The sequence below is a fragment of the Chelonia mydas genome, chromosome 8, assembly GCF_015237465.2.
Source record: "Chelonia mydas isolate rCheMyd1 chromosome 8, rCheMyd1.pri.v2, whole genome shotgun sequence".
In the NCBI taxonomy this organism is placed as follows: domain Eukaryota; kingdom Metazoa; phylum Chordata; order Testudines; family Cheloniidae; genus Chelonia; species Chelonia mydas.
The window spans coordinates 69,540,364-69,677,071 of NC_057854.1; the positions used below are offsets into that span (position 1 = coordinate 69,540,364).

Genomic DNA, 136,708 nt, shown 5'->3' on the forward strand with positions numbered 1-136,708 from the left:
AGAACCAGCATGTGTGGGGTTCAGCACCAGAATCACTGTTCACCTCCCTTGCCTTCTGGTACACTTGGTGATGTTCTTTTATTTTCACACGGCACTGCTGTGTGTCCCTTGTGTAGCCCTTCACCCCCATTCCACGAGCAATCTTTGCACAGATGTCAGCATTTCTTCTGCTGCATCAGAGCTCTGCCTGCACAGACCTTCTCCCCACACAACGATGAGATCCACCAGCTCCTGTGCAGACCAGGCTGAAGCACATTTGGGGTGTGTAGTCTCCATGATCAGCTGTGCTCAAGCTGGCACATTCCCAATGCTGATCAAACAGGAAATGGGAAATCAAAAATTCCTGGGGCGTTAGCAGGGGAGGGTCTGTTTCATGTGTACTTAGCTGCAGTGCAGCAGAGTTGAAAATAATCTCCAGAGTGGTCACAGATGAGCATTGTGGGACACCACCTGGAGGCCAATTAAGTCAAATTATACAACACTGCATCTGCGTCACAGTCAACTCATGAAAATCAAATTAAGGGCTGCGCCTCTCCCAGAGGTGGATTACAGAAGGTGACATTAGAGGTGATTTAGGTCGGTGTAAAGGACCCCGGTAGTGTAGACACATACATTAACAGGTCAACTTAAGGCAGGTTCCTTCGACCTAACTCTGTAGTGTAGACCAGGCCTCATACACATACAAACCTTCTCTGAATATTAATAACTGCAGGTTAAAAGTACATTACTCAAAATAAATTAACTTTCCCTGATGGGTTGGGGCCAGATTGCCAAAGGGATTTAGGTGCCTACTTGGATTTTCAAAAGCACTTAAGTTGGTTCAGCACCTAATTGCCATGGAAATCAATGAACCTGCTTAGGCTCTTTTGAAAATCCAGGGAGGTTCTTAGTTACATATTTGGATGACTAAATACCTTTGAAAATCTGGCCCTTGTAATTAGTCAGTCCCACACCTTGACATTCGTGGTTGGATCTTCCTCCTGTTGTGAGCTGAAAAATTAAGTAGAATGGCTGAATGATAGCAGTATCCATTAGAAGAAATATATGCTTCTTGTGTGTGTGAAATAGAATCAGCTGCATGGGCTGTGTGACCTTCCAAGGACCACTATAATTTGATATTAAGATCATTATAAAATAAGATTTGGTCATGCATGGAGCTCATTGCCTGGCTGATTCTGTATTGATCTGACATAAAAATGGCTCTCCCCCAGCCCCCCGAAGAATACTATGGGCCAGACTGAGCCATCCATTTTCAGGTTAAATATTACCATACTCCACAAATAGTCCCATTGATTTAAATGAAGCTCTATACAAATATTTCAAATTTGTTAATGGAAAGCGTTATGTGATGTTACCAGTTACTAAACAAGGAACCCCTTATACAGTTCCTTCAGTGACCTCTATAAAAAGTCAAAAAGCTTTCTTAGTGAAGTAGAACAGGAGTGTGTGTATGCACTTGTGTTAAAGAAAAATCTGCAAATTATGCAGTTTGATTAGATGTTTAGCCATACCAATGTTTGTTGAAGATACAGCAAACTTACACAATGTAGTAAAAGCTGCACTGAAATAATAATGAATGAACAAGTGATGTTGTATTGTTTAACCTTTTCTATTTCAGCTTATAACTGTATTCACTTAGAAAGATTCTACACAATTTCACACAGGACTTTTCTGCAGATTGCCCATAAAAATCTGTTGTTTTAATTTAATCAACTTTATAAGTCCACCTTATTGACCAGCTTCATTTTTTCAATTCTTACCTGAAAAAAACATGTTTCTTGTGTATTTCTCCTCTTCCCTTGGCCCTTATTTATTGTTCAATCTTGTTATATTTAACTCTGCAAAATTCTTTGGAATACAGGGTTGCATGGCTATACAGAATAAAATTGTGTTATGTTGCATTGCTGAGATCTATGTTTTTCTTAAACTCTTGTTTCTTTCCACCATTCCTACCTGCCAAATCACACGTATTCCCCATGTAGAGTACACGGACTCCTTGTAAATCATATAGCCAAACAGTGAGCCCTCTGTTTCATGGAATTAACTCAGGCTGCTGTCCATTTCCCTTTTCTGTCCACTGTGTTGCTCCCTTTTAAGTGGCCCATTTGGATAGCTGAACAGCTGGAAACATAAGAGACAAGGACTGAGTAAACCATAAATATAAATGAATACTTTATGTTGTTCCTTCTGTAAGAGAAACATTCCAGCCTTGGCATGCTAATATGTTTATTTAGCAAAAAACGATAGCTTCTGGAAAGGGCCAGTGCATAAATGAAGGTTTCTAGAAGAAGCCTAACTACTATATTATTCTGATTATTTCCAGTGGATATGGTTAAACCTCTCTAGTTTCAGTATCCTCAAGAAAACAGCTTTCAGTGGGACACACTGAAAAATAGGACCAGAAAAAATAGTCAAAGACTTACTCTAAAACACATGACAGAGATATTAACCATCTAGAGAGACCATTTAGTCTCTGTGCTAATGCAGTTTTCTTCTAACATGTTTGTTCTGCTTGGCATAAAGTTAGGGATGGGAGAAACATTAACAATTCATCATCTAATTAAAGTCATGACTTGTTTTGAAGAGAGAGACAAAGTAGGTTAGGTAATACCTTTTACTGAGCTACACAGAGCTCTTCTTCTGGTCTGGTGAAGGAAACTGTTTGAGCTAAATGCGAGGTGGGACAGATTGTGAAGCAGAAGGGGTAACACATGTTGGAGGTGGTCACTTGAAGTGGGAAATTGGGGGTTAGATATTATGCATAGACCCCAATTGCCCATTTCATTTCAAGAGACTGCCTCCAAGTTCCAATATGTGTTACCCCTTCTACTTAACAATATGTATTATCTTGTATTTAGCTCAGCCACTCTGCTTCCTTCCCCAGAGCTCTGTGTACCTCAAATGCTTGTACCTTCCACCAACTGAAGTTGGTCCACCCACCGTCTCTCTCATATTCTGAGAGCAACACAGCTACGATGACACTGCGAATTGCTTGTTTTAGTATGTTATGAGTTGGAGGATTCTCACCCATCGTTGAAGTTTGCTTCCTCTTTTAAGGATGGAGAGAGAGAAATTCATACATTTTTTAACTTTCCAAAATGCAAAATTTCTTGAAGTTCCAACCATCCCTAGAGAAGGTGGAGAAGAGCTTAAACCACCTCTGGGTCTTCAATAAAATGCTGCTGTTGATCACTGTCTGGAAAAAGGAATAATGTCAACTACATCCCAAAGTTGGTCTACACAAGAATAAGATCCTGACTATAGGGCTGGGTGAAAAATTTCCACCTAAATAGTTTTTTAACAACACATTTTTAAACTAAAACTGTTTTTTAACTAAAATATTTTGTTTAAAAAATGAAGACTATAAATTTTTTTTTGGCAATAACTGAAAACTTTCAGGCCCAAACTTTTGGTTTTCAGCCATCAAGTTTCTTTTTCAACAAGTCAAAAAAATTGTGAAAAGACACCCATTTTCTAATGAGATCTAATCATGATCAAACCAACACATCAAATTAAAATAAATTAATGGACTGAGGCAATGAGACACTTCACATATTAAGTTGATTGGGCTGTCCGTTTTACAGTAATTTAGGTTAAGGCTTGTCTGACTCCCTGTCTAATAATGTATTTAATCAAAGAGTATTCACCAGTGACCTTTGGGGTAAGACAAATTAATACTTACCAATGTGGAGACTTGAAACAACAGCTGATTTGGAGGAAACTTTTTACTCTGCTTCTTTCTCAGGCTTCCTCCTCTCTTCCCAATTTTCAGACTCTAATGAGGCAAACTCACTGTTCTCCTAGTTTGAAGATTGTAATTCCTTTTGCTCTTACCCTCTTGCAGTTATTAGGCCATTTTCTGGTGGCCAATACAAGTAAAATAATACAGGAAACATGAAATGCATATTGCACAGATGTGATGGGGGTGTTTAAGCCCCATCCCAGGGAACCATGGATTAAAGAGCATCTCTGGCCTCCGAAGGCCCCACCCAACCACACCTACTGCACATTCTCACCTTAGAGGCACAGTTCAAAAGGGAACAGCTCAGTCCAGCCAGGGTGGGTAGCGCAAGTGAGCAGTCTTATGCTGGTAGCTCCTGCAGAGAGGCCGCAGGAGTGCCAGGCCGTCTGGAGTAGACCCTACTGCAGAGCAACCAAAGGTTCCTGGCCAATGGGAGCTTCGGAGCTGGTGCATGGGGCGGGGGCAGAGTGCAGAGCCCCTTTGCATAGAAGCCGGAGGGGATACATGCTGCTGCTTCTAGGAGCCGCTTGGACCCTGCCTTAGCCCTGCTACACCGATGACCAGACTTTTAATGGCCCCGTCAGCAGTGCTGACCAGAGCCGCCAGGTCCCTTTTCAACTAGGCATTCCAGTCACAAACCGGGCATCTGGCAGCCCTATGCCCAAGATACTTATCATTCCTACAAGAAATCCACCAGAAAATGTTGGAGAGACTTGTGTGTGGGATGCACATGTACACTTTTTATATAAACATGAACAGTCCTTCATAGTTGCTATGAGGGCTGTGAGATTCTGGAACAAATTACCTCCCTTGTTCTGAAGTAGGCCGAATTTGGGCATACTCCAAAAGACACCTAACTGATAGGGTTTTTGGAGAGAGTTGAGGGTGTGCTCCTCACCAGGATGAATGGGCAGAAGGGAATTTCTGTAGGTGTCTGGCTGGCAGGGTTCCTGTTGGCATTATTATTTGAACAACACTAGGATTAATTGCATCATATAATTAATGAATGTGTTTGGGTGCCTTGAGTCTTAGATAGGTGTCTTTTTATCATTTAAAATCTAAATAAATACATTATGATGTTTGTCTTCTCAGATTGTAAGTTCTTTGGGCAAAGACCATATCAACCTGCGTTTCTGTACAATGTCTAGCACAACAGGACTCCAATCCTGCGTGGGCCTTTGGGGCACTACTCAAATATATTAATAATAATGCAGAGAAAGGGGAAAGTACTGCAGAAGATTCAGGAGGGTGGTGCCCTGTTTCAAGCAGTACTACAGAAACACACACGAGGGAACATTTATTGCTAGCCTCCTTAGCATGCAGCAATTATCACCAAACCAGTAGGTTTGATCTGCTGCATTCCACATGTAATAATCTCTCTCCCTCCTCCACTGTTTAGCCAGAGGAGAGGGAGGAGGAGATGGCTGGGTGCTGTTACTGTCCTCAGCACATGAGAGAAGAGTCAGCCCAGCGGCAGATTCCTTTTGGAAGAGTGAAGACAGAGGCAGCCAGATGTTGCTAACCTTTGAGTGGGGGAGTGAAAAGCTCTCCATAGGGGAGGGAAGAGAAAGCAGCAGGGCAAGATCTGAAAACTAGGTTACAGCATCCTCATGCTGTAGGAGTTGTACACACAGCCCTCACACGATGTTTGTAAGAGCTGTACATAATGAGATAATAAAGACAGAAACTGGCACAAGTTAATTGCGTTCCATTACACACTTGAGGTCCTGTGTTCCAGAGTGAACTCTGGCATTCTCAGAAGGGTTGCTCAAGCGACAATTTCTTTCCATTTTCTGATTAATATTTGTAGACTCAAGGCTGGATGCTACACACCCCAATGATAATTATTTGTTGCTTCCCTCCCCATAAGGAAGTGTTGTTTTTCTAAAGCTATGTAATGGTACCTCCATACATTGATATAGGTGTGACAGATATTGCAACCCTGTGCAATATCTTTGGGGACTGTATTGCATTCACTTTATGAATGGTTTATGTATCATTGTGGGCCAGGGATTGTATACAGTTCCACAGGGGAGGATTACCACAGCTCCTCTAGGAACCAAAAACAGTGGGGGATGATTAAGGTGAATCACTTAGGTTGTAATCCCTCTAGAGAGGTACCATCCCTGGGAAGGCTTGCATAAACTGGTTTTAAATTGGGTCTTCCAGAGACCCACAGAAAAAGAAAAGGATTTTGATATAAAAAAGCTGGAGTTAAATTGACTCAGGACCTTCTTTCTGATCCAGAAAATGGACAGGACCGTCTGTTGAAGGGGGACCACAACTCTTGTGGAAGGGTTGGAAAGACTTTGGTCTACTCGGGCCCCATAAGACTGATGGTCGACTCTTGCTATGTTGAGTGTGTGTTTAAATCTGTTTATTGTTTTTCTTATGTTTTCTGTGTAATGCTTTTACCTTAAGAATAAATGTGCTTGCTTAGTAACTCCTGACCGCTGGCAATACACTGGTCATAGGCCTTAGAGATAGAAAGCAATGCACAGGCACTAGCTGTAAGGCAGACTGCCAATCTGTGGACATCACAGTGTAAGGCAAGGTACTATGCAGCCAGTCAGAAGGGAATAGGACAAGGGTCCCTACCCAGAGACAGGTGATGGCTGGATGACAGGCATTTGTGGACTGGACCATGGAGGAGGGGGGGATACACATGCAGTTATCCTGAGACTATGACAGTAAGCACCTTAGAAATGCTAATAATACAAATAAAATAATCACTAACTCATTTTCAAGGGTAGAAGGTGGAACTTTACAATGGGTCTGTTATTTAGGGTAGAGATCGATAAGTGATGCCCAGACACAGGATATTTCCTCTTATTTAAAAAAAACCAAAACAACAGTATGAACACACATTCTGTTCACCCTGCACAAAGATGGCAAACAGCAGCAAATCTGCACACCGGCTGTTCTACTTACTAATCCAGCCAAAACCTCTATATCCCAGCTCTTCAGCAGCAGCTTCACAATTTGATTCTGGGTCTGGGTCCTGCTTCCAACATTTTTGATCCTGTGTCTTACTTGTTTGTATCTCAGTCACCACCAAATACACACATGCTAGGGAAACCATCTGGCCTAGCACTTAATTTTCACAGAGGGCCACGGATGCGTTGTATGAGTTGGTTTGCCCAGTTCTCCTGGGTCAGTGCTGGTTCACCTAGGTCCTCTTGCTGACAAAGAAGAACCCATGTCAGTCTTTAAGGCACTGCCTGCACTAACCTTTTCCCCCTGAATTTCCTACTGTTGCTATGACCAGTAGACTTGAACTAGTGTAAATAAGGAACTGCCATTATATCATCATATCATCTAATGCAGGGGTGAGCAAACTTTTTGGCCCGAGGGCCACATCGGGATTGCAAAACTGCATGGAGGCCCAGGTAGGGAAGGCTGTGCCTCCGCAAACAGCCTGGCCCCTGGCCCCTATCCGCCCCCTCCCACTTCCCGCCCCCTGACTGTCCCCCTCAGAACCCCCGACCCATCCAACCCCCCCGCTCCTTGTCCCCTGACTGCCCCATCCCGGGACCCTCTACCCCTAACCACCCCTGGGACCCCACCCCCATCCAACCCCCCCCGATCCCTGTCCCCTGACTGCCCTGACCCCTAGCCACACTCCTGCCCCCTGACAGGCCCCCCGAGACTCCCATACCTATCCAACTGCCCCTGCTCCCTGTCCCTTGACTGCCCCCCGAACCCGTGCCCCATCCAACCGCCCCCTGCTCCCTGTCCCCTGACTGTCCCCTGGGACCTCTTGCCCCTTACCTACCCTTCCCCCCCCCCGACTCCTCGCCCCCTTACCATGCCGCTCAGAGCGGCAGGACAGGCTTATCGGAAAGCCTGGGAAATGGGTGGGCGGAAGCCACGCTACCCGCGCGGCAGCACAACTACAGGGGAGGGGGGACAGCAGGGGAGGGTCCAGGATCTAGCCTCCCTGGCCGGGAGCTCAAGGGCTGGGCAGGATGGTCCCGTGGGCCAGATGTGGCCCGTGGGCTATAGTTTGCCAACCTCTGATCTAATGCCATTCAAAGCAGGTCTAGATAACATGTATGTAACAGGGCTGTCATTAAGGGAGCTCAAACGGTGGTAGCAAAAGGGGGGATTGTTTTGGCAAGAAATGTAGCATAGTCAAAATCATACAACATAAAGGCCTTTGTACATATTTTTGCCAATAGGTTTGGCTATTAATACAAGTAACAAGCACTCCACCCAGTAGTCTGAATGAGCTTCTTGATGACTGCTGTGGTCAGGTCATCTTGATTCTGAGGTAAGCTTGTGAAACCCTTTTACGAAGAACTTCATACCAACTATTAATCTAATACACCAAGTCAATGGATCAAACTCTGATGTGATCTGCACTATGAAAGAAAGATTGTTTGTGGACACCTCCGCTCCCATTCATGACTACATAATGTAACCACAGCAATAGCTTATACTGAAAAACAGTATTAGGAAAATAACAAATGCATCTTTTAATTAGAGTTAGCAGCTGGAAACAAGTTGGAGAGCTAACACCAAAGTGACCAGCTCGCAACCACCAAGTATGCTGTTGACCCTCCACGGTTCACGGACCAGGGGTTTTGGGAACCATTGCAATAACTCCAGAAAATACATTTCATTACCACATTGGCTATAACAATATAATAGTAGTGTTTGCACAGCCTACATCTAAGGATGTGTCGACACTTTTATTATATTTCCCTTTATTTTCAAAGGATCAAACAATGGTGACATACACAGTCTGGACCATGAGTAGGTGTGACTCAGCATGGGTTATTGCAACCATTCATTCAAATAAAGTACCACAACTGGATGGGAAAAAACCAGTAACAGCAACTATAATGGTAGCCATAAGTCTGAGATGAGGGGCATGACCAATACATCTATACCGTGTAACCGTAGGCCAGATTACTGGATATGTAGAAAAATCATGATCTGTACTTCTTCCAAAACAGTAACAGAGTTCTCAAAAGAAAAAAACCGAATATAATTCTGTGTTTCAGGTAAGAAAGAAGTGGGTGACAATGTGCACGTCCCATAATTTAGCATTCCTGAGAACTCAGGTTTGGGATCAGCTATGTTCAATTCAGCTTTGGGTTAGTGGAAAGAGTCCTAAAATCCAAGAAGTAAGATGCCTGTCACCTTCATAATTCTATTCCTTTCCCCTTATTGTAGGCATAAAGCAACATCATTTGGGATCATTTAAAAATTCATGTTTCCTTGGCATGGAAATGAGAAGTAGGGTGTTTTTGTTTTTAAAGAACTACACATTATAAACTTGTTCTTTAGATATTTGGATAACACCACAAACCTACTGTTTGGCTAAAAAAGTAATGCCATAGTAGAGACACAAGATGAGGGAGGTAATTTATTTTATTGGACCAACTTCTGTTGGTGAGAGACAAGCTTTCGATCTTACACAGAGCTCTTCTTCAGGTACTTACCCAGAGCTCTGTGTAAACTCAAAAGCTTGTCTCTTTCATCAACAGAAGTTGGTCCAATAAAGGATAATATCTCACCCACCTTGTGTCTCTAATATCCTGGGACCAACATGGCTACAACAACACTGCATAAAACAGTTGTATGCAGCGATATGGCTTTATTATCTCAGCAGTGACAAAAGGGATAATATATTATTGACTAAAAGCTGCAGTCCTATAAATCCCATAAAGCCATTTTTCATCCAAAGGTCTATTGCACCATAATCAATGGGTTCTTCTAAGTCTAGGGTACATTGTGTCATTCTTTTGATAACTGTTTTTAAATATCTTAAGTGTTATAAATATATTTCAACAAAAATTCAAAAGTATCCACCATGGGCCAAATCCCACTGAAGTTCAGTGGGACCATTCATAGGAGTCAGGTGAGCAGAATTTGGGCCCTACATACATCCTATCCAGTATATGACTACATAATATGGCTGTACACAACTGAAGGTTATGGACTAGTTAGCCTGTTTTGAGACCTGCTTTATTATTTGTCATATGTACATTGCATTATAAAAACTACAATCAAATATAATTAATAAAAAAGAAGCTTATATAGAGTACACCATGGGTTCTGGGACCTTTAAGATTTTCAAAACATAGCTGAATTTTAAAGTTTCATTGTGTTCCTATTTTCAGACTAAAAAAGAAAGTTATAGCATTTGAAAACAGGGAATTATATTAGAAATACCCATTCGATCTGAACAAGCATGAACATGGCCAGGCACTGACTGTAGATCGGATCCTGCACCATGTAGGTCAGAGGGAGTTTTTTGGTTGACATCAATGGGAACAGAAGCCTACAGTAGTCTGGGAATATGTCTGCACAGGAGCTGGAAGGTATAAATTCCAGGTCAAGGAGACATAGCTAAGCTAGCTCTGATTAAGCTAACATGCTAAAAAAAGAAGTATGGCCACTGTGGCACGAGAGCGGCATGGGCTAGCTGCCCTGAGTACGATCCTGTCAAAGACCATACGTATGTATTCGGTGTGGCTAGCTTGTCCTGCTGCTTGTGCTGCCATGATGACGCTTCTGTTTTTTTGAGTGCTAGCTCTATCAGAGACAGCATGGGTATATCTTCTTGAGCTGGAATTACACCTTCCAGCTCCTGTGTAGACATACTCTGTGGCCCTGACCTTGCACTGAGAACCTTGCAGATGGACCCCTGAGCCTGCACTGAGCCTCACTGAAATCCTGAAGTCAACAGGACTCCCGGTGAGCACAGAGATTTGCCTGTGCAGTTCTCTGTCTAAATTAGTCATATGAAAATCAGGTCCTCAACTTTCTTTTCTCTACACAAACAAATCCTCTTTTGTTAAAGATGGAAACCATCGACAAAGGTTAGAAAGGAGTGTAATATGAAACAACTGAACACCTAGCATTTATATGTTGCCTTTTTACCTTTCATATGTCAGAAATAATTATCTGCATCATACTATACCGTGTAGAACATCTCCAATAAGTAGCTGATGGAATCTCACTTATAAAAATTATTCTCAATTATTGTGTAGAAAATGATAATGTGTCAATTAGAAAACCTAAAATATTTATAAAACAAAATTAAAAACTTGCTAAAACATCTATTCAGTGTTCATTGTTTCTTTGTATTTACTCTAGAAGCATCTCAAGATAGGAATAATCTTCATTCCTCCAAGATAAATTCCGTCCATTTTAGGATTTTCCAATTCCAACAAGCAGTGCTATTAAAAATGCCAGGTTTCCACATGCATATATTAAAAATAGAACCATTTCATTTTTTATCTAGAAAGGATAAAGACATTAAAAAAGAGCAATTAAAAGAAAATATAAAATTAAATTCTATTTGTACATCAGTTTTAGTAACAGCCCAAGTACATACTAAGCAGCTGTATCAGTTTTCTATCTGTTGATAATTAAATAGAATTGATATAAGTGCAATACACACTTGGCAACACTAGAAGGAATTTAGAGAAGGAGTCACTCTGAAGAAGACTGGGAAAAGAGAAAAGAGCAGAAGCCGTGTGTCTAATTGAAAATGCTTGAGGGTTTTAAATACAGGTAATGAGACTGTAATTATCCAAATTAGAATTTGACCAGGGTACTGGGGTTAGGAACTCTACACTTGCAAAAAGTTTCAGGGGATGTTTTGGGATCACATCAGTTTGCTTTTCATCTGAAAGAGAGCACCTCCAGTAACAGTGTCCCCATCTCTCATCACTGTCACTTATTCAGTGCCACTTCACTGCCACCAATTGAAAACTCAACCCAAAGAGAAAAGTTAAGAGGTGAACTGACCACAGTCTAGAAGTACCTACATGGAAAAGATTTCCAATAGTAGAACGCTCTTTAGTCTAGCAGACAAAATATAACAAGATCCAGTGGTTGAAATGTAAAGCTAGACACATTAAGACTGAAAATAAGGTGTAAATTTGTAACAGTGATTGTACTTAACCAATGGAACAACTTACCAAGTGATGTGAAGGATTCTACATCACTTGAAGTCTTTAAATCAAGATTGAAGGTCTTTTGAAAATATGCACTAAGGGCCTGACGTAGGAGGCTAAACTAGATAATCGTAATTCAGGCCTTAAAAAAAAACAACAAATCTATGAATGCATCTTCCTGCATCACCCTGGGTTTTGTGTGGTGGTTTCCTATTTGAGTATTGACTCAGCTTTACTCCAGTTAACTCAAGAGATTTGAAAAAATCACATCCCATAGTGATGCAAAACATATTTTCAGAGGTATGAAAAATAAAACATTTTATACCTTATTAATGTTTTAAAATGTGTTATATCAACATTACCTTCCTATGTGGATCTTCATATTTCGCTGAAAAATATAACCAAGAAAATTATGAGTCTTCATTTTACTTCTTGCCTTTGCTAAAAAAAAAAACATTTCTTCATATGAACTGTGGCTGACCTTTACCTTTCTTTTTCAACCAAGCATTTGCATCAAGCATTATGTACACTAATGCCTCCCAACCTACAAATCCTCCCATTGTTTTGACCATCCATCGGCTGGGAGAGGGGTCAAGCATCTGCAGTCCGAGAAATATGACAGCAACTAAAGAACAACAACACAAAGCAACACACACTTGATATAAAACCATTGATCATTCTGGATTTCATTCACAATTTCAATAGACAGTTTCATTTTTTAAAGTGTGATTGTTTGATCTGCAAATACTATTCAGAAGCTCGGAAAGCAGCATTAATAATGGTGATGTAACCGACTAGTAGGTGTGTTTTACAGATCCTCTGTGCCCAATCTACAGAGGATATGAATCAGGTACAGCTCAAGCTGTAGAAACTCCTGCCCCCACCCCCCATTTAATTCCCTGTGTGTCAGTCAAGATGATATGCCGTGAAAGCAGATACTTAGCTCCTGACCTCAGTGCTTTGATCCTATGGAGATTGGTGAGGGCTTGGTAAGTGAATGCCACAAGTGGGGTCTCAGTGGCAGGGCACTGCACTTGGAAGAAAGAGAGAAGAGCTGATGGGAGTCTCTTCTTTATTCAGGAAAGCACTTAAGCGTTTGCTAATGACCATCCCTATTCAGGATTTGTACTTAACTTTAAATGCTTGATTGAACTTAACATGTGCTTAAACTTATGTTTGTGCTTAAGCACTTTCCTGAATCAGGGCCGGACAGCAAAGGGGTTGGGGATTCTGTTCTCTTCCTCGCCACCCTTCTTCCTTAATAGGGCAAGAGTAGCAGCACCAGCAGAGGGAGCAGCAGTACCTGGAATCCCCACCGGGGGACATCAGCAGTGGAGAGGACTCCTCTCAGACTGCATCTGCCAGGCCAACTTGGCACTTTTGGCTTGACAGTTTGGATATGGTGCCATCAGCATTGCTGATGTCAGCAGAAAACAAATGCCGAGTGGCTTGGGAATCAGAACCAGAGCGATGAGGAGAGGAACAAAAATGGAAACTGACCAAAAATAAATGCTGTCTCAGCAAGCCTGCACTCACCACCCTAGTCAATGTGATTGGATGCCTAAAGCACTTGAAGTTATGTTCAAGCCCCCTAAGTGCTCTGGGTGCAGCATGTGGAGCCAGGGCATGGGGAGAAGGATGGGTGCTTCCTGCCACAAAGGCCCCCCTGCCACACACAGATAATAATGACTCTTCTATTTCCAGTTCATGGCACTCCCTACCACTCCTGACTCCCAGTAATGGCCTTGTGAGGATGACGTGTACTGGTTATTGTTAGAAAAGTAACCACTTCCATATTTAAAAGTATCCATGTGCTCCAGTTTCATGTCAATGCAATATTTGGTAAAACATGAATTCAGTTAATGTTCTAAAAACATTTAAGGTGTTACAGTTTCTTTACTTTTGTTGTGTTTTTTGTGCTTAAAAATTCATGACTCAAGTTGAATCAGTCCGTTGTTACCTGTATGTTCAAAATATAATTAAGGCAAATAAAATAGAAAATGTTAAGAATTAACTTTAGATAACACAAGAACCCACATTAATTATAAGTCATAATTATCATCATCGTCATCATCATATTTTTCACTATTATTGCACTTTACATCGGAAGACCTTTCAATGCTAATTAAGTTTAAATACTTGTGAAGTAAGGGCTTGATACAGCACCCATTGTCTTTTAACTGACCTCAGTGGACTCTGAATCAGGCTCTTTGTAATATTTTAAGCAATTTGCAATGGGGCAACTGAGAACAGAGAAATTAAGACACTTGCTCAAGGTAACATAGCAAATTGGTGGGAGAGCTGGGAATACAACGCAGGAATCCCGACAAATGGACATTCCCCCCCGTGGAAAATGTCAATGTAAATGACAAAAATTGTTTTCGTTGAAATTTTCCACTAATAGTTTTGACCCACTGGTGAAAAACTGAAAACTGGCTGAAAACTACAATAGTTTAATTTGGAAAGGCACACCTCATTGAAGTTGTAGTTTAAGTTCTTCATGTCCCCATTCTCCTCTCCAGACAGGATTCTTTGGTCAGACTGCATCTCCCATGATGCACCAAAATCTCTCGTCTTGATGTATCAGTGGAGTCCCATGTCTGTTGTGTACCATGGGAGATATAGTCAAGTTTGGGAGCTTGGCTGAAAGAGGAAAATGGGGACATCAAGTAACTGAACTACAACTCTGATGAGAACTGCGGTAGCATTTCTCAATTGAATTATTTCATATTTTAGCCAAAACTGACAACTGAAAACTTTCAAAGTTTTTAAATGAAAAATTTTCAGTAGGAAGCAGATACTTTTCACAAAAAAGTAATTTAATCAAAAAACAATTTTTTGTCAAACACAGTTTTGATTAAATTTTTTCAGCCAGTCCTTATCCCAACTCCCAGATCTGCCTCCTCTGAAAAACTGATCAATAAGATGAATAATATTAAAAATGGAATTGTAAACTCAGTTTAATAGTTCTAGTCTGAATATATGGGCATGCCAAAGGGGACTCTGTAGTAGTTATAAGCACATTATTTAAATATTAAAACAACAACTCACCAGCCAGGACCTTTATGATGAAAGCATTTAGAGCATGAAACCAGTTAAAAATAAATCTCCTGCTGGTACAATATAAAAGAACAATATTTAACACATCATTTCTGTGACAGCAGTGTGATGTAGTAAAATTTTACTTCACAATGAAAAACACAGACAATGAATAATATGCCAGACAAGAGTTTTGAAAAACTGAAGAGATAACAAATCCCTCAGGGAAATACTGTAGGTTCTTAAGGGTGTTAGATATCTTTAGATCATTTTTCAACTGAACCCCAGGAAAGAAATGGCAGATGGCTCACATAGGAGGGATTTCCCTGTAGAGAACTGCAAAAGGCACTTCTCATTTAAAAAAAAAAATTGTTTTTGCAATCTGTTACTGAATGCTTGTTATGCTGTATACAAGAAGTAACCTTTTCAAGATCCTCTCACCTTCCACTTTTTGCAGTTTCCTCCTGCTGCCCTCCTCATCCTCCAGGATACACTCACGGTCTCTCTCTTTACCTCCCAAAGATTGCACACTTGCCTTTTACAATCTGATTCCAAATTAGAGTTCTTACTGCTAGGTACTGGTCGAGAATGACCAGGGTCTGATAAATCCATCACAACTTATTTGTTGTGACCCTTAAACTTCCCAAGACTCACTGTTCTCTCAAGTGGATGAAAAAAAATTAACACTCCCCAAATTTCAAGGGTATCTGAATATGGAGTTTTGGTTCTGACTCATCTGTAGTAGAAACATGTATTAGCAAGTGTGGACTGAAAGAGACCTAATGCAATGAAGTGAGATGTCAATTTTTTGTAAGTGAAAATACAAGACCTGATGAATCTGAGCTATCATTCCAACTTGTGGTTTGAAGTGAACGAGTCAATCAACACACTTGTCAAAATCTTTTATGGATAAGAAATAAGTTGTTGCAGATCCTAAAACTGAGAAGGCTCACAGAGCTCTTTGGTCTAAATGAAAACTAATATGACCTCATATCCAAAGGTAGGTACACCGATGACTACTTCAGCTACCACCCATTAGCATTGCTTAAAACAGTGACTTCAAAATCTTGGGTAAGCTGCTTTCCTAACATCTAGAAGCAATCATCAGTCATGCAATAACTTGTTAATTCTGCATGGGTTGGATTTGTCAGAAGGTGGCTATGGGCAGATCATGTGCACCACTTGTTCTAGGGAGAGGCCACTGTAGTAGCAATCTGAGTTTAGGGGTTATGTTGCCATAGCTCTTACCTGGTCATGTAGAAGGGTAAGGGAGAGTCAGACCCACTTTAATCCCCTGCTCATATTGAGACTCTGGCCACACTGGAAGGGGGTGGGGGGCAGGGAGGGCCTTCTGATATTGATCAGCAAGCTGGCATGGAGGAGCAGAAAGGTACACAGAATGGGACAAGCCGCACTCACCAGGCAGTGTGGCGGAGAAGAAGATCATCCTCAAATAGGGGGAAGTATCTTACTGCCACCACACAGACCATGGGTGGAGCAGAGGAGGATTTTTTTTAATTGGACTGATTTCCTTCCCCTTCTTTTTAATATAAAAAGAAGGCTGGTAAGACTTAGTGTTTGATTCTGCTGCTTGGCTTTTAGGGTTATTTTGTTTGTTTACCATGTACTAAGTCTAGCTTGCCCCCCTTGTTTGCTGGAGGACCTCCAGCTGTATATGAAAAGGGTTGGTTGTTGCATCTTTAACACAGTCTCTTTTTCTCCAGAATAGTGAATTAGTCGTTGAGTTCTATAGGTCTTCACAAAACCAAACAATAAGCGTTTTAAACAGTCTCAGTGAAAATCCCTTCCCCTTCCCTCATTGACTCTTGTGATAGCAGCATTTCACTCGTTCTCCATTCAGTCTTCCAGCATACACTGGATCTGAATTTCTAATAGCAAAAAGTAGCAGAAAACACCCACCAAACCCCAACCATACAAAACCCTTATGTAGGTCACCTTTAAAAGTGAGTGGAAGCCATAGGGACTACACGCCATAGTGACTACACTTATTTCTATTTTGTTGCAAAGAAGCCCTGCGTAAATCCTAGAAGTGAGCAGGTGGATTCAAAGGACTGTCTCCTCATGCTGTGGCACACTTCTTTGCTCCAACTAACTTCCAGCAAATCATCCCCTCATGATTTGGCTTCAAAAATCCTACATACAATATGTGCTCCAACGTGATAGACCTACAGAATAACAACCTTGTAAGTCTTTTTTATAATGACCCAGGTTTAAAAGTCCATTCTGTTGGACCACTTAGATGTACATACCTTTTACTTTGAGGAGAAGGCCGAAAAAAAGCTATCACTGGTTGAAAGAAAGAAAGAATCATGACAATGCATCCGATGACAGCATGGGCTTCTGCATCCTGTGGAAGAGAACAGCACATAGCATTGATATCTGGGATTTGGTTTCTTCATCGCTGCTTTTAAAGATGTTTCTTGACAGCTTAGGGCTGAATCATGCTCTCAGTTATACCAGAATAGACCTGGAATGACTCCACTGAAGTCAAAGAAGTCACTCCAGATTTATTCTGGTCCAATTGGAAGTAGAATCTGACCCTTAAATTTTACTATAAATCCATCAAAGGGCCAGCGTATAGTAATGAATCTTTAAATTTATTTTTCCTTGCAGAAATCTATAGTTTTAGCTCCACATTATGTAAAGTATTGAAATAAGTTCCACTCTCCCCCACAAAGATGGGGAAACAAAGCAGATTGATAATGTAAGTAAGAACAATAATAATCAGAATAACAATCAGAACGTCTTATCCTAAGCCTTTCCCTTCAAACTTTAGGTAATACTGATTATGCGGAGCAGCATTTTTTGTTAAAGAAAAACTGTGTTTTGACAGGAATAAGTAAAAATAGGGTCATGTGTTACGGTATGTTACGTGGCGAGATAAAAAAACATTACAGACAGGAAGTTAGGTAAGTAGCTATATGGCCCTGATCCCGTAAAGGGATCGGCATGTGCACACCCTTACTCCCACAGCAGTCCCATTGCCATCAGTGGCACTCTGCTCAGCAGTAAGGAGTGACGTAATCCCTTTGCAGGATCAGGACCTGTAATTGCAACATGAATTACACAACCTGGATTCCAGATCTGAAGCTTCCCAAGGTTGTGAGAAGTTCTGATTCAGAGTAATTACGTAGATAGCCCCATCACAGATGTGACATTTGGACACAAACTTTCCGAGAGTTTCAGGGATTCAGAGGGTTTGGCTCTAGGCCTCTGATTCAGGCTGATCTCTGACAAGAATAAGGTAAGCAGCTTTCCAGGATAGGGAAAGATGGCATGTATATAGCTGAGATGTGAAACAAACAAGGAGAGATAAGAGGTGAAATATTGAAGACAGAACAGGTAGAGAAATTACTTCATCAGCTACTCAGTACATCATAATGGCAAGAAATAAATAAAGGGGATCACAGAATCATAGGGTTAGAAGGTACTACGAGGGTCATCTGTCTAACCTCCTGCCAAAATGCAGGATGTATTGTGTCTAGAATATGAATGACATGAGAGATTATATTGCATATGAACAATTTTCTTAAACTAGCAAAAGGGCATAACAATCTAACAGCAGTGGGTTATACACTGGAAGGTCTTTAGTGAAACACTCAGTTCTGTATTTACATTTGAAGGCACCAAAACGAGAAGGAAACGTTTTCTATAATGTGTGAACCAAGAAAGTTGGTGGGGAGAAACTGGGTAAAACTTACACTAGTCCATCCCATTACTGCTACAAAGGCCAGTACGAAAGCAGTTATTGTTTCTGCGACGGTTATCACCATCAGAGACAAATGAATCTAAGTAAAAACAAATTACAGGTTATTAAACTCATCCACAGTATATATTAATGTGTTTGTTGTCTTGTTGCAATAGTACAAGTTGAAGAATTATTATGTTAGTATACAACTGAAAAAGTGCACAGTTTGTTAGATATTGGAAATTTGTAAGATCTTAATATGTATGGTTAGAGACAAAGTTGGTAAAGGTTCACTTAAAGTGATGAAAAATATTATTCTATTTTTGCCTTTGATTATCCATTGATTCATTCAGCTTCACATATATGTGTGTTTTATCTGAACATAGAATCTCTTTCATTTTTTAAGGGCACCACTAGAAGACAGGGTATTGGTTAGTGTTTGACAAGTAGCTATTTTATAAACAGTTTGCAAAATGTCTATCTACAGGTCAATGAATTAACTCTTTATTACCAACATTTGAATTTCTAGAAAACTCTACCATACAGCAGTTCACATGATTAAGTAACAGAAATGGAATTCTTGCATTCACCCGCCTATCCCAAAATAGCTGTAACTAAAATACTTCTTATCAAACCAAGGGCTTACATTTAGTTAATTAATAATTTCAGAAATCTACATAAAGCAACAGGAGAGAATTTTGCCTCTGAGGAGGAAGTAAAGATACCAAAAATGGTCAGCTCACTTTCCATTACGAGCAAAGGGGAAAGGAGAAAATAAAATGCTATGCCGTGGAGTATGTTACATTCAAAACTAAGGTCAACATTTTCCCATCAATGGGAGTTGTGGAAGATCAATTCTGAAGCTCTGAAAATTGGGTCAGTAATTACCCGGTAGATCCATAGCTGGTGTAAATTGTCGCAGCTCGTTTGATTTCACTGGAGCTCTGATAATTTTCACCAGCTGAAGAACTGCCCCAAGATGTCTAACTTTAGGTACCAAGGGCCCCACGGATTGTACACCCTCATGCTGAAGTCACTGGGACCATCTGGGTTGGAGCTTTCCCGGGTGAGTAAGGGTTGTACCATCTAGGCCCTAATTAGAACATTTTGCTTTAAGTGAGCTCTGTGAAACTGAAAACTGTAGTGTGAGAAACCAAACAGCCTAGTCCACCCGGTGAGATCCCCAGCTGCAGGGGGACAGGGAGGAATGGGGTACAGTTCAGCTGCTATGGTACTCTTTGTAAATTTTATATATTCTCTGTCTCCATCTGCTGATAGCACTATGTAACAACAACATCCTTGGTTAGCATATCAGGTTCTGAGGCAATTCAGCCTACTCAGCAAAAAACATAGCTAATGATGCTTCTATACAATGTTCAAATTATCATCTTCATCTCCCTGTTACACCATGTCATACATATATACCCCAAGCGATGCACTGGGCACCTTTATGTTTCAAGATGTGTATGGTTTTCTAACCAGAGAAACACTTTTTGACTGCTATGTCAATTGCATGAAAATAAGCATATTTCTGTCCGCACCATTTTCCAAAAAAGGGAAAAATCTGGCTCCAATACACAGTAATATCACATAGAATGGGAGTGTCAAATTCATTATACAAAGAAGGCTGAATTATGTTTCACTGTGCTCCACAGCAAGAGCCTACAAATTTAGGGTGATATATTGGCCTTGATTCATGGCAGATCTCCCACTGATGACAACTGACCACTTGGGTGTGCAATCGCTAAATTTCTACGACAATCATGGTAACTACATGTGCAAATTAGGCATGAGATGGCATGGCTACATTTGAAAAATATGGGCTTAAGTGCCATTGTTAAGCTTCAGAAACAACATAAGTTAAATAAATAGGGCAGTTCATGCCTGTCTTAGCTGCCATTTCTGGCTGACTAGAACAGCACTACATTGTTCTGCATTGGGAAGACTATCTTCTCAACCACATGGACTTGGGCTGGGAGTTCCATAGACTCCTTTGAAAAATCCCAGGTTATGAACTTATTTTTTTAATGAAAGCTTCCATTCTCAAGAATCTGAATCTACCATGAACATCAAATAAATACATTCAGTGGTCAAGCGTCTGACCAACACCCCTGGTATTAAGAGATCCTCCAGGATAACAGCTTCTTGCGAATCATGTCAAGTAAGTGCATCACTCTGAACACTCCAGGCAGCACAGTCCTTGTGTACTAATTTTACTACACAGAGGTCTATTGCACCGCGGAGGATACTTTCAATGAGACTTCCCATAGAACTGCATGACAATCTTTTGATAGCAATACCCTCCATTGAACAGTTGTGAATAGCCATAACTTAGACACATGAAATACAAAAGAACTTATAACAATTCAGCTAATAGCTGTGGTCAAACCACCAAATTAAGACAATAAATTCAGAGCTTGTTCTTAACTTCCATGTTTGTGATGAGGCATTACGAGTCATGTGGTGTCTAAGATGACCCTTTTAAATTTATCAATAGTGTGGAAATTCAAACAAAGTTTTTGTTAACAATGATTATTTTACAACTTCTTAGATCCAAGTTTGACACAACTGCAGGAAAGGGAGTCAAAGGTGGTTCTAAGCTACCCTGTTATACCTTCTCTGACCCTGAGAGCATATGGGTGCAAAAAAGGTTCCCCAGCAAAAAAAATTAGAGCAGCCACAGAGCTGCTAGAGTGCACTGTCATCCAGCTCTACCCCCTCACACTATTGACATGCCTTTTCCTTACCCTGGAATAAACCCTACAAAAAAGAGGAGAGCAAGAGGTGTAAACTGGCATTCTTTACATCATGCAAGAACTTTCCTGTGTTGGCCTTTTATTTCCTAAAGCGTGTTGATCTCATTTTCTCCTTCTTGTTGTTAACCAAAATAATGTCATGCATATGATTGTGATGTTCTGTAGTATTCAACATTGTTTAAATAGTCTCTTCAAACATTAGAGCTGGTCAAACTGTTCATAATGAATAATATTTGCTACACATTTAGTCTCTTTGTAGGGTAGTGAATCTTCTACTTTGTTTTGAGTGCTACCAACCCTGATTTTTGTTAATATAGTAATTTTTCATAACCAGTTACTGGATATAAAAGTTCCAGATGTTTTTTCTAATAAATGGGATGACCTATGCATTTTGTGAGTGTGTGTGTACACATACTTCCCTTTGATCAGTTATTGTTTAGAAAAGGTTTCTCCATTTTCACTGCAAAATCATAGAAGAAATAGAGAAAACAATCTTATCAGAGTTTTTCTTTTCACTTGTTTGCCCACTGTATCATTTCATTTTGCCAGTGATGCTGTTATAGTCATTGATAGTTTTTGTTCCATTTATTTACATACCTGAAACCAAATATCTTTGCCAAGGAGACTTTTTCTGATGGCATTCTTCAAATACCTAGCAAATATCATTCCTATACTTCCTGTAGTCATCCAGGCAATCAGCATCAGGGCCCCTTATGAAAAACCAAGACAATGAATAGAGGATATGTTCAAATTCTGAACAGTAATTCCAATCCACTCCTAATTAAAAACAATCAAAATCACACCTTCATGCAGTACTAAGCAAGCAGAAAACAAAGGCAAGTGTTAGCACTATAATGCTGCACTTCAAGCCTGATCCTACAAGGTGCTGAGCACTCTGGCCACAATCCAGCAAAACACTCAAGAATGTGCTTAACTAGAAGCATGTAGATAATTCCATTGACTTCAGTGAGACTGACCAAGTGTTTAAAGTACTTTGTTGGATAGAGGCCAGGCTAATCAGGTCTTTCCAAGATTGATCCCTAAAGGATTCTTTCTTTTAGTGTAATTAAGCTAATATGCTAACATTCTCTCTCTCTCCCTCTCTTTCTTTCAAACTAAATAATAAACACTTGTTTTTAATTGCTAAGAGGGAAGTCCCACATTTCTGTTTCTTCAAGCAATAACATAACAGTATTATTAAGGCTGTTAGAGAGAGGTGTGTAACAGAACAAACTTTATGTTAAATGTTAATAATATTCCTTTAACACTGAAACTCTCATACTAGGGATTGCCTACACAAACAATTAGACTGCAGAAAGCTGTGGTTTGACTCTAGCCCTCACTAACCTGCTACAGTGTAACTTTGTGTACCCTGGGGATGGATGTTAAAAATTCGTTAGAGCACTTTGATCTAGTATTCTTTGAAACAGGACTAAATCAAAGCGCATAGGCAGACTGTTAGTTCACATCAGCAGCATGCATACAAACAGTTACACTGCAGCAGGCTAGTGCAGCCAGTGTCTCACCCCAGCTTGGAGTAAATGAAATGTTTGCGTAGACAAGCCCTAGGTCAGAGGCAGATAAAAATGAGGCTTTACAAATTGTCAAAAACTCTAGTTCCTTCAGGCTGCATTTGTAGCCAAATGGCTTATTTTGCTAAGGTGGAAACACAGTTCGTCTCTAGAAGTCAGGGACTGGTATAAAACTTATCAGAAATTGCAGCCCTTGAAAAACTCATACAAATAATGGCAAGAACTCAAAAAGTTGCAGGATTGATGCACTTTCTTTTAGTTACAGACTTTGCTATGCAATTGTATTTTATATACAAGTCTTCACTCCTGGGGGAATTCTGCGCCACTGTGCAGAATTTTGCAGAAATTAACGTGCATGCAGAATTTCCTTTCCCCCACAGAAATGGGCTGCAGTGCTGCTGGCTGCCACTAGGGGCCACTGGATCCAGCAGAGCCCAGTTCACACATAGAAGACACTGCTGGGGGGAAGGAGAGGGAGCTAGAGCAGTGGTTCCCAAACTTTAACAACCTGTGAATCCCTTTCACGAAAATATCAAGTCTCGTGAACCCCCTCCTAAAAATGAATATTTCCTGGGATTTTCTCCTTTACCTGAGTATAAATTATAAAAGCAATGATCTTGGAAATATAAAATTTGTTTTTATGACATGCTTATGACACACTATTTATTATTAATGATTTATCATTACAGTATTTTTATTACATTATGAAAATGGCAACACTCTTCCAAGATCTTAAGTTTGTAGCTTGTATCACTTTGAATAAGCCTGTTATAAGACAAGGCTTCTATGTTTTATCAAGGAGTATCAGATTTGAAACAGCATGAAGGTATTTAAGAAGCCAACTCAAAGTGTTCCTCCTACATAAGCATTCAGGTCTTGAGCAGTCCAGGCAAACAACGCACATTACAACAAAGCTTAAACTTGTTCTTCATAATAATTTTAAAAACAAAACTAGCTGCCTATTTAATTTTAAAAACAGCAAAAAATATCTACCTCCCTTTCCATTTCTTATGAAGAGTCTTGTGTGCCTGTATTGTTACAGACATACTTGTTGACAGGTATTTTGAAATAAATTACCAAGATAAATATTATGTAACATTATTTTGACAAATAAAATTTGAAGAATTTTTAATTTTTTGGCACAGACGCCCCCAGGAGTAACAAGTGTAGTTGATAAATGAGTCACCTACTGGGTCATTATACATTTCTTCTGTCTCTCTCTCTCCCTGAGCCCTGGTCTACACAATGGGAGGATCGACCTAAGTTACGCAACTTCAGCTACGTGAATAACGTAGCTGAAGTCGACGTACTTAGATCGACTTACCATGGTGTCTTCATCGCAGTGAGTTGACTGCTGCCGCTCCCCCGTCGACTCTGCCTGTGCCTCTCGCGGCGGTGGAGTACAGGAGTTGACGGGAGAGCGCTTGGGGATCGATTTATCGCGTCCAGACTAGCTGCGATAAATCGACCCCTGCTGGATCGATCGCTGCCCGCCAATCCAGTGGGTAGTGTAGACATACCCTGAGTCTCTGTAGGGAGATCCCTCTCCTCTCCCTGGTACTCTCTTCTTTTCTAAGCCTCTCTCTTTATAGCCATCTTCTTTCCTACACTAGACACACACAGCAGTGATTTTTACCTGACAATGTCACAAAATGTGTGTCTTTGTTACTCTGTAAAAATGAAGAAAGATTTAATAACAAAACTCTAGGTGATTAATATGACCAGGTAAATTATCATGCAAGAACCATATAAATTTTCCTGAGTTTTAATCCAGCTGTACAGTTAATGTCTAGAACTGTGCCATTCCTAGGAAACAGTTAGGTATCCTTTGTTGTAAATCTGTTATTGTCATATTTTGTAATTGAAGATATTCTGAAGATTGAAGATATTCTGTACAGAGAAATCCCAGTTGTCAAGATCAAAGCTCTCTGTGGAGCATAAACCAGAGAAAGCAAATGTTCAAATATATGGATTTTAGATATTCCAAAATCTATTTCTATTCTGTATCTTTTAGTTGAAGATTAATCTTTTTTAGCCTTAATGATTGCACTTGATCTTCCTTGAAACATACTGGAAGTGTATTATATACACCCTTTAAAAACTACTGTGCTCTATATTACAAAATACTTCTCCTGGAAGTAAAACTATCATGCTATTTTTGAAAGATCACACAAGAAAGATCAGATTATGAATGAGATTTGGAAAATTAAAGGTAATCTGTTGTGTGGTGGAAAAATCAATTTTCAAATTTTCTAGATCACTGTAAAATAACTCATAACTGATACAGAGGATTATCAACTGTATAATATGCATTTTCATCTAAGTTTTCTGTATTAGTTCCTGCTCAAATTTATTTTGTTATTATTTAGCCTTTTTTATTGTGTCAGCTGCAGAAGATAATTACTTCACATAATATAGAAACAGACCTTCAATAAAGCCATGCTAATTTACACCTGCTGAGGATCTGGTTCACTACGTGTGTGTGTGCAGTGTATATCCACCCCCTCCCAGACATGTGGAGATAAATACCCATGTGATAAATTAGAGAATCATATGCTCAGTTGCAGAACAATATAATAAATAAATGCATGGCTTCCTCTCCTACCCTCTTCCGCCCAACTCAGTAATCCATCTACTCTAGAACTTATTCAAGTAGTCCAATCCACTGAGCAACTTTAAAAAATGGCAGCTGTTTGATGTCCTCCTTTTCTCAAATGTGGAATTCTCCCCACTCCATCCCTCTAAAATGGGTAAAATTCAGTCCAGCACCAGTGACCGATTTTCTATACATAAAAAAAAGACTTTAAAGTCCAATATGATTTGAATCTGCAAGACTAGAAATAGGAGCCTTATTTCATAGGAAAGGATGTGAGTGTGAGCATATCTATAAAAACATACACTTTCCCCCTTACAAGGAAGGGATGGATAGTTGATTCATCCAGTTACTTTCTTTAAAATATTCTTACCGTGAGCCTTAATAATAGAAGGTGTAGAACTGGTGCCACCTACTGCTTCATAGCTTGAAATGTTCACTTTCTGAGGAGTGATAAAAGGTGTCCTAAGATGCTTCCGTATCTGTCCTGCAAACATTAAGCAACCATTATTCAAGCTATTGGGCTCTTTAAAACAAATGAAGAAATAAAAAGGTTATTCACTGGCCAAGAGTAAGCAGTAAGTATTGAATTTGCCTGAATACATGCTGGCACTTCCTAGGAACCAAGAATGTGTGTCACAACAGCAGCTTAATATTTTTATTTTGGCATGTCTCCTCCAACAAATCCCTCAGGATGAGGCTTTTTGTTTCAGGTTTAGATTTTTTTTTGAATGTTTGTCCACAGAATGCTAGGAGAGCCAGAAATCAGTTTCATGTCTACGGGTTCACCTCAGATTTGCTACTTCCAAATAATAAATATTATTCATACACTTATCATCATCTCTGGCATTTGCAGAACATGTAGCCCATGCTATCAGAATTGTTAACCATTTTATCATTTGTTCTTTGCATATAGAACGCTTAGACCAACATTTACAAACTTGGATGCTTAAAGTTAGGCTTCTAAATCCATATTTATGGAATTAAACAAATAGCTTAATTTTCAGAGGTGATGAACCCCTGAAAATACCATTGTAGACTAGGGCACTGGCCACACTGCAGGATCAGACCCTAAATTCATATTCAAACTAAAGTACTTTGGACTGGATTTAAAGTTGATTTAGGGTGGCCAAATAAATGTCTGTAGTGATCTTTTGGAGTCACAGTTTCTTCCGCAAATGCAATGTCATTTGTTCTAATTTGTCACTGTTTCTTGGCATTTAACTACAAAATGACTTTTTATTTTAATACAAAAATGAGAGATTTAATAGAACTACAGGAAGGCAAAAAGATCCATGTTGGCTGATTCACCTGCAGAATTGGAATCTTAGGGTGTGTCTATGTGGTGAGGTAATGTGCACTACAGGGGTGTGATTACTGAAGCACACTAATGTGTTGGGCATTAATTTGTCCATGTAGTCCCTGCTATTGTGCACTGAATGTTCCCTAGGGCACTTCGATGTAGTAGTGTTTCAAACAGCACTATGTTAAAGTGCATGAGGAAACTTTTAGTGCACACCAGCAGGGTCTACACAGACAAGTGAGTGTGCAACACGTTAGTATGCTTTAGAAATCACATCCCCTGAAGTGCACATCAATGCAGCAAATAGATAAGTGCACAGTGGCAAAGCTTATACAGACTGCAACAAACCTTTCCCCAATCCTCAGCACAAATATTTTAATAGGCTGCGTTAGTCATGATGGCAACAGAATGAGCCAAATCCTGAACCATGCCAGTATTTAGCACAGCTCAGGAAGGTGGGCACAAAATCAGTGCCTTAAAGCCTCCTTTACACCCCCTATTTCTGTCCTGTCCTAGTGCCATTGTCCCCTCAACATGGCAGCTTCTGAGCCCTTTTTAAGCTACACCTACCTGTGCATGGTCTAAAAGGGACGTTCTAATAGCTGGGATAATAGAAGTGCAGGGCTCCTTTCCCCAGCCATGACCCCTACATGCCAAGGGTTAAAGAGGAAGGGAGCATAGATTCACTATGGGAGCTCTAACCCACCCATGGATTTTCCTGTACCCAAGAGGATTGCTGAGTGGAGCCAGCTAAGCCAGCCTTCCAATTGCTTTGCATTGCCTGAGTGGCACAAAGTCGCTGGAGTGTAGGAAAGGGTTGGGCCAATATTTCTTTATATGTTTGTACATATTTTAACCCAGTAGCATGACTCAGTATGTACGCCCCTGGAATGGGACTCAAGAGTCCTGGGTTCGATTCTAGCTGTGCCACTGATTTCCTGTGTGACCTTGGAAAAAGAATGAGGAGTATTTGTGGAACCTTAGAGACTAAAAAATTTATTTGAGCATAAGCTTTCGTGGGCTAAAACCCACTTCATCGGATGCATGCAATGGGTTTTAGCCCACAAAAGCTTATGCTCAAATAAATTTGTTAGTCTCTAAGGTGCCACAAGTACTCCTCGTTCTTTTCGCTGATACAGACTAAAAAGGCTACCACTCTGAAACCTGTGTGACCTTGGGTAAGCCACCAAATTCTACTTCCTCTCCCACCCTTTGTCTTGTTTATTTAGACCATGGGTAGGCAACCTATGGCACGCGTACCAAAGGTGGCATGTGAGCTGATTTTCAGTGGCACTCACACTGCCCGGGTCCTGGCCACCGGTCCGGGGGGCTCTGCATTTTAATTTAATTTTAAATGAAGCTTCTTAAACATTTTAAAAACCTTATTTACTTTACATACAACAATAGTTTAGTTATATATTATAGACTTATAGAAAGAGACCTTCTAAAAACGTTAAAATGTATTACTGGCAGGCGAAACCTTAAATTAGAGTGAATAAATGAAGACTCGGCACACCATTTCTGAAAGGTTGCTGACCCCTGATTTAGACCATAAGCTCTTTGATGCAGAGACTGTCTATACAATGCCTATTGTCATGGGGCAATGATCTCAGAGGGAGCCTCTTTGTGCTGCTCTTTTACAAGCAATAATAAAAAAACACAAATACACTGAGAATATATTTCTTTCCCATAGCGTAAGCTTCACAGGTATCAAGCTACTGCCATCACGTCAGCATGTTATCTTCTCAGACCATAAAAGATCTGTTATCCTGCTCACATTTCAAACCTCTCATTCTCTGTGCCTCCTCTCCTCCACAAAATATATATGTGTATGCGTATGTATGTATGTATGTATATATGTGCACACCTCCGCAATTGTTACTCTTCCATTTGGACCTTGCATGATACAGTAACACTCACCAGCTGATGATGGTCCCTGGGCCAGAAATATGAAGTACAGATTGCTGGCAGCTTTTGACTGAGTCGATATGGGATTTCTTGTAATGAAAGAGCAGTTGATGATTCCATTGTTAAAGGAAGTCATTATGCTCTGAACATCACCCTAAAACCAGAATATCTGTAATTATCATTACATAGAACATTCATCATACAGCAATAAACAAATGATAGAATTTGTAAATTGTTCAGCAGAAATAGCATTACAAAATTATGGGCTATTAGTAAAGAGTCATTTATGGATTTGCACCACGTTACAACTTTAAGTAAACAGTGATTCAGCAATGCCGGGTTTTTAGTTTTTCTTTACTAGTGCTCAATAAGGGCCTGATTCTGAAAACATGCACCTGAGAAATTTTAGTCAAAGGGAGAAATCCCATTCTCTTCATTGGAAATACCCATGTGAATATGGGATTCCTCACGTGAGCAGGTATTCACATGCATAAATGTGTGCAGGGTTAGACCGAAAACTATATGATCATTTAGTTAAAATCTGTCATTTCTTTAACTTGACACAAATAAAATATGTATATTGCTCTTCCCCAGTGTGTTACCTATGACATCAGAGCTTAGGGCAATGGTGGGCAACCTGTGGTCCGCACGTGGCCCATCAGGGTAATCCACTGTGGGCAGCAAGACACTTTGTTTACATTGACCGTCCGCAGGCATGGCCGCCTGCAGCTCCCAGTGGCCGTGGTTCCCCAGTCCCGGCCAATGGGAGCTGTGGGAAGTGACGCAGGCCGCAGGGACGTCCTGGCCACTGCTTCCCGCAGCTCCCATTGGTTGGGACTGGCGAACTGTGGCCAATGGGAGCTGTGGGCGGCTATGCCTGCGGACAGTCAATGTAAACAAACCGTCTCATGGCCTGCTAGTGGATTACCCTGATGGGCCACATGCAGCCTGCGGGCTGCCCACCACTGGCTTAGGGTCTCATTCCCCGGGACACTCATATCAATGTAAATTAGGAGTAACTAGAATGAAATCAGTGGGGTCAACTAGGGTATAGGTAATAGTAGATATTCATAACTGATATACAAAAGCAGGAAATCTCTGATGTAGCATATTCCAGAAGATCTATTGATTATTCCTTTGCTAATAATTTTTTTTCTGGTATAAGTACTTAAAAAATAAAACCAACATTTATATTCTTGTCTTAATTTTTTTTAAACTGTATTTTTTCCCATACTGCTGCAGGAGGCATAAACAACATGGTTCTGTTTACGAGGCTTACATTTTTGATTGGTTAAATGTTCAGCAGTATATTACTTAAGTTTTACTGCATAAATCAGTGGCTGATCCACTTTTTTCGCCTCTCCTGTCTATCTTGGTCTCTGTCTAGCTATTAGTCTTTGCTAATACCAAATCAGAGCAGAGCCAGGAGAAAAGCTAATGTGAATGAAAATATGTAGATGGTCCAAATCAATTTTAAGGGATAAACTCTGTTCAGAGCAAAATTATATTGCTAGCTTTCAATACTATAGTTCACAGTTTGGTGACCTTATCATCCTGTCTGGAATTCAGTACTGATACTGTAGCTCAGCAACAACTCTGGAATAAAACGCATGCAACAGTAAAAAATATGAAACAGCGTTATTCTACACATACATACAACATAATCTGGAATTAAATTACCAGAGACAAAATGTTGGGAATAGTTCGTCCAGTTGAAAAGGCACGTTGAACTTCTATTTGTCCTGTTGCATTCTTACCACAGATATAAATGTCGTCATTCCCCTGGAAAAGCAGAGTTTTGCCCAGGTCAGTGGTGACTGAGTAAAGCTGCATGCAGATCTTACACAGGGAAATCTCACACAAACTTTGATGGGAGTTTCAGGTGCACCAAGACTACAGAACTGAGCACCATAATAATAATAAAATCAAAACCCTACTGATATTTGAGGGTATCTCTACATTAGAGACAACTGGCATAATGTCCAGTCACTTTGCACCTTAAATATAATCTTCCATTCAGTTTCTTGCAAAGGAGCAATAGCTAGAGCATGTGTATTACATGTGCCACTCTCATCACACCAGCCTTTTTTCCACTCTGGCTCTAAAGAAGCCACTGCAACAATGATCTTCTTTTACAAATAACTTTTCATCCCAATCTAAGGCACCTGTGCTTTAAAAGATCACTGTAACTAAAGTCAGTCAGTGTACCTGGAGGATCTACATCATCAGCTTTTCATTTGGGGGAAAAAATGCCTAAAAGATGTTTTTAGATTTTTTTCCACCACTTTTCACATGTCTGTGTTAAAAATGCAATGTAAAGGCCAGATTTTAAACCATGAGAGCATAAAGTTAGGTTCCTAAATCCATATGTTGGTACTTATATAAATGACCAAGCACACAATGAATTCAATGGGAGACAGCTCAGAATTTCTGAAAATTTGTCTACTCAGAACATGATTTAGCAAAACACTTGAGCATGTTAACTTATGTGCTTTGCTAAATTGGAGTCTTATTTAGGAGCATAACTTTAGATTCCTATTTTTGAAAATCTTGTCCTGCAGCGATTTGAGTTGCAGATGTCCATAACACTATACTTTAACAAAAAAAGAAAAAAAAGATTATTGGGATGTATTACTTAAAGGATGTCGTGCCATATCAGCACACAACAAGCACAGTGGCAATCAAGTTCCCTAATAGTCAGATACCAGTTACGTATAAAGGTCAAATTCTGTATTGACTCAGGCTGATACCCCATTCAAATTGACTTCAGAGTGTAAGTGCTGAATCGGGTGACAGAAATATAACTATGGAGCTGAAAAAATATCAAGAAAAATGAAATCTCATAAACAATGCCAATTAACTGGAATTTGTCTCTGCGGTGCACAGAACTGTAATGTTATAACAGTGTTTGCTATTCAGGTAATGTGCTATGGTGCTTCATGATTTCTTAGAATTTTGAAATATTATAGATAATTTCCTAACTCAAAAAAAAGTGATGCATCCAACATGGGGGAATTCTATACTAGACCTTACAATGACACAAAGAGGAACTGATCACAGAATTAAAAATTAATGGTAGCATCGGTACAAGTGATCATAAGTTGATTACATTAATAATATGCAAAAAGAATAAAGTACAGACCAATAATATATATACTTGGTACTTTAAAAAGGCCAATTTCACAAAGTTGAAAGCAATTATGGGCCAAATCAGCTAGGAGGAAGAATGTTAACAGAAAAAGGTAAATGATAATTGGAAATTGTCTTGTTTAGAGGTGAAGTGAAGTCAGCTATAAGATCTATAACAAATGGAAGAAAGGGGAATTAGATAGTAATGAATATAAATCAGAAGCAAGGAATTATACAACACTGAAAAGGGAAAAAGGGACACAGAAATAGGTAGCCAGTAGAATGAAGGATAATAAGGTGTTTTTGTTCCTAATTCACTTACGAAAGAACCCTAACAATGATATTTGCCCATTGCTAGATGGAAATGGTAGAGTTATCATTAATAATGCAGAAAAGGCAGAAGTGTTCAATAAACATTTCTGTTCTGTATTTGGGGAAAGAATAGATCATGCAGTTATATTACATGATGATGATAACAATAACTCTTTCCATTCCATTGGAGGATGCTAAACAGCAGCTACTAAAGTTAAACATTTTAAAATCAGCATGCCCAGATAACTCACACCCAAGAGTTTTAAAAAAGTTGGATGAGAACCTTGCTGGACCATTAATGTTGATTTTCAGTAAGTCTTGGATCACTGGGAAGTTCCAGAAGACTGGAAGAAATCTGGTGTTGTGCCAATATTTAAAAAGGGTAAATAGTATAACCGCAGTAATTATAGGTCTATCAGTCTGACACAATCCAATGGCTGGAAGTTGAAGCTAGACAAATTGAGACTGGAAATAAAGTGTAAATTTTAGGTTAACTAACCACTGGAACAATTTACCAAGTGTCATGGTGGATCCTTCATCATTCTTTTAAATCAAGATGTGATCATTCTTTTAAATCAAGATCGTTTTTTCTAAACGATATGCTCTAGGAATTAATTTAAGGAAGTTCTATGGCCTGTGTTATACAGGAGGTCAGAAGAGATGATCAGATAGGTCCATTCTGTCCTTGGAATCTGTGAATAATCAACACTCTTACTAGGTTTGCTAAAAATAATGGAACTGTCCTACTCAACAGGTCTCCCCTGTCTCTCTACTGTAATCACTGAACAGTTCATTGTCAAGTTTCCGCAGTTTGCAAAACAGAACTTTGTTCTTGTTCCAATAGCGTATTCAGTGATAGTATCTTACCATTTGTGTATCATCAGAAAACCCAATGGCTATATATCCATCAGAAAAGCCGCTCATTTTAAATTTAAAAGCATCACCACCTAATGACTCAGAAGACATGAAATAACAGTTTGGATCATCCAGACTACACCCAGTGGGACTGCTGAAACAGAACTTCTGTGTGCCACAGCCTTCACGTCCAGAGGTCTGTAATTTACAACAGCATGAAAAACTATTAGATTGTAAGTTAAATTTACCAATATTAATTAGGCAATATTATCTAAATGAAGCTACGGTCTCCTATTTACCAAAACAAAACCTCACTTTCAACTCTTCACCTGTTAGGAGAAATAAAATAGGTGGATCTATATGTAGAACTGTTGCCACCTTAAAGAACATTTGATACCACCATATCTCCCTATGCTTAGAATAGGGAGTAACTGTGTATCTCAGATATTTTGTTGTTGTAACTCTGAGGAGATGCTGGCTTTTGGATGGCCAGCAACTCTGCAGCTGTTTGGAACATTTTCCTCTTTTTTATCCTCTTCTTCTTCCGTGCCACTTCTTTACTGAGGGTTGGTGTGACCATACCTATTGGACAAGCTTTCCAGGTTGGCTGTTCAAGCCTGACATGCTTGGTTTGAAACTGGAGTTTCCCTGCTCCTAGGTGAGCTGCCTACCGAACTCCACTTGCCCCAGCAAGACTTGTTTTTAGGCAGTCTTTATTTGCCTTGATGTCTTCATCATAGGGCCTCTGTGGCATTTTATAGAGGTAGCCACGGCACCAGCTACCCCACCACACCCTGTTCAGAGATGCTGCCAGTTGGTCTGCCACTGCTTATTGGATATTTGCAGCTGTCCTGCATCTACAGGATGTTCCCTTAACTGCTACCTGGGGACATGCCTGATGGGAGATGATTGCTCCTTCACAGGTTCCTACATTCTATCCGTAACCCAACAGCACCTCCATGCCCAATGCCTGCAGGATGGAAGGGATTCCTGAAATAGAAGGCAGAGCCTACAGACTGGCTGTTAAGCCAAGCTCCATCCTCTGGAACCCATCTACCCTCTGTCCTAGTAGAAGGGGATGGTTCTAGTCCTCCTTTAAAGGAGGAAGGCTAATGGATCCAGGAGAGATGGTTCTCCCCTCCCTATACTTTTTAAAATAAGAAATAAAAATTAAAACATAAAAAGTTGTTCAATGGTAATGTGAATATTCATGTTAGTTCTATTTGTCTGCTCTTTGGGGCCTAGCAGCAGCATTGTCAACCCCAAATGTCCAAAAGCCATGAGTCAGGCTCACCAAAAATCATGAGATTGGCTTTAAAATCAGGAGATCACATAAACAATGATAGATTCTGAGTTCTTTATTTTCCTTCTGCTTTTTGAGTCTTTAGGGTGCATTGGGATCACATTTCTCCAGAGCCAAGAGCTGGAAGCTTACTTTTTCTAATGAAGGCTGAAATCGTTAGAGCTGGGGCTTTAAAGAAAACAATTATCATGAGACTCATGACAAAATCATGAGAGTTGGCAACACGGGGCCTAGAACACCTTCCCCAACATAATTGCCCTCCCTTACCAGAGCATAAAAATGGCTCTTAGCCACACACCTTACAGCTCTGTGTGGCCTCCATGCATAAACACTGCTGCCACATGGCTCATTTAGCCCCTTGCAGGGGCCTCTTTCCTGCTCCCTAACACTGTATGATGCTGCTGCTGACTCCTGACTGCATATTCACTTGCATTGCGCGTGTGATATTACTGACACACACAGCTGTTACACTTTGCTTAGAGTCTTTTCCTCCTGCTTTGGAGTGTGAGGGCGGGTGTTCCCAATCCCTGATCACCACTCCTTCATTATGCTCCTAAAAACAACTTAATGAAACAATTCTGGAGCCAACCTCTCATTTTAAATACACTTTTGTTTTATTTAGGAAATTGATTTCTAAAACAACAAATGGGAAATTTAACCATAAATTCTACTATTGATCATGGCCTCAGACAGGTGATCCAAAATCCTCCCAGTACACTTCACCCACCTACTCTGGGGTTTCTACACTGAAACCAGTGCCAGAGCAGGTGTGAGAGAAATTTAAATAAAAAGAAAAAAAAAAGTGCTGACTTGTTCACTCACTGACTAATTAACAAATCTAATCTAGTGGGACCCCACCCATGTGTGGTTTTCACATTCACTTTGTTTTTTAAATAATGTAAAGTGGAGGAAAAGGAGTTTGCGTTCACACACCACCCCAACCCCCCAAAAAGGTATTTTTTAAATTTCCCGTAAACTGTATAACAAAGGAAGACGATCAGAGAGGTACAGCAGGCATAGGCGCGGGAAGTAAGGGTGCAGGGGGCTGCTGCAGCACCCCCAGGTTTTGTGCCCGGTGTCCCAACTACTGGCCCTGCACCCCTGCCACCCAGGGTCCCAGTCGCCAGCCCCACTGCTGCTCGGGGGCTCCGCTGCTGGCCTTGGGTCCCGCTTGGATGCAGACCCCGGGGTCCCGCTTGGCCACAGGTCCTGCACCCAGGGACTCTGCTGCTGGCCCACATGCACGGTCCCATCCACTGGCTCCAGGGTCCCAGACAGCCGCTGGCCCCATGCCTGGGATCCTGGCCGCCAGTCCCGGGGTCCTGGCCACTGGCCCCATGCCTAGGGCTCCGCACCCCGCCCCCCATTTGTGGCCCCAGCCTCCGCCACCTTACCTCTGTCTGCATCTCTGCTCCCGGCCCCAGCTCAAGGGGGTGGTAAGGGGCACAGACAGGGGTAAGAGGGGTGCAGCTCAGCACCCCTACTCCAAAAACTGTTCCAGCACCACTGACAGCAGGTGCTCTGCAAGCACACTTCCCCGAGGCTCTTGATACAATCTGTCTCTCATTCCTCTATATGTACAGCTGGCAGGCTGGTCCCTTTCTCTTTCTGTGTGAGGATGCAATATATAAAATAAATGACATTCCACATGATGGTACTGGGACTGGTGTCTGACTGTGTTGTTATGTGCCCATTCTGCAAGTCCCAACATGGACACTGAAGTAAGTCCCTCCACTTGCATCATTTCACAAGGGAAGGGTTTGGGTCTAGACACAAATAAGAGGCTAGGCTCTCAGCAGTGTCCTCCTCCTCTCCTGTTGTGGCCTCAGAATCTTCCCATCAGGGTGTGCTTCTGGGGAAGCCAGTTTCTATTCACTTGGATGAATGATAGCCTCTCCTCCTTCCCTGTGGAGAGACGTGTACCTGTCAGAAACTGTACTGCTCGGTGCACTAAAGAGGCGGTCCAAATGCCAGCGTGATGGTGGATAGGAGAGGTGGGCAACAGCCAGCGGATGCGATTCTGGTCGCACATCCCTCTTCACCGCTGGCAGTGAAGACTGTCTGAGCCTCCTGGTGGGGATGATGCTGTGACCCATGTTTTGGAGAGCCACAAGCAATAACTTCAGCCCTCATGCTTCCCAGGTGATTTTTAAAGTAGGGTCTGGCTGCCTCAGCCTCCCTTTTATCTGAGATGGAGGAAGCCATGGTGCTTTCAATCAGGGGTTGAGACATGTTGCCATCAAATAGTGCTTCTTCTCCCTGATGGGTTGGAGATGGCAATTACCCAGAATAGCAGACAGCACAACTCCCCTGTCGCTCTGTTGATGGAAGAGGTTCTCCACGAGTCAGTTCTCTCTCCAGCAGGCAGAGCAAGGAAATTTCTTGGCTCATTTCCACATCACTCCCTCTGACCAGCTTTAGAGCCTCACCAAAATGCCATTGGATGTTGATTAGCTTCTAGAGCAGTCAGTGGAAGGGTGACAAGTGGAAGCTGATGTCTGTCTGTGCTTGTGTGGGCCCATGGATGTACAACACTTGCACAGCTTCTCAGTGCTTAGAGGTTAGGGGAGGTCACCAGGGGTCAGTGCCTCGGCCAAAAATAAATAAGTAAATACAAATTGAGCCAGGCCACTTGAAGCATGGTCTTACTAAAACAGCTGCTCCCAGACTGTGATGACTCCCCACCTTTAGCACAGCTTTTCTCTCTGCCTATACAGACGTTCCAGCAGGTAAAAGATGGAATTCCATCTGGTCACCACCTCCTGCTTCGTCTGGTGGCCTGGCAGAAAAAGTGAGCCTGCGGCTGTGTAAGGCTGTGGCACACTGCTCAGAATCAGCTGATGTGGCTGCAGATCTTCCTGGTTGTTGAGAGCAATCCCTGGACTGGGCATCCCCTTTCAGAAATTCCCTTACAAACCAGACTGAGGCAGAGAGGAAGGCAAGAAACACGCTGGAAACCACGATCATGCACTGCCTTTGCGATATTTAATTCACTGTTTGCTGCCACAACCTCAGCAGAGAGAGTAAAGGGCCTTAGCCACTCCTCTGAGAGACCACACAGGTTCTCCATGTCCCTGCAAGTGTGGGGCTGTCCAAACTCACGCCCCGACAGTGAGGTATGCTGCTGACTGAGGACAGATCTGTTGCCTGCACTGCTGCTGCTAACATGTAGTCAGTGGCCTGAACCCCGGTCCGCATATCAGTGGTGAGATGCAAACCTCTCCCTTCACAATGACCCAGGACATGCTGCACTAGAAAAAAAAAAGCAATGGAGACAAATAACTTGAAGCTTTAAAATTCAAATAGTGTGACTATTTGGTCACACTAGGTCCTATACGTTTGATTGCCTTCTGAGGATTAGAGAGAGAGGGTAGAGACAGAAGAGTCTTTAGCAGGGCCCACTGATCTAGTTCCACATTGAATGGATGGCATTGGTAGAAATGGACTGGAGGTTCCGCACATCAGATCTGAGTATTAAGGCAGCAGTTTAAAGAATAGACCCTCTAGGGTACTTTCCCTGGAAACACCATCTGTGCCACTCCTAGGCAGGTGTACTGTGAGAGCGACAGAAATCTGAAGGAATGCCATGAGGGTAGACAGGAGGGTTTCTGTACATGAAAAGCTAATTGCATTGGTTTAAGACAAGTCTGGTTCAGACAGAGGCTATACAATCTTTCCCCGTGTAGTTCTATCAAATCACCTCAATCCTGGCCTACAACATCTTTTCTATTCCCCTTCTTTGCTATTATAAGACCAGCTATTGCAGATTTTGCCCAAGAGGCAACAGCTACAATAGTTATATTTACAATTAAGTGAAATCACCATCACTATCATAAAGGTATTTAAAATGGACTAAAAGCAAATTAAACATCTAAGTTTAAATTTAGTTCATTTGATTAGAAAACATAATAATCTTAGGAGTTTAGCTCTAATAAACCTCTCACCAAAAGTTTCCTGGAAAAATTGCCCCAAATTCATTCATTTGACTCACTATTATGTATATTTGTGAAACAACATATTCACAATCATATCAAAATGAAACAACTTACTGAGTCAACGGGGGAGCTGGAAGACACAAGAGTTTGACTTCTGACATCAGCCCAGAAAATACTCAAACTCTGAACAACAGTTGCTCTGAAAACAAAAACAAACACCACACACATCGTTTTGAAGCATTATTTTGGGAAATGTTCTGATAAGGCACCAGTAACGTTTCTAGATATATCAGACATCTTGCTGGCAGTAATCAATCCTGACTTTTTCAAATAGATAGAGGCATTTACCTTTAGAGATGGAAGTGGGATTTAATCTTAAGGGTGTCCATTGTTTGGGAAAGCACTGTTCAGTAACTACTTATGATAAGACAAAACTAAACATTAAACCTCATCTTGCCAGCATATCTTAAAAGTATTAGAAATGAAACAAAGGCCAGGAGGTACTAAAAATTATGGGAAAATCTCAAATCACTGTCATTACAATATTGCTAAGGATAAGCCCTTTGCAAAATCTAACAGATTTTATTCCTTCTGCAAATTAATTTCTTTATGAAATGTTAGTATATTAGGAATCAAAAACGTACCTGAATTGTACATTTCCTGTGCCTGGTGGTGCTACCCAAATTGCTGTTACATTTTGCTTGCTGTTGCGATTTGTGTGACTCATTGCAGAATTCTGCAATTAAAAACCAAGCCGAATGCTCGAATGAAAGAAAGTAATGTACTTTTCCCCCTGAAATATCATGAGGTCCTCCTCTCACTGAAGCAGTGATCCAGGATATTAACTGGTTCAAGCTGGCTGACTTTTAGAGCTTCCACTCATACTTTCATTCTGAGCCAACTATTCCCTTTGAACAGTACAATATTCTTCCCAGGCATAAACAGCAGCAAAGATAATTTAAATCACCCTGGAAATGAGAGGGCAGGCAGTTTCCTCTGATACCATTATATTGCTGAGTGACCAGCAGCTATTGGGCTGGAAAGTAAAATACAAAGTCCCCTGTCCAGTGGCCAGAGGGGCAAGAATCCTATAGTGGCTTCCAAACATTTATCTCCTCCCTTGACAGTAAAAATATCTAACCCGAACTGCCTTCTCCTTGAAGATAATCTTTAAAAGCTTTCAATTGCAATTGCCTGAAATCAAAGATTAGCAGGTGGAATCACAAGGGTACACTTTCCATTAATGATGTAAGACCTAGGCCTGGTAGCTAAGATCAAAGAAGTACTTTGAATCTGGACAGAGGCCACAGTGCTAGAAAACAACACTAGCTACATACCTAGTAATTGTGCTTTTTCACAGAAATAGGAAAAAACACACATGATTTTAATATGCAATTGTTTACACTCACTCTGAAACAGGACATAAAAAACCCCACTCCGCTTGGCTCTCTGGGCCCAGATGATTTGCAAAGCTGGCCGTTAGAACAAACTAGGCACATTTCATGCAGAAATGACTGACACACAAATCTGGATGCCCAAGATGCAGTTCTCAGGGCTTGTCTACACATGGAGTAATTATTCCTGAAAAACTCCATGGGTCAAGTTTTTTCAACAATGACAAAAGGCTTTTCAAAGGCAAATTCCAAAAGAATTTGATGAAAAAAAATTAGTTGTGTTTAAAATCAAATCATTTTTTACTTTGGTTTCATTGTCAACCCCCCCAATCAGTTTTTTTTGTTAGTTTGTTTTCTCCCGTGTCCCCTTTTTTCCTCTTATAGGGGAAACAAAAAAGGGGGTGGGGGAGCACTCAAACCCAGAAACTTTTCTGCTTTTCAAAAACTGAAATTTCTGTTTTAAAGTTTTGAAATATTTTGAAAACGATTAAAAAGTATTTCCCACAAAAACTGTTACCTTTTCCAACCAGCCCTATTTGTTACTACTCTCACAGGTGTTAGTCTACATCACAGAAAAACTAGCATACATCTTTTATTTTTAAAGTGATTTAGCAGAATTAAACACTTTAGAAAGCATGAAGCTGCCTCCAGCTCACATTTAGTGTCACCTGTAATGCAAAAAGACAATATTTATCACATCTTTTACACAATGCAAGGAAAATAACTTATGAGTTCAACAAACTAGTTTAAAATGTGACCGCATACCTGAATTTGGTTACACAAAATACCTTGCGTGTTTGGATCTATGATTTGAAAAGTACCAACAATACCATCTCCTCTGACTGCTCGGGCCTGCAGTAAAAATCCTTTAAAACTGGAATTGTCAATTGCTTGTAGAGTCACTGAGGGAAAAAGATATGGAAGTTACTTAAAATAGTCAATTTAAATATTAGCTACTGTCACTCACTCTCTTTCATGAGATTGTCTAGTAAGAATGATGACCTGAAGAAGACCTTGGTATAAACTCAAAAGCTTATCTCTCTCACCAACAGAAATTGGTCCAAAGATATTACCTCACCAACCTTGTCTCTCTAATATCCTGGGATTGACATGGCTACAACAGCACTGCATACAACATAAGACAGTGAAAGTAATAACCAGTTATAGCATCATTCAGCTTCGTATCAATAAGAATAACCTTTCTAAGAAATAGTATGGCTTGCTTCCACACCTCTTACCAGAGAGAGGGATGGTTTTATGCTAGCGGAATTGTGTATTGTTTGTGAAAATGTGTATTGCATTCTGAACATAGGAACCTAGATAATGAAGAAAATAAGAATTGCAGACTGAGGATTCGACCCCTTAATTCTGTATTATCAGTTACGTACAACAGCAGATTTCCTGCAAGCGGAATGTTTGTAATTTTGTGATCTATAAATACAAAGAACGATATCTAAAGGCAGAGAGAGAGCTATCTGTATTTACATAACTAAAGTAAAAGCACCTGAAGCCCATGCAAGGCACATTTTAAACATATCTAAAACCAAAGCAATAAAATAGGACACATGGCTAAATCAAACAAAGATGAACCAGAGGCTTGTAGGAGGTTTCTCCCCTGTGAACAGGGCTCAGTCTTGTCCCATGTTGTTGGAATTCTGAAGGCTAGACTGCTGGGGGAGAGCACAAGACACTGTAAAAACCATAATGGTATTCTGGTTCTGCACAGTGCAATGTAATATAACTGAAATGGCCACAATCAGTGAGCTAAAATAATGAGCCTCTTTGATATTTCTTTAAAAATTTTACATTCATTTACATCCCATCCAGACACTCCAAATTATTCAAAGTTCTAATTTACCTGTGATCTTGTTTCCTGGGTCAAATGAAGTGCTGGATATGGAGATCCTGTAAGGTGCTGAGGTAGTTTGTGAAACAGAGTTACCATGACTAGGTAACATGGAATCACAAGCTGGGCTGATTTTTCCATCTGGAAAACCAAGGACCCTTGCAGAAAACACCGCACAAAAAAGAAAGAGACAGTAAACCCAGTCTTCCATCTGTAGGGAAGAAGCAAACAATTAAAAAAACCCCCACAGGTACTTGCTGAAAATCTACTTGCACACCAATAGTCGAACTGAAATCCATAGGAATTTTGCATGTGCATGACATGTAGGGTCTGGTCCACTTGCTTTTATTGGAAGTCGTTAAGAGTTTCATATTAAGCAAAAAACCCAACATAATAAAATTTTATCAATTGTTCACTCCTAGGTGGGTTCAGACGTCTGATCATACCTAAATAGGACAAACCTGGAAACACTTCCAACTCACAAGATGTGATTTATATAGGACAATATTTTTAAAAGATGAAAATCATTATTCTAGAAAGGAATATAATTACAATAATAATACGAATATAAACTTGTTGAAGCAAGACCTTTACACCAACTAGATATCTCATTTCTAAAGTAGGCCTGGTAACACTCTTCAGTCTATATCCACTTTCTCAAACAACCACTGAATACTATAATTGATCCATCAGTTTGATCAGAGACATATTCTACAGAAAAAACAAACCAACCAATATTCTGTAAGCAGTCCTAAGTGAAGTGGTTTTAAAGAAAAAAGGACACACTTGTAGTTAAATCAGCCCCACCAGGGGAACAGATAACAAAACATCAAGTAGTGTAACAGCTTAATTCCAATGCAGACCACAGTGTCTTTGAAAAGACTGCTTCCTTCCCTTTTCAATTTTGGGAAGATATTATCTAAAGAGAAAATTGAATTAAAAAATAAAATCTTCTCACAGTGCTAAGTAATTTAAATTGTATGTGCATGTATTCTCTGCAAAACAAACATTGGCTGCAGTATTTTATTCATGGCTCATGGAAGCAGAAATTTTAAAACAAAGGTATAATGATCCTATCGAGCATGTTGTTGTGCACTAAAACAACAGATAGCATGACCAGTTACTGAAGAGTAATATAGGATTACTCTTCAACTTTCCCTTCACAGATCTGCATATTTTTACCACAGTCCTGAAACTCCCAATTATTGTCTCAGTGTCTAAAATTATTAGGGAATTTAAGACAGTGTTTGTACTTAATTTAAAAATATAAATGATTTATTAATGCTCTTTTCTGTAAGGCTCCATTTCTCTAGGATACTGTCCACCACAATTTAAATGGACCTATTTAGCTTATGATGGCACCTGTATAAGAACACAGTTTGTCAAATTTTGTCTCCCTTGCTTTTCTTCCCACTATGTCTCTCCTGGCAGCCTAAGATCTTCATTCTCAAATGTATTTCACTAGCTCTAGATTGCCTTATCCTTCCTCTTCCCAAAAAATTAGAAGAACATATGCTGATGTTCCTCCCAGGTTTCCAAATACCAGAGTCCTGCTCAATTTCACCTCTGTTCTAGATTCAACCTGCAAATTTTAACTCTCTCTCAGGTGCCAGTAAAGCTTCTCCAGACTACAATGTCTTACCCGCTCTCTAGAACTGCTTTTCATTAGAAAATGTGAATTCTTGTCACAGGGTCTGCACAGGTTTCCTCCTTCTCTCCCCTGTGCCCAGGCTGGCAAAATAAGTTTCCTCACACCTTCTTCCAGTGTTTCACCCTTGTGCTTTTATTTACAGCGCCACAGTGTAGTCCCCTTTATCCCCCAACAGTTATCCCCTTTCTAACCTGTTCCAGGGTCTCCTGTCCCATGAGGTTCCCTTCCTGTGGTCAGGGCCGGTGCAAGGATATTTTGCGCCCTAGGTGAAACTTCCACCTTGCACCCCCCAGATCATCACTTATTATAAACTTGCAAAAAAGAATACTGCATAATGTAGCATTGTTCATTAGAACTAATACACGTTCATCTTGAAAATTTATTAATTTAATTATTTAGTCTACATATATAATGAAAATAAATGGCCTTGTGTCTCCTGCACATGGCTAGAGTCTCTCCCCCCCGCCTCCCAATGGATCTGGAAAGGGCTGTTTTGGGGATCAGAGCACAGAGCTGGGAGTTGGGATCTGGCTTCTATTCTCCACCGTGGCACCAACTCACTGGATGACTTCAGGCAAGTGACTTCCCCGTTCTGGGCTTCAGCTCCCCACAGCGCTAAGGTGTGAAATGGTTCCTTGCTCCTGGGCTGGAAAGTGCAATGCAGGCGGGAGGGGTATCTGAAGGCCTGTTTCCCATGGGTGTGAGGCGAGGACAGAGTTCCAGCCTCCATCATGACTGTCCTGGTTGCTTTACTCTGCCCCATGCCAATCGCTGCTGAAGCCCCTTACTCAGAGAGCTCTGGCCCAGGGCAGAGGTGTCAGTGTCATTCTGGGCCTGATTTTCAGAGATGCTGAGCACTTCAGGTCTTATTCGCGCAAAACTCCTGCAGATTGCAAGGAAACCAGCAAACTAATCTCCAGTCCCATCACAGCAAACGCTGCTTGCCTTTCGTCTGTCGCTAGGCTGCCGTACAATCCTGTTCGCTCCTCCAGCTCCTTTGGGCAGGAAGAGATGGTGGCAGGAGTTTAATGGATAAATGTAAGCCACTGGTGATGATGCTCTCAGTTGCATCATGCCCTGGTTTGGTTGCCTTCTCTAAGGGAAGTAAGAGCCTAAAGGACTTCACTGGGAAACTGTTGCAAAGAAGTTGGCACCCAGTTCCCCAAGCCTGGCATATAGCATGAGCACAGGGGGAGGGAGGGCACCAAACCAAGTGGTTCTCCCACATGTGACTGTTCTCAAAGCTGCACGTGTGCTTGGGGCATTTCCCTGCGGCCACTTGCAGGGGCTCTAGCCTGCGTGACAGCTGGGCACACCACATTGCTCTTGCAAAGCCCCCTTGCGCCGATCCGGGCTGGACCCCAGCCACCAGTCCCCGAAGAGAAGCGGGTGCTCGTTACCTTTGGCGTCTGTCCTTCGGGTCCTGCCACCTCTAGTCTCCTCCTCGCCCCCAAGAAGAAGAGGAGAGCAGCGATCCACAAGATCCCCAAGAGAGACAAAGCCAGCTGGCGACTCAGCCGTCTCATTGCTCAAAAGTCCCCCCTGGCTGCAAGGCGCGGGTCAGAGGGGCTGGCACCCCTGTGGCAGGGGGAGCACTACCAGCGGGCTGCTTCCCCTGTGCGGGGCATGGCTGGAGCGGGGGCTGCTCTGAGCCTGGGCAGAGACACAGAGCGGTGAGTCCTGGGCTGGGCGCTGCTCGGGGCAGGGGAGGAGGAGATACCGGGGGTGAAGAGGGCTGGGGAGTGGGGAAGGAGAGGCTGGCTCAAAGCAGGAGCTGCAGCACCAGACTGCGTCAGTCTCTCTGGGAGGCAGGAAGGTGTTGGTGTGTGTCTGGCTGTGTCACCCTGGCTGGCAGCCCCCTGGGAGCAGGGGGAGGTGCTGCTGGCTGCACTGTTTCCCCTGCCACTGCCAGCCACAGCATCCCCCTCCTGGACCAATAGTGTAAAAAAATATTTGGGGGCACCGCTTTTTGGCGCCCCCAAATCTTGGGGCCCTAGGTGGCCGCCTAGTTCGCCTAGTGGTTACACCGGCCCTGCCAGCAGCAGGATGCTCCAGTACTGATGGGGGGGAGGTGGGGCAGGACAGTAAATACGGGACAAGTTGCCTGTTTTTAAGAAAAAGTTGGGACACCTACAGGAGGGCTTAAATATGGGACTGTCCCTTTAAAAACAGGACATGTGGTCACCCTATTCATAAATGATCTGGAAAAAGGAGTAAACAATGAATTGGCAAAATGTGCAGATGATAAAAAATTACTCAAAATAGTTTAATCCAAAATTGACTGCAAAGAGTTACAAAGGGATCTCACACAACTGGGTGACTGGGCAACACAACGGCAGATGAAATTCAATGTTGATAAATTCAAAGTAATGCACATTGGAAAACATAATCCCAACTATACATATAAAATGATGGGGTCTAAATTAGCTGTTACTACTCAAGAAAGAGATCTTGGAGTCATTGTGGACAGTTCTCTGAAAATATCTGCTCAATGTGCAGTGGCAATCAAAAAAGCTAACAGAATATTAGGAATCATTAGGAAAGGGACAGATAATAAGACAGAAAATATCATATATTGCCTCTATATAAATCCATGGTACACCAACATATTGAATACTGCATGCAGACTTGGTCACCTCATCTCAAAAAAAGATATACTGGATTTGGAAAAAGTACAGAGAAGGGCAACACATATGATTAGGGGTACAGAACACCTTCCGCATGAGGAGAGATTAAATAGACTGGGACTTTTCAGCTTGGAAAAGAGATGACTAAAGAGGGGGATATGATAGAGGTCTATAAAATCATGAATGGAATGGAAAAATTGAGTCGGGAAATGTTCTTTACTCCGTCACATAACCCAAAAACCAGGGGTCACCCAATGAAATTAATAGGCAGCAGATTTAAAACAAAAAATATTTTTTCGCAGTCAACCTGTGGAGCTTTTTGCCAGGGGATGTTGTGAAGGCCAAAACTATAACAGGGTTCCAATAAGAACTAGATAAGTTCATGGAGGATAGGTCCATCAATGGCTATTAGCCAGGGTGGGCAGGGATGCAACACCATGTTTTGTGTGTCCCTAGCCTCTGTTTGCCAGAAGCTGGGCATGGGCAACAGGGGATGAATCACTTGATGATTACCTGTTGTGTAACTCACTAGATCCCACTCCCCTACCAGAGCTGAGATAGAGCCAAGGAGTCCTGATGGGGCCTCTCTCTCCCCCCAGAGTTATTAACAAAGTAAGAATATACATTATAATTTTAAACCTAACCAGTGTCCCTTAAGTGACTTGCCACAAGATGTCAGTATTAGATGGTAGTATTAGAGCTGAGTGGGTCTAATGTTTAATTTTCTTTTGTTTATATAGGAATTAGATACAGTGCTCCTGTCAACTAACTGCTAAGCTATCTGCCAAAAAACTAGCGTTTTCAAGTGCCTAAATATGCCCTGGAATCATGATTAAAGTCTCCCTCCACCCAAATCTGAAATGGCATCCCTGCCACAAGCCCTCTCCATTTTCACCTTTCAAAAGAAACAGAGTATCAGAGGGGTAGCCATGTTAGTCTGTATCCACAAAAACAACGAGGAGTCCGGTGGCACCTTAAAGACTAATAGGTTTATTCGGGCGTAAGCTTTCGTGGGTTAAAAACCCATTTCTGCAGATGCATGGAGTGAAAATTACAGAAACAGGCATAAATATATATTGGCACATGAAGAGAAGGTAGTTAACTTACAAGTGGAGAACCAGTGTTGAAGGCCCATTAGGTCAGGGTGGATGTGGTCCACTCCCAATAACTGATGAGGAGGTGTCAATACCAAGAGAGGGGAAATTGCTTTTGTAGTGAGCCAACCACTCCCAATCCCTATTCAAGCCCAAATTGATGGTGTTAAGTTTGCAAAAGAATTATAGCTCAGCAGTTTCTCTTTGAAGTCTGTTTTTGAACTTTTTTTGTTGAAGAATGGCTACTTTTAAATCTGTTGTAGAGTGTTCAGGGAGATTGAAGTGTTCTCCTACTGGCTTTTGTATGTTACCATTCCTGATGTCTCATTTGTGTCCATTTATCCTTTTACGTAGAGACTATCCAGTTTGGCCAATGTACATGGCAGAGGGGCATTGCTGGCACATATCACGTTAGTAGATGTGCAGGTGAATGAGCCTCTGATGGTGTGGCTGGTGTGGTTGGATATGATGGTTTCGCTAGAGTAGATATGGGGACAGAGAAGGCAACAGGGTTTGTTACAGGGGTTGGTTCCTGAGCTAGTGTTTCTGTGGTGTGGTATGTAGTTGCTGGTGAGTATTTGCTTCAGGTTGGGGGGCTGTCTGTAGGCGAGGATTGCCCTGCCTCCCAAGGCCTGTGAGACTGGGGGATGGTTTTCAGGATAGAAACAGAGCTATGCATGGATTTGCAAAACTGCAAGTGACCCATGAAGAGACAGTGTCAAAACAGCTCTTAGGGTCAATCCACCAACAACCAAAGTTGTTCAGAAGCCCAGTTTTCCCCTCTCAGCATTGCTCCCACAGTGATTTTCCCATTTGCTATCAGCAAATTTGCTTGCCCGTTCTGTTGTGTCCTTGAACTTGCCTTGTTACTAAAGTGAACAATATAGAAGTTATAATTAGCCTGAAGCATCCAATTAGTGTTTTAAAATTAATTTCTTTATCCCCATTAGAAGTGGACTTTGCCACGTTGAGAAGAGTTTATTCCTTTGATCGCTGATGCACACATCTGCACTTTGATACAAACCTCTGGAGACTCAACCAACCCACCCACATACTTCAATTTTAACTTAGTGAGTACAGCCCTGATTCTGAGGTATCAGGCACACTCCAGTCCCACTAAAGTCAAGGAGTAAGGAGCGCCCTCACCTTCCAAGAGCCTCTCAGGACCTCCCAGGATAGAGCTCTCAAGCTTTCAAAGGAAAAGCCCACAAGCTCTGAAGCTGGCATCACAACGCAAGACAAATCCAGCTCCCCATCCTCGAGGTTTAAACAGGGCAAGCTTCACCTGCTTTCCTCACAGACCTGAAAGGCAGCTCAGGTTCATTGCAGCGAAATGCGTCTCTGGCTGACAAGCCCCCAGCCCGCTGCTGCTGCCCAAACACACAACGGGTGCTCAGACCTACACTGGTTCATGGGCTTGCGTTCACACCCGCCGGTCTGGATGCGAAGCTAGAAGGATGAACTGGACCGCTCCCCACTCAGATCCGTGCTGCTCTTTAACGCTTCAGCAGCCCTCAGATACCACAGCTGTGAGGGACGGACAGACAGATCCACCCCACTGGGTCCTTAGCAGCCCCCCAGGGTGCTGGACTGGCATTAACCTTCGGGTTGCCACCAGCCCCTCTCCTGCCCGGGGCTGTCCCCGCGCACCGCGTCTCTTACCCCTGCCCCTGGCTGGCTGCGTCTCTCCCCTCGGTTGCCGCGGCCTGCAGATTGGCACCGCCCGTCTGGGGAGGACAGACGAGGGGCCCCAGGGCGTGGCCTGAGCCGGCGGAGCCGCATTCCAGCCGGAGATACACTGCCCCGCCCGGCCGCTGGGGCCGCAAGGAGCCTGGAGGTGCGGCGCTAGGACTTCCCCAGCAGCCAGCCCAGGGCAGCGTGCGGCGAAGGGGGCAGAGCAGCGCGGCTTACCCGAGCCCAGGCCCGGGGAGGCGGGAACGCCGGGCTGCTGGCCGCAGGGGCAAATGTGTACCAGAGCCCGCCGCTTGGGGGGCAAAGCCTTTAACCTGATAGGACGGGGGGGAGGAGGGAGGGAACCAGTCCTCCCCCACCGTGGGAGAAAACTCTCCTGCACCGCCCCCGCGTAGAACCGCCCCCAGGGGTAAGAGCTAGTGGGGAAATCACAGCGCTGGTGCAGACGCCCTGGCCTCCAGCCAGACCGGGCACCTGCTGCGTTCGTTCCAGAGGGCAGGGGAGAACCCCTCCCTTTCCGCCAGGCAACCAAGCCGGGGATGTAAAGGAAGGGACGGGCTGCCACGTACTAATGCAATACAAACAAAAGGGAAAACACCCTCAGCTAACCTGGCACCAAAGGACAGTGTGCAACCTGGAGGATCATAGAATATCAGGGTTGGAAGGGACCTCAGAAGGTCACCTAGTCCAACCCCCTGCGCAGGACCAATCCCCAATTTTTGCCCCAGATCCCTAAATGGCCCCCTCAAGGATTGAACTCACAACCCTGGGTTAAAGAGGCTCAAACCACCCAGCTATCCCTCCAGTAGAGGCTAGACAATAAGAACCAATGATGAGAAAGGTCATTTTTTTTAAACTTGTCAAAACACACTTGTTAGAAAAGTTATGTGCACAAAATTGCTCAATACTAAAGCTAGCAATTATCTTGATGTTTATTACAAACTTAGCAGGAGCTGGACTATACAAAAATGATCTTTGGTCTGACCCTAGTTCCCCTCTTTGCTCCATCTGAGCCAAGTACTTTTATCAAATACTATTAAGATAATAGGTAAACACTTCAAAATAGAATAGTTGATTAATAGCTGTTGACTATGCCAGATTTTTCAGGCACCTATTTTCAGATTGCTAGAAGCTTGCAAAAGGTTTAGGAGTACTGCTGTTAATCAAGATATAGCCTACAATAACTTGATGACAAGAGCTGGATAGACAGTGTTCTGATGGTAGATATTTAAAAGGGTAAGCATTCCACTGGACTGTGACAATTTTGTGAAAACCTGATAAGAACTAGGCAAGGTTTCCCTGCACACCTGTTCAGAGTCTAGGGTAACACAGGGAGCCTGAAGAAAAGTTTCAGAAAGGTCTAACAGCATCACTGACTTTTTCAAAACAAAACTTTGAGATTTCATTCCAATTTGGAAATATTGTTTCTGAAATTTCAGAATTTCCCAAGGAAAAGGAATTCCAGTTTCTATCTGCTCCATTAGTGACACTTTGTACATTGTACTGGCAAACTCAGTCTGCTTAAACCAATTGCTTCAACACAGTTAGAAAGGATTTTAAAAAAATCACCTTTATGAATTCACAGTGAAGGGGAAGAGTCCAAATAAAAACCATGAGATATTGAGGCAGGCTCTACATAAGTCAAAACTATCCACAGTATGAAATATCCCTTATAGGACATGAAGGGGAATAAAATCCATTCCCATGTCTGTGTTTCAATGTGAAGGTCACAATTTTAGGGTATACTAACAACACCCTTCCCCCCCCCCCCCCCCAAAAAAAAAAAAAACAACCCAAAACCCTGCAAGCATTACCACTATCTGTAAAATGTGGGTAAGGATACCTTCTTTGGAGGGGTACCTGTACTTTGAGATCTACTATTACATATATTTAGGTCCACTGTGCTGTTAAAACAGTCTCCATGTCAAAAAGCACATCTTCAGGGTTGGCCTTTCAGCCTAACCCCAAGGATTGAGCCCAATGCTGAGGCCAGGTCAACCCTACAAAGTTTTAGTGGCTGAGCAATGTCACTGGAGAGGTGGCGGGAGGGAGAAATTACACTCCGAACTCAGAGGTATGTTGGCAAAAATCCTTATATTGGCACAGCTTATAGCAGCAGGAATCTTTTTGCTGGCATAGCTTATGACAGTTGGGGAGATGGTTTAACTACACCAGTGAAACAACTCCTGCTGCTGGTATAAGCTGAATCTACACTAAGGGTCTTTGGCAGTACAGCTGAAAACTAGTGTTTGGTCAGACCCACAGCATTTTAGAAACAGCTCAAACTATACCTTGATTATTCAAGTAGGAGAGTGGGGCAACAACCACAACAGAATGGCTGCTGCCTCCCCTGAGGGCATAATATACAAGAATGGGGCATGAGTAGGGCCCTACCAAATTCACAGCCATGAAAAACACATCATGGACCGTGAAATCTGGTCTTTTGGGTACTTTTATCCTAGACTATACAGATTTCACTGAGGGAGACCAGTGTTTCTCAAATTGGGAGTCCTGACCCAAAGGGGAGTTGCAGGAGGTCCACAAGGTTATTATGGGGGGGAGGGTCCACAGTCTTGCCGCCCTTACTTCTGCGCTGACTTCAGAGCTGGGCAGCATACCATATCATGCTACCCTTACTTCTGCACTGCTGCTGGCAATGGCTCTGCCTTCAGAGCTGGGCTCCTGGCCAGCAGCTCCCCCTCTCCAGCTGCTCGGCTCTGAAGGCAGCGCTACCACCACCAGCAGCAATGCAGAACAGTATCAGTACCGCACCTCCCCCCACAATAACCTTGCGACCCCCCCACCCACAATTCCTTTTAGGGTCAGGACCCCTAAAATTACAACACAATGACATTTCAGATTTATATCGGTGAAATCATGAAATTTACCACCAGAGATCTTTTTGGTTTAAATATTCTGTTAGTAAGCAATGTGAAATATGCCACTCTGTTGTTCACTTTAAATCAGGGGTGGGCAAACTATGGCCCACGGGCTGCATCCGGCCCGTCAGGGCTTTGGATCTGGCCTACGGGATTGCCACCCCTGTGGTGCTGCGGGCCCCACACCGCCCCAGAAGCGGCCAGCACAAAGTCCCTGTGGCCCCTGAGGGAAGGGGGGGGAGCAGAGGGCTCCACTCAGCCCTCGCGTGCAGGCACTGACCCCCACAGCTCCCATTGGCTGGGAACTGGGAACGGGGAACCACGGCCAATGGGAGCTTTGGGGGAGGTACCTGCAGGCAAGGGCAGCATGCACAACCCTCTGCCCCTCCCCCAAGGGCTGCAGGGACATGGTGCTGGCCACTTCCAGGAGCAGCACAGGACCAGGGCAGGCAGGGAGCCTGCCTTAGCCCCACTGCCACCCTGGATCCACTCAAGGTAATCGGCGCCAGGCCAGAGCCCAAACCCCTCCTGCACCCCACATTCCAACTCCCTGCCGCACCCCTCCTGCACCCCAACCCCCTGCCCTGAGCGCACTCAGCACCCCTCCTTGCACTCCTGCCCTGAACCCCCTCCTGCACTCTGCACCCCCTCCTCTACCCCAACCCCTTACCCTGAGCCCCTTCCTGCACACCGCACCCCCTCCCACACCCAACCCCCTTCCCCTGCCCTACATTCATGGCCCAGCATGCAATTTCCCCACCCAGATGTGAGATTCAGGCCAAAAAGTTTGCCCACCCCTGCTTTAAATGCTCATGCAATTACACGCTTATACCATAAACTCAAACGAGAATTAATACTTTGTTTTCCATGATGAAATATGTTTTGTGTATCTCCACACCCACTGACTACTGCAATAGGTGTAATTAGCTGTGCTTTCTCTCCCCAAGAGAACATCTAAGATCCCTCTCTTGTGAAAATTTTTGTCTTAATAGAAACCGATCAACTAAAATTGATATTTTATTGTGTACCTTTGCAGTGAAACAATGTTAACAGATACATCGTAAAGTCAAAATATAAGCATGTTGCAAAGGCAAGAGTAATGGGGATAAGAATAAGGTTATGGCAGCCTTAACGTATTCCTATGTACTGACAGTTTCATATAATAATTTTTTATTAATGCGTTCACTACAGACCTACAGTATATCTGTTGGAAAATGGTGTTTCATAAATATCACTTTGCAGTTTAAACAGAGGTCACATGCAAGGAATAATGTAAGAATGGGACCACTTATGAATGGATGACTGGAATTTTGAAAACACTCAGTGCTGCAAATTTAATTCTACTCAGCCTAGCCACAGATCCTGCAAAAAGAGCAAGAAAAGAGTTTCCCACAGAACCCCTTTGCAGGCTGTAATATGTTCATGGTCTCCTTATACCCCCCTCCACCCCCCAAAAAAAGTGACAGGTAAATACTCTCGGAAGCAAATGATCATTTGTGCTATCTTTCAGAAGAACTGAGAAGTATAGTTAAATAAACCACTGCACAGCCTCTGTCAGGATTCAGTTCACGGTTTGGGAAATATTAAAGAAGGGAAGTACATTTACTGGACAATGCCTAAAGGTGGTTCAATTAAGTCTGCATAGATAACTCAAAAAAAAAAAGTCCTCTTGATATTTAGTTTCAGTCAGGAACCAAAACTGTGAGGTTCTCATCAACCTTAAAAAGGGATTCTGGCTCCATTCCCCATTGGCCTTTGCTTCTCCACTTCTCTTTTAGAGCTTACTAAATGGAAATCGTGACTTTTACCTCACAAAGTTTTGGAAAACCATCTTTGTGATGGGCTCAGAAATAAGGCTAAAATGCAAGCTAACAAACCAATGGCACATGTTTCATGTAGTCTTATTTCCATTTATTTGTGATTTAGGATTTGAATCCAAAGTTTCTACATATGAAAAGACGAGTTAATAATTGTGCTGTTTTGAAAAACTCTCTGTAACTGGACACCGATTCATACACAGTAATATGATTTGACTATTGGTACAAGTCTATTTGTACAATACTTCCTGGATTCTCACATTCTAGCAGAAGTTATGATATAAATTATAAAGAAAACTGTCTCCCAATTTAGCTTAATTACCTTATAGTAATCTTGCTTAGTTTCAGGGAAAGACCTCAGAAGGTTCATCTGAATTAAAAATCGAAAGTGAAATTAGTTTCGACCAACTACACAATTTCTACACTTCATTTTAGTGGAAATCTTCTTTTCTTTAGATCAAAAGCTTATGTGACTGGGTATTTTCTTCCTTGGCAAAAGAACTTGAAGTTGAACACTTCATTAACCATTTGAGACTTCACACAGCAAGTTACATGGTGAAGATGTGTCCATTAAAGAGTTTTACAACAGGGTATGTTACAGACTGCTATCCTCATTGTTTTTTTGGTAATTTGTAATAGTGTTGTTTCAACTTAGATATTTGGATTCAGACTTAAAGCACTTAAGCACATAGGCATCATGGGTCATCATTAGCTACATATAAATATCTAGCTATGTGTGAAAAAAGTGAACTACAGAATGATGCTTTATATCTTCAGCTTAAACAATGGCAATAAGCAGTTCATTTCTGTTAAGTAAGAGGATTTCAGGATTTGCAAACAGCAGCAACAATTGTAAAAAAGATTTGCCATTAACAGTTTAAGATTTAAAACTTACTGTTGGGGAACTACAGTGACAAAGAAAGAAAAACACAACTTTGTTAAATACTTTTATTTTATGCTGTTCACAGACAAATGAATTACATTTTTCTAAATTCAGTAGTTGCTATGCTAGACTCAGTCTTTTCATTTTATATTACAACATGCAGTACTAGAATGAGTCCTTGTTTTAAAGATTCTCAAAATTATCCATTTTTGATCAGTAAAAACCCATTAAATGAAAACATTAGAAATAATGCACATTACTTGAATTGACAAAAAAAGATCTGGTGAAGCAATGCTAGTAGTTTCTGCTCTATAGCATACAGACCAAGAAACAGATTGGTACATGGCAGAGGTACAGAGTTCCCACTCAGTTTACCTACAAAAATAAGAATTTTACTGACCACGAGTTTGAGTGATTAAGTTTTACAGTATATTATACTGTAAATGGTGTTAGTATCACTATAGTTCAGGATCAGTCAACATTTCTAAATTACAACCAACTATTTTTAAAGGTGTTTGTAACTTGGTTGTATACAGGTTTACTTGGTGCTGAAGCCCAACATACAAAATAAAATATTAGATCAACAGTTCTTCTCTCTTCCCTCCACCCTCCAAAATTAAATGTAAGTCATAAACTAGCTATTTTAAATGTGTTCAGAGGAAAATTCAAGAAATGTTGCCTATGACTTCCTCACTTTATTCTTAAATTGTCCAGTCTGACCAAAAGCATTGAAAGTGTTTGAGATCAAAGCTAGAAGGGGTGAGTAGTAATTTAAAATCTAAATTTTGTTTCCATGAGCAAAACCAGCCCATAATATAGAATTTTACCTACTTTATTCTTAAAAGTAGGTATGTCACTAGAATTACATTCAGTTAATCAGTGCAGAAGTAGCATTTTAAACACGCATCTATTTGCAAAATTCATAATTAGCATAATGTATATATCTGTGTACATCTCTGTAATTTCTTTTTTTAAATATTTTAATTAAGTTAAAAATAAACTAGCAATGAGAAATGTGTATTATGTTCACGTCAACAGTGCAATTCACAAAACTTTTTAAAGTTAGCCTTGATAAAATGGAAAGTTTTGAAGCAAAATTTCTCCTGAATATTTCTTACATTTAGAGATTGTTATTGCAGTCAATATAATCCCAATCTATATAGAACAATCATAGCTCTTCAAACTTCTTTCCAATTTCAAGATAGCTTTACTGAATAAATCCCACCTCCCCCTCACCCAAGTTAACCCACTGTACACTTTCCACTTTTAACCACAGTAATGAATAGCTAAGCTAGAAATAAACCCATAATTTTATGGGAAAGCAGTAACTTCTTATGTTCCTTATGTATCATTATTAAATGTTTCAAAAATAAAATTGTCTGAATTTTCTCAAATGCACATAGAAACACGTAAAATGGCATGCTGATTTATGAAGGCATATAAATTTTTCTTTACTGGGTTGTTGCTGACTTTTCAACAAATACAGTTAGTCAAAAAACTGTACTCAAGAACCAAAATAATCTGGAACCTAATTTTGAAATCCTGATTACTAAAGGTATAAAGAATTAGCTATTCTTTAAACAGAACAATGAATCATTTTCCTTTCAACTTATGTTTTTGTCTCATCTCTTATGCAAATCTGTCAGGCTAGATGACAAAGTTTCCTAAGGAATCCATTTCAAACAGCTCACAACCGAAGCACAAAAGAAAATCTGAACAAGATAAATTTCCTTTAAGCATCACTTCCAATTATTTGAACCCATATTAAGGAAAGTCAATTATATAAAAATTTAAGAACACACTAATACTACAGAGTGACCTATATTACTAAACTATGAGTTCTATTCAACTAAAAATTCTATATGGGGAAAGCATGATATTACCTCATGTATCCAAACTACCACGTGTCACACATAAAAATCAGTGGTTAGATTAAAAAAAAAGTGAATATGACCAAGTGATCTGAGTAGTGCAACTGTAACCAATGAAGTACCATAAATTTAAATGATAACCTGAACAAAACTAAACTCTGGCTTCTATAAAATAAATCTCTGAAATCCATCACAAATAAAACTGCACTGGACTTTTATCTTTAGTCCACTTGCCTAAATGCTTCTCTCAGCAGTTTGTTCTTAAATATACCTATAACTGTATATTCTCATGAAGTAGGTAGGTATGTGCCAACACCAAATTTTAAATGCGTTGGGCAAATTTTAAAACATGACTGTAAAATATATATGAATGGCAGAATAATAAGTAGGGCAGGTTTGTATTTTCAATCTGTATTGTCAGTCCATTTCTTCTACAATGCAGTGCTGTACTTCCTTCTGTGATGTTGAGGACATTACTGGTCAATCTAACTGTTGTCTATTCATTACTTTAAGGACCAGCAGAAGATTCAAATGGATACATTTCCCACCCCACCCACACACCCCAATTTTTGAAAAGGCTGGGTTGAGATCAGGTAAAGGTATTTGTGTGTCTATATATTACAGAACAAATACTCTTATGGAAGTAACATTCAAGGGAAGAAAAGCAACAGGCAGCTGTCAGTACCCTTGCTCTTATTAGCAACACATCGAGAGACTTTGGAATCAGACTGCCCCCTTTCTGCAACTGGAGTGAAACCCTGACCCCGCTGAAGTCAAAAGGAGTTTTTCAGTTGACTTCAGTAGAGCCAGAATTTCACTCCCAGTGAAGATTACTTGAAGCAAGGACTGAAATAAATTTACAATTCTTTCAAATTCATCATTAAGTCAGCACCCAACTCTGTAGGCTCCTGGATCCTGATATACGTACAGGACATTGCATGATAAAGTGTTTCTTCTGGTTTCCTACTGGTAGAACACATTTGTTGACAGATGTACGTTATTTTAAGCCAAATTAAATTAAAGAAATAAAATTTGGCCATATGGCCCACAACACAAAAAATAACCTATTAAGTATCTCACACAGGATACATCCACGTCATTGCTCAGAATTACTGTCCTCAAATTTCATTTAAAGTTTGTGAAGATATTAATTTACTACCATTATCTGTAAAGAGTGAAAACTATTTTTTTAATGGAGTGTTCAATTGAACATGGAAGAGAAGAAATTGTTAGGAAAAGTCACACAGTTCAACACAGAGGGACAAAACACTAATGAAAGTGCAATCTATGAAATGCACGACTGCAGCAGAAAACACATCATACTACCTACAGTACAATCTATTCTACCCCATGATGAGAGTGCATAGCATCTATTGACTAACAGAAAATATGGAAAAGAGAACCCCATGAGTTTAAACTCAGATTTTTGGAACCACTTGGCATTCATATTCTAATTTGGAACCAGACTATTCTTCTAACATCTTGCTATACGGGGATATAGTTTAATTTAGTATGTGTACAAATCAAAAGCTATTTTAAATGCATTTGTGTACATTCTCCAAGTTGCTGCTTTATAAGTTTTTCTGTATCAAGTGTATGTGTGTATATATTTTCATACTAATGACTTCATTTTCAGAAGTGCTGAGCAGCACCCTTAAATACCTCTTCCGTAAATGGGAGATACAGATACTAAGCACCTTTGAAAAAATCAGACCATAGTTATTTAAATGACTGTGCAAAACATTTTCACTATAGTATGAGCAAACTTTTCATTTGTACTTTTTGAATACAAGTGCGTAGCAAATTTTACCGAGCAATCAAAGCCAACTTTTACAAGTCATAAAGAACCTCAAGGATAACAGCAATTGACCAGGCTTGTGATTCACAGCTGAATGGACAATATTGCCCATTTTCATTGGTCAGCTCTGGAAGCCCCTTCCAGGATGATCTGGCCCCAAAAATAAATAAATAAATAAAAATTAAAAATCCCAGCGTAAAATATGATTAATGCTATATTTCATAAATTAAAAGAACATTTCTCTTTTATGATTATACTTCTAACATGTTTTTAAAGTATGAGTCAATTAAGCCAAGTGTACAAAAGAAGAAATACCAAACACAATGAAAATATTACAAAAGCATTAAAGTGGTGAAATAAAAATAAGAGAGCATTAACATATGACAAGATACATCGTAATACTAAAACATGTGTATGTTGCAGGAGCTTCCTGAGACTCCACGCAGGGGAGCCTTCAATAACCTGAGAAGTACAGGTATCTTTGCAGTGCAACTTTATTACTTTTTGAAAGTAATAATACTGAAATAATGCAATCAGCATGATTTTGTGCATGCGCATAAGGTTCTTACCAGCCTGACTGGTTTTTTTAATCCATGCTATTTATGAAATTATATTTCAAGCCATTTTAAGATTTCCAAATTAAATGGTAAGTCTAGTTGTTTTAAATAAACTTATATTTTTCATTTCTACCTTCAGTTTTTCATTAACTGAATGAAACGAAGTATCTGGGAACACAAGGGAAATGTTGAGAGCTGCTATTAGACATTAAAGATAACACAGGAAAATAAAACTACAGATTGCCAATCACAGACATCCCAAGGCCACAAGTTTCGGCACTACCAATTTTACTTTTTGTTTGGTCTTTGTATTTTGAGGCTGAGGATGGTGCTGTTCCTTTTGGCCTTTCATCTGCAATGGATACCAGCCGAAAGCTATGATGAATTAACCATTCCTACAAATTCCTAATATTAGATTTCTCAGGTGCTATTCCTATGTAACCTAACTGCCATCATGCTATGAAAAAAACCTGCTAGGCCTCAGCTAATTTGGTCCCAATGTGAAAAATTGCTTCCTTCTCCCTAACACAGGCAATTGGTCAGACCCACAGCATCCTCAAACGCAGTTCATATACTACTATATAACTACTATATGCTTCTATATAACTAAAGGAAGGAAGAGTGGGTTCAAATAAAATTGAGTTAGAGGCTTGAGAAACCCCATGCAAGGGTTTAAATTGATAATGCTGGGGAACAAGGAGTCAGCTGGCTCCCATCTCCCTTTGGCTGGCCAATGGGTGGCAGAGCACACAATGGGAGGCAGAAAACTCTCTCCTTTTATTCTAAAGCTGTCCAGAATGTTGCAGGTCCAATCAAGTCTCCTACCCATTGAACTGGGTGGGTTGCATATTGAAGGATCTCTGTTTATCTAGAAATGCTTTGGGAAGGGTGAAAATGGGAATTATTCAGAATTACAGTGGAGAAGAACAAGTGTATAGAGAAAAAATATTGCAGGAAGAACAGGGAAGACTCAACAGTGGATAAGAGAACAAAAGGCAAGGGGTGGGGGAGATTAGGGAAGGCCATATGCACTGTAGGGGAGTAAATGCCTCTGTTTTCTTAATGAAGTAATATTTCCATTGTGCACTGAAGTGATTAGTTTCTGAAATGCAGTTCTATAGTAATGATTAATTGGCACATTCATGTGACCTACCCAGTCAACTTCAGAAGTTATGTAATCCCATTTTATACAATTTAACGGTTATTTCCTTACATTACTTAACCTGTTGCGATCAGCCCTCAAACTGATTGCATCATCAGACTCTTGAAAAATATTGATATTTAGCATTTTTGAAAGTACACATCCATATTTTTTCTTCTGCATCACATTTTTTGTAAGTTGTCTAGCAATTTAGACCTCAAATTCTGTTTTCTCTTAATAAATATTTTCTATTTATTCTTCTCCATGACTGATTTTAAAATTGTTCACTCACTTTGTGATAGGGCAGATATTAAATATTTCAGAGGTTAAAAAAAAAGGCAGTAATGTTTAGCCTATGTTGAAGGCTGCTGTAGGACTTAAATGGCACTCTGCATAGTGGTGACTTACACTGAGAAAACACCAAATCACTGGTGCTTTTTTGTAGGTCTTAAATGCTCAAACTCATTTTTTGAAGAAAATTTGTGTGTGTCTTACATCTTTTATATGCAATGCAATACATTGGACACCACTAGTTTGGATTAATATTTTAACTGTATGATGACCTACCTCTCAAGATGAACATAATGGCGAGAAAGAACATTCTTAATCAAAAACACAGTCTTTGCGTACATCTCTGGACCAATTAACCTGGAAAAGTATAACTTTGCACGAAGGAAATATCCAATAGGCCAGAGCCATTCCTAAACAAAAAGATGTAAGAGATAGTACGTTAGCTATCAATTTGAGATATCAACAAATTTTAATTTAATGTGAAACTCAGGAATTTTAGCGCTTACAGGTCCTTGATGGTAATTAAAACCTTTGGCAACATTGTAGTTGTCATTGTCCAGGGCATTATCATATACTCCACAGTAAACCATATCACTGTAAGGAAGTACAGGATTTAGACAAAGCAACAAGTTAAATAAAATATATGCAATGCATTAGAGAAATAACTCAAAATAATATGAATTCACATGGTTAGATTGTACTCAGCACGGCACAAGGGCACAGTAAGGAAGGACCATTATATCTTGGCCCTAACTAGATTATAGCATTAATATTCTTCAGTGGTTAGTTTATGCAAGGCCTATTGTATTAATACAATGAACTACAGAGCTATAAGTATAGAACTCTATGTTCAGTCCATAACTATAGTATTTTGGTCACAATTCTGTCATAACTTATGCTCAAAATTCTATGTGCTGCCTTTTTTCAAACTAATACTAGCCAGTTTTATTAGAAGTTTTTAAAAATTTAATGACCAGCTTCTAAAGGGAGCAAGATAGTGAATAAAATGGTACTTTTGTAAATAACTAAATGAATCTGAACTGGATTTAGAACAGCTAAATAATCTTGACTAAAATAAATATATTATATACTGTAATTAGCTAGTGCAGTTCTTGAGGTATTCTTAACGAAACGTATCATAGTGAACTTCTTACTGTTAGTCTTGTTGCATGATTAAAACTATGCATACTACACATAACGATCTCTAATATGCTTACTCTGGATCCAATGTTTTCATGCCCAGTGGACCAAGCAGCTTTTCCTCTGCTATCTCAAGCGCTTTCCAAGCTTTCTCAGGACTGAATATCTCAGGGGCCTGGCACAATTAACAGATTTAACCAATGAACTTTGCATTTAAAAAATAGTATTGTTTTATGAAATCAACAAACTGCATAGTTCACGTCAAACATTTCTATTACTTTTCAATATGCTCACAGAGAGAGCTACAGCCCTTTATAATAGATTTAAAATGTATCAGGATTTCTCACAAATTCCATAAAGAGATTAAACAAAACAAAACAAACAAAAAATGGCAATTTTCAATTAGCATCCTGCAAACACATCTTCAATATAGGAAGTGCCTTTTTATATTTATCCTAATGACACATTGGTTAGCAGGCCCAAACATAATTAGGTTAGTCCTTTGGAAGAGGTTCTAGATGGGCCAATGCTGAAAGTTTATTAAAGAAAAATCCACTACTCTATTAAAGATACAAGTGTATTCCAAGTAATTCCTGGTTTACCCCATGCAAATGAACCCCCTCATGCAAGTTTAGTTCAATTCAATCAAAATAGTTAAAGGAGCTGTGACTTTGAACATGTTTTTCCACTCACCACAACCATTGCTATACTAAAATTTGGCCTGAGCTGGTAGTCGCACCATGGACTTGAAGCTCCATAGCTGTCCTTGTATATGCCACGCTTGTGAACCAGATTTGGATGTTTTTCACTAGGATCTCCTGGGGTCTCAGAAACAAAGAACAGCTTTTCAAAGTGCCCTTGAATCTTCCTGTTCCACTCATCATATGTGATGGTTTCCTTTTTTCCTGAAAAATGTTAATATACAGGATTTGTTTTCTGGCAATAAATCTACTCCTCTCCTTAGTTTTGTAAATATTATTGACTATTGCATACTTGAAGTCTTAAGAGACTTCTACAGCTGCTGATAAAATAAGGAATGGCCATTATAACAATGTGTAGATTACTATAAACGTGAAAACTGAAGGTTATGCCAATGCCCCCAAAATGCTTTCAAGGATATGCAGGCTATCTAGATTCAAGAGCTGGCATGGGAAATTCTTCTCCCTTTTCCCAAGATAGTGTGAACTGAAATCTCATCAATATTGGGAATAAAACAGTATTAAGGGAGTAGATTTTAAAACATGGCTTAATACTGGTTCAGGCCCAAAGGGTTTGCCTGGTTAGTCTGGATGGAGAGTAGCCATTTTAAGAAATGGTGTAGTTAAACCAGGCTCTACTAGTTAGGTTGCAGTCTAGCACATATTATGCCTCATCCAGACTAACCAGAAAATAGTGTTTAAACTGTTATTATGAACTAGTTTTTAAATAGAATTTAAAAAATACAGTTCAGTTTTTTTTAAACTGTTGCATCAAGATGGACAAGAGCTAAGTGAATCCAAGGTCAGGGATTGGGAGGGAGTAAATGTTGCATTTTTTGCTGAAAAATGAGATGTAGAAGATCTTGTTTTATATCTGTTTATGCCTAGTCTGTCCTTCCTCTGGGATGTGATTTAAACATAGACCAACTATGAATTCATCAGATCTGCTTGGTTTTTTAGGTTGGGTTTTCTCCTTAGGTGAAAACTAATAGTAGTAGCCTCTGTTATATATATAACAATTGTTAAACGGCTCTGTAAATAAATCTGTAGTTTTTCAGGACACATTTTGACAGGGCAGCAGACTACTACTTTTACAACAACTAACACAGATACCTGTCAATATTTGAGAGACTCCTTAAGGTTAAGTATTTATCATTTTTCCACCCTTATCCCTCTAAAAAGCTCAGTTCAATGAAGCTAAAAAGGTGTTCCTATTCTCCACAGATATCCCTTTTAAAGCCTTTCAGTGCTGACCGGTACCCACCGCAAACTGACTAAACAATAGATTAGCAGGGTGCATTTGATTTAAATCAATTTGATTTAAATCATGATTTAAATCACTAGTCAGGAAGACTCGATTTAAATCATGGATTTCTACATAAAAGTGCATTCTTGTTGGTTGTTATAACCTTAATACATATTCTTCAAAACTCAAGAGAGATGTAGGTTCCATTTTTAGAAGGTAAACACTATACATTTTTAAGTGATTTATTTTGAAAACTTTTCAGATTAATTTTACAGGTATATCAGAAAATGAATGATTGTTTGGTTATTTCATTTAACAAAGGTAATTGAAGCAGATATTTATGAAGTCATTGGGAAGTGAACTAGCTCCAATTCAACAGGTTAATCATTAATATTTGGAGGATTTTCTTGCCATGCTGTATTAGGAGGAGATCACCACCAGACATTTAAATTGTTTTATTTAAATTAAAAAACAACAACGTTATGTAGGTCTAGATTTTTTTTCTTCAACAGCAAACATAATATTTTAACAAAAGAAGCATGTGAATTTTTGAATTTAGTTAAACATTCAAGTTTTTTAAAATCAGGTTTGTTTTTGTTAAAATTGTTTTTAACTAAAACTAGTTTAAAATGTTTAAAAAAAACAAAAAACAAAAGTTAAATCGACTGTCAGCCAGGTCCACATGAGAAACTTAAAATATTGGCTTCTGCAGCTAACTAGGTCATCTTCACCTTCATTTTCCTGTTTGTTCATAATCTGGAAAAGAAAAACAAGCTTTCCTGCTTTTTCAGGTCCCAATCGCTTTCTCAATTTGGAATGAAGTAGTCCAAAGGAAGAAGATATTCTTTCTACACTGGCAGAAGAAGCTACTGCTGTTAAAAGTGAGATCATCACTTCAACAGTCTCTGAATCCAAGTGCTTAAGTGACTTCCACCAGTTCACTGGTGTGACTTTCTTTAAAACATCATCAGCAAACACATATTTCTTGAATGGTTCACCCTTAGCTCTGAAGATTATTATAGTTGGCATTATGGAGGGATGATTGCTGGGATGTCCATGTTATAGCCAACTCCTCTTCTTCAGCAGTTAAGGTTTGACCCTGGTACCGAGTATTGAGAATATTTGCAAGAAAATGAGCTGGAGATAGTGCTTGTCCCATTCATTTTTTTAATGCTTGTAATTTAACTCTATCATTGCATATTTTTCTTTTTAAGATCTCACTCGGTTCCTTCCAAATTTCAACAGCATCAGCAATAAAACAGCTATTTCCCTGCATTGTGTTCAAGGCTACAGAAATAGGCTTCAGGGTACTCAGCATGTGTTTTTCTCTTAAGCCCAAAGTTGAGAACTTTGGCTGTGACAGTGCCATCTATTTTTTCACGATTTTGTTCTCAAACTGTCATCAGATTAGGCCAGTTCTTGATATAGTGCTCAAAACAGTCCACTACTAAGTTCCATCACACCTCTTGTGGGAGAGTTAGCTTGGTTCCTCCCACTTTTTTCAGAGCAGCTGCTGCAAAGTATTTTGCAATTTCAACAACATTCACCTCTATTTCTGGAACACTGAAGACTTTGGCTAGGAGGTGCATCAAATGAGCACTGCAACTGTATGTTATTAGCTTGGGACTCTCTTCACTCTCTTCTAAATAATTTCTTCTCATCTTGGATACATTTGCAGCATTGTCAGTGACCAAGCGCGTACTAGACATTTGATTTTTTTTCCCCCCACAGTTTGTTATAGCTTTTACTGCTACTTCTTTTAAGTATTCTGCTGTGTGTGCATTTCCTGATGTATCAATTGTTTCTGTAAGGAAGACATTCCCTTATTTTGTTGTCACACAAGCACATACAAAAGTATCATTGTGGACATTGCTCCACACATCAAGACTCAGGTTAACAAATTTTACCCTCTAGACCTTTTGCACACTGCTCAAATTTCTCTTTCATACACTTCATCTAGCAATTTGCCTGCGACATCTGCTCTGTTGGGTGGACCATATCCTGGTCTGAATGACTAAACCATGTTAACGAAGTGTGGGTTCTCAATCATACGGAAAGGAGAGTTTGTTGCATAAACAAACTGGGCAATTTTTTCATCAATTACCTCTTTTAGTAATCTTCTGGTTCTTATCACAAACTTATCTATGGTTGTTTCTGGATGATGGAGATTTTTTTTCCTTTTTGCTGCAGGTGATATATGGTGGCTATGTGACATACATAATGTGACTGAAACACCATCATTGGCAGATAACTCTGAAATTATAGAAAATTTTCAAAGAAGTATTTTTATGCTTTCTCCCATGCTGCCCTTTATGCTTGGGAGGAGCTCCCTGTAATCATCTGTAAAGCCACTTCACGGTTCTCCTTCAAATATCTTTTCTTTATCCTCCTGCTATCTTAGGTGCATAGGGCATCCACCAGTTTCCGCCATTTAATTTAATCTTCATTGGCCTATTCAGGCTTCTGAGAGTCATGCTGATGGATTTGGCTTCTCTCTCCATTGTTCCATGTAACATTTCTCTAAGTTGCCCTCTTCTCTTTCCAGATAGTGTCCATATTATCACTTGACATGGAAGTTGTGTTGGTGACATCCTTAAAGCGTTTCCTAAATATCCCCATAATTGTCTTCTTACCACATCTGATACTTTACATTAGAAATTCTAAGGAGAACAAATTCAGTGTTGCAAGAAACTCTTTTCACTGAACTCTGAAGATATACTAATGTCTGAGAAAGCAGTTGATCTTATCAATTTCTATTGTAGATTTCCATGACTCTGCTCCATAAAGGAGGACAGACATGAAGCCAGCATTAAACATTTGTATTTTTCTGTTAGCGGCAATCATACTACTTTTCCAAATCTTTTCAAAAGTTTATTAACGTTGCCTTCTGCTCTTAATATTCAGTGCTTGACATCTAGCATGGTGCCACCATCACTGGACTTCTTACTCCCTAGACATGTAAAATGACTTACTTCTAGTGTTACCCTATCTACTCTGGTTGCTTTTGGGACATCGATAGCCATTTATTTTCTGTTCCCCTTGTTGCTGAACAAACCAACTTGCTTTTTGCTGTATCTGCCAAAAGCTAGGACTTTTCTTCCTTTAAGCAATGTATTAAACAAATATCTAATTGCACTATCATTTTTAGAGTCTCTTAAAAAAAGAGTATATAAAACACTAACATTAGAAATCAAATGTTATGATTTAAATTCTGTACTGACTTAAACCTGTACAATCCCACTTAACAGCTGATCTTTTTCTACATGTACTACATATAATCATTTGCAAAAACACTGCGTATCTAAGAGCCATTCCAAAAATAAATACAAAATGGAGGCACAAGTCTTTGGGTGGACATAGGAATGTAACCAGTGTTTCCTCTAATTTTTCCTTACGCATGTGCCTAATGACTTTTGTTATTTGCACCAATATGGAGGTGATGGGTGACACATCACCTCCATATTGGTGCACATAACAAAATTCATGTGGCGGGAGTGGAGCTGAGGGGTTTGGAGTGTGGGAGGGGGCTCAGGGCTGGAGCAGAGGGTTGAGGTGTGGGGGTAAAGGCTGTGGCTGCAGGCTCTGAGGTGGTGCCGGAGATGAGGGGCTTGGCATGGAGGCTGTCCTGGGGCTACAGCGGGGAGAGAGGATTTCCCCTAGCTCTCTCTCCCCACAGCAGCAACTAGGCTGATAGGGGAGAGGTGCCTCTCCCCCACCCGTGGCAGGTCTGGGGCGCCTCTCCCCCGGCCATGGCAGGTCTGGGGCGCCTCTTCTGCTGCTATAGCAGGTCCGGGGCTGGGTTGGGGCCGGGAGAGGGACGCCTCTCCCCCGGCCACGGCAGGTCTGGGACTGGGTTTGGGGCTGGGGTATAGTACTGCATAAAGGAACAGTTAACACAGTTGCTTCCCAAGGTTAAGAGTTTTTAAACAGCTTATATATTCAATCTCAGTAATATGTACTGAATTCTCCCCAGAAATCATCATAAGATGACCATACAGTACAAAACTAAAAATTAATCTTTCACTTAAGGGTTCAGAGGTCTTATAACTCCTGTCATAATCAGCTCAAACGAACAAGTGAATTCATAGCCATATCAATACCCCACAGAAGCGCAAAGTTGGGTTAGTGAGGTTTAGTTAGATATTCTACAAAAAAAGTGTGTTTTGTGGGCTTTGCACAGATTTTGCTACTTAGATGCAAAACAACAATTAGCCTTATCCTGAATTTTATGAACACCCATTCCCCAAACATAATATTTATTAAAATGTTCACAAGGTAGACAGATTGCAAGACAATATTGATCCTGGTCCACTGATTCAATTATCATGGTTCTACACTGATCACACATTTGTGAGATAAACCTGCTTACCATGCCTTTTTATGGTGACTCCCTGATAAGGAAACACTTTTTTCTTTGACAACTCCAGCAGCCAACGAATAGTTGACTTACATAGGCCAACAATTTCCACAGCAGATCCATCTCTAAGATGAAAAAAGAACAGCTGCTGCTTTTAAGAAGAAACTTAAAAGGAAGATATTAGGTCACAGACTTTTTATGCAGATACCAACATTTGAGGATTTTTTTCCCCCCGTGAATGTATTCAAACCTCTAAAAAAAAAAAACACTCATTACTGTCAGTTTAAAAATCACATTTGATGCTCTAGAAAGTGAAACTTCTTGACAAATCCATACACAGAGGCAGACACCATTCCTGATGTCCACCCCAAACACTATCCATTACCTCCCAGCATCTGTGATGAGCCCAACCCAACTTGCTCTGATTGAATACTTCAATTTTCAATTTCTGCCAAGAAACTAAAAACACAAGTGACTATTGTGGGCAAAAAGGAGATTTAGTTGCCAGTCATCCAAATAGTGACAGCATCATATCACTTACGGTTCTCTCCTAGTGGCCTCATGTACATATTAAAATAAGGTGGGATGGGAAGGGCAATAGTCTCATCACACAGGCCTGAAGATGATAAACAAAATGTCCAACATGATTCTCTGGGAAGAAGAGAGCTACTCAAATGGCATCCATCTAACTCAGCAAGGGTCGATCTGCGGAAGGGTTTGATGTGCTCCAGGTAGAAAGCCAGGGTGCGCCTGACATCTAGAGTGGTGTAGTCGCCTCTCCTCATTGGTCCTGTGAGGCTTTAGACAGAACACAGGAAAGAAAATATCCTGGTTGACATGGAAGTGTGACACCACCTTTGGCAGCAAGGCTGGATGGGGCCACAGCTGGACCTTGTCCTTGTAGAATACCGTGAATGGGGACTCCAAAGCGAGGGCTTTAATTTCAGAGACATGTCTCGCCGAGGTAATAGCTACAAGGAATGCAACCTTCCACAACAAATGAGAAAGGGAACAAGAAGCCATAGGCTCAAAGGGTGGACCTGTGAGCCTGGAGAGGACCAGGTCACGGTCCCACTGGGGAACTGGGTCCCGGATCGGCAGAAAGTCTTCCAAGGCCTTTCAGGAACCTGATAGACATCTCATGCAAGAACACCGATCTACCATGGATGTGATGATGGAAGGCCGATAAGGCTGCCAGGTGCACCTTGATCAAAGAGAAGACGAGAGACCCTGATGGTTTAAGTGAAGCATGTAATCCAGGATGGACTGCAGAGATGACTGGGTCGGGGAGATATTCCACTCCCATGCCCAGCCGGAGAAATGCTTCCACTTCGCCAGGTAAGTTGTTCTGGTGGAAGGCTTTCTACTCTCCAAAAAACCCTGCTGTACCTGACTAGAGCAAGCTTGTTCCTCTGGATTCAGCCACGCAGCATCCAAGCTGTAAGGTGGCGAGACGCGAGGTTTGGGTGCAGGAGTCGACAGTGATCCTGCAAGAGTAGGTCTGGGCGGCTGGGAAGCAGCCACGGGGCTGCAACGGACAGGTCCATGAGCGCGCCGAACCAATGCTGGTGAAGTCATGCTGGGGCAATCATAATGACCCGTGCCTTGTCCATCTTGATTTTCAAGAGAACTTTGCTGATGATTGGAAGTGGTAGGAAGATGAACATCAGGTCTCCTGACCAAGACAGGAGAAAGGCATCGGATAGTGAGCCTCTGCTGAGGCCTTGGAGAACAAACTCATGACGCTTTCTGTTCTGTCTGGTGGCAAAGAGATCCACTCGGGGAGCTCCCCACTTCTGAAAGAGTATTCTGACGACTTCTGAGTGAAGGGACCACTCATGGCGAGAGAAGAAGGACCTGCTGAGGTGATCTGCCAGCACGTTCTGGATGCCGGGAAGGTGGCTTCCAGGTGGATTGCCCACTGGATACAGAAGTCCCACAGATGGAGGGCTGCCTGGCACAGAGCCAACAAATCGAGCTCCCTCCGCCTGTTGACATAGAACTTAGATGCCGTGTTGTCTGTCAACACCTGCACCACTCAACTGGACAGCTAGGGAAGGAAGACACCGCAAGTCAGGCAGATGGCTCTGAACTCCCATAACCTCTGAATCCCCAGTGTACCGAGATGCGCTCCCCAACTGAGGTTGGATGCATCTGAAATCAGGGAGACCATGGGTCACGGGGTCACGAACAGCACACCTTCCAACACAAGAATTGGGTCGGCTCACCTGAGAAATAGAGAGGTAAGTCCCCCCAGGGGGATCGTGATGACCTTGTCTAGGTGATGTCTGCCTGGGGAGTAGACCAATGCCAGCCACAACTGGATGGGACGCAGCCTGAGTCTCGCAGGTCAGACGACGTAGGTGCATGCTGCCATGTACCCCAATAGTATAAGCCACACCTTGACCGTGGTGAGTGGATGGGCGGTGATGCTGGCAAATCAGATCTGGCATTGCCCTGAACCTGGTGTCTGGCAGGAGTGCTCTGGCTCAGATAGAGTCAAGCACCGCTCTGATAAAATCTATCCGTTGGACCAGGATCAATGTTGATTTTTGTTTATCAACAGGCTGAGAGCCTGAAAAGCAACGTCTCAATGCTGCTCTGAACCCAGACCCTGGAGCAGCCCTTGAGCCAGTCGTCGAGGTACAGGTAAATATGGATACCCCGACGTCTAAGGTAGGTCTCCACCACTGACATGCATTTCATAAACATCCTCGGCACCGTTGCTAGGCCAAAAGGGAGGAGTGCAAATTGGTAGTGGGTAGTCCCAACTACGAAACATAGGAACCATCTGTGTCTGAAATATTGATGTGTGAAAGTAAGTGTCTTTCAGGTCGAGGGCAGCATACCAGTCTCCCAGATCCAGGGAAGGAATGATAGAGACCAAGGAAACTATGTGAAACTTCAGTTTCTTAAGATACTTATTGAGGCTCCGCAGGTCAACGATGGGGTGTAGACCCCCCGCCCCCCGCTTGGCTTTTGGGATAAAAAAATAGCGGGACTAAAACTGTTTCCCCCTCAAATGCACAGGAACTTCCTCCATGGCTCCCACCTGCAGAAGGCCCTGAACCTCTTGAGCGAGCAGATGCTCATGAGAAGGGTCCCTGAAGAAGGAAGGGTGGGATAGAAATAAACCGGAGGGTATATTCCCCTGACACTGTGCTGAGGACCCACTGGTCCGATGTCATAGTGGCTCAGGCAGGGAGGAAGGGTGACAAATGGAAAATTACAGGGGAGCAGAATCCACGCCACAGGCTGGAAGGTCACCCTCGAACACATCCTCAAAATGCCTGCTTGTTATGCAGGTGAGCTGACCCACATCTGGGGGGCTGGTGGCACTGTTCAGGTGAGTGCTGGCAGGGCACCCAGTGAGGAATCGTGCTGCAGTGATAGAGACAACTGGAAGGGTCCCAAGACAGGTTTACCCCTTGAATGGGGCACCTCAGTGGCCGGAGTGACCAGCACCGGAAGGGACAGATGTCCTTAGTGGCCTGAAAGGCCTCCAGAGTAGACGGCACTGCCAGGTGCCAAGTGCCTCTGCCGCTTCCCAGGGTGAGGGGGCGGGTCTTGAAGTGGGCTCGACAGCTCTGTGGGAGTCCGAGCCTGGCCACTGTCCGGAGGTGAAGAGCTGCCCCGCACAGGTCTTTGCTCTCTTCCATCTCTCTCCTTCCCTTTACGGGACATAGGAGAACACCCTCTCCCGGCCTTTCTTTGCTTTTTAGCTGGTACTGAGGATGGGGACTGTGCCAGTCAGAGGTCGGTGCCAGTAGCGCGTTCTGCACAGAGGCCGCAGTGCTTGGAGCAGAGTCCAATCTCATCAGCTCTGAGGACAGTGCGAGGGCCGACTCCGTAAGGAGCACTCGGAGACAAATGTCCCACTCCTTTTTGGTCCATGGCCTGAAGATCTTGCAAATGCGACACTTGTCGCTCACGTGGGTTTACCCTAAACACTTTAGGCAGCTTCTATGGGGATCATGGGCTTTTTGCAACAGTCACATGGTTTGAAGCCTGGGGACCGGGGCATGCCCCGTCCCTAGGCTGAGTCCCTCATGCAACTAATTTCTAACTTAACGCTAAGGGAATTATTAAACTATACAACTTTAAACAACTATATACAACAAATTCACTACTAGACACAGTAGAGACAGGAAATCTTGCCAAAGCAAGGAGACATTCCAGCACGGTCACTGGCGATAAGAAGGAACTGAGGGAGTGGGGAGCCAGTGGCACTCCTTATACCGAGGCATACGCATGCCACTCCAGAGGGCGCCAGAGCCAGTCTCCCACGGATCCTACGGAGGGAAAAATTTCTGGCACCGGTGCATGCGGCGAGCACACACACCGACAGTGTAATGGACATGAGCAAGCACTCAAAGAACCACCAAACAGACATGGTATTCAATTTTGTAGAAAGACACTGAAAGCTTTGCAATAATAGTTCAAATGCCTTTCCTTTGGATTCACTCTCACAACTGAAACTGATCTGAGCAACCAACTTATTTCTCCTGTCCTGGGTCAAAGCCAGAGAGCCTGCACCAGTTTACAGGCATATAGTAACATTTTTTAAAAAAATGTTTCATCTATCTAAAATTGAATAGATGTCAGCAGAATACAGAGCTTTCACTGACAACATTTTAATGTTAGCATTAGGGAAGGAGGATAAGAAAGAAACCTTTGCAAATATTTCAGGTTTTACATATGGTAGTACTCAAATCCCCCAACACGCATCAACAGAGAATATTACTGGGTATTTTCTCAACAGCATCTAATCAATTAACTTTTTAAATTATTTAGTGCTACAGCAGTGTAATTTACATCAGACATGAAGAGTTATTATATTTGAATAGCATATTGAACTGAGTATGTCAACAGATAATATGTTTTGCAATGATCTTTTCCTCTGAATCTGCATTGTACACAGAAGGTTTCTGTTAATGTTTTATAATAGTCAAATAGAATTCGGAAGAGTTCAGAATATTTCACATATCACTCTTCATGTTTTATTACTGGTGGCATAGACACCAAGAGCAAGGATCTCACTATGCAAGAGGCTAAACTTTGACTTATTCTAAAGTTACATAATACACTTAAAGGTTGTACCTTGGAGTAGCTGGAATTCCTTTGTTGCGAGCTCTATCACTTTCTCCCATTTTATCCATCCATGTGCCACAATTAAAGCGGTTCCCTCCAAAGACAAAACCAGTTTCATGGTCGACACCTGCAGTCACATTAAAACCTACCCAGCAAGAAAATCAGAATGAAGTCAGCTTGTTTCTAAAGAACCATAGAAAGAAAAAGGTGAAGGTCTTCCTAGAACCACCACAAATGCTTTTGTTATGGATGTGATATTATTTACACAGTACTCATGTTAGAATAGCTGAAATTAAAGTGTTAACATATGTATATTTATAAACACTACATTGTTAGAGGCACTAGATGTAAAAAGTTTTGCAGAAATTAGTTTAACTAAAAAAAATCAGTACAACAATTTTACTCACATTTGAACTTCACTATAAGTGATCTATATATGAGCAAGTTAAGTAACTCATGTTATTTACCTTCATCCCTCATATTTCGATCTAACTGTGGACCAGCATTCCTTTCTCGGAATTCTATGCCTTGCATATGTTGTTGCATAGCTTCCTGTATTACTTCATACAGTGGTTGATCCTGGTTTGTTTGTTTGTGTGACAAGGGAGAAAAACCAAAGGTTGTATGAAATATCCAGATACCGAGTACTTCAACTTTTCAGATTACTATACTTTATATGAAATCCAACAGGAATCCAGTCAATTAGAGTTGGCCAGTTCTTTTTTTTTTAAATCTGAAATTTCAAATGTTGAAAAAAATGGAGAAAGCTAGAAATAAAACTGGTGACATTTTTTCCCCTTGTTTCAAAAAGTTTTATTCTCCTCCATCCAATGTGTGCTTGATAGGAGTCATCCAACCGTTTGGCAAACAACCAAAAAGTGGAACATCCCTGTTTTACTGCACATTCCACCATAAATGACAGCTGGAAGATTTTACAGCTATAAAATCTTCCATGAAGCCCTCCATTAATAAGCAAACATGGTCCCTGAAAATACGACAAATGCTGTCCCCAGTAAAAGCTGACCTCTGCAAAAACATTTCTTTAAGTAGGAGAACAACATGCCGAACAGGGATTCTTTTGGTTTTTTAGGATTTCATTTACTTACAATTATGTTTGTAGTATATAAATAGTTTATTAGAAATGATCTTTACCAGTGTGCCTGCAGGCTGAGCAGGAGAGTCATCTGTAGTATACATTCTGGAAACGGGACACTTGAGAATGTCTGTGCCATTTGGAACAATTTTACAGTAATCCTGTATACATTGAAGCCACCACCACACAGCATCACGGCAATTGAATCTGGCATGGGTCCCTTGGCCAAGCAGATTGGGAATAAGACCATGTCTCAGGGTACTAGCAAATGCTAAAATTATGTTCCTTTAAAAAAATAAAATAAAAAAATCCGACATACACTGAATTGGTTTTTAAGGTACTGAAAGTTCCAAGTAGTAAACTAAAAAATACAATATATTTTTATACCAAGATATGTTGGGGAACAAATTAGGATTGAATGACAAATGTCAACATTCTGGTGTTTCATGGTACAAAAGGTGATTACACATAATACAAGCTTTTTAAAAAATAAGCCCCCACATAGTCAGTAATGCCAACCACTGCAAATGTGGAAGGATATATTTAAAATATATGCTCAACATATATTCTTTTTATTTCTTTTCTTTTTTCAGAAAAGGTAATGAGACATTTGTGCCAATATAGAAAAGTTGCTTTACTTTCAACATGTTGTGAAAGTAATGTCCTGATCCAAAGTCCATTGAAATCAACGCAGAGACTCCCAGCAACTTCAATAGGTTTGGATCAGGCCCTAGTAGCCAGGCAATAGGCTTCAAGAGTGACATATGCATGTTCATTCTTACATGCATTCCTTATTTCATGATAATTTACAAAAATAAGGATTACAACCAAAATATGTATATTATCTAAAGACCTGAAGTTTTACCCAGTTTTTACACTATTGTTATTGTCAGTCAGTCAACAGGTATTTGATGGAGTAAAAACTGAGTAAAGACCTCAAGGTCTGGTCCTCAATGTTCAACCACATTCCTTTAAAAAAAAAAAAAAAGATACTAGCAGAACTCAATACCTCCATTATATAGCAAAGAGTTCTAAACAGAACTGTGTTTTGGAATGCTTAACATTTCAGCCGCATTTTAGATCTACTTTAAAGTTAATATTGAGTGCTTGATCCTAAACATATTTTTCCTGTATTTGTAAAAAAAACAATAGATTAGGAATCTCATAACTGAATAAAACCAAGTTCCTTTGCAAAGTTCAAAAAGAATGCCTGATCCTGTGTGTGACACTCTCAAGTGGTATTGTCTTCTGATCCTTTCAAAAAGGGAAAGGAGGCAATGGGCGAAGAGAATTTCATATATATGAGAGAATTTCTCTTTACAGGGATCAGTCTCAGGCTCCTTACATCAGGCAAAACCTCCACTGACTTTAGTGGGAGTTTTACCTAAAAGGCATAATCCAGTAATGTAAGGGTCTGTAGTACTGAATGTCATCACAGGAATCCTATTGTCTTTAAGAGGAACTACAGGCTGGTATAAGGGACCATACTAGCAGATTGTGGATCCCTTTGTAAGAATAGGGTTTAAGAAAGGGCTGCAGGGTGAAGCCAGTAGTTACTTGACCCTTTCACTGGTTTTTGGTTATGCAAATATAAAGTAAATACATACACAAGTTTTCACTAAGAATGAGTTAAATTTGAGAAATCCATACTTTCATTTTCAGCTCACTTCAGCACCAACATTTCATGGCAAAAAAATTAAAATTGACTAGTGGAAAGGGCATGCCCGCCAATCTTACACAAACTTCCTATGTTTATTTGTTAGGTTTTAGACTTACATCACACATACAAAATTTAGTTTGCAATGATCCACAAACCACTGACTTCCAGCTTTGATAGCTATATTAGTGGTCATCACAAAACACAACAGACACCTCCCCACACCTCAAATGTGATTGCAAAGAGATTCTCAAACTTAACGCTCTCCAATATTGATAAAAAGTATTTTATATTGAAATAAAAACCTATAGCAGACACATTTCATTCAAACTTAGTATGAGCACTATAATGTGCTGGAGAAAAAAGTTATGCATATAAAAAAAATGGAATAGGTGCTTCACACCAACATTTAAAACAACTGAGATACATGATAAGTAATTTTGTAGTTCTATCTGATGAGAATTCAAAAATGGCCTGGGGCCACAGTAAATAAGAGAGCATTTTAATTGTTTCAGAAAAAAAGTACCTCTTTCTTCCAGTTATACATAGAAAGGGAGAAACCTTTCAAGATGGATTAATACTTATGCATTCTTTCTTACCTTGCTTCTAAATAACGCCCAGTAAGCAACATTAGACCTCTCAGTGCAATAAAGGTATCCCTTCCCCAGCAGCGGAAAATGCCAGATGAAAAATGTGGTAAACCTAAAGAGTAAACATGATGAACTAAGTCATTAGACTGTTTAATATGAAGATTCTACACATGTACACACACACACACACACACACACTCACACCCACCCACCCACCCAAACTGCTGCTGCTGGCCCAGGGTGTGGGGGAGAGGGCTCAAGGCTAGGGGATGCATGGGGGGTGCTTACCTCGGGGAAGAGTGGGGCTCCCCAGCTCCCACTGGCATGATCCTGCCACTCCTAGGCAGAGGGACCAAGGGGCTCTAGGCGCTGCCCGCGCCCGCAGGCCTCGTCCCTGCAGCTCCCACTGGCTGCGGTTCCTGACCAGTGGGAGCTACGCAGCCAGTGCTTGTGGCAGGAGCAGCGCATGGATTCCCTGGCCCCTCTGCCACCACAGAGCTGCAGAGACACACGGGGTAGGGAGCCCCTGCCAGCCTCGCATCGCCCCCGGACCACCCCTCCCAGAGAGCACCCGCAGCCCTCAGTCCACGTTTTAGTTAGGGGTATATAATAAAAGTCATGGACAGGTCATGGGCCATGAATTTTTGTTTACTGCCCATGACCTGTCCATGACTTTTACTAAAAATACCTGTGACTAAAACGTAGCCTTATTTATGACACACAGTATACACTGTATAGCATGTGCTCACTTTCTAAAAAATGCACTTTAAATGTGTGTGTAAACTACTCAGGATCAAAAATTCTTTAAAGAAAGTTCACCTGTAGAACATTACAAAAATATACGCTATGTATAATTTCATTACATGCAGAGTCCCATGCTTTCTACAACTGTCCTATTAGATGCTGGAGGTGGGGAAAAATGTTCCTTTTGCTGCATGCACCTAGAGCCCCCGCATTTCAAAAGCGAATGAAAGAATACTTGGGTAGAATCATGCTGACATGGAATTTTCAGTTCACCTAACAATTCAGGGATTGTTTGCCACAGAAATCATGGGAGCTTGCTACAGAATTAAGGTCAGCATGAAGCAGGATACAAAGTTCTGAATATATCTTTGCTAGAAACAAAGTATTTTAAGTCTTAAAAGTATAATGTTCATACTTTTGTTTTACTTAATTAGAAAAAAATATCTTTCATTACTTGTCTTTCTAGAAGGAAGAAAAACCCATTTCAATAAGATTTAAAACCTATAAAATGTAGAGATGTAAAAAAATAATCCAAAACACTTTTATAACAGAGGTGAAACTTTTATTGAAAGAAACAAAGGCAAAAATATTTCCCAGAAGAACTGTCTTTATATTTAGAAACGATTCAGATTTTAGACAGATTCTAAAATATACTAGATAGACAAATATATCTGGAAATTTGCAAGTTAAATTCATTCAAAAAATCTCACATACTACTCTATGCTTTATTCTTCTGAACACATATATTTTTAAAGACTGCTTATAACTACAGCAAAGAGTGATCCAAAACCAGAAACAGTTAATCTCAATTTAGGAGAAATTGCACTAAACAATCTGCCTCTGCCATTCAACCCAGGCCCTCTCTCTCAATTACTTTCTAGTCAGTTAACTAACCTAATTCGTTTGGAAACCACATAATTACTATCTTCTCCTAAAACAAGGGTTACTGTCTTGTTGAATGAGTTTTCTGGAGCTGAATGCTGGATTCTGCCATGCTCAAGTTCTAATTTATTTTTGTCACAGACCTGCAATTTCTGCATGACAATTTAAGAAGCTATTTTACCAAGAGTTTCCATTTTTATTTCATGTTCAGCTGGGGAAAAGTTGTCTAGATATTTGGTGGAATTAGTGACCATTTGAAGTCAAGATCAAGTGTGGCAATTTTTTAAATAACAAAAGTGAACAAATTGGCGAGAATGTTTTTAGTTCAATAGAGGTTAAAAAAAGTTCAAGAGGGGATAATTGAGGAAAACAAAAACATAGTTAAAGTGATAAACCAAAAGTCTTGCGGGAAGTGTTCCACAATGTATTTCAACTACTGAAGAGTTACAGGGAAAGAGATAACATAATTCTGGAGCTCAAAAGGTCTCAGAATATGACAGAATAGCTCAGGTTGCTTATATAGTTCAAGATATAGCAAAAGTGAAATTCTTTGCAAGTCTTCCTTCTACAGCAATAGCAGAAACATTGCCTGGTTATGCTTCTCTCAGACACAAACAAAACCTTCACATTAAATAGAGCAGAATAAGACAGTGGAAGGGTGAAGTAAACAGCTACTGACAGAAAGAAACAGTATTTTTTATTTGGTCTTTAAACATTACAGTCCCGGCACATTGATCTTGCTGTCTACACATTTCTAATTAGTTGCACGGTTTTGTAAGACAACCTGCTTCAACAATCATCGAATGAGCCCTTACTTACCAGCTGCTAAGGAAACACAGCACTGTTCTGTCTCTTTTGTGATTTCATTCATCCTATAGGGGACATCATGTAAAGCAGGAGACAGATTTGGCAGAGAAGGATATTTTCCTATCCCACACATCTGAACTGAACCCAAGGAAAGGTGTTTAACAAATGTTGATCCATTCTGAACAAAGCTGTAATCAAAATAGTTGAATTGAGAAAAAAAAATTTCAAATTCAACAACTTCATTGTTTAAAGTTCACCCATTTCCCCCCTTGCCATAGTTTAAAAACCAGCTTCATAAGGGTGCTCCAGTTGCAAAATACTGTAATGATTTTCAAAAGTGAGTTCCTAAGATTAAGTCAAATTATTAATGCCAATGGGAGCTGCTGAGTTCATAGCACTTAAAAATCAGGCCATTTATTTAGGTGCCTAAAGATAAATTTGAGCATCTAATTTCAGGTTCCCCCCTCCCCCTTTTTTCTTCCCTTCCAAATCATGGCCTTTACTTTTATATTAATTTTTTTAAAATGATTTATATTGAAAGGAGACAATAAAACATTCGGGTATTTTATTACCTAGTTGATCTCAAAGCAAAGAAAAATCTCAACTCTGCACAAGTATTTTAAAATTCAATTACTATATTTTAAAAGATGATGCATTAAATGATCTTTATTAATTTGTGCCTGGGTCTACATGCTGGACTAGTACAACAAACTACCTCTTCCCCCAATCCAAAAAACACCAATATCAGATACCTTGTCCATGTTGGCACAGTTTTGGTATCTATTTTTAAAGGAAAGTAATATTAGCCATGTTTAAAACAAGAATAGAAACAAAAAACGAGAAAAGGGACAATTAAAAAAATGAAGGCAGCCTTCGAAGACTGGAAGACGGACCCTAGTTTAATGTCTCATTCCCTATTACTGCACTGCCAGCATTAGCTATAAATCCAAGTCCTGGAGCAACAATAAATTATTGACCTTCTAGTCCAATGTTTATAATTTTCCCTTAGTGAAAACTATATGCACCTTCTATCAGCTTTATGCTTTTCCATTGGCCAACATGAATATTTTTGCCTTATGCCAGTGTATCTTCTTGTACATCAGTACTGTTATGCAGGCAGCCATATAGTTTAGGAATGTGTTAGGCAGCTGAGATAGACCTAACAGAAGACACTGCATTTGTGCATTTAACATTTGCAATGGATTGGAAGATTAGAATACAATAAAAGATGCTCTCCTTATTAATCAGATTGTTGCAGTTTCAAGGAAGACAAAATTTTGGCCAGAAAACTTTTAGTGCCTTTTAAGCATATGTAAAGTGTATAAATGACTATCCTAATGCACAAATGATAATACAACATAATGTAAACATACACATACATTTCTTTCAACACTATTAGACATACCTAGACATTTGACTCCATGCCAGATCTAGAAGAGTTGTGTATGCACCCACTAATATGGCATCAAAGTAACACGGGATAAGGTAACGTGGAATCTGCTTTAGGTAGACAAATATGGCCTTCAACCATTTACCGACCTATTAGAATAACATTTTTGTAAGTTAACAACTCCTAAATGCAGCAAAGGCTACTTTCAGGGAATTAATACTTTGGCAATCGCATTTTGCACTGGAAAAGGGGTAGAATTCCTGTTACAGTTTGCCTACACTTTTTAGGCCCCTATTATTTTTTTGTATTATAGGCAGGACTGGTAGCACCACCTATTCCAGTTGGCAGAAACTTCCCGTTATACATCCTACTTTCAGTTGCTTGTAATTTTGCCACACTTTAACCATTCACACTGAAGTTTTCAATGCCACATGTCTACCTCAGAAAGAAATTTTTTTTGAAAGTTTCAGCCAAAATGGTTCAGCTGTTTCAAAGACTGAGGCTAGGAAAAAATGTTGTTTTGTAATGTTTTTTTAAAAAAAAAATTTGGACACCTTTTATTTGAGACTTTAGAGACTCTGTGCTTTGGAGCAGGGACTTGAAATTTGGCAGGGAGTGGCCTTTCTGTCAGGGATGTGCCCTTTGCTGTTCCTGTGAAAAACTGCCCAAATTTGGCCAAGTTTGCCAATAAGCCTCTGAAAAAAAAAAATCTCAGTTTGCACATGCTCACTAGAGACTAAGAATTTAGCAGTGCATCCTCAATGAGGCATGCTCTGGCCCCTCACAGGTCCTAGTACTGACCAAACTGCGCATTCATCAGCTCATAGAGTGACTGAGAATGTTCCACAGCAGGTGTAGAGAGGTTCACTTTCCTTGTAATTGCTGCTCTGGTTCAGGTCAGGGCACTAGAACCAAAAGAAGGAAGTTTCTCTCTCCAGTGCTCTCAATGAAATCAGTTTAACTTCAGTATCCAGAAAGATTATAAAGCAAATAATCAACCAATTTGTAAACACCTAGAAGATAATAAGGCGATAAGTAAGTTAACATGGAGTTGTCAAGAACAAATCATGTCATACCAACCCAATGACTTTCTTTGGTAGAGTAACAAGCCATATGTATGGGGGGAAGCGATAGATGTGGCATATCTTGACTTTCGTAAGGCTTTTGACATTATCTTGCATGATCTGCTCATAAAGAAACTAGGAAAATATAACCTAGATGGAGCTACTATAAGGTGGGCACATAACTGGTTAGAAAACCATTTCCAGAGAGCAGTCATCAGTGTTTCACAGTCAAGCTGGAAGGGCATATCGAGTAGGGTTTTGCAGGGATCGGTCCTGGTTATGGTTCTGTTCAATATCTTCATAAATTATTTAGATAAATGTCAGAGAGTACACTTAAAAAGTTTGTGGATGATACCAAGCTGGGAGGAGTTACAAGTGCTTTGGAAGATAGGGTTAAAAATCAAAATGACCTGGACAAACTGGAGAAATGGTCTGAAGTAAATAGGATAAAATTCAATAATGACAAATGCAAAGGACTCCATTTAGGAAGGAACAATCCATTGCACACATACAACAATGGGAATTTCCTAGGGAGTCATGGAGTACTGTGGAAAGGGATCTGGAGGTCATAGTGGATCACAAGCTAAATATGAGTCAACGGAATAACAGTTGCAAAAAAAGTGATCATCATTCTGAGATGTATTAGCAGGAGTGCTGAAAGCAAGACATGAAAAGTAACTCTGCCACTCTACTCTGTGCTGATAAGGCCTCAGATGGAGTATTGTGTCCAGTTCTGGGCACCACATTTCAGGAAAGATGTGGACAAACTGTAGAAAGTCCAGAGAAGAGCAAGAAAAATGATTAAAGGTCTAGAAAATATGACCTATGAGCATAGGCGCCGACTCCGTGGGTGCTCTGGGGCTGGAGCACCCATGGGGAAAAATTGGTGGGTGCTCTGCACCCACCAGCAGCTCTCCACCCTGCCCCCGCCACTCTGCCTCCTCCCCTGAGCACGCCACGTCCCTGCTTCTCCCCCTAGCTCCCAGCTGTTTCGCGGCAATAAGCACTGGGAGGAAGGAGGGGGAACACGGCGCACTCGGGGAAGAGGCGGGGCCGAGGCGGGGATTTGGGGAAGGAGTCCAATAGGGGCAGGGAGTGCGCAGAGTTGGGGCAGGGACTTTGGGGAAGGGGCTGGAATGGGGGCGGGGCAGGGGCAAGCACCCACCGGCACCAGGAAAAGTTGGCGCCTATGCCTATGAGGAAAGATTGAAAAAGTTGGGTTTAGTCTAAAGAGAAGAGAAGACTGAGGGGGGGGATACAACAGTTTTCAAGGACATAAAAGGTTGTTACAAGGAAAACGGTGAAAAATTGTTCTCCTTAACCTCTGAGGATAGGACAAGAAGCAATGGATTTAAATTGCAGCAAGGGAGGGTTAGGTTGGACATTAGAAAAAGCTTCCTGTCTGTATACTTAAGCACAAATTGCCGAGGGAGGTTGTGGAATCTCCATCGTTTGAGGTTTTTAAGAACAGGTCAGACAAACAACTGTCAGGAATTGTCTTGTTATTACGTAGTCCTGCCTTGAGTGCAGGGGACTGGACTAGATGACCTACTGAGGTCTCTTCCAGTCTTTCACTTCTATGATCCACCTTCTGGTGCCCAGGCAACATGGCAGAGGAAGACGCAGACTGAATCAAATGCAGAGGGGACAAGAAACGAACTGGGGGAAGAGCCAAAGGGAGTAGATTGGGACAAGCAGCGTGGTGGAACTGGGACTGAAGACTGGGAGGGAGGAGAGAAACTGTGACCGGGGGGGCTGATTGGTCAAGGACACCAACGAGAGCCAGTCAGGGAAATAGTGTTCAGGAGAGGAAACTCAGATTGGTGAATGAGCTGCGGGGAGGATCAAGGTCAGAGTAATGGGGAAACAAATCTGACAAGGAGCTGGGGTTTGAGGAGAGAACTGGACTGACTGAGCAAAGAGACTGGGCCTAATTGGGTGAGAAGCCTGGGATTGGGAGTCAGTGTGGTGGGGCAGAGGAGAGACACATCGGATGAAGGGCCGGGAATGCAGGGGGAAATAGACTGGCACAAGAAACCTGAGGGTTGGAGACTAGGATTGGGTAGGCAAAGAGAGACTAAGACTAGGATGGGGAAAGATTGGAGGGGATGGGTCAGAAGGGGGAGGGATCAGGACGAGTCAATCTTGTAATGGTGCAGAAGGGGTTGTCACCACAAGAGCATGCTCTTTTCTAGAGCCTGGACTGGAACCCAAAATTCTTGGGGCTCATCATTCCTCTGCGGTCCTTGAGTATCTGTGAAACCCACTGTCAGAGTGTGTTTCTCACCCCCTCTAGTGCTGGGAAATAAAGAGGATGACAACCTACTACTGCTATTAGTTATTCCATGTGCTCAAGTGGCAGAGGTTTGTGAAGTAGACCAAAAGGTTCCATCCTTATAGATGATAAACACTTAATAGATTTACTTACTTCTGCACAGGCTCCTGAACGTGAAATTAGACGGTCACTGACGTAGTCAATCATCCAATCCCCAGATCTCAAATTACCACAAAAAGGATGACCCAAATCATTCTTTGGTCTAATGTCTGCCATCACTGACATTAATCCTGAAAATAAAACAAACAGCACACTATATTACTGGCCACATGATTATCACAGCCTGCAATTCCAGTTTCCAGGAGTAAATCCAACACTGCAGATCTGAAAAATTATGAACCAAGCTGAACCAGTTATACATTTTTTAACCTGATGTAATTTTTCTTCGTGTGTTCTAAAGGCTAGAGAGCCTTTAGAAAGGCTAGAGAGCCTTTAGAAAGGCTAGAGAGCCTTTAGAAAGGCTAGAGAGCCTTTAGAAAGGCTAGAGAGCCTTTAGAAAGGCTAGAGAGCCTTTAGAAAGGCTAGAGAGCCTTTAGAAAGGCTAGAGAGCCTTTAGAAAGGCTAAAGCTCTAGCTTGATTGTACAATGAGAAGGGACCCAACCCACCTGCTATGGCTCAGTGGACCTACAGTAAGTTTGAGACAAATACTATGTAATCACTGAGCCCATGCTTCTTTACAGTTTAAAATCTAACTCAGATAATTATAAAATACGTCACACAATGGCATTCAGATGTTAAAATGACAGCTATTACTGACACTTCATGTAACAGGTAATATTTGTGGGTTTTAGGTAAGATCATTTGTGACTGGAGGTGTACTTATTTAAACATGTTCTAAAGTATTCCCAAAGGTCAGATTACCACAGTTTTAATGTAAAATTAAATATTTCAACTCATCCTCTACCCCAATATTAAGAGATGTTTCTTGATTCAGTATCTTGCCTCCATTTGCTTGCTACTCTCTTTCAAGCATATACTGTATAGACCAAGCAGAAGCAACTTGTTCTCTTCTATTTGAAAAGCAAACAGTGCACAAAATCTAACACTATTTGAGATCAGGGGCGGGCAAACCTTTTGGCCTGAGGGCCACATCAGGTTTCCAAAATTGTATGGAGGGCCGGTTAGGGGAGGCTGTGTCTCCCCAAATAGCCAGGTGTGGCCCAGCCCCTGCCTCCTATCCGATCCCACCGCTTCTTGCCCCCCGACGGCTCCCTGGGGACTCCTGCCTTCATCCAACCCCCGCCCCAGCCCCTGACGGCCCCCCCAGAACTCCTACCCCATCCACCACCCTGAGCTCCCAGTCCCCTGGCCACCCCACCCCTGACTACCTCCTGTTGCTCCATCCAACCCCCCATCCCATTCCTGACTTGCCCCCTGGAACCCTTGCCCCATCCAACCTCCCTGTACCCTGCCCTCTGACCGCCCCGCCCCCCATCCACACCCCCATCCCCTGACCACTCCCCTCCCGCCCCCCATCCACACCCCCATCCCCTGACCACTCCCCTCCCGCCCCCCATCCACACCCCTATCCCCTGACCACTCCCCTCCCACCCCCCAACTCCCCTGCCCTCTATCCAACACCCCCTGCTCCCTGCCCCCTTACTGCACTGCCTGGAGCATTGGTGGCTGGTGGTGCTACCGCTGCACTGGGTCAGGCCGCAGCTCTGCAACTACACTGCCCGGCTGCCCAGATCATTGTGCCGGTGGCACTGCGTGCTGAGGCTGCGGGAGAGGGGGAAACAGCAGGGCAGGGGCCAGCGGCTAGCCTCCCGGGCCAGGAGATCAGGGGCTGGGCAGGAGGGTGCCGTGGGCCGGATGTGGCCCGCGGGCCATAGTTTGCCCACCTCCGTTTTAGATCTAGATTGAGATGATCCATTCTCCTTTTTTCCCTCCACCCAAAAAAGCACGCATGAATTGTTACCTTGCAAGCCTGCATATTTAAGGGGCGACCAGTTTGGTATGTTGTAACATCCTCCACCATCCTCTTGTTCCTCAGCATCACACCGATACAGTATTTGATTCAAATCAGCCAAGGTTAATTTAGATGCAATACTGGGAAAGGGAAAAAAAACCCAACTATATAACGGACATCAATTTCATGAAGAATTTTGGTTTTGGTCTAGGCCAAGCTATTTTTAAAAAGGGATGCTTACAGTTAGACTCCATGTTTAGGCTCCTGAAAACAGGGCCTGATTTTCAAGGGTGCCATGCACCTTGCAGCTATCACTGACTTTAAAAATCTGGCCACTTATTTAGGAACCATGGAATAGATTTAAGAGTAACTCTAGGCTCCCTTTAAAAAGAAAAAAACAAAAACAAAAAACCTCCCTTCTTGTACAAGATTTAAAATTAGCTTATTTCTTTCCACAATGTTAACTATACACGAGATCTCTTTTTATCATTGCAGATAAGTACAGAAAATACTAAGTAAATGATCACAGATTTCAACATTATTCAACTAAAAGTGATACATCTTTTCTCCACAAAAGCATAATGTAGTATCCACTGGTTTTTGGATTGCTATGTGAGTTTCTTTTAAGAAAGTCATTTAGATGGAACTGGTAACCTACATAGTATGTTGACAACAAAGTCATCTGAACACCTTGCTGCAGGATGTAAAATTTCCTGGCATAAAATCTACTGCCAGCAGCAAACCCACAGAACTACTCATAAAAAGAAAAGGAGTACTTGTGGCACCTTAGAGACTAACCAATTTATTTGAGCATAAGCTTTCGTGAGCTACAGCTCACTTCATCGGATGCATCTGATGAAGTGAGCTGTAGCTCACGAAAGCTTATGCTCAAATAAATTGGTTAGTCTCTAAGGTGCCACAAGTCCTCCTTTTCTTTTTGCGAATACAGACTAACACGGCTGCTACTCTGAGAACTACTCATGTGAAAGAGATGAGCAGCTTTTAAAGTCTGAACCACTATTTTCTGTATAAAGCAATAAGATGGCTAAACATAGTTGTTCATACATTAACCAAGACAGACCCAGAATTTGGCAAAGAATTGTCACTCATTAGCATTTGCAGGCTGATCTCTGCCTCTAATCCAGCCCTCTACTGTATGTACTCTAACAAGGCATACTTACGAAGAAAAAAGATTTTTTAATATAGGTGCTAAATGGTCATCGGGAAGACTTCCAGATTTAAAATGAGGACTGAACTGGATCAGGTGATTACGGAGTACACCGACAGCCTCTCGTGCCTTTGGGTCGAGACTAACTCTATAAATATCAATGCACAAATTGTAGAAGTTAGCACCTCCACCTACTATTTTTTGAAGTAACGGAACTAACAGACTGAAAAAACCCACCCCTCCATTGCCTTTAATCTAGTGCAGCCAATTGACACACATTTAGTGAGTTGATCATCATCATATACCTGAATATTATCACGCTTCCCGGTGTTAAGTTTTCAAATTCTATTTCTTGAACAAATTCATTGGGACCTTTTATGGCAGTTCCAGCTTGCTTTATAATTTTACTTTCTCTGATCTTAGAAAAGAAGAAATAGTTGAAACTATAATGAATTCAGTTTTCCTTCTCTGATAAATTGTTCCATCTGCTAGTATAGAGAAAAGATTGTAGTTACCTGGATGTGTTCTCTGATCTCTACTGTGTAATTAGGTAATCCGTTGATAAAATGCTCATCTTTTTTATAAGGACTAACATTTCTCTCAATAGTTCTAGCCTCAAGCACTACCTCTTCAATTTTGCCTATAAACAGTTAAATCACATGTCATAACTCCAAATACATACACACAAAAATATTGATAGCAAATATATATGGCATTCTTGGTTTTAAAATAAGTTTAAATCTTGCTTGAAACACAAATTAAACAAGATTTTTGAGTTTAACTATGAAAATGCATGTCAATTGCACAGTTAAATTACTAAATACATTTGACAGATCTGAAAGGGAATTTATCTATATTTTACTGTTCTATACATTACAGTCACTCAATCTTGATTGATTAAACATGTTTACTACACACTTATTGGCCATGGTGTAATCTAAGATAGAACTTTCCTAACTCACAGTGAGTTATCGGGATATCAGTCACGGATTACAAATAAGGGCTTGACCCTGCACCATTAAACCCAACAGGTGACTTGCTAGATGTGACTATTTGGGGGCTCTGAATTAGGCAAAGCTCTGCACCACTTCCCAAACAGCAGTCACAGATCTTATTTTAAACGGAGCACATCAGTTTTTAAATACCAGAGCAACCACATTGACAGTCAAGACCTTATTTGCTCTATCCATCCAATGATCTAAAAACTAAGCCCTCAATGCTGCAACCGCTTACACATGTGCTTAACTTTAAGCATTTTAGCAGTTCCATTGACTTCAGTGGGACTACCATGTGAGAAAAGTCAAGCAAGTGAAGAAATGTTTGCAGGCTTGGGTCCTTACTAAAGGTTAATACAAAAAATTGCAATGGCTTCTTCAGAAATGTTACAGCCAACTCAGATCAAATATTGACTTCAATGCAGAATGCTCAATTATCTAATGATGTCTACACTGTCAGTCTTATGGCCCTGCAAAAATACATATGTACAATTTATTGTGCCAGTTCTCTCTCACTTTGATGCTTCTTTTTAAACTATCACTCTCAACCAACTTAAACCCACACATCTGAAATTCTTTACCTATAACTACTAGTAACACTTAAGAACACTGTAAAATAAGATATTAAGATTGCTGTATACAGACAAAAAAGAAAAATAGACACTTTTCATACAGTCACTTCCAGTGGTCTTCTGCTAGAGTTAATTAGCTTCCCATTTATGTGGCTCATTCGCAAACAGCAAGAGAGGAAATGAAACCACAGTATTTCCATGGGGATATTGGGGCAGATGACATACAGTAACTCCTCACTTAAAGTCATCCCGGTTAACGTTGTTTCATTGCTGATCAATTAAGGAACATGGTCTCCCTTATAACGATGTTTGGCAGCTGCCTGCTTTGTCCACTGCTTGCAGGAAGAGCAGACCGTTGGAGCGAGCTGGTGGGGGCTTGGAACCAGGGTGGACCGACAGCCCCCCATCAGCTCCCTGCTCCTCTAAGTTCCCTGGGCAGCAGCTGCCCAGCAGGCTATCAGTTGCTGGCAGTTCAGCTGTCCCTCCCCCGCACTGCCATATGCTGCTCCTGCCCTCTGCCTTGGAGCTGCTCCCCAGATCCTTCTGCTTGCTGTGCAGGGGAGGAGGGGGCTAATGCCAGGATATCCCCCTCCCCCCACTCCCTGCTACCCCTTCTCCATATAGAGCAGGGTGGAGACAGGACAGGGCTCAGGACGGAGAGAGCTTGCTGGCCCAAGCTCTCTGCAGCTGCTGTCTCAACTTCCTGATCTTTTTAAAGGTAATGTACTTAGAATGGTGTCAGCGTACTTAAAGGGGCAATCCACATCTCTCTCTCTCTCTGTCTGCCATGCTCCCATTCGTGCTGCCTTGTAGAGTGAGGCTACATTAACAATGAGTTAACCCTTGAGGGCTCAGCCGAATGCTAGTTCATCATTTAGCAGTAAGGCATTCCCTAGGAAATATCCCACCCTCTTACTTCACCATCTCAACCAAACTTCACAATCATCATTGCTGTGTACAGTATTAAATTGTTTGTTTAAAACTTATACTGTGTGTGTGTGTGTGTAGTTTTTTGTCTGGTGAAAAAAGTTTCCCTGGAACCTAACCCCCCCATTCACATTAATTCTTATGGGGAAATTGGATTTGCTTAACATCTTTTCGCTTAAAGTCGCATTTTTCAGGAACATAACTACAATGTTAAGCGAGGAGTTACTGTATTTTTTTTTTTTAAAGTCAAAAGTTATTTTCAGTTGGCATCCCTTTAACTAGTTGTGATGCATAGATATTAAAGCATATAAAAGGTACCTAATGTTGCATACTAATCACATAACCTTCAAGAAATTAGAATCAACATGGCGAGTATGGACTCTGTCAATCACTCAGTTTCAGCTTTAAGCTTTAATTTCCTTGATATGGTCAACTCTTCAAAAACAGGTTTGAATACCTGGGATGCACATTTGAGGCACTTCTTTGCTGTAGGAGGAAGTTTTAGGATCTCTGAAAGCAGTACGAGACACAGCCACTACAGATTGGTGTGTGTTAGGACAATGCCTAGTCACTGCTACTATATCCTCATCAACTTGATCCACATACACCTACAAAACACATAAATTAAACACACATTCTTATTCTGAAAAAAATTTAAAAACGAGTGAAACATTTTACTTCAATTTCTTGCCTGAATGAAGCCTTTGGCTCCCAGCTCTTGGTGCAGCCTGTTCATGGCCAGCCTTCCTGCTATAATTCCAGTTTGGAAATTAACTTCACCAGGAGTGGAGGGTGTCGCTGCTGGATTCCATTTGGCATAAAACCTCTCTTCAGAGACTACAGAAATCTGCAAATAAATTAAACTTTAACCATACATGAACTATTCTGAAAAATAATTGGAAATGCCATATTTTACTTACACACACACACACTTATCCGATATTACAAATTTATTATTCACTGATATAGTGAAATAGCTAATAAGCTATCTACTTGGAATTTTAAATGAGTAAATCACCCAAGTTATTGTATACACTTTAATATGTGTGTTCCAGTATTATAGTAGTGATTTTTTTATTTTTAACTGAGTCAACTGAAGTTTTAAAGAGGAGACACAGACCTGGTGTGGTACTAGCTCATCATAGCCTTTGGTGCTTCCGGTAGCACAGCATGCCATGGAAACAATCATTGAGCTGGGAAGAGCATCATACTCAGATCGGTGCTATTGAGAAGAATAAAAACAGACAAATGAACCTAGTCTCTCATCATCTTATTTCCTTCCAAACACTTAGATACATAGAAATACCTGTTTTACAGAAGAACTCATTGTTTATTGATGTGCTTATCACACCGTAATCACAGATTAAAACTTCTACAGGCTTTTATTTAAAATAAACAAGCAAACAAAATCATCACAAGGCTTAAAAGAGCAGAGCTCCTAACAATGTCATCCCAACCCCCACCAATCTTCCTCTGATCCTCCCATTATCGTCCTGGGAAGAATAGAGTGGGTAAGTTTGAGAGAACAGGCAAACATTACTAGGTTCATAATAGCTGGACATGCAAGAGTAAAAACAGGACATATTTAGTAGCTTTTATGCTTCTCTCCCAAAAGGGACAGAGGGTTGAAAGGCAGTGGGAACTACTGTACAATTCCACTTATTTCATGCAACCTTTTAACTACCATCATGACTTTCTGAAACACCATTCAAAAGTAATTTCATTTTACATAACCCTTATGAATTGGCATGACTGAATCATAGTACAAAACATATGTATTCAACATGAAAATCTAACATAATTTAAGTGCTCACCTGAATAGGACATTCATTATCATGTGTAACATCCATAAACAGTGCATGTGCAATAGCTGGCATTAAAGGTCTCAAACGTGGCTGAACAAAAGACCCAACTGGTTCTCCTCCAAAGCGGTAAACTAATCTTCCCTCTTCATGACTGTTATATGCACTCATTGCCTCTACAGAACAAAACTTGCATGAGCGTTTATAGGAGAATTACTACCATAACTAAAGGTTACCCAATAGGGAGACTATAATAAATGGTTTTACATTTGGCATGTTAAATAATCAAAGATATTAATGAATAATATTAATAGAACATGAAACTTTAATTATAGGCAGCGTGTCCATAATTTGAGGGCATCCACTATGTAGTTTATCATCATGTGTTAGGGTGGAAGAGGGGAAAAACATTTAAAATGTTAGGATCCCCTTTTCAAGGTCTACCAGGCTTCAGAGGAGGTGATCAACTACTTAAAAAAAACAAAACCAATCGGCAGGAAGTACGGGAAAGCTATGCCACAAATACTCCCACCCCTCCGGACTGACATATAACCATTCTTTTTAGACACCTTACACCTAGGATGCATCTCTCCATCTAAGATGCAATAACATACTTAAATAGATAAATATAAAACGAACCATACTATTAAATGCATCTTTGAGCACTTGTTAAATATATGAAATATGATAAATTGTGCAGTTCTAATATATGACATTTTCTTCATAAATGGCACACCATACATGCAGTGTCAGAGAGGTGATGGGGAACCACACACATAGCAAGCCTACCTCTTATTAAGGAGCTAAGGCCCAATCTAGTCACAAAAATATTGTCCAACTCCTCACTTCCTGTGAACAGCTCAGCCACTACATACAAATCTGCACGCAGTTTTCTAGCTGTGTCCAGCATGTACTGCAAAAAGCACAGCCAAGGAAGCCACAGAAAAGGAAAAGGCAGAACAGAAAAAAAGAAAGGATACAAGGCTAGGCATGGATTGGGCAGCAGGGAAGTGCCATGCAGCAGAGACAAAATGGAAAGCCAAAATACGAAGAAACCAAACAAGTTCAATTACACAAAAGTTAACAAATTGAAAAAGCCAAATCAGGAATAGAAGGATACAACAGATGGAGGAGTTAAAAGAAAAAGGAAGCAGGAAAGATGTTTGAATTTGCAAAGGACAAAGATACAAGAAGAATAAAAAACAAACCAATGTTAGTTTCACATTAAAAAACTTTGAACCATATATAGCAATCCTATATGGCTTTCAGGTGTCTATAGTACCTCTAATAAGACTGGTAATTCCCAGGCGGTTGACAAAGACATTGTCAATATGCTCACTCCCCGTGAAGAGTTCAGCTATCACATAAAGATTAGGTCTGACTGACCTAGCTGCTGCTAGCATCTCCTATAGATCATAATAATTGTTTTTAATTATCTTCATCAAAAACCCCTTGAAACCTAGGCATATACCATAATATATTATTATGCATGCTAACCAAATAATTGAGTTATTAAACAATTTTGTTCAAGAAAACAAAAATATACTGAATTCAATAAATATACAGAACTTATTGCAAAAAAGCTAGACCACCATGGTGTGCTTGTGAACATTTACAAGATCTGGTATGGTTTTGATAAAGATTATTTGGAAAGCCTCCTGAATAATCTGAAAAAACTCACAGGATTTTTAGTCAAACTACTTCAAACTTTGGGGGTTTTTTTGCTTGTTTTTGTCAATACCTTTTAAACTCAACTGCATGAACGAACAGTTGGGAAGAAAAATCTCTGTTTAAGACACAACACCAATACTTAAATTAAGGGTGAGAAAGTTCCCATTCTAGTCCTCTGCACCTTCAAGAACCAAAAGCAGAGCAAATGAGACTTCATATTTCTAAGGCCCAGTCTACAGCTAGAAACTGTACTGATTAATTAAAATAATTTCTAAAAACTGATTTAAATCTGTGCAACACCTGTCTTTGGATACTCTGAAATCAGTTTAAGAGGGCCTCATATTAGTTTTGCTTAATTTAATAAGAAACTGCATTAAGATCTAAGCATGTCACACAAAGGCGTTGCATCTGCTTAACTAAATTGATTTAGAAACTAATTTTGTTATATTGATGCAGCTGTTTGTGTAGAAAAGTCCTAAGGTAAAAAAGAAAAAACAAGCAGAACACTTAAAAATAACCCTTTCAAACTATACTGTTGTAGGTTATACTTTACCAGTTGTGAAAGGCTATGATGAAACACAGTTTAGGTCAGCAACAAGAGTTTACATTATAGGAAACACTAGCATTATCAATAATATAGTAACTATGAAAAGCTGCTGAAAACAAATTCACGGTCATTTACACCCACTGTTGCTGGTGATGTTGATGAAAAATGATATTTGTGACACTCAGACCTGGTCTTGATATATCCATGTCTACTCTGGGGAAATGTGCAAAAAAAAAAACAAAAAACCAAAAGCAAAACAAACACATTCTCATCAGTTCTACTGCCATTTCAGCTAAACCAGAGTTAGGCGTGGTCTATGCTAGAAAAATTAGTTCAGTGTAACTATGTTGCTCAGGGGTGTGAAAAATTTTACATCCCTGAGCGGTGCTGTTAACTCAACCTAATACTCTGACTAGATAGCACTAGGTGACGGAAGATTTCTTCTGTTGACCTAGCTACTGCCTGTTGGAGGTGGCTTAACTACACTGATGGGAGAACCCTCCTGTTGATGTAGGCAGGGTCTACAGAGGAATGCTACAGTGGCGCAGCTGTGCCATTGTAGTATTTTAAGTGTAGACATACCCTTAGACAAGAGTCTCATGGCTATGCCCTCTTTTATGAGCAGTTCAGTTAAACCTGCTGAAAAGCGGATTTAATTAAAATGGTAGTAACAGCAGGTCTAGCTGTGGGAAGCTTGTCTGCACTATGGCTTCCAGGGCATTTAGAACTGGTTTAAGTGAATCAATATTTTGTTTCCCCAAATGCAGAAAACACTTATAGATCTGCAATTATAAGTTGATTTGATACAGTCATCAGAAAAATAACTATTGTGTAAATATTCATTAACTGGACTTAAATTGGAAAAAAAGATGTATCTTGGAGAGCTAGTTGGATAGTCACTCACACTATGCTTGATCAGACAGAGCTTTGAAAAAAATATTTTCCATAGTAATCTAAAACAAAATTAGATGCAAATGCCCAAAATATTAATTCAAAGAGGACGACACCAATTGCAATGAGTTAGATATGAGTAGCCTATATTGTTTAAGAGTGATTTTGTCTTGAGGAGAGAAGGCACTCATCGGAAAGTAGGAAAAAAAATAGACTTAACATTCAAGGAATTTCATACCACACCTAAAACAATATTCTCTGACAAAGCTCTGTGACAGGAGATACACAGGGTATGGCTCTACAACACTTGAACCCAGCTAGCACAATGAACAACAACAGCGAAGACAATACAAGCACAGGCTTCAGCACAGGCAGTTCAAGCCTAGCACTCAGTTCACTAGATATGCACTCAGTTCACTAGCCTGTTGCGAATCCTGTGCTGGCCTTCACTGCTATTATTATCTGCATTACCTGGGTTCAAACTAGCTCGGATAGGCTAATGCATGAGCAACTTTTGCTATGCGGACATACCCAGGCTTCCATCACAAACAGCACTGTAAATCTTATTTCACAGACAAAAACAACTTTATCATAAAAATGCCTATTTTTTCCACACCTCAGCTACATGAAGAGGAGTTGAGTGACAGTTGTCAAGACGTACTCCATGGAAATATTTGGCAGTAATTTCAGTGTATTTTTTCATATGTGCCCACAGGTAAGGGCAGTCTTCTGGTTTATTTCCATAGCGCAGTTTGGCACTGTCTCCCCAGCAAATAAGTTCTCTTCTTAGGTAAACATTTGAACCTGTAAAGAAAAGAAATTCATTTAGCTACAATACACCACTGGGAGCAAGTGCATGTGACACATTGAGTTTATGACTAAAGAAGTTAAAAAAAAAAGATTAAAACAAGATTCCTAACTATACCATATCAACTCCCAAATTATGTACTGTATGCTAAATTACAGTTCCCCATATCAGATTATTCTAAAGGTGTATTTAAGATCTCTGTTTATAGAACTATATTAATATCAGTAAACCAATTTGTATTTTAAATCTCAAATAAGGTACAACCATGGCTGAATGAAAGAATGGAATAAAAGAAAACAGTGTACTACGCATTAAAATTAACAGCATTTCAAACTCAATGAAAGGTCTCCCTTTCTCTACAATCTTTTCCATGTTTTCAGTTATCTACAAAACAATAATTCAAACACTGACAGAAAATATTCATAGTGAACAGGTTCGTACTGGCATCTATGTGTATAATATAAACAGCCTCAATTTTAAAATTTAATCAATTTTAGCAGCAGTTTCTATTCCTATTAATCTAGGGTTACATTTTGAAAAAGCACCTAAGTCACTGAGTTGACTCTGAAAATTGTACTCCTAATCTGTTTCATTTATTCACTTATTGCAGTCTTTTAGAGGTGATCCGTATAAATTTTAAAATCACAATTTATCTGCAAATGATGCTCCACTCCACTGCACCACAAAACATGAGATTTTCTACTATTTTAACAAGGCACAGCCCTGGAAGATTTTATTAAAAGTATTTTGTCAGAGTCAGACCAGGAAAAAGGTGTTTATGATCTATTGAAGACATCCAAGAAGGCTGCAGAAGCTACTTCGATTTTCAGCATCGGCTGTCAAGCCACAGTTGGTAATTGCTTACAATCATGCCTAAGGAACATACTGCTCGTCAAATGCAGAGTCATTTGAAATAAGGCTTTCTGATGGTCTGATGATTGCTTTGATTCTACAATGACGTCTTCTTATTCTCATCGTTCTACTCAGTTAGCGAAGTAAAAAAGGTTGAATCATGAAACATAAGGAAAACTTTCTGCACACACTTGAGAAACTAATCCTGCATGACTTCAAACCTCTCCTGCTATTTTTCACTCCAAACATTTGGGCCCTGGCAAGTTGTGAACACCTGTTCACTGCGATCACAGAAAAAGGAGAGCTATGACACACTGGTAGCCTGCATCGCAGTTACCTGTGCAACACCACACAATGTTTGATCAATGGAAGTGTGCAAGTCATGTGGTTAGTGGCCCCTTAAGGCAAACTGATTTAAATGGAGAATACAAAGGACTGTCATATATTGAGATACAAGTGTCTTCAAACACCCGGGTGAAATCCTGGCACCAAATTCAACGGTAAAACTCCTACTGATTTCAAAGGGGGCCAAGATTTCACCCATTTAGTGAAAACTAGACAATGGGAGACAACTGCTCTAGCCAAATACATGTATATTTGCCAACAGGAAAGGTCAGCCAACTGAAGGATGACTAAAAACGAATTAATTCCACACTGGGCAAACATGTATTATCTTCTGCTATGCCTTGACTTTTACTTATTTAAAGAGAATATATACAGAAAAAACAGAAGTCAATTATTCTGCAACAATTAAGAGCCACATACTGAAAGTACCTATTGGCAGAGCTCTGACAGGTTTTCAGTAAATTTATGAGTCTCACTTTATGAGCGAACAGTTGCTGTGATGTTGTCCACAGGCTAGATTTACGGAGCTTCCCTTCTCTTCCTTTACCAACAACATGAATGTTCTCAGTTTAGTCATTAGCAAAACTTCCAGTCTAGAGGAGGTATGGAATAAGAAAATCCAAGACCAGAGACCAGGCTGTGCAGGTGAAGATACAGTTTGGTTCCTGAATTGGAATTAAAACTCCATCACACTAGACAGAACTTCCACTGCTCTGAGTTTTCCCCAAATAAAATAAAAGCTATAGGTGATCTGAGAATTTAAGACAATCGTGGGGTGGGGGTACCTTAAAGGCAAAATTGAGGATCTGGCCCTCAAAGTTCAGATGTATTTGAGCTATCTATATAGAAAAATGCAGTCAGAATAAAAAAGCAGGGAAAAATATTATGTTCAGTTCTCCTAACTCAAACGCCAGGAAAGATGCATTTAAATTTAAATTGCATCCCTTCAAGTAGAGAGACTAAGCATAGAAAATTTCATTTAAAAAAAGTGAATGTCTCAGAAAAATCATGATCACAACGTAAGTCCATTTTTACTTATTCAGAAAGCAAAGTGTTTTGCAGCTTAAACTATAGTAGGTACTACCAGTGGTTGCTATAAACATGGAAAGATAACAGTCAACAGCACTCAGAGAATGAAAAGTTATCTACATTGAAAGACTCTCTCTCTAAATCCTGAAGTATTTTTAGTGTCACTAGCATGCTGAATTGGAACACAAATACTATATACTGGCACAATTTTCAATTAAAATTTGGAACCGTGTTGAGATAGACACAGAAAAATGCCCTTTTTGCTTTGTTTATAAAGTGATTTGAAGTTCAGTTCACAAACCTGGTTCAGCAAAGTTTCTCAGAGGATCGTCTCCCATTACCCAACCGTTATGAGCCAAGAAATGACAAGCTTTATCAGGCTGATGCATCAGAGATTCTTCCTCTTCCAAGGTCATCTCTTTAAATGGGTAAGTAAAGTATCTAGAGATTGCACAAATACTTAATTTTAAAGTGCATTTTAGTTTGTCTTAATGTTTGAAGACAATTGAAATACCTCCTGCCTTATATCAACCAATAAGTTGCAAGACCGCCTAGCTTTTATTCATTGTAAAAAGTATCTGCTATTGCTAGAACATAAATGAAGGGCTGTTTTCTGTTTTGCAACATAGCTGGATAACTTGGGATGACAAGATAAGCTGCTGAAATGTGATAGTTCACTGATATTTTGAAGACTAAGGCCCACATTTTTAAAAGTATGGCTGTAAACATCTACAATGGAATTTAGGCTCCTAAATGCCTAACTCTCTTTTGAAAATTAGATTTAGATACCTAAATCAGTTATGGATTGCACCACTGAGCACAGCAATGCCTGAATACCTTTCAAAAATCTGGGTTTAAGATCTTAATCCTGCAAACACTCATGCATATCCTTAATTTTAATGCATATAAATAGTTCCATTTAAGTTTTATTCCATGTTCCAAATTATGCTCAATAAGTAGAGATTTTGGGTCACTGTATCCTCTTTACTGAGTAGTGCACTGCTTCCATACTAGTGCAGAGATTCTAACAGTTCCACACAAAGGATCCCCTGCGCATCCGATTTCCCTCAGGCTGCACTTCACACCCTTGCAAAACTCCACTATGCAGCTGACCTGGCAAGTGCAGCGTGGTATAATTTTTCCTGCTCCGCCAAGATGAACACTATATGAACACCATGCAAAATCCCTTGGATTTCAATAGAGTCCTGAACACTATACTGTGTTCTATAGAGTCATCTGATGTTCACTTTTTTGGGGGTAGGATTTTATCCAAAATTCTTATCAAGTTCAGTCTTTGCTAACAAAGTTGCTAACAAAGCATTATCAGTGTTTAGTCTTACTAAGTGACCATTTGTCCATCTGTGTGGGTAAGGGAGGAGGAGAAAGATAGGGAAAGAGCTGCAAAGGCTTACACTGTAGCTCAGAATGTGAAAATGAAATTTTGCAGGCCAGTAGTTCAAAACAGAAGATTTTAGTCTTAAAATTAGAGTAGCCATGAAGCCAACTACTATAAGGAAGGCATCCCACGTTATTATGATAAAAAGGTGAGCTTTATTTTGAAGTTTAGTTTTACTGAATTTTGCATTCACCTCACCAAAGATGTCTCTCCTCCATAGACATAAGTGCAACTTACACAAGCAGTTTACAAAAGAAACACTAACCCTCGCTGAAGTAAAGCTGAAGTTCCAAATTCATACTTCCTCAATTAAAATAAGTTCCACATAGTTTGGTTTCTAAGATATAAGGCCTGATTCTTCTCTTCTTACACAGTTGTTACTCCACTGACCTAAGGAGCAGTTACTCCTAACTTATATCAGTGTAAAGGTCCAATCTTGCAAGGTGCTCAGCAGGACTGCTGAAGTTCATGTCAGTGATCAGTTCCTTATAGGACATGGCCTTAAAAATGATAAGAATCAGGCCGATAATATTGTATGTAACATCAAATCTGGAAGTTCTAGTCAATCCAAGGAAGAAAATTTTTAAATGGATTTTTGAAAGGAAGTCAAAGGCATAATACCTTGTAACTAAAGGGTATTTTCTGCTAACAGGACCCTGTTTAGGACCACGGTCAGCCAGTCTCTCATAAACCACAGTCTCCAGAAGACAAGTGACTGCCTGGAAGTACATTAATATAAACGTTAGTTCAATAAAATAGAATAAATTATGATTTATAACAGAAAGCAAGAATTCAACATTTAAATGCAGCATTAATAAGACCTGCTCTTGATGGTAGTTAGTTTGCCGGAACTGCTCAGCATTTAATTCTTCAATTCTCTTTTGGAACCAGTTACAGCATTCTTGTATTGCAGCTGGCCCGTTGCTAAACAAGAAAAAAACAGCAATTAAAAGCCATTAGGTTCAGATATCATTATACACCTGTCTAAAGCTCCTAAATTTAAAAAATATATATATATTTATAATCAAAGGTAACTCAAATATTGAGGAATGAAAATTCTAATTCCCTCCCCCACCCAGAACATACCACCATACTAGATTTTTCAGTTTAAAGTTAAGGTTCAGTTTCTCTTGTACAAACCCAATATTACAATACCTATGTGGTATGAATGTTGCCAATGCAATATTCATGTCTACAGTACAGCCAAGTCGCTTATATTCAGGATCCTGAATTATTTGAAGATGTTGGTTTGGATCAGATTTAGTTTTCCTGTTACCTGAAGAAAAACATTTAACACAAAATGTTGTAGGGTGGAAGTTTAAAACCACACAGAATAAATCTTAAAAACAAAGAATACAGTTTTTGCTGTTCCAGTTTACCTAGAAACTGAAATATAGACAGTAAGGGAGAAAAACCAGGTCTACTCAAGTTAATTGCAAAAACACCCATTGACTTCAGCCGGGTCAGGATTTTAGCTCAATTCTTAGACAAAGTAGTTTTTAAAGTACTTGCCAATTGTGCATATTGATGAAAGATACAAAAATAAAGTTTGTCAGAATTGATAGTGTTCAAGATGAATGCATGCTCAGAGGCAAACCAAACAGAACACAAAAAACCTCCCCCACACACCAACAAAAACAAAACCCACTATACTCTGTGGGTTTCTTGCAATACTGTCCACTAACTACTACTAACCTGTCTCATATGTTGTACTATTTTAGATATTCTCCATATTACAATAAAAATATTTCAGAAGAATTATATATCTAATTTTCCATGGTCTAGCATGAATTAACTTTTTCAATTGCTACTTTTCTACCAAAAACTTTTTTGTAGATGAATGAGCTGGGCAAACTACTGCCTTCAACACATCGTCTAAGTTAAGACTTCCTACATTGTTTTTTCCTCCTCACCCCACTGTGTTTACCGTTTACATACAAGGTTTGCCCAACAGCAGATAAACAAACTGAAGTATAAGGATTACTTATGTGTAACAGGCATGTTTTTACCTTGAGTCAGAAGGATTTTAAATTGCTGCACAGCTTTGTTAACATCTACTTGGAAAAATTCCCATAGTTTTATCTTGGGATAAATATCCTCCCAAATTATTTTACGGATACTCTGTAAAAAAGAAAGAAAAGTTACTTTTACAATACACAAGTCCTATAAAACTATTAAATGTTGACATTAAAAAATAAGCTCTTCAGGGCAGGAACTGTCTTCCTATATGTTTAAAAAACATCAGCACATTTTAGGCACTACCATAGTATAGATAACTAAACATTTCTTCATCCAGTTTCACTGATTATTATTACAAAAGTGAAATGCTATATTTCTCATTTACTTACATTCAGGTGATGGTCATTTTCAATTGAAGGAGGCAGCCCCTTATCTCTGTATTTCCCTTCAGCCACGCTACAGCTTAAATGCCAGAGAGCCCTGTCTAAGATCCAGGCTGGTTTCAGGTGCGGAGAATTTACAAGATTATAACCACATTCTGGATGCACCCTAATCCATTCGCTGTTAGCAGCTTATTTAAGAAGAGGAGGAAAAAAAACAGAATAATTAAACAAGTTGAATTATTTAACTTTTATACAAACATCTTAGGACCAAAACATTAGGATAGCACAGGAGGTAAAATCAGTTCCTTTTCCAATGGAAGGGCTGACTTCAGCCAATGCAGAATCAGGCCATGTGAAAGCTTGCATTCCACTAACGTCTTTGATAGGACTATAGAAAGTCAATAGACAAACAGGTATCACTTCTAGTACAGCAGAGAGAATTTTACATTTTTTTGTTGCAAAACAACACACACTGGTTGCTGGGCATCATTTCTCTCAGAATAGCCCCTTAATATGTTTACGGTCAAGAATATCATTTCTCACCAAGTATGGTGCTAAAAATGGCCTAAAGATACAAGATGTTCCAAAGAAACAGAACCTTTCAGAGCAGTGATTTGGATGCCTGGGAGGGTAGAGGAGACGTGAACCCAGAGTGGAGGATTTATATATGACCCTATGCTGTAAATAAACTTATCAGCCCACTGGACCAGATGTAGTGATGGGAAGGGAGGCAAATCATAGATCTTCATTACAAAGCCCTGATACGGAGTAATAAGCACATCCTTCCCTCTGGTGCATGCAGCAAGCTGAATGACGGTTCACGTAAGATCCCTTTTATCTTCACTCCTGTTTCCTAAGACAAAGCTATGCAGTAGCATTCTGTGGCAGCACAGAGAAAAATACTGATGTTTGTTTTAAATAAAATTAAAAATGAACACAATACAGAAATCAAGGAGCCCTGATCACAGAAACCGAGTGCAACTCACTGCACTATACACAAGGCTATGCCTGTAGTAGTAGTGGGTACCCCTGAAGGGTGGAAGAGATTATAAATCACTGGGGGAATATGAAAGAAGAAAAGAAAGCATCTAACTCCCATTACTTCATTTCTCTTTCCTCGTGGAAAAGTCGTAGACAGAGTTTAATAGAAAATTATTATTTTCATGGGATCTTTTGAACTAGTCTATGTAATATAATAGAGCATTAGAACTGCTACAGAATGGCTCAACAACCAAACAAAAATGATCACTATTAAATTCCATGGGGTTTTTCTGGGAGCAATTTCATTCAACACTATTGGTTTCACCTCTGTATAATTCTTACACAACTTTTAGATGTGCATTTTCTTAGCACTGAATTGTTTTAGCGGAGCCATGAGAGACTGAAGTAAAGCAAATGTGGTACCTAACTCAAAGAAAGAGGAAAAAAGGATTGTGTCAGTTACTATCCACAAGTAATTTCTAACCTTGGTAAAACAGCGGAATAAATATTAAGAAAGAGTCAAAAATCCCCTACATCACAATGGAACCACAAACAACATGGGCTGATTAATAAAAACTACCAACTGTTTTTGGGGGTTTGTTGGGGTTTTTTGCAGGGGAGTGGAGGGGGATCTTTTTATGTCAAAGGAAAAGAAACAGTACTACTGCTCACCCTATGGTATGTATAGGTCTCTCTTGTTCAAAGTGACCTCTACCATTGCAGCTCAATATCATTTAGAATTTGGCTTTGACTGTTCGACCTTTATAAATATGGAACTCTGCCATCCACAACTAAAAGCAGCCTGCTCAATTGAAAGGAACAAAGCAACATTACCTTGGGCTTTTAAAAGCTTCACTTGAAAATATTTTGTATGGAGAATTATTCAACATGCATATGCTACCTCAGACATCTGTATGAAAAATATTTTTTTCTTTAAAAAGCAAAGTTATCCTATTCTGCGTAGATGAGCAAAAAGCATGATAGATGCTTCTAAGAAAGACTTCTCCTTTGGCCTCAGAAATGGTTGACTGATTCTTTCCAACAAAATATAAGGCAGCAAAATGACAACTTTTCACTTGATTCTGAGAAACTGCCTTTCTAGCCTACAGAGAGGAGATGAAAATATTTCTAATCGTTGTGATAAAGGAATTGCTTTCAAGATTAATCCTCTCAATAATTGGAATTTAGCAAGAGAAACTTATTTCTAGAGAAACACTAGACACACAGCATTATGCTTGACAAACTGTTCTTGCTTTGTGAAATGCAACAGACTGAAAATATATGTATATCTGATTAGAGAAATTCACAGATGTAGGGATTTTCAGCAAATAATATATTCACCATAATATTAGCTTCATTTTAAAAAAGGAAGGAAGGAAGAAAAGAGGAAGAAAGAAGTTTGCTAGCCCATTCTGTTGTGAAGATTAGTTTCAGAACTGAAATTAATGCAGTGTTGTCCTTTTGAGTGTGCAGCCAGATGCACAAACAATAGCACTCAGACTTTTTCCCTTTCATCTCAAATAAGTGTTGACTCTGATGACTAGTTTGATTTACCACATAAATTTAAGTGCTACTGAAGACTGATTAAAATAGTTCTGGCTATAGGGAAATGGGAGAAATTTCCCTAAACTGCAATGCACATACACGCTGGGCAGAGAAAGAAGACAGAAGAGATAAAGCAGGGCTGGTAGCTAGAGAATGGTGCTGGAACTGTAGTTACAGATGTTAAAATATAGCAAATTCTCATCTGGTGTTATGGGGACATTATAAGGCCCCAGCCCTGCAAACACACAAATGCATAACTTTACTCATGTGAGTAAAGTTACACACATGCATGAGAATTTGTAGACTCAGAGCCCAAGTTTTTAATCTATATTTGTAAAAAACCTTATTGTAGCAAGAATACCAGACGAGGCCAGGAGTGTTTGTTGTCTGCAAGGCTAGCTAGCTCAAAAGAAATAAACTGCAAGTTTTGTTTGCTTTACACAGAGCTACATTTCATTTAAAGAAAGGATTGTGACACTAACATGTTTAATCATTTTATTGCTGATCCTGTTATCAGACATTCAGTTGTTTGAGAGTACGGCATAAAACTAAGCCTGCTTTTTTTGAATATGCAAACGGCCAAATATTCTATCAAATTATTTTGATTAGTCAAATAACGATTAAGACGCTTCCCAGAAGTGGCTTAGAATTAAAATATTCCAACTGAAATCTTTTTCACCAACTTAAATAAAAAAAGAACCACCACCTATATTAGTTTATCAGCAGCAAACAAAAAAAAATCATGAAACCTTTTAAAATGCATGTATATCTAACCAAGCAAAGTTTTTAATGGCTGTCCTCACTTGCCTCTTCTTGGCCTACCACTCCTACACTGCTTGCTGTTATGACTTATGTAATGTCCAAACTTGTGTCCTTGTTTTCCAAACACGTGTTCATGTGAATAGCTCTTACTCATGTGACTAAGAGTTTGCAGGTTTCAGCTCTTCCATTTTACAGCCATTGAAGTAGGGACCATCTATTATTTAGCTATAAAAAAACCATAGGCCACACTAATGGTACCATAGAAATATTACATACTGAACTGTATTTAGATATTAGACTCCTACAAAAAATAAAATATACAGAGTTGGTACCAAGGACACACATGACCTTTGGAAATGGGCACAGGAGTGGGTGTGTGGGTAAAGGGTTTTCCTTGGTACATTGTGGAAATGTACAGTCTTTCATGGGATCGGGGAGAATGTATATGATAGAATTCATCTTACTCTTTTAAATAACCATCTTATTCCTAATCTGTTTTTGTTAGGAGAAATCCTCAAATCATTGCTCAATGAGTCAAAGAAATGGATTTTAAAAGCGTCTTTGATGTCTAAGTAAATAGCACTCCAACACCCGAAAGCATCAAAAGTTCCAAAAATAGAGGGGTGCAGTGAGCTACGAATAGCAGCTCTACAGAGTACGTTATAAAAGAAACTGGAAGACTGAGAACATATGATCTATTTTTGCACTATTATGTGGAATAATTAGACTTAATTATTGGGATACAAAATTGATCCTGTTACTAATGTCGAGAACATATTCCTTTAACCTCTCTTCTTTTAAAAGTATTATATGGACCTGTTCCATACCTTCTCTTCCCATCAGCCCCATTCACCCCCACTACCGCCTTCCTTTCTTCCTCCCTCCCTCTAATAATAGTATCCTTAAGTTGGTGTGTTTTTTTTAAACAGTGAAGAACATCACACTTGTTACACAGTGTAATCCAGTGAATTTATGCCTGAGCAATGCCCTGCGGTATAAATAATTACAGTTAGTATGAAAATATAGACATGCATATTGGTGTTCAATAGATACATTGTTTCTATGAGGATGTCCCTAGATTTTTGGTGCTTTAAGCACAGATAAAGAATTCTCATTTTGCCATCTTAATAGACAACTCTCCCTGACAGACACAAGAGATGCCCTAGACTTAAAGGGTTCAGAAGGCAGATAAAAGAAGAATAAGCTCCTTAAAAAGCCTTTTAAAAGGTCTATTCAAGAAAAAAAAATGGACTAGTGGAATAACCAGATTAGCTTTGACAGCATTACTGAGTTGGCAACAGAAAGCATCAAGATAGTGTAACAAAAATCATACCAGTATGATTGTAGACTACATCTGTTATACAAAGCATATTCCATTCATTTTTCATTTTTTCCACTAGGTTTCCTACATTGCTCCAAGTACATTTTTTGTTTGGGCTTGAAAAGTCAGGATTTACTTCTAACTGATCAGCCAGAGAGTAGCATGATCTAGATAATCCAAGTTTTTGCAATGGTGTAAAATGAATCATGTTATAACCTACAAAAATGACAAGGAAACCATTTGTTAATACAAGAAAAATGTTACAATGAAGATGAGGAAATTCTATGATTATACCATTTATCACAGTATGTACTGAAAACAAAACTTTTCAAATAACTAAGAAAAGTTTTAGGGTAAGATTTAAACCATTCTCTATCCCCATCTCCTGTCCCCCATTTTAATCAAGTCTACAAAACTTCACATCTATGTGAAACAAAAACAATCTAAAAATTTATATCACATTTTTAAAGGTGATTCCCAAATACTTGTCTTTCAAAGCAAATATTTTAGTAATCAGACTGGTTTGCGCTATTATATGTTTAGCATTGAATTCAGTTTCATAACTATTTTCATAACTTAAACTGCAAACTAAAAAAAGATATATGAACGGTGTAACACATACTAGTAGAACTTAACCAGTATAAATGTAAGCTGTGTCCCTTAAAAATGACCTTTACAGAGTATGTGGTTATTACCTGATTCTTTTGCAACTTTAAGACGATCTTCCCATTCCTCAAATGGTCCCAGACACTTAGCTAGGAATGTCTGGAGCGTAACACAGTCCAAATGCAATACATGATTATCAGCTCCAACACGCAAAATAGGGTCCACAACTATGTAACCTCCACCACTTTTCTCATTTCTAGAATAAATTGAGTCTATTAACCACTGGAAAAGCAAATGCCCATTGCACCAGCCATTTCTAACACCAGAAGCCAATCCACAATCTGGTAGTTTAAAATCATTCCATTTTAGCCACAAAACAGTTATCGATCTTTCAAACTCAGAGTTGTTCCCACCATTTCCCCAATTTATGGATGCATTTAGACTCAAATTTACTTCATGTTCTACCTGTGAAATTTACAACAAGGCCTTTTTCTGGAGAAAGAACATACAAAAGACCTCAGTCCTGCAGTTGGATCCATGCAAGTAGACCTTTAGGACTGGCTGAAGTCCCATGGATTTCAATGGGGCTTTGTGCAGATATGAGAATCAGCCTGCACGGATTGAAGTGAAGAATTGGGGTAAAAAAACAGTGACTGAACCTATGAGTTGCTGAGTATTCTTAACCCCCACATTGATTTAATTCAGCACCTTGAAGAACTGTGCCTGAATCTTATTCTTGTGTAACACCAAGGCTAATGATTAAATGAGAAAAAAGTAAGAATGCAAGTTTTATTATAAAGCTTTAAAAAGCATGTATCAGAACAGCCGCCATTGTTTTTGTAGGTACTCTGACTATAATCTACAAGAAATTCCTCTACTAAGCAATTTAATAGAATGAACACAAGTATTCTCAAAACATGATCCTTAGAGGAAGTATTGCTGATGGTGAAAATTATAAACTGGGATCAAAATTTTTCCTCTGATCACTGGTCCAGGCTGAGAACCCGGAAGATTTTTATGGTCCTGATCAGCCACAATGGTCCCAAAACTATCAGCTCTTAAACAATGGTAATAGGCGACATACAATACACTACAGATTGATTGATTGCATTAGACTTTATAAAAAAACTGAATTCTTATTACCATCTTACTTTTATTCTTACACTGTCACAAGACCTCAAAAAAAAAAATCACTGAAGTTAGAGATGAAGGGGTTATTACATAGGTTTTGAACATAATGGTTTCTAGCTCTGGTAGCAGCTATATGTCAGAACTGAGTGGAACAAAACATGAAGATATGTAAGAAAGACTACTTATTTTAATGTCTGATCTCTCACAACCTTCCAAGTCTATTAATTAATTACCATTAGAATGCTGATGACTTTGAAACCTTGCAGGCATGGATTGCCTTTCCAAAATTCATAAACAAATAGAAGATTAAATTTGTTCCGAGTACTCCCCAAAACACTGCAGCATCAAAAACCACATCTTGCAGCCTTTGTGGGCAGTCCTCTGCAGAAGCCAATGACTGCACTGAAATGGAAACTGAATTATCGTCTTACACCTCATAGTTATCCTTCTAGGTCAAGACTGAGATACATGGAGTAGTGAGGGGAAGATTGCAGTATTTCATAAGTAAAAAGTTCCACTTACTCATGACTGAAATAATACTGGTATGATCCAGAAATCTGGAGATCCAGTTTACAATATTTGTCAGAATCATCTTCTCTTCCTGTTGGGTTGTGCCATGATAGTGCCCTGAACTTGCGGCGATTGAATAATTCTCCAGAAGCTGGGTAATTAGTGTACACTGTAACATGCTTGCCTTGTAATGTTGGGCCCAGTCGGAATTGCAGTTCAAAACCTCAACAGAAAAGAGAATGGATTTAAAAAAATAATCTCATTTATTAAAATTAAAGACTAAATCTTTGGTTTATTATTGTGATTTACAATATGAAGATTTTAAGTTAATAGATAGGTACTGTAATTCTAAATAGGTGTATTGGGTGTAAAGTTAAGAGAATGTTTTTATTTTACTGGCATTTCTCATCAACAGATAATGATGCTATAATAATTATTTCTACTTCTCTGCTAGTGTTACCATTCAAAACCAACCAGAACCCTGAAATAGGAAATGGGAAACTAATCATGTATCCCTCTTCAGAGCACTTTATTTCTATTTCTGTTCAAATACAATACAGTAACTAAAAATACCTGGAAAAAGTTATTTATTGCAGTTTTAGAAGAATTGTGAGGTGACAGGAGTATTACTATCTAAACAGTCACCTCATTTTTAATACATAATATATAGAGATGGTACACATTTTTTATTTAATATAAATGTCAACTGAAAACCCATATTTTACCTATTTTTGTTACGTGTAACACCCAACATTACCATAATTAACACATGGGGGGAAAGACTATAAATGACACTATAGTTGACACAGTGGGGAAGAATGCAATTTTTCTCTAGTCTGTTTCTCTTTGTGCACTTGGAAACATTTGCTGTCTAGTCAGTTTCTCGTATTTATGTGAATCTTTCACATAGCCCTGGTCTACATGGGGCGGGGGTGGGGGGAAATCGATCTAAGTTACGCAACTTCAGCTAAGTTAATAACGTAGCTGAAGTCGACGTACTTAGATTGACTTACCGCGGTGTCTTCACCGCGGTGAGTCGACGGCTGCTGCTCCCCCCGTTGACTCTGCCTGCGCCTCTCGCGGCGCTCGAGTACAGGAGTAGATGGGAGAGCGCTCACGGATCGATTTATCACGTCTAAACTAGATGCGATAAATCGATCCCCGCTGGATCGATCGCTGCCCACCGATCCGGTGGGTAGTGAAGACATACCCATAGCAACAGAGAAAGAAAATAATTCTCAAATATAAAAGCACAACAGGAAAATATGACTCTCAGACCACATACACTGGCACAGGAACTTGGGAATATGTAGCACCTGAATTTACTTTCTATCATTTTTTTTTTAAACTGACGAGGTTCTAAGTTGACACTCATTTTTTTAAATTTAATTGAATTGGGAAGATAGGTATTTGTGAAAAATAGAAGACCAAACTTGAAAATGAAAATATTTTAGTTATTTTTACATTTCATGGAATGTTCAATTAAACAAATCCAAAAACCTTTAAATTTTTTGAAGATATAAATGAAGTTACAGACTGAGGCCCCACTCCTGCAATTTACAGCTTGGACAGCTATATTTGCATGGACCCCACTGACTTCCATTGGACGCTGCCTGGGTGCAGCGCTCATCCACAAATTGTAAACTGCAAGATTGAAGCCTTAATACCCTACAACGGAAACATGCGTCCCCCAATCCTAAAATCTAATCCACTCAGGTGAACACTTGTCCACATGGAATTTCATTTAAGCCAACAGGTCTCAGTGCAAGTATGTGCCTGAATGAATCGGATTGTAGTATCAGGGCCTTAAAAGCCTGGTCTGCTCACATGAGTAAAATTGGACAGATACTTAAGCGCTTGCAAGGCAACAACCATTACTGATTGAGGCCTCAATCTTGCAACTGCCTACACCCACACACAGCCATGCACCCCCGCAGGGCCACAGTGACTTCAATGGACAGTCAATTGCAGGATCAGAATCTTGGAATCCATGACTTTTTTATCCATTCTTCAGTTAAAAAGCAAAATACTCTTGGCTGTCTTGTCTTCCTGGTAAGAAAGTTCTACATGTAGTATAAAGAATAGATGAACCAACTATGTATTACAAAAAGAGTTTAAAATTGTGCTGTAACATGTAAAAAAGTTAAACAGCTGAATACACTATCCTGATTGAATAAAAAAGTTGCTCAACTAATGGAATTGTGCTAGCACGACCAAATATCAGATTCCAGCTATCCAAGGACATTTAAATAGCCCATGCCAATGAAGTTTATAGTATGTTACTTACCCTATCATCCACTAAACATAAAAGAGAAAAAAAAAACCCACCCTCCAAGCACATAATAGTGCAAAGGCTTAACAATAGTTTCAGGATTTGGGTACCTATCAATTAAAAACCTAGCTAACTTGGTTGCAAAAATTGCACACAAAAAAATCACTCTTAGGGCTTGTCTACACTAGCATTTTACAGTGCTGCAACTTTCTTGCTCAGGGATGTGAAAAAACACCCCCCTGAGCGCTGCACGTTTCAGTGCAGTAAAGTGCCACTGTAGACAGTGCACCAGCACTAGGAGCCACGCTCCCAGCACTGGTAGCTATTCCCCTCATAGAGGTGGTTTTTTATAGCGCTGGGAGAGCTGCCGCGGCAGTGCTTTAACATTGCTAGTGAAGACGTGCCCTCAAAAAGTTCAGGCAATTTCTCCCCACTATAGTCTTGACATTTCCTTATTGAGTCTGCTAAAATTAGATCAGGCTACAGGGTTATATGCCTTAGATATCTTATTCCCTATAGTAACAGTACTGATACCAGGAATGCTTTGCCTAAATTAGCTAGTTGAGGGAGAGAGTAGCTATCAATTTAGGCAATTTGAAATGTATGGTTTTCAAATATTCAGCAGCCTCCAAACAAAGCTTACATAGCCTGAAGAAAAGTTAATAAGGAGGTCAGAACTGACTCTGCACTTTGTTCGTTAATGATAAAAGTTTCTGGTAAATTCACATACTAATCATTCAGCAAATTCTGAAATCAAAGTATTTAAGCAGACTTCTAGTTTTAGAGAAGAGTAAAAAAGGTTGTGCTGTTCTGAAAGTATTTTGAAAGTACTGTAAATTCATAAATCAACCATTCGTGGACAATATTTTTTAAATCTTCCTGGTGAAAGTTAAAACTTTTACGGTTGCCCCTTAAAAAAAAAAGCATGCAAGAAAGAATAAAGATATCAGATAACATTTTCATCTTGAACAGTTTATGGGCTGAGATTGCTGACCAAGAGGATACTGGTCCAAATATACCTTTCACAGGTTGATGGGTATACTTAAAAATAAAAATAGTTCCAAGTATTTACGAACATGAGAAATAATTGCAAATTACAGCATTGCTTTAATACATTTAGCACACAAACATGTCTTTCCAAATCTTACCTGTAACCCAAAAAAAGTATTGACAACATCAATACAGTTCATATCCCTACGACTAAGATATGGGATTTGTACATAACAGATTTAGTACTACAAAAAAAAGTTGGATTGCAAAGACTTTTATAAATAGCAAAGACAGGGACTGAAGCAGCAATGGATATGGGAGTGCTATAGTTATACCATCCTTCAGGTACTGTCTTAAACTAGGCTCATATTTAACTGGAATAGTGATTTTGCTTTTTTTATACAATTTGACTTTTGGCCTGAAAGTGTTGTACAACCCACATTGATCCATGATTGTGGTCTCTAAAGCTATCACCATACAAACAATCAACAACATAAAAAGAGCACTACAATAGCAGAGGACAGCAACTAACCTGAACACACTGTGAGTGTGTGAGAGAGATGATGGGTGAGGGAAAAAACTACAGCTCTCCACGATCGTTTTCATGAATGAATTTCAGTGGTCTCTTACCTACCCTCTGCCTAGACTCTCGGTTCAGTTACGAACCAGCGCTGCGCAGAGCAGCCCCGTTACATGTCAGCACTGACCTTGCTCAAGCCTGAAGAGGGTCTTCTCCAGCTTTTCCATGGCGCTGAGAAGCAGAACTCGAATCTGGTTACTGGGGGGCATTTTTGCTGCCTGGCGACTTGCCTTCTTTCAAGGGGGGACACTTAGAGTCGGAAATACGGGCGCGACCCCTACAAAAACAAACAACCCCCCCACAAGTCAACAGCCAGGAAAGCAGGAAGGAGTCCCAGCCCCGCGGGAGCCAGACTTACATTGCCCCAGCCTGCAGAGCGCCCGCGGGGAGGCAGCCCCGGGAGCTGGGAGTCCAGTCCCGCCGCGCAGGGCCGAGCCGCAGGCGGACAGCGGCGCCCGGGGGACGCGCCGCCCGCGCAGGCGGAGGGGCGGCTGCGCCTGTCAGTCTCCCCGAACAATGCGCCCTGGGCCCCGGGCCCGCGGGGGGCGGCGGCGCAGCCCGGCAGCGCGTCCCACCCCAGGGGCTATATAAATAGCTGCCGGGCGCGGGGCTACTTACGGCGGCTGCTCCGCGCCAAGAGCCTGGCCAGGTGGAGGCACCAGGGGCTTCTCCGGCTGCTACGGGCCGGGCGGATACTCACCTCCCCGGCAGCTGCACGCACCGCCCAGCGCAGCCCGCCTCGCGACAACTTTATTGGTTCCGCCGCGGCCTGACGCTGACAGGGCGAGGGGGCGGCGGAGCTCCCGCGAGAGGCCCGGAGCAGCGGCTGCAGGAGAGGGGATTGCGCGGGGCAGGGGTGGCTGGAGCGCTGCTGGCATTTGCAAGGGAGAATTTTAAAGGCTGCGCACTCAGCTACTGTATTTATTTAAAAGCAAAGGCCTGTGGCGGTCCTGACGGCGCCCAGCAGTTCGGCAGGGAGGAGAGCTCACAGGTCAAGCCAGGGCCCCTCAGCTTCCACTCACCGCTCCAGGAGAAGTGACCCCAACCCTACAGTTCTAGTCATCTGTCTGCCCTAGCCGCTGTACCCATTTCACGTTTCTGTCTTCTTCCACCCTGCGTAATTCCCTCCAAGCCCCCTGTACCCTAAAAGCTTTCAGAGATCGGGGGTAGGTAGTTTTACTGTTGTTCAGTTTTTCGAAGGGATACTTCGCTGCTAACTGCTGCGGTGGCAATGAATTTAACATATTGTTCTAGGTGTAAGCATAATATACTAATTAATGCACTCACCACAGATTATGGAGGAGATGTGATTAAAGAAACGTTTCTGGTAATATTATCTGTCCGTTGTAATAGCAAAATGGACACATTTAAATTGACAATTTTTTAAAACCTGTTTCAAAACCACATGAGACAGAGTTGTCTCTTACCAAGGGCCTAATCATTCAATGGTCTGTGCACCACCAATTCTCCACAAGCTCTTTCAGCAGAAAAAGGGGCATTATACAATACACACAGATAAGATGACAGTGGAAAGAAGCTGTGGTAAATAGTCACACTGCGCCATGCTTCCAGTGGACAAAACCATCCATAGGTTCCAATTCTTCTGCTATACTCTACTGTAAAAAGGTGATATGTCAGCTGGTGTATATACCACCAATGAATAAGATTAAAGTATAAGGATCAATATTGAGCCAAAAAGTAAGGAAGGAAAGAAACCTTAAAATGTCTATTACATGTACAATACACAGTCTTTCCTTTGGAAACTGCACAACTCTTCTTCTGTGAAGGCAATTACTCTACAGTATTATGATCTGTATATATCTTCAGTTTCTTGGTTTTCTTATGAAGAATACTGTAATCTGAAATATGGTCACCTAGCCTCTCTGACCACTGCCTTAGCAGCCTAATATTGCAACAACAAAATAGTCAGAACAGTTGCTACAAGCATCTCACCACTGATCCATCATTAACTGACACCACCGAAAAGGTCAATCTTGCAGCTAGGGAAGGTCAGTCTATTTTCATTGCCTAGTACTATAAAAAAATCCTACTTCTCAATTTACAGTCCCTGACTGTTTATTGCTTTTTATGTTTGCACAGGCAGCATATTGCTGAGTGAAGTGAGCAATAAGAAAAAAGCTAGTGAGAGTAGAAAATTTAGATATTTGTTGAAAGGTTTCTTCCTCTTCTTCTACAGCCACTGTGTACCTCACAGACACACAAAGCAGCAGAACAATCAACTGTTCTTGTAGTAATTAAAGCAGTTAGAGTGGTGTATGCATGCTTTCACCACTACAGGAAAGTAAAGGTTTCTCTGTTGGGAGAGAGAGAGTGTAAATAAGCATATTTTTAGAATTCATTCACATTCTTAATTCCATTATTCAAATGTTTATTTTTGTAACAAACTAAAAACTGGTATCCTATTAGTTAAATATATTTATCTTTTAAGTTTTCTCCTAAAGATCACAAAGACTCCTAAGTTTGTACACCATATTTAATATTTTTTCCTTATTTTTTTAAAATGTCTCTTAAAAAGCTTTTAAATTATGAATGTATTTTAAAGATTTTATTAATTTATAAAACCACTATTAGAGCAACTTTTTTCCATACATAAGCACCCTAAAAGAGCAGAAGGAAATCATACAAGAGGATAGGAGAAACATTTTGAATCCTCAAAAAGATTAAGACATAAGCAGATAACATTTGTGGTGGAATCTCCTTCCTTAGAGGTTTTTAAGGTCAGGATTTACAAAGCCCTGGCTGGGATGATTTATTTGGGGATTGGTCCTTCTTTGAGCAGGGGGTTGGACTAGATGACCTCCCGAGATCCCTTCCAACCCTGATATTCTATGATTTCAAACACATTTTTCAAATTGAAAAAAATCTTAGTAATACAGCATCTGGAAAGATATACTGATGGAGAAACTACCGTGTTCATCTAGCACATTTTCAGTGAAGGAGAGAAGGCAAAGCTAGCTAGCCATTACTGGACATACAGCAAAAGTCATTGTGGGTCTGATTCTGCAAAAATGACAAGCGTCTTCTGAAAGGTGATGACCATCCTCAAATTCCAAAATCCATTTTGCAAGATTGGCCCCCATAGTCCACATCCGTAATACATTTAAAATAAAATCCAAATATAAAGTGGGAGTTACTTAATGCAAGATTCCAGTGATTGTAATCTTACATGAATAATACAGAACCAGATTCTTCCCTTAGGTACACCTTTTGTCACATTAGAAGTCAACAGGAATTGCTGGGGAAGATTTTTCCAAGCCTGTACGGGGTTTAGGACTATAAATCTTGACCTCTCTGACATCTTCCAGTGCATGTCTAATAGTTGAAGTTCAATGTGGCTAAAACAGCACTCTCACCAAATATCCCCCCCCCAACCTCCCCGCTACCTCATCATGACTGTCACTCAAGCCCATAACCTGGGGGGCCTCTTTGGCACGGACTTGTCTGCAAGTTCTCATATCCAGACTATGTTTAACTCTTGCAGATTCATAGTGTTATACCAATAAAATAAAAACCAGCAGGATCTTATTAAAGGGGAAAAGGCAAAATACCACATTTATTGTGAATACAAAAAGAATCATAGTAAGCAGTTAGTTATAGCTATAACATTCCATTCAATCTCATATTTATTTACACATTCATTCATACAAACACACACACAGACACAGAGGTTCTGCAAGGTTGTTATCATAGTTACCAGCCTTAGAGTTGCTCATGCCAAGCCACTGGTCAGGTGGCCTGGACATGAGGAGGGAGCAGGGCCTTGTCAGATGCTCATCTGATGCTCCTGGAAGTTGGTTTGCAGAATCAGACCCCAAAGTTCTCACTTTCCAGAGTCCATTTTTATAGGAATTTCTTCCTATGCCAGTCTATGGGAATTGCTTCATCATGCTGTTGCTGAATCAATCAGCAGATGGCACACTCCTGACGGCTCCGTGCTGCCAGATGTTATCTTGTTCTTTGGTTCTCCCATTCTTGAGGCTGTTGGGTGGATTCCAGTCTGCCCTCCGGGGGGTCCTCTGGTTATTTCCACTTGACGCCTTCTTCAGCCGATGGACACTGGATTCTTAGGCTGGCACCTCCCTGATCATTCAGTTATTATCCACACCAAGCATCCATCCACATATATCCTCTATCTCTATTTTAATCACAAATGTTAACAAAGCGAGATGAATACAACAAAAGGGCGGGGAGTCTCTAGGTGCTGTTTCTATTGTTACAGAGTATTGCTTTGAGTCTCTCTCTGTGTGAGTAGTTGTTGTTACAAAGAATTGCTTTGAGAACAGACTCTGTCTTAGAATGTACTAACACAATTAGCAGCATGCAAGTTTCACACATAGAGGGAGAGAAACAGTACCAAAAACCAAGAGACCTCTTAATTAGTAATACCCTGGAATTTAAACTATGGGGAATCAAACTCATTTGTGATTTTAATACAGAACTTCTTTAATATGATCCAACAATAGGAGCTGACTCCATGGGTGCTCGGGTGCTGGAGCACCCACAGGGAAAAATTAGTGGGTGCTCTGCACCCACCAGCAGCCAAGCTCCCTGCCCCACCACACCTCATCTCCTCCTCCACCTCCTCCCCTGAGCATGCCGCATCCCCGCTCCTCAGCCTACCTCCCAGCACTTGCCACCACCAAACAGCTGTAGCAAGCTCCAGAAGGGAGGGGGGAGGAGCGGGAACATAGCGCACTCAGGGGAAGAGGTGGGGCCGGGGCAGGGATTTGGGGAAGGGGTTGGAATGGGAGCAGGAGGGGTCCAGGCAGGGTGGAGTCAGGGTGGGGCTGGGGGGGGAGCAGTCGAGCACCTACCGGTGCCAGTGGAAGTCGGCGCCTACATGCAGATTCTTTTTGCATTGCATCTGTAAGAGAAGATTTCCTATCCATCGACACAGCTAAAACTCTTGTCCAGGCTCTCATCAGCTTGTGTCTTGATTACTGCAACATCTTTCCCTCTGGCCTTGATAAATATAATCTTCCCCTGCTCATACACATTCAGAATGCTTCTGCAAAGATCATTCTTCTGAGCGATTGCTTTGACCATATCACACCCCTGTCTGCATCTGTCCACTGGCTCCCTCTTCTCTACCACATCAAACATAAGCTACTTAATTCATTTTTGACCTATCCCCATCCTACCTATCATCAGTCCTTCAATATAGAGAGGTTGACTTATGTTTCTGATTGGCTCATGATGCAATTCTCCATCACCTACTTATTAAATTTTCAAACAAGCATTTGTGCTCTCTCTCTCTCCCGCTGTGTTTCATGTTTGGGAGGTACTCCCTGTAATCATCTGTAAAACCACTTTATTGTTCTCTTTCAGATCCCTCCTTAAAACTCCTTTACCATGATGCCCACAACTGTTATGATGCTGGAGTGTTGAGACCACAATCATGCCAACAAATACGGTCTCTTTTTTCTCTGTGTACCCCCAGTAGTCTGTTATCTCATCTTATATTTGCAATTGTCTGATCTTTAGGGAAGGAACTCTGTTTGGGTTTGTATGATATCTAGTATAGTAGGATCCTGATGCATGATTAGGGCTCTTAGGTGTTGTAATAATACAAATTAATAAATCTACAGGATTTGTTCTCCTAAATCCCTTAGGCCAGTGGCTCTCAACCTTTCCAGATTACTGTACCCCTCTCAGGAGTCTAATTTGTCCTGCATACAACACTCCTCACTTAAAAACTACTTTCTTACAAAATCAGACATAAAAATGCAAAAGTGTCTCAGCACTTGTTACTGAAAACTTGCTTCCTATTTATAATATGATAAATGAAAAAGTAATATAAATATTGTACTTATATTTCACTGTGTAGTATATATATTTCACTGTGTAGTATAGACAAGTCATTGTCAACATGAAATTTTAGTTTTAGTGACTTCGCTAGTGCTTTTTATGTAGCCTGTTGTAAAACTATACATACTCCCAGTTGAGAGCCACTGCCTTGGGCTATTAGAAAATCTCCCTTGCATGCTTGTATCTAAAGACATTATTTGGCCTTAATTGTCCAGGTTACCATGAGAATTAGGCTGAAATGAAATCCTTTTGTGGAGTCTATGTAGAGGTTGATGTAGACTCATATTGCATGTAATTTGACTTATTTTGATACATGCTACTAGTTAATCGGTGTTAAGACATATTCCCTTGAAACCTTTCACAGCATCTACAGGATGTAGTCTTTCAACATACTTTGCCAACCAACATATCTAGTGTTTCTCCTGGTGTCAACCATAGCAGCTTCTGCATGCCACACACATACACCCTGACTGGTTTACAACATTTTTGGGGGCAAGGGTCTCAAAGTTTCCTTTGCCTTTATTGAGCACCTAGAACATAGTACCTTCACTGTTAATCTCTGCTGTGATTATCCCTTAGCATTGCAGTAAACACTTCCAATCCTAAAGAAATCAAGCTTATTTAGCATACAAAATAAAGGGAAAATAAAAATTAAGCTTTATATTAATGTAGTGTAGTCTAAAATGGTGAAAAATTTAGCTAACTAGGCTGGATCTTTTAATTACAGCACATTGATATGGTAGCTTTTGAAGTGCATAAACTAAATCCCATTACTCGCACGCGCTCTCTCTCATGTACCTGTGTACATGAGACAGAGGGTTGTATGCTATGGCAGATTTTGTCATGGGTACATAACAAATAAAGTCACCTGAACCACATTTGCTATGTCATTTTCATTCTCCTGATCAGCCTCCTGTCTCATGGCTTCCTCTCAGATGAAGACTGTGTAATGTCTTGGTCCTCTGGCCAGGTCACTAAGTTCCTCCATTCCAGAGATACCACAGTCCTTCCAGAGCAGCTGCCTGGCTGATATCTCCAATGCCCTGTGCCACTACCCAGGGGCTGGTAGGGGGAACACAGACCCATCCTTTACATTGGGTTCCTACCCTGGATCCCAAGCCTGTACTATCTTAGCATTTGCTGCTATTCACCTGGGTATCTTCCTACATAACTAGCTCTTCCACTTTTTAGGTTTGCTATTCCACTCACCTACCTCTTAAGAAAAAGAGACAGACTCCTCTCCTAAAACCCCCACTACTGGTAGCTCCTGGGCTTTATACGGGCACTGTCTGTTCCTGTGCAGCTCAGCCTGTTTCTAATTAGTGGCCTCCTTGTAGCCTATATCTCTCCCCAACTGGCTGCTTAATTGGTTAATTAGGCCTGCCTGACCTCATGTACCCTTTCAGGGCCAGTGTGAGGAATACACCCCATCACACTTACTCACATTTAATATGGGATTTACTATTTCAAGAAATAGGCATTTGATTTACTTATTTGAAACTAGTTTTAAAAGAATTTCAGTATTTATCTAAAGTACAGTGAAACAGAAGTGGTGTCTCAGGGCACTCTCCATAGAACAGAACCTTCATACTTGAGTTGCTTCAAATCACTTTACAAACTAATGAGTTAGATTCCAGCAGTGCAGTGGCTGAAAGCAAACACTGCCATCATTAGACAGTCATTTGTTCAGTGAAAGTTCACAAATAGCCTTTGGACAGAACCTACAATTGAGAAAGACATCATTGGCCAGAAGAAAGAAAAGGAGTACTTGTTTCACGAAAGCTTATGCTCAAATAAATTTGTTAGTCTCTAAGGTGCCACAAGTACTCCTTTCCTTTTTGTGGATAGAGGCTAACAGCTGCTACTCTGAAACCTATCATTGTCCAGGACACCAGGGTTATGCCCTCTAGCCTATATTGTTCTAAAAGGGTCACAAAGATCTTCAGCTTCCTTCTAAACAGCTAGGTAGATTGAAACAGTCAGGTAGGCACAATTAATAATGCAGGCAAGGAGTCATTTAGGGGAGCTACAACAACACTGCATACATTTAGGTGAGTTATCAGATGATACGTAGAGATCTGGATCCTGAGTGGTGGTATGCTAATACAAGTAATGGCCTTTTACTCTGGGCACCTGACAATAGCTCTTTGACCTTTGAAATCTGAACCTTACACGTTGTTAGAAACATTTAGATCAAAGCGGCTTTTTTTAATCCCAGCTCTGCCATTGTTTGTGTGGCTTTGGGCAAGTCATGCTACCTGTTTGCTTCAGTTTCTCTACATAAAATCTGGATGAGAATAATTACTTCACAAGGAAATTGGGAGTTTAATTAGGTTATGGTTGTTCAGCTTTGGTCATGTAATGAGTAAATACTAAGTATAATTATTATAGTTTTCAGCACATTTGCTGAAGACATATTTGTTTGAGCTTCAGCTGACAGCATCAGTTTGACTAATTTTGCTATGATATTCTTAGGGGAATGTGGTGGGATGGCAAACAGAGTTTTAAAAAGTGTGGGTTGATACCTTTTAAAATATATCCATGATATTCTTACCTGCACAATTTAACTTAATGAAAAAGTGTAAAAATGCCAAAAAACAATCCTGTTTTCTTTCTTATTTACATATCATACAGCACCAGTTTTCACGTACAAAGTGAAATATGGTATTTTGATGTAATATGTTCAGGGCCTCTCCCAGAATTTCTGCTCTTTTGGTTCCTATGCATACCTGTCAGATATGCCAATCCTTGAGATTTTTTAAAAGCCCTGTTTTGGAAGGAATTCAGGTATTATTTCACTACACTGAATTGTACTTTAGCCATATGAACTTCTTCCTCCAAAAGAAATGTTGAAAATATGCCAATGATTCTTGTAGCTTTGCCATCACATTTCTACAAGAGCCTTAGGATCACTGAGCCAATTTATGGTAAAAACATAGTGAAAAAAATGGCCAATAAAAATAAAAGATCCTTTAATGTAATCTGCGTAGCTCTTAATGGAATTCACAAGCTAAATAATTAAATAGTCCTGCTACTATTCTATCCTGTGGACGCATGATTGTTCATCAGAAAGTACAACATGTGCAGGTAAGGGCAAAATCTGCCCTGATATATGACATTCTGCCCGACTGACGTCAATGAGGTTGTAGAGGGTGTCAATGCAGGCAGAATTCAGACCACAATATTTTGAACAGTCTATCTACAGGGTGCCAAAAATGGGACATTGCATATGTTGTAGTGGGAGAGTAGGCTGTACATCGTTAAGAATGTAACTAGCTTTAAATTATAAACTTTTGGGGTGCAGGGATCGCTGTAGGTGAAGGCTGCATTGCCAGGTACTGAGCACCAGAGTGTGTGCTGCAGTAAACTGAGTACAAGGGTGTGATCAGTCGGTCTCCCTTGAAGTGCCGCTTAAGTGGGTTTCAGGAAGCTGGGATACAATGTCGTATGAATTGCCCCAGAATGCGTCGATTCCCTCTATGGGAGGGGGACTGGTTGGCGTGCCCCAGGGTGCACCAATGATGCCCTCTACGGGAGGGAGACTCATTGATTTTATAAAAGGGAAACATGAGAAGGTTCAAAAAACAATGGCAAAAGATGGATGGAATAAGGGTATGAGTATGATGGGCAGTGTGTTGTGGTGGTCTGGTAAGACGAAAGGAAGATTAGAGAAGGGGATTGTAATAACGTATTGTGAATATGAAAGGAAATTACAAGAGCTGGAAATACTCCAAGAGGCTCTTACATCAGAGCTAAATCAAAAGGCAGATTGAAACCACAAGCTGAGTGAGCTTGAAGCAGAAAACAAGGCTCTAAAAGCAAAACTAAAAGAAAACAACTCCTCTGCACACTGTATTGTTGCTAGCATACAACAAAAGGATAATTTCACTGACTTTGGTTTAGGCAGCAACACTAATAAAGACCAAAATGGAATTAATTGGAAACACCTTAAGAAACAAATTCAGAATTGGAACCTGGCCCACACGGGGGAAGATCGAGATAATTGGTCCCCTCCTCCTCCACCTACCCACCCTTTTAACCCAGAATTAAGTGCCAGTGCTCCCTTGGCCCCTCTCCAAGTGACCACTCAGTGGTCAGGGACAGGTGAAAACAGAGTGGTTCATAATACTTTATACATTATACATTATAAGTACACTCCTCTCAGCAGAGGAAATGAGGGGCTTACTGAAAGATCTCCCTGATCTAAAACCCAAAGACCCAAATTTGATATTCTGGAAAAGAATAAGCCAGATGGTTACCACCTATACGTTACATCCCAGGGATCTTTATATCTTAACAACAGCTAAATGCCCCGATCTGTCATGGGCCAAGATCCCTACAGAAGGACACAGAAACGGTGTTTGAGCTCTGTTAAATTTGAATCCGAAAATGATATGACCCGTGCCTGTACTGAGTTTAAGGAAGCCATTAAGAAGCCTTGGGGAACGGAGCCAGTAATTGGGGACTGATCGTGGGCTGCGTACAAGGCAAGGACAAGCCTGCGGCTCAGTATTGTTAAAAAAAAAAGCGGGGGGGGGGGAGAGGAATGTATTCCAGCAATGCAGACATTGCGGACCCAAAGAAAACTGATCAGGAGTTTTTTGTTAAAGGAAGGTTTTAATTCCCACCTGCAAACAGCCCTTAATTTGGGACTGAACCCAGGCTCTGATTATGAATCCATCTGTATGTGGGCCTCTGAATGTGAAGCCAGACAAGCTAAAGAAATAAAAAGCAAGGCTACTCACGTTTCTGTGGTAACAGCAAAAAGTAATGTAGCCTGCTATAATTGTGGGTGTCTTGGGCATACCCAAAAGAACTGCAGGCGCAAGGCCCAAAAGCCTAGTCAGGGACAGAATCATGGCCAGTTGAATCCCTGCAGCACCTCACTGCCCTTTCAATCTGGTCCTAGTCCCGTCCGCACCCCTCCTCCTACCTCACGGTGTTTTGTATGTGAGAAAACTGGACATTGGGCAGCTGGATGCCCAAGCCAAGTAGCCCTGGGCAACCGGCCCAAACCAGTATCTCAACCAGCAGCCAACCCTTACTCACACCTAAACAAAGAGGAAATGGCCAGGCTTTTAAATTCTATGACCCGCTAGGATCCAGCGGCCCCCACCTTGCCCGTCAGTACTGCTAATGTAGATATAAATCCCTCAAGGCCACACTTACAAACATGAATAAGGGGCCGGTCATGCACAATTCTCGTGGACACGAAAGCATCTGTTCCCATTACTGACCTCCCCATCCCCACTACTAAAGAGTATATTACTATTTCAGGGGTAGGAGGTGCACAACTCACAGCTTATAAAAGCTACCCTGTTCTTGTAAAATCTAATCTATTCTTCTGGACTCAGTCTTTTATGTAGCTCCAAATGCAGAGGGAACTATTTTGGGCATGGACATCCTCTGTGACCTTGCAGCAACTCTCAACCTTGCTCAGAGTACAGTTACATTTACTAATAACTTATGCTACTCATACCATTTCTGTCCTTAATAATAAATTTCTCTCTTCTGTTGCAACTGCCAAATCTGTGGCTTTCCCTTGGGACACCTCTAACCCTTTTCAGGTATTATGTTCCAGGTTCCCCTCAGTTTGGGGGGGGGGTGAAGTTGTCTTGCAGTATCGGTGCCTGCTCATCTCTGCCCACCCAGCCAGGTTACCAGTCAACTCCCTCCACCTACGAAGCAATACCCTCTCACACCTGAGGCTGTGGATGCAGCAGGTAACACTATTCACTCTACTTCAGCAAGGCATACTGGTTCCTTGTGCAAATGCACCCTCTTAAGCTAACACTTTGCAATTGCACACTTTAATCTTCTTAATCCTTCTACCTTGATGCTGACTACAGGGGAATCTCATCAGTGCCCCCTTTCTGAGGATACTATTGTTAAGGAACCAACTGGGTAGTACAACTACCTGCTGCCCTTCTTTCCATGAGGGCAACCCCTAACTCTAGTACAGGTGTTTCACCCTTTCAAACTCATAACTGGAATAACTATGTTATTGCAGTAAGAATGTGTAGTCCCGGCTCCCCTCCCCCTGATCTCTGACACTGCACAGGAATATATCAAAGGCCTAAAAAGTCTCGCAGCCCCTTAGACTAACTGTCCAAGACTGACAAGAAGCCCAGGACCCTCCAGAAACCCACCCATGGGCGGACGTACAGGAGGGAGATCAGGTCATGGTAAGAACATACAACCCTAGGGTACTTCAGCCAAAATACTCCAGCCCGCACATGGTATTGACCCATACAGATACCTCTGTAAAAGTGCAAGGAATCCCAACATGGGTTCATAAAACCAAAATTAAAATGTATAAATGAATTCATTTTGTTTATATTGTACCCTTTTAGGTAACAAATGTAACTCCCCATATTAACCCTCCTGGCAAACATACCTGATGCAGCCTCCGGGGAACCGCCCTTGGTACATGTTACACAAAATGCCCGTTTCAAAGTTGGTCAGTACGTGCAACTCCCTGCAGGAGGCAGTGGCACATGGGTAAAGAAACCAGACACTTGTCTTACCCCCAGACCGGAGCCCCTGGAACTTATCGTGGTTACGGCTCGCCCCCCAGAAGAATCCTGGCTCCCAGGTCCCAATCCGACTACAACAGCCCGGGAGCAGCCTTCAGCTCCCTCCCTGCATCTCACTGGATCTGGACTGTAACTGGGTATTTAGCTTCAGGGGATGTGGGCACACACATATAGGACCCCCAATTTTGGGATGCAAGATCACAAAATTTTGGGAAAAAAGCCAAAAAACAGGAACGTAGCATGTTAAGGGACATTGGAGGATTTTTTGAAAGCTCCAATTCCGCACTAAATATGCTTAATTTTAATTCTGAAAGGTCATACAATTCTTGGGTCAAAGGCCAAACCACCCAAACCTTTAAGCATACTAACACCGGGTTATCTTATGCTCTAACTGCAATTAACGTAGCCACAAAGGATTTTTACAAAATCATTAAGAAAACCTCAAAGGCTATAGTCAACCTGGCCAAGTCACAAGCTAAAGGTTGTGCTTGTAATATGCTGGCTCTTGATCTGTTTAACACTGCAAAAAACCAATATGTTAAATGTATGCCTGGGTTTTCCCCCCGTCCCATACCCTTTCCTCCCCCACCCTTGCCCACACTGCAGGCATTTCTACTCAACTAATAGTAGCCTCTTTACTTCCTCCAGACTTACTCTTCTCCTTTAATTTCCTTCTTGTGTACCCTTCTGTTATCCCTACCAATGTGTTTCCTTCTTCTTTCCATTTTAAGTCTATTAAATATGTAACTAACAGTATAGTGTACAAAGTAGGGCTGTCCGGATACCTGGCACCATCCCCCAGTAATGCTACACTGATGACACCCTCGGAATGTTGTAAAGAAACGGACAGTTACATCATATGTTCCTGTTCTACCCTTCATTCTCTTCTGTTGTTGAGCCTCTTCCTCTTGCAGATGGTGAAGTTGCTGTACAAGTATCCACTGCTCCGTGGTGCTTCATCACCGCTGCAACTTATTACATATACGGACCGTTACGGTGCCAGGCAAATGCTTCCATGTGCCTGCAAATTACTGATTCATTTACCCTAGGTGATGTGCACCTCCCCGGCCAGGTGTTCACTGGAATGACAACGGCTCCTCAATAGTATAACAACCTGTTCATAACCACGTACCAAAGGTCACATTCAAGTCCAGCTCTCCAACCAAACCATCACCCGATTGGAAGATCCTGTTCATAATGCATCCTATGGCCCCATCTCCTGGTGGACCACTGTCCAAATAACAGCTGCTGCTGCTTCTATATTGTGTTACTAACCTCTCTGGTCATGTGTGGGTACTTTAGACACATGCTTAAAAATCTTACTATGTTTCCTACCTTTACCCCCTTCCCCCAATTCCCCTCTCCCTCCCCCGTCCCCCCTACCTTGGGTAACCCTAAAACAAATCATGTATATCAAAGCATTTGAAGTATTGACTTTATCTCACCTAAAAGTTCGATATGTCAACACGAGGGTATTGTCAGGCAAGAGTTAAAATTTAGCTAACAGCTAAGATGGAAACCTCAGATCAAGCAGGAACGCTTCAGCCAAGGGCACTGACAACTGTAAAAAATTAATAAAACATATATGGTCAATATCTGCCCAGTAACTCAGCTCTTAGAACAGAACAAACCCTCCCTTCACAGCCCACTGGATATCTGTAAGCACTCATCCCTCCCCCTTACTGCCCCCCCACTCTTTCCCCCTGCCAGGTAGCCATAGATGCTTAATGCAATCAGGATGACCTCTATATGTATGTATTGTTCCTATTTTTAATCTTTGTTCAGGTTCTCTCTTAACTTGTAAGAATGTCTGTCTCTGTATGTACAAATAAATGCAAATGAATAAATAAAAGAATGTATACAACTGGCCACGGCGGCACCATATTTTTGAAGCTGTTTATCAGTCTTCCTGGTACTGTGAATAAACCCCCTTCAGTATTGTCTGTGCTTGCCTGATTCTTGGGGAAAAGAATCTTTTTGCCTAACACTATGGACACATGACTGTTCACCAAAAAGTACATGTGCAGGTAGGGGCAAAATCTGCCCTGATATATGACATTCTGCCCGACTGAAGTCAATGAGGTTGTACAGGGTGTCAATGCAGGCAGAATTCAGACCATAATATTTTGAACAGTCTATCTACAGGGTGCCAAAAATGGGACATTGCATATGTTGTAATGGGAGAGTAGGCTGTACATCGTTAAGAATGTAACTAGCTTTAAATTATAAACTCAATTTTGACCTCTTCCTCATCTGACTTCCTCAAAACAAATCCCTTGTGATATCATGCCTTTAAAGAACTGACATTGCTAAATTTTCCGTGAGTTGGGTGAGGTGCTTTATAGAGTTTCAGACATTTGAAGAATGGAAGGTTTTTGTTACTGTGGTTTAACATTTGTTAGAACTTCACGTCCCAGGAATGGCTTGGTGTAGAAACTCCAATTTTTTTTTATGCACTTATCTTCAATAACTTGCCCTTATGAGTATTTTTGAGAAACTGGTTCTCAATTGTTGATTGCCAGCTGATCTTAGTTATGTGTTAACTCTCTTCTCAAACTTTACTGGGCATTTCAAATGCAAAGATACAACAGTGATGGCACATATAATTATAGGCTGGTCTGGTAGCACCATCTATTATTAAGGTTGCCCGACGCTTCCCATTATAAGACCCTGTTTTTCAGTTGCTCATAACTTTGCCAAACTTTAACTGCTTGGACTGAAATTTCTTATGCTGTGTGTCTGCCTCAGGCTAATTCCCCCCCACACCCCACCAGCCAAATGTATTCAGCTATTTCTGAGAACAAGATTGGGGGAAAATATATTGTTTCACTCATGTTAAAAAATTCTTGAGACTTTTTTTTTTGAAATGCTCTAGTGCCCCATATTTTGGGGTAAGGGCTTGGAAATTTGGCAGTTGGGTGGCCTTTGTGTCCAGGATGTGCCTTTTGCTGTCCTTGGGAAAATCTACCCAAATTTGGCCAAGTTATAAGCCTTTGAAATTTCTCAGTTTACATGCTCAATGGAGACTTGGTTTTAACAGTTAAAATCGTGGAAGGTATTATCCTCACTGAGCATGCTTGCGCCTTTTACAGCTCCTAGTGCTGACCAGCCTGTGCAGCCAACATCTGCACAGAGTGACCAAGAATGCTTGAGCCTCTCACAGCTCCTAGTGCTGACCTGACTGACATGCACCATCCTCACAGAGCACCTGTTGAATCCTGGTAAGGGGGGCTGGCCAAGCTGAAGGCCCCTCCCCCAGCCTAAGAAGAGGAGCCACTGAGGTCCATGGCATGGAGGTCATAATAAGGGATCTGGAGGGGGACACTGAGCAGAGAACCCTGGACAGCGCCGACTGCTCCTGAAAGGTGTCTAGGGAGCCAGCAGATGCTGCCCAGAGGAACTCTGCCTGGATACATGATCATCTGCACAGAGCAGCCGAGCATGCTCTCTTCACAGCTCCCACATGTGACAGGACTGTGCATGTGCCATGTCTGCAGAGCAACTGAGCATACTTCAACCTAGGCCTACATGGGCAAAGCTGGACTTTCTCTGTAATGACGGCTCCAGGCGGGAGTGGGGTTGGGCACCAGAACTGAGAGCAGGAGCTGGTCTCTCCTGTGCTTTCAATGAACCTCCCCTCCCCCTGCAGACACCTATAAGAAGGAGGAAGCCACCTGAGATAAAAGCTGGACCAGGGGAAAGGAAAAGAGATTGAGACAAAGGAGTCTGGTGAGACTGGGACTGGGAGGGCCAGAGAAACTGCATTTAGGAGTTGAAGGGGAGAATGGTTTTGGTTGGACAAGGAGACTGGGACTGGGAGCCTGGAGGGAAGGGAGGCTGGGACTGGTTGAGCAAGGAGACTGGGTATGGGAGTCATGAAAGGGAAATCTGGGGTGGGAGCTAGTGAGGGAAATGGGGAGAGTGGGAGCCAGTTGGCTGGGGGGACCTAGATTGGATGTGGAGCTCAAGAAAGTGGGGAGACTGGGACAGGCTGGACAAGAAGGCTGGAACTAGGATTTAGTGGGAAGGGAATGAGGATGGGGGAGAGGAGAGAGACAGACAGATCTCACAAGTAACTGAGGTTTGGGGGCAAGGAGCCAGGGGGAGGGATGGAGGAGGAGGCTGAGATTGGATGAGGAATCTAGGGAGGAAGACTGGGACTGGGAGTCAGTGAAGGGAAAGAGACAAATCGGATGAGGATCTGGGAGGGAGAAACTGGGACTGGCAGGGCAAGGAGACTGTTAATGGGTGTGGGGAGGAGGAGACACTGGGATACAGGGAGGTGGAGAGATTGGGACTTGGATAGCAAACCTGGAGTGGGAGACTAGGCCTAATCGTGTAAGGAGAATGAAACTGGGATGAGATGCCTGAGGAGTGGAGACTGGGACTCAAGTAGGCAAGGAGAAAGGGACGGGAATAAGGAGCTAGATGTGAGTAAGGGACGGGACTGGGACGGGGACTAGGGTGGGGAGAAGGGGTCAAGGTTGGGGAAAAGGGGCAAAAGCATCTGTGCACACAAAAGCATGCTATTCTTGAGCCTGGAACGGAACCCAAAACTCCTGAGTCTCACCATTCCTCTGCTGTCAACAATTCTCTGTGAAACACACTGTCACAGCATATGTCTCACCCCCTTCTTGTGTTGGTACACCTGGAGGATGACAACCTACTATTGCTATCAGTTACTCCATTAGCTAAAGCAGCAGAGGTCTGTGCAGTGGATCTTAAAGTTTTAACCCTGCTGATGAACCATATGGGTGTCAATAGAATGCCACATGATGGAATTTCTGGTTTTTCAGTTTTCTTTTTTAAAAAAATAGGAAATTACCAAAAAAATATAGAAAACTAAAGAACATTATTAAAGTTCAAAGTCAAGCACTGAAAAGTCAGAAAATGCTAGAATTAAGCTTGCCCCCCATTGTGCATATGCATTATGGTACAGTCTTTAATTATGTGATCACAGAGGTTTTTTTCCACAGGATCCCTGCCTCATTCAGTATACAGGCTAGACCTCCTTTGGAGATGAATCAGGCTTCTATAGTGAAGGAGGCTACTCTCTGTAGGACCCTTACTTTGTTTGTTGCAGAAGTTGGAGTGGGTAGGGAAGGAGGCAGGGGATTATAGGAAGAGAAAGGAGGGTCTTACGGTTAAGACAGTAGAAGTTGCCCTGGAGAATCTGATTCTCTCTCTCTGCTTCTGCCACAGAGTTCCTATGTGATGCGGGGCAAGTCACTTAACTAAACTTTTCATAGGTGGTCACTAATTTGTGTTCATCACTTTCTGGGTGCCCAACTTGAGACCCTAGGATCTGATTTGCTGAGCACTCATAGCTGCAACTGAAGTGAATGGAAATAGTGCTTGAGTATCTGTAAAGTGCTATATAATGCTAAGTACTCTGGAAAATCAGGTCCTTGACATCCTAAACTGGGTACCCCAAATTAGTGGTTAATTAATGTTTGTGAATAACTCAGATACTATAATGATGAGTGCCATACGAAAGCGCATGAGGAAAATTAATAATTTTGTTTTCAGAGCAGGGTTTGAATAGTATGCAGTAAATAAGACAGGGGGTCACACACTGGACAATGAGGATAAAAGAAAATATTGAATAGCTGCTCATTATGTGAGCATTGGCCATCCTGTGCACTGAATGGGGCAGAGGTTCTGTGAAAGAAATAGCATGTGATTAATGATTGTATCATAATGCATGTGCACAAGGGGCAGAATTAAGGTTAACCAGGCAACTCTAATTTTTGCATTTCCTAATTTTTAAGTGCTTGACTTTACAATGTTACTAATATTTTAAAGGGTGTGTGTAATTATTTAGCTAGAAAGAAGTCTCTAAAGATATAGGTCTCTTTTAATCTATGTGCCAGGGTCCATAATGTCTATGCTAATACTTTGCAACAGTGAAAGCTTTACAGAATATGCAGATTATGTCTGGGTCATGTAACACAGTTGGAATATGAGTGGAAAATTAACTTCTGTGTATATATCTTTGAATATACTGTATACAATCTCTCACTGCATCTAGCAGACTTGGCAGAGGTAATACTGAGGAGGGAAGCTAAGATATAAAACTTGTTAAGCAATTTGTGAACATCTTGCTAAGAAGCTATTGTGTGTGTTCCTTAGCTGTTGTCTTTCAATACTGGTGATACAAAAAGAAAATATGTTCATATTCAGCCATTATGAAGTGGAAAAGCTTATCCTGTTTTCTTAGTGTCTGATGCCATCATGTGGCCATTTAATGTACAGCATGATTTGTGTCTTTTCCATAACCTCTTCATAAATAAATTACATAAAAAGAACAGGAGTACTTGTGGCACCTTAGAGACTAGCAAATTTATTTGAGCATAAGCTTTCGTGAACTACAGCTCACTTTATCGGATGCATGCAGTGGAAAATACAGTGGGGAGATTTTATATACACAGAGAACATGAAACAATGGGTGTTACCATACACACTGTAACAAGAGTGATGGTAACACCCATTGTTTCATGTTGTCTGTGTATATAAAATCTCCCCACTGTATTTTCCACTGCATGCATCCGATGAAGTGAGCTGTAGCTCACGAAAGCTTATGCTCAAATAAATTTGTTAGTCTCTAAGGTGCTACAAGTCCTCCTTTTCTTTTTGCGGATACAGACTAACACGGCTGCTTCTCTGAAACTATTACATGTACATAACGCAATTAAACACACATAGTCTTTTTAAAGAAAAAGTAAAAAAAGAGGGAGTAATGAAGTGATTAACATTAAGTGATAAGAAGATTTTAGAGACCAGGGGAATAGGTTTAACTAGCTTGCAGGGTTCAGAGTATAGCAAGTGGTCAATAGATTCTACATCTCTTTGAAAGGGTCCCATGAAAAATAAAATCAGTCAAGATCATCACTTCAAGACAATGTAATTTTCTCCATAACTAATGCTGCAATATCTTGTATTTGCTAATTTGGGCAGAGAGGATCAGGATTCTTCCAATGACTCAAAAGATTTTTTTCAAAAGAGCTAAAGCTATTAAGGCTGGTTTTCCTATGTAGGTTGGTCTGGGTGAATCATCATCTAAACTCATGCATATGTTTTACTAAGAGTGTGACAAAAAAATTAAAGCTAACATAATAAGGCCTATTAGGAAACTTCAGACCAAAGTGTAGAAGCTTTGTCACTGAACCATAGTATGCATGATAGTGACATGGGGGAAGAGGCAGACATGTAAAGTGCCTCCACATGTAGATCAAGTCCAGGCCTGTAGCCAGCCACGCATAAATGTGCAGAGAGTAGGGAATGTTGTGGGGAGCTATGGAAGGCACCATCTCTCAAGTGGTACTAGTATTAATGGTAATAGATACCCCTATATGTATACTAAACACATGAGAGGAGTTTGCTAGAATAAGGTTAAGGAATTTGTAAACTATTTTTTTCCTTTATGCATGGACCTTTACATTACCAATTTATAGTCTAAGCAATATAAAATATAGTAACTGGAGAACAAGGTGTTTACTGGGGGATTCTCGTCGTCAGCTCCTATGGCACTATCGTAATACAAATAATAAATACATAATAATAACGGAGATAAGTTCATTTGAAATCATCCAGAATATCTCAAACTTATTTGGTGTATATTTCCATGCATATGAACACATGTCCCTTCAATTAGAACATACTATCATAAATCAAAATGACTGGAGATGGCTTCTGAGAAAATTTCCTGTACATACATCAGGGAGATCTAATATGGTTGTTAGATCCTAATTAAATGCTAACCAAATAAGATCAACCTTTCTTTTTTCCAGCATTGCTCAATGATGTGGTGTAAGTATCCAGATGAAAATAGGGAATGTGCTTTCACAGGCAGCAATGCCAATGTAGTAGAATTACAAATAAGCTAAATCCCTAGGTTCACTTTTGTCTATGCCTCTGGTATTTTTGTATTTATATAAACTGGCTGTATGTGTACTGAGCAAGTACAGGACTTCTGAAACACCAGTGTGGTTGTAAAAATACCCTAATAGTTAGGAGACAACCTGATTGCCAGGAGCCCCAGAATATTGGGATGACCACTCCTTTTACTCAGTACTTTACATATCGCTCAACATTTTTTGAAATAGCTGCCCGCAAATTAAAACAGACACAGCCAGTACATGCCTAGAACTGCATAACACTTCCCTAAAAATATGTCACACTGCCATTTCCTCCATCCCGAGGCAGCAGTAGAGGGGAGTTTAACATACACTGAATATACAGTTTGCGTTTCAGTGGTTTCGTTTATACCAACAGATAGCTATAAGCTTTCAGATAGTTTAAGATATTAGGATTGCAAAAAAGTCCATAAGAACTGCCTATGTTCTTTCACACAGCTTGATGTTATGCCGCCTTTCCGGTCACCCGGAATGGAATGCTAATCTATATTATATTGCTCAGCCACTAGATGTCACTGTATAAAATATTTTATTTAAATGAATCTCAGCTATACCTGGCAGAGCATTAAAGGATCTTACGATGAACACATCTGGCGTCTATAGGGAAAGTCTGTGGCCAGTCCATATCTGGTACAGGAGCATGACAGTCACCACTTGATGTTCGGATCATCTAATAGTCAATCTTGTAATAAGCAGATGAAATACCTTAGAGTCTCACTTCACATCTGGGATAGCTGCAGTCTCCATTAGATTATACTTGCTAGAAGTATAATAGACTAGTCTGATAAAATGGGGTGTATAACCACCCAACTCATAACATATCTGAAAGACACAAATGGTAGAAATGAAATTAGAATACCTTGAGTTTTTATAGTGCTTACATTTGGGGCCCAGGTCAGCCAGGCCTGGCTCACCTAAATCAACATTCTTTTTATAGTACCATTGGTAGCCCTTAATTCCTGCAGTGAATTATTTGTGAACAAGTTCTGTTCTGAATCTTACCTCTGACTATATGATCCAGTTAGATGGGGAAAGCAAACCAATGATCTGAGCTACAACAGGCCATTCTAGTTTATTATTTTGACGAGTAAAGCTGCAGGCTCAGTAGATACCTTTTAATCAAGAGTAGGTTAAATCCTGTATATGGCTTAGCCATTCAATTGTTTTATCACAGGACCCCAGAAATAGCCTATTGTATAAAGATACCCTGTCCCTCTTTGTCTGTGTCTTCACTGCATGCTAACCATGGGTAAATTAACCACTACCATGAGACCACTTTGTCAATATCATCACGCTGTCATCATGCTTGGCATTTGCACTGGCCTTGCATCTGGCTGTGACAAGCAATACAGCTTTCTAGATGTGTATTCTGTGATTCACAGTGCAACAACGCACTGTATAGCTCGATGCTCATCGCTGAAGACTGTTGTGGGTCATCTTGTCTGCCCACTCTGGGGACTGCGCAAGGAAATGAGCTAGGCCAGGAAATTCATTTCCTGGCAGGACCCAAGCTGGCAGGGTGGTGCATTGTTATGTGCTGAAGGTATGGAGCCCACTCACCCTAATAATTGAGACTGACAGCTGCTGCTTTTTAGGGAGTCATTGTTTATTTGGCATGCCTCTGCAGACACTGCTGCCAAGAGATGGTGGCAGGTGTTTCAAAGGTGGCATTTCGCCTGCAGAAGATGTAGGCAGCGGCTAGCAGTTACAAGCACATCACCATGCGCCCCCTCCCAGCACCTGCTTAGGCAAACAGTTAGTTTAGGCACAGTCTTTGTTGGGCAGTGCAGTGCTGAAGTCAGAGAATGGCTTAAAACACAATATCAAAATAAACAAACAGGGGTGTTCTTAAAGTATCCACACCAAGAATTGTAAGAGAGTCTTTGTGGCTCTCTGGTCTGCATTCAAATGTGGAGTTAGGCTGCCTCTTGGTAGCCTGTGACTCTCTCCTCAGCCTGCTGGGTTTCTGGTCTCTGCTGAGATGACACTGTCCAATGTCCCAGAAATCCTCAAAGGGCTCTAAGTCTTCCCTTGGCTAGGAGTGTGGATAATAGAAGGGTTCTTCCTAGCTGTGATGGTTCTCTCTCTGCTACACTCCAAACAAAAGCCAAAACTGAAAGCAAAACCAAAACCAAGCCCTTTGTCTCTGAGTTCTAGCTTATGTTTGGGTCTGGTTGTGTTGCAAGCAAATTCCATCTCTGCCCCGGAGCCTAAAATAATCTGAGAAGCAGAGTCCTGAGCCTGTATCGCCATTGCTTCTGGAGTCCGGGGGCCAGCCTCCTTGAGGCTCAGTGTGGTAATACAGGAGCATCTTCTCTAAAGGGGTTACACATAATTAACCCAGGATGCCTGGTTTCTAGACCCTGAACCAAAACTAACTGCTGTGTGTCCTTGGACTAAAATGTTGAAATGTCTACTAATTTTAAGTGCCTCAATTTTTAGGGGCACAGACTGAGATGCTTAGGACCTGATTTTAAGAGATGCTGAGGACTTGTGGCTCCCATTAACTTCTGTTGGAGTGCTTTGTGCTAAGTGCTTCTGAAAATTGGATTCTAGGTACCTCAAACTGGGAACCTAAATACTGATGTGCTCAGAATTTGTTAGCGGACATGTTTAAACTTCAGCTTTAGTCTCTTTGCCCCAGTTTCACCATCTGTGAAATGGGCAAAATAATACTTATCTACCTCACTAGGGTGTAATATTTACAAAGCATTTTGAACTACTTGGCTGGGCTCCAGGAAAATTGGCTTGGGAGAGGTTCTGTCTGGGAAACCTAGGCCAGTGGAGAGGAGGCAGGTAGGGAGAAGAAGGGTAGTGTGAAAGAACTCCTTCATAGTGAAGAACAAGTGGGTAGAGCGGGAGAGGGAAAAGTTAACAAAAGAGGTAAGAAGCTGGTGGGATGAAAGCTTGTATTTTTTATGGGTCATTCAGTTCAGATGGAAGCTTGTGGTCTGCAATGTGTATATTATTCCTTAAACTGATTAAACAGTGTCAAGTCATAGGTTATTATAACTGCAATATATTTGTCGTATTACAAGTAAGTGACACTTCCTGCGGCCTCAGGATCCAGCTGAGGGCCTTTTCTAGTACATACCCTGCAGGGGTATATTTCCTTGATACACTCTGACACTCTTTCTGGCTTTGACTGCATATTGTGCAGAAATATTAAGTTTAAGAATGATTTGTCTCTTATAGCATAAGAGCCTTGTTTATGGAAACATTTTCACTAGGACTGTGCACCTGTTCGTGTATTTTGGAAAGGGGATCAACAAGCTTGAAAAGCTGCAGAATCCCTGGAGAAAGATTAAGGACTTCTGTTTTAATGGGAGTATATGCACCTGTTCTCACGTATTATTATTGGTTCCTTCTTTTCTTTTCTTTTGTAATAATATTTGCCAAAATGTTATAAAACAATCATTAACAGCTATTGAAATCAGAGGAGCTGAACAAGTGAGCAACAACAAAATGTCATCCCATCCTTTTGCCCAGTTTAACATGGAGGGACAAATGGATTCACTTTCCAATGTCTAACTACTGTTATCAGCAAAATGTACACTAAAGTGGCATCAAGGGCTACATTTTCAAAGCTGAGCCTCCCTCTGTGAAGGTGAAAATCAGATAATTAGCTGTATCTTTTATAATTTCAGCCCATCGTTCAGGGGCACAGATCTTTATATTGTAATGAGATCTGCACAAGCCAACTGCTGAGACCTTAATTCTAATTGAGTTCTCCTAACTTGGCTATATTTTAATTGGTTTACAAATAACAGTTACAAGCAAGGTGGTTGTAAATTATAACAAAGAAATAGATTAGGAACAGATGGGCACTTTTCAAATCGGATTTACCTTATTTTTGTGGGTTTTATGACTCATAATTTTATCAAAAATACTGTATTTTTAGGTTTACTTATGAGTGGAAAGTGGACATGAAGTAACCTTATTTGCTACTGACCTGACCTACTAAACAAACACCCCTATATTTTGATTTTGTATGGTGTTTCTTTAGATACTACAAAATAAGGACCTGCTTATGCAATGATTTCACTGAGGAAGATCACCCCAGGATTGGGGCCTAAAACACTAACAATTTGATAGCTTATGGAATTGATATTTCATTATTATTTTGCACCATAAACCTACCTTGGAATATGCTTTTACAGAGCATCTCTAAAATTCATCATCGTATTGAAATTGGTTGGTGGTCGACATATTCTAGGAAAAGTGGGACTAGAGAGAAATTATATGATACTAAGCAAGTCTCCTATATTTCAGTAGATACTTATATTTTTCTAACTAGCATTAATTATAACTTAATGCCAATGAGGTCATAAAAATTGTTCCAGTTTACTAGTAAATAAGCCTCTGAGTGGATTAACTGCACATCATGTCAAAACATAATGTAAATATGGTATTGCTACTGTGCATCATCCTAAGTGAAATTCACTCCTGTGCAGAGGCCAGCAATGCATTAGGGAATTAGGGAGGGATATAGAAACTCAGATCAGTATCTTTATTAAAGTCCTGACTTTTCATTGAGAGCACGCTAGGGAAATCCTAATGTTATGTCATTATCCTCAGTTTAAATACCCACCCACAAAAAATATCTTTAACTTACAGTTGAGTTTGCATAAGTGCATTTCCTAATAAAGCAACATCTAAAACTCCAGGAAGTCAAAGTCACCATTTAAGACAAGATATCCCTCCATACCAGCCCCAAATACCACATCAAGATATCTAAACACTCTCAGACTCTTCATTACAAACTTCCCTTCAGTTTTAACATATAAGCAGCCAAATATAGATATATAGTTTTGCACAGCATTCAAACACACAGTAAGAACATTTGATTAATGTATTTCACTGGAAGACTTATGCTCTCTCTTAAAGTCTGTGGGCTGAGTCTTCAGCTGAACTATGCTCCTTATATTGGCTGGTCTGGAAAAGAGAATAAGAGCTTGTTATCTCAAGGCCCTATGTTATCTCAGTGAGTGGGGCAGAAACTATGGAAACCCTAATAAAACAAAAAACTTCTCTCTTTGCAGTAAATAGGAGAGGATCTACAAGGGCTGAAAAGGGACAATACTTCCTGTTTCTGAATATCTTTGAGTTTTTATGAATATTTGTTGCTGCTTCTTTCCCCTCCCCTCCTTTTTTTAAAAAGATACTGTGGTTTCTGAGCAATAAAGGATTTAGTCAAAACATGAGGGACATTGAAGTTGTGACATAAGATGTCTGCATAAATACTTAGGGGCCCCTGGCAATCTTATGCAAGCAGACTTCCAATTAAAGACAGTACATATTTGCTTTGTTGGTAATAAAAGCTTCAATCTGGCAAACATGCACACTCAGGACTAATTTTACACTGAAGTCAGTAAGATTTCTCATAGGTATAATGGTCTGCAGGAAGGATCCTGCATAGCCACAGAGAGCCAAATCCTCATTGATTTCAATGGGAGCTAGGTGCCTAGAAGCCATTGACGATCCTGGCCAGAGCCTCAAGGAAGTTAACAGGGCACCTCACAGGTACAAGGGTCTGAGTGTATCTTGAGAGCATTATTAGGTAACTTTTAACATTTCAAGTCTGCAAAACAAAATATACTTATTTATTGCACTGGATCCTGTAAGGTTGACTCCTACAAAGCCCCATTGATTTGATTGGGGGTCTGCCTAGGGGTCAAGCTGTAGAGATCAGCTTGCAGGATCAGTCCTAAGTTTTACACAAACCATTTTAATTTGCCTTTCAGTAGAAGCAACTGGAGGAAGTTCTTATATAATGATAGCAGGACAACACCCTTAATTACAAA

At 40.6% G+C, this 136,708-nt stretch overlaps 2 protein-coding genes and 1 long non-coding RNA gene across 13 annotated transcripts in view; all 3 read right to left on the reverse strand.

The window, feature by feature from the left end:
* Window positions 1-7,190, reverse strand: part of LOC114020134 — an 8,257-nt gene extending 1,067 nt beyond the window's left edge. The window contains exons 1-2 of the long non-coding RNA XR_005226600.2: window positions 3,028-7,190; window positions 1-2,121 (exon numbers count right to left, since the gene is read on the reverse strand). The exon at window positions 1-2,121 is cut by the window's left edge and continues 1,067 nt beyond it. This is a non-coding gene — a long non-coding RNA (uncharacterized LOC114020134). The remainder of the gene's footprint in view (window positions 2,122-3,027) is intronic.
* Window positions 7,191-9,700: 2,510 nt separating this feature from the next.
* Window positions 9,701-48,441, reverse strand: LOC102948136 (putative ferric-chelate reductase 1). 2 transcript variants are annotated; one of them, XM_007062605.4, is made up of 16 exons: window positions 48,307-48,441; window positions 41,285-41,483; window positions 40,192-40,328; window positions 38,677-38,768; window positions 38,147-38,231; window positions 32,807-32,992; window positions 30,179-30,280; window positions 28,511-28,652; window positions 25,661-25,774; window positions 21,760-21,872; window positions 18,420-18,506; window positions 16,968-17,065; window positions 14,710-14,768; window positions 12,146-12,283; window positions 12,021-12,046; window positions 9,701-10,996 (listed from the first exon to the last, which is right to left on the reverse strand). In XM_007062605.4, the coding sequence occupies exons 1-16, from the start codon at window positions 48,424-48,426 to the stop codon at window positions 10,907-10,909; spliced, it is 1,788 nt and encodes a 595-aa protein (XP_007062667.3). In that variant the 5' UTR covers window positions 48,427-48,441; the 3' UTR covers window positions 9,701-10,906. The 2 variants fall into 2 exon arrangements, with proteins under 2 accessions (XP_007062667.3, XP_037763496.2); XM_037907568.2 differs by having other exon boundaries at window positions 12,140-12,283; window positions 14,710-14,771.
* Window positions 44,812-111,492, reverse strand: AGL (amylo-alpha-1, 6-glucosidase, 4-alpha-glucanotransferase). Of its 10 annotated transcripts, none has more exons than XM_037906400.2 (34): window positions 111,324-111,492; window positions 110,751-110,900; window positions 106,794-107,004; window positions 105,230-105,396; window positions 104,547-104,750; window positions 99,932-100,113; window positions 99,593-99,704; window positions 98,739-98,859; window positions 98,405-98,507; window positions 98,205-98,302; window positions 96,489-96,628; window positions 93,770-93,957; window positions 90,834-90,957; window positions 90,057-90,220; window positions 89,363-89,464; window positions 88,934-89,089; window positions 88,700-88,850; window positions 86,264-86,388; window positions 86,054-86,166; window positions 85,762-85,896; window positions 84,590-84,720; window positions 82,761-82,897; window positions 79,284-79,417; window positions 77,891-78,066; window positions 75,455-75,557; window positions 73,258-73,483; window positions 72,573-72,684; window positions 72,115-72,250; window positions 67,027-67,139; window positions 61,407-61,618; window positions 60,791-60,888; window positions 60,080-60,167; window positions 59,850-59,983; window positions 53,967-57,734 (listed from the first exon to the last, which is right to left on the reverse strand). In XM_037906400.2, the coding sequence occupies exons 2-34, from the start codon at window positions 110,830-110,832 to the stop codon at window positions 57,617-57,619; spliced, it is 4,596 nt and encodes a 1,531-aa protein (XP_037762328.1). In that variant the 5' UTR covers window positions 110,833-110,900; window positions 111,324-111,492; the 3' UTR covers window positions 53,967-57,616. The 10 variants fall into 10 exon arrangements, with proteins under 10 accessions (XP_043408791.1, XP_037762328.1, XP_043408788.1 ...); XM_043552853.1 differs by lacking the exon at window positions 90,834-90,957 and adding an exon at window positions 91,327-91,450 and having other exon boundaries at window positions 111,324-111,460; XM_037906398.2 differs by having other exon boundaries at window positions 111,242-111,373.
* Between the last annotated feature and the right edge of the window lie 25,216 nt (window positions 111,493-136,708).

Coding starts and splice junctions, on each gene's coding strand:
- AGL (XM_037906400.2), bottom strand. CDS start 110,832: ATGCCCCCCAGTAACCAGATTCGAGTTCTGCTTCTCAGCGCCATGGAA. Junction 100,114..104,546: donor TGTAGTCTACAATCATACTG/GTATGATTTTTG, acceptor TTCTTAAATAAG/CTGCTAACAGCGAATGGATT. Junction 90,958..93,769: donor CTCCTCTTCATGTAGCTGAG/GTGTGGAAAAAA, acceptor TGCTTTTTGCAG/TACATGCTGGACACAGCTAG.
- LOC102948136 (XM_037907568.2), bottom strand. CDS start 48,426: ATGCGGCTCCGCCGGCTCAGGCCACGCCCTGGGGCCCCTCGTCTGTCC. Junction 17,066..18,419: donor CAGTAATGGGATGGACTAGT/GTAAGTTTTACC, acceptor TCTCTTCCACAG/GATGCAGAAGCCCATGCTGT. Junction 12,047..12,139: donor GTTGAAAAAGAAAGGTAAAG/GTCAGCCACAGT, acceptor TATATTTTTCAG/CGAAATATGAAGATCCACAT.